The following is a 136,747-nucleotide window of genomic DNA, read 5'->3' as shown; positions in this document are numbered from 1 at the left end:
TGTCTTCCCAGTGCAGGTCGCCTGTATCTGGGATGTCTGGTGTGGGGTCTGCTCCTCATATTTCTCCATGCTTCTGGTGTCCCTCCAGTCTGTGGTTAGTCCCTTCAGGAGTTTGGCTCCTGACCATGTCTTTGCCCCTCCTACCCTTCTTACTTCCTCTCTATGATTAACCATGGAAAGTCTGTTCTGTCAGGCTTCGGGTCATTTTCTGAGTTGGTTGCACTGATATTAATGTTTCTAGGTGTGTCTGTGGGTTGAGATGAACTTAGGATCCTCCTACTCCTCCATCTTCCTCGTCACTCCTCATGGCATCTCTTTTTTCTTTGTAGAATTTACTACAACATGTAATGATATGCTTATTTGAATATCAGCCTGTTTTTCCCACTAGAACATAAACCCACAGAGGTCAGGGACCATGTGCCTTTTGTTCACCAGAGACTTCAAACATATTTGTCCAATTAATGATATAGCGACTTCCATTATCTTCAGTCTCTAAGGACCAACCATGCATGTAGTGATGAGGGGCCCAAATTAGAAATCAGAGAACCGGGCCCCCAGTTCAGGCTTAGTTACCCCTGTGTTGAGTGATCGGTCCACAGACTCTCTCTTGGCCTCCATTTTTCACTTGCAAAGCAAGGATAATGTTTCCAGTTCCACATATTCTCAGAGGCTGTTAGGTTAAGAGGGTGGGATAATTTTCCATTTACCTTGTTGTTAAAGTTAAAGCCTGATAGAAAGGTGATGAATTATAGGTCCCTCGGTTGGGGGGCAGGAATGGCTCATGTTTCACGTTTTTTTAAACTTAATTTTTATGAATAGACCATACAGACACATTGTTCAAAAAATATAAAAGTAGAGGCACCTGGGTGGCACAGTTGGTTAAGCGTCTGACTTTTGATTTCTGCTTGGGTCCTGATCTCCGGGTCGTGAGCTCAAGCCCCAGGTTGGGCTCCACACTCAGCATGGAGTATGCTTGAGATTCTCTCCCCGTCTGCCCAGCCTGCTCGTGCTCTTTCTCCCTCTAAAATAAATAAATAAATCTTTTTAAAAATATCAAAAAATACTGGTTTCTTTTGTAGCATTCCAGAGTTTCTTTATCCATATACAAGCAAATATTTCCCCCACAGGATTATGTCTTATACCTGCAAGTTTTCCAACTGCCTTGCTCTGTGTCCAATACTGAGTAAGTCTTCAATAGATACCTGTTGATGAAATTGATTAACAGATATTGTAACAAAAAATTGGGCAAAAAAGAGTATGACTGCAGTGTGTTTTTTTTTTTAAAGATTTTATTTATTTGAAAGAGAGAATGAGAGAGAGAGAGAGTACATGAGAGGGGGGAGGGTCAGAGGGAGAAGCAGACTCCCCGCCGAGCAGGGAGCCCGATGCGGGACTCGATCCCGGGACTCCAGGATCATGACCTGAGCCGAAGGCAGTCGCTTAACCGACTGAGCCACCCATGCAGCGTGTTTTAAGGAAAGCGATGCACAAGCTGAATATGGACTGTTGCAAAGAAGAGTCTGCCTACATCTTTCCTGCTCTATTCCAAGACCAACCCCTACATCTGGGCCTTTGTTTTGTTTTGCTTTTTGTCTTTGTTTTTTAACGGATGTAAGCAGTTTATCGGGAAATCTCGATTCATCGATTGTTACAATGATAAAATTAGTTACTTCATGAAAAGCTCTTGGAACAGTGTCTGGCACAAAGACAGAACCCAAGTGAGCACTAGAAATTAGTATCGCATGCACTCTTACCTCCTAGCCACGATTCACCTCAAATCACCTGTTAATCCTGTCCACCCAAAATTCGTATGGGAAAGTCCTAACCCCTAGTACCTCAGAATGTGGCTGTATGTGGACATAGGATCTTTAAAAAGGTAATTAAGGTAAAATGAGGTCATATGTGTTGGTCCTAATCCAATATAACTGGTGTCCTTATAGGAAAAGATTAGGACACAGACTCACACAGAGGAAGACCATGTGACAACACAGTGGGAAGTGGCCTCTGCCAGCCCAGGAGAGAGGCCTCAGAAGAAACCAAACCTGTGGACACCTTGATCTTGGATTTCCAGCCTCCAGAAGTGTGAAATAATGAACTTCTATTGTTTAAGCCTCCTACTCTGTGGGACTTTGTTGTGGTAGCCCTGCCAAACTAACACACCTTGCTCAGTCCCTCATTTCCCAGACATATTAAACTAGAGAAGTTTCTTTGTTTTGTCACCTGTGAAGCAGTTTCTATCCAGAAGGGAGGCAGGAGGGGTATACACCCCAAGGTGGGCCGCCACATGGCATCCACCCCAGGAGCCCTCCAGCTGTGCCTGGGGGTGCAAATCAATTTCCTGGCCAACTCTGAAGGTATGTGGGCAAAGTGGAGCAGCCACGGGCCTGCTGTGGGGAGAGGCTGACCCTCAAGGAGGGGACAGAGAGCAGGCACCTCCAGGGGCCCTGCCCAGGGTCCCACCTTCACCCCGACACCTCCAGTGTCAGCTCCACCTCTGCCTCCCTGAGCTTTGATTCCTTGGCGAACCCACCCCACTTTTGTGCTAAGATCATGGGAGGTGGTTTGTGACATCGGCAGCTCAGGGGGTCCTGACTAATACAGTTTCTACAGAGTAAGATCCTAACTCACTCTGCAGCTCCTGGTGAATGGCTGCTGGCCAGGCTCCTCCCTCTCACTGCTGCCCCTCCCTAGTGCAGGAATGCTGCAGGGACTAGGGAAGGGGCGGAGGGGGGTGAGTGGGGGCGGGGTCCTCTTTCACCTCTGAGCCTCCAGACAGGCCTGGAACCAGAATAGCCACCCTCAGCTGTGCAGTGCTTGCGAGCTAGCACCCACCAGGCCTCCCCTGCTGCTGACTCCTCTCAGGTTCCCCACCTCGCCCCCAGAGGCTGAACCTCCCTCCTCTGAGCTTCCCCGATCACATGGGTGTGCATGCATGTCTCAGCCCTGGGCTCCTCAAGGCCAAGGCCTGGGTAGTAACCAGCTCTGCATTCTCAGAACCTGCCGCTGGTGCCTGGGGGGGGTGGGCAGGTAATCAGCTGGGTGAGTCTGCATGGCTCCCAGCTAGTCCTTGGTGGTTTGGCCCTCAGCTCCTGGGAGTCCGGTAGTGCTCTAAGATGCAACCTATGGGCCAGGATGGAGTCTCTTACGACTTGCTGTTGCAGAGTCAAGTGGGCTCCAGACCACGGCCAAGCCTGTAAAGCACCTCATAGTTAAAATGCCACTGCAAAGTGCTCACTTGAACAGCTCTTACTGGAGCACAACAGAACGGGCTGCCCCGCGCCCTGGGGCTCACTGCCCTTGCTGGGCTGACCAGAGTCCAGCACATGGCTACATATTAAAGCACAGCAGGCCAGGTGGGGGCCAGTTACAGTTTATAAAGTCACCTGCCCCAGTGGCCCCAGGAATTGGCTGTGGTCTCATCCTGGGCTGGCAGGGGTGGGGGAAGGTTTGTGGGGGGAGTCATCACTGTGCTTTGGGGCAGCATTGTGCAATGGCTCAGAGCTAGACATGAGGCTTCCTAGCCCAGCACTGCCCTCAGTGAGCTGTATGCCTTCAGGGAAGTCTCCTAACCTCTCTGAGCCTTTCATCACCATTGGCCAGAGAGAACAGTATATTAAATGAATGGGGATATACTTAGAAATGCATGAAATACTATGCTTGAAGATGTTTTCTTCTAACACCTTAGAGATTGTTGCTGGTTTGTTTGCTTGTTTGCTTTTCCTTGAGCATATTTAATTCCAGTCCTTGGCCCTGCTCCCCCCACCTTCTCACGCTCCGACCTCCTCTCAGGTGATCCCAAACCTGCTTCCCGCCTCTCCCCACAGCCCACACAACCCGCCCTATCTGGCCCCCTTCTCCTCTGTCCACCACACCTTCCTTTTTTTGCACTTCTAGTCTTGCTTGTCCCTTGAGCCCTCCCTAGCGCTACACTTCCTTCTCTTCGCATCTTAATCTCGTGATTCTCAGCCCTGGCGCTGAGGAATCACATGGTCTCCTAAGTGACTGCTCATTTCAGGGCACATGCAGCTGAATCACTTTCATTACAGGGGCAATGAGATCAGAGGGGATGGACGGACCAACATACACCCCTTACCACCAATGGGCCCCCATAACCACCACGGAACTGTCAGTGGCAGCACTGTTCCCTGCTCCCAGCTGGTGGAATCTTCCAGATACAGGGCTAAGGGCTCACATGCATACTTTTTCACCTTTTCACAATAGTCCTGTGGATGGATCACCTAGTTTGGACATGAAGAGCCATGGTTATCAGCAAGGCTGTGTTTAAAGCAGTGAGGCCCAGTACCTGTCTGCCCCACAGAGGGCCCAGAGAGACCCATTTCTGACCCATTTCAAGCAGCTTAGCACTGGGCTTGCCAATGACCTACTTGCTCCTCTGGGGCACCTGGCTCAGCCATCTACTCAGCTTACTGATGGAAGGGGGTTCAGGCTGCATGCCCTTTGGTGGAGGGCTCTTGCATTATCACGGGAGATTGTCCTGAAGCTTGGTTGTTGAGTTTGTCCATGCAGAAGGCATGTTCCCCTGACTGGGATGTGCTGAGGCAGCACATGGTGGACCGGCCAGGGCTGCTGTGGCCATGGTGTGGCTTTGTGCTCTTACTATGGGCAGAGGGGAGCGGCTCAGCCACCCACTAGCTCCTTCATTTAGCTGGCGCTATGAACTGAATTAGGTCTCTCCCAAAATTCATGTGTCAAAAGCCTAACCCCCCATGTGATGGTATTTGGAGCTGGGGCCTTTGGGAGATTATTGGGTCAGGAGAGGTGACAAGGGTGGGGCCATCATGGTGGGATTAGTGCCCTTATAAGAAGAAGCACCAGAGAGCTTACTTTCACTCCAGCATGTGATGATGCAGCAAGCAGGTGACCAGGAAGAGTCCTCGCCAGGACCCCACAGTGCTGGCATGCTGATCCTGGACTCCTAGCCTCTAGAAGTGCGAGAAAATGACTTTGTGTTGTGTAAGCCACACGGCCGGTGGTACTACGTTATGGCAGCCCTAGCAAACTCCTACAGCTAGTTTCCTTATTCTCAGGGCAGTACAAGGGATCAGCATGATAGCTGTTGGAATTATTATCCCTGGTGCGGTTTCACATTTTGAGAGCACGATTGGCAACCATTTTGTCGAGGATCTGCTGCTAGATGCACTGCGCCGAGTTTCAATTCTCTATCTCCTCTAGAAGGGTGGGTCTGTTCCCAGGGCATCTGTCTGCTGAAATCGTACCAGCCCTGACCACGCGGACCGCCAGCAGCCCCGCCCTGCCCTCCGCAGGGTCCCTAGGTTTGCCTACTTTCCTTCTCGCCCTGGTCTCCAGACCGGATGATGGTGGAGACCGCTCCCTGGCACCGTGGGCAGGGAGCTCATTCTTCCCTCTCCAAGTACAAAGCCTCACTTATGTGCGGCCTCACAGGAAAAATGCAAATGAGGCTCTGGGTGTGGCCAAGCCTTGGGGCCCCAAGTGCTGGCCTGCGTTTTTTCTTTGCTGTGGCCTTTGTTTTCCCTTGCAGCAGATGGGACCTGAAATATAGAGAACTTAAACTTTTCATACATCTGGACAGGGCCATCACCACCAACTGGGTAATGAGTGCTATTGATTCAAAGACTACTTAACACTCAGCACTGCCCAGGAGAACTGGACATGCCCCCAAAACTATGGACCATAAGTGAAAGAAAAGCTCATTGAAGTTTTCCCAAATGGACAAGAATCCTAAAAATCTACATGACTACCGTTAACTAGTTGTGAAGCTGAAGCTTGTCTGAACTTCAGTAATAAAACCAGTATTTGATTAATCGTGGTAAGTGTAAAGAATGATCTTTCTATCGTTTCTACAGAAGATTACAGTCATTCTTCCGTGAAGAGGCACGGACAGCCAGAACATATAGGGAACAAGGTATTTTAGAAATGCCTCAGATGATTAATTAGTAAAATTACTGCATTCATCTTCTGGATTTTGTGATATTTGTGGTACTGGTCAGCTTCTTAAACTTTAACTAATTTTGTATTTGTAGTTTTGTTTTTCTTTCCTTAAAGAGGGTCTTCAACACCGAGGAAGCTTCAGGACCCATGAAACCTGGCTCCAGCTCAGCCTCTGGAACTGCTTTCTCAGAATGACTTGGGACACACACCCCTCACCTTCCTTCCTTCTGCCGTGTGCCGTGACTGTCAGCAAGTCTTTCTTTCTTTCTTTCCCTCTTTCTTTCTTTCTTTCTTTCTTTCTCTTTCTTTCTTTCTTTCTTTCTTTCTTTCTTTCTTTCTTTCTTTCTTTCTTTCTTTCTTTCTTTCTTTCTTTCTTTCTTTCTTTTCTTTCTTCTTTCTTTCTTTCTTTCTTTCTTTCTTTCTTTCTTTCTTTCTTTCTTTCTTTCTTTCTTTCTTTCTTTCTTCTTTCTTTCTTTCTTTCTTTCTTCTTTCTTTCTTTCCTTCTTTCTTTCTTCTTTCTTTCTTTCTTTTAATTTTATTGTATTATGTTATGTTAATCACCATACGAATCATCATTCGTTTTTGATGTAGTGTTCCATGATTCATTGTTTGCATATAACACCCAGTGCTCCATGCAGAACATGCCCTCTTTAATACCCATCACCAGGCTAACCCGTCCCCCCACCCCCTCCCCTCTAGAACCCTCAGTTTGTCTCTCAGCGTCCATCGTCTCTCATGGTTCATCTCCATCTCCGATTCCCCCCCTTCAGTTTTCCCTTCCTTCTCCTAATGTCCTCCATGCTGTTCCACAAATAGGTGAAACCATATAATTGATTTTTTTCTGCTTGACTTATTTCACTTAGCATAATCTCCTCCAGTCCCATCCATGTTGATGTAAAAGTTGGGTATTCATCCTTTCTGATGTCAGCAAGCCTTTCTGCAGAGCTCACGGGACAGATTCCAGCCGCTCTCTGTGGCTAACCGTGTGTGGCCAGGAGACCCGTGGTATAATCTTAACAGCTAATTTTCCCTGTTGTGCATGAACCTTCCACCTCTGAAAATAAGATATGGTTCTTCTCAGGCCCTGAGACATAATGAAATGCCATAGATGGAATCGGCTTCCTCTTCTGCATGTCCTACTCGAAGCACTGCATTTTCTAGAGACAATAACAGGGGTATGAAGAAGAATGTGGAGCAATGGCCGGCAGCTTAAGTGCCTTTCCAAGAAATCCTGGAAAGCACCGGATCTAGTTTTCCCCCCGAAACTTGAGCAAACCACTGAAAATTACTTCCCTGGAGCAGAGTATGATGTTGACATGCTTTTGGGTACTCAATGGTAGTCAACTTTTCATTCTGTTTTCAGGCAAGTAGGCAATATTCCATGCTCTTGACATCTGTGGGCCCCAGTGTGTACTAAGTTCCTTTTTTTTACCCCAGATCCACTTAATGCCAAAGTTTTAATGAGATTATTGAATCATGGAAAGAGCATTTCTGAGCAACCCTGGGAGGGCTGCACCATCTGTCTACTTGCTAGACACAGGTTAAGCATTGTCCTAGATTTGGACTGTGGCTACCTGACTGAATTAAAATCTGATATGCTTATTGGGAGGGATGAAACTTTTTTTTTAAAGATTTTATTTATTTATTTGTCAGAGAGAGAGAGCACAAGCAGGGGGAGTGGCAGGCTGAGGGAGAAGCAGGCTCCCCGCTGAGCAAGGAGCCAGATGTGGGACTTAATCCCATGACCCCGAGATCATGACCTGAGCCTAAACCAGGAGTCAGATGCCCAACCAACTGAGCCATCCAGGTGTCCCTGTAGTCTTTTAATTTAGGAATTACAAGCGTGAGAGCAAAAAAAAAAAAAAAAAAAGTGTGCAAGTCATTCATATTTCACAAAAAGTAAGATTTATTTGTTGAAATAGGAACTTACCCAAGAATAATCTCAGCTTGCAAAACCCTCCTCACTCATGCTGTCTCACCTACTCCCCCTTAAATCTCTCAGCATTCCTGAAATCTTTGAAACCCTTAATGTTCAAAGTTTAAGAGAGCAATTTAGACCAAAAACCCCACAAGAAATGGCTACGAACAGGAACGGCAGCCAGTGAATCGGTGGCTCATCCGATAATGAATCAAACACCTACTACGTGCGGATCATGAAAATGAAGCGATCGTTAGGCTTTTCTGTCAGTTTTGGTTTGGCAAAGCGGGACAAAACTGTCCTCGCTTAGAGCAAAACAGAATCTTTCAGGAGTGGAATCTGGCAAAGCCACATGACACAAAGTTTTCAGGGGGTGGATTTTAAAAATGTAAGCCAGCAATAATTCTGGGGCTAGTGGAACTGCTGAGAGGTTTCATCTAACAATTGACATCTATGAATCCGGATAAGCAGATCTCCTGTTGCCTCGGGGGGCCACGCCTCCTTCAGCTGATTGCTTCTCCCCGTGAGTGTGGGCCTTCTAGGGGCCTTTATTAATATCCTAGACGGAACAGGCTGCGGTGGTTGTGTGGTTTCTAACTATCCTACATTTCAGTGGCTGGAATCAGCACAGAATAGGACAGGCTGCTCTTTTCCAGGAGAGTACCAGCAAGGATCTGTTTATCTAAATGAGCTTCTTACCGCCTTGGAAATCCTAGTCCTCTGGAGTGGAACACAGATGCATTTTAGGGGGCATGGAGCACGGGGAGGGTATGGCAAAGGCCTGCAGCGTGGGCACGCTGTGGCCCACAGGCCCAGGGCAGTTGCGTAGCTGGGGGATCCTGGATAGCTGCACCCTCAGTCGGGACAGGATGTTCGGAGCTGGGAGAGATGCCTCATGGTAGCCGGACCTCAGCAACCAGCCAAGGGGCAAAGCAGCTTTCCTTCTTTGGACTGCCTTCTTCTCACCCTTTAAATATTTGAAAGAATTTCTGAGGACAGCTGACAGATAATTTACAAAATTTCACGCATATATATGAAATAATCATTTCATGCAAATGTTATATCTGTTTCCCCAAAAGTCGATTCTAAACTTTCAACGGCGTGCAGACGATGATCTGGGAAGGTCTATAACAATGCAGGAAGATCTCTGTCACCATGTTGGCCCTGCGGCATCTGAACTCCCTTCCCACATCAGGGAACTTCCTATGTTAGGAAGCAGGAGCTCCCACCAAAGACCCTGAAGATGCTAGATGCCTATGCTTCCAGCCACCACTGCTGTGAGGATGTGGGAACGTGGTCCAAGCTCTGTCAATCAGATGGCCTTGCCCCAGACTTTGAATTGGAAGTTCTTGACTCAGAGAAGCATGAACTGCATCATCTTATTCTAGAGAGAGATTCCCTCATCCAACGCCCTTTACAACCCCTTTCCCTCACCTGCCCCTACTGTAGAGCCTGGTCATGCCAAATGTGTGCTTTCTCGGCTTCCTTTGCGTCACTAGATGAGTGTATGGCACACTTGTGGCCAGGGGAACACAGGTGGAGGTTTGTCTTGAGATCTCTGGGAAAAAACTCTTGGCTTCCCGCTATGGGAGTCACCTTCTCCGTCTTCTCCCGATTTCTTCCTTGACCGTGAATGTCTTATCTAGGGCTGCAGCAGCCATGTGGCCACCATGAAGGCGCAACCCTGAGGAGTTGTTAGAGCCAGTATGCTGAGGGTGGTAGAGCAGATCAAAAGAGCCAGAGTCCTCGGCAGATTTGGGGGACAATTGAATCCAGGTTTGGCAACGACTGACTTCAAGATACGGGAGAAAAAGAAGCATTTCTTTTTAACCTATTTATTAACCAGGTTTTCTGTTCTCTGCAACTGTTTTCATTTGCAGCTGATACAGGCAGTCTCCAGTGTCCAGCCTTGGTGTAGGCCTGTGATGCAAAGTACCACGTCAGAGTTGGTGGTGGTAGCACTCGATTGTTCCGCAGCATTGTTTGGGGCATCATTCCTCTCTCTTAGCCTCCACATTCCTTCAGAAGTCCTGAAGATTTTGTAAGCTGCATAATGTGCCTTTTGATACATTCTTTTTCTGCTTAAACTAACCAGCATTTAATAAAAAATAAAGAAGATGAGGTCTTAGCGAGGGTCCTAATCCAGTATGACTGGCATCCTCATAAAAGGAGGAAAATTGTACAGAGATGCCCAATTATTTCTATTGCTTGCAATCAAGAACCCTGAAAAATACAGAAATTGACACCAGGAGGGTTGGCAGCAACGCACCCTCAGGAAATGGGGGGAGAATTTGAGCTTGATTATCTAGCCTGCTTGGATTTAATGACAATTAAAATTCAAGTAGTATTAAGACAGTTCATGCACAAATGATTACTTGTGGTCGCTTGTAGCAATCACCCACTACAATGAAGTTCCCACTGAAGTTAGGGCATTGAGACACCAAGCGGTTGCTTCAAGAGCACAGCATGAAGGGCACAAAGTCAAGAACTGTGGGGTGGAGTAGTTGATCCCAATGACTGGAAAGATTAAGGAGTGAATGACCAAGTCTTAAATGATCGTTCAAGGCAGTCTGAAAACGAGGGGCTTTCAATGACTACTGAAAGAATATCTTTTGCAACAGCTTCTCAAACCAAAAGGCAGATTCTGTGGGTTCCTGATTCCCAACATTTGTTAAATTCACAGCCTCCTCCTCTCGTTTCTTCTTGGTGGTTAGGGGACTGATTGGAAAGAGTGAGAAATAGGACACGTGGGACTGAGGATTCACAGCGTACAAAGCTTCCCTTGTTTTAGGAAGTAGCCCCTTCTCCCTGGTGTTCTTCATTTGCTTGAAGACCTATAATGTTCTTGCGTGAGGAAGTCGCTTTGCGGCGGTGGTGGGGGGGCAAGTCCCTTTGTACCTCCCCTCTTCTCATTGTCTTGGTCTCATTGGTCTTCGGACCAAAACCAACATGTTTCTCATGCTATAAAGCCAAACCTGGATGAGGGAGACTTACACACCAAAGTAAGTGCAAGATTTTGCTCTTTATATTGGCAGAAGTCTTGGGGATACGTGAGGGAATCAATTCTGAGGGTACTAAACCATGGAGGGAAGAACAGGATGTTTCCTTCCCAAGAGATTCTAGCTCAATGCCCTTCCTGGAGTAAGGGGGGATGGTTCTGTTTGCTTGCTTGCTTGGTTGAGTGAAACCTGGTGGCCCACACCAAGAGAAGTTGAAACACATGAATTCCTTTGGCCTAATGGAGAAGCAGGAAATAGGAATGCTGGTGTGGATATATTGTGTATGACCCACTCACCACTCCCCTAACTCTGTTCCCTGAGAGGGACCAGAAAGATGCTCTTTTCATCAGGGCATTGAGAAATCCATTGGTGAGGGAAAAGCCACCATCTCTCAAAAGCACGGTCATGGCTATTTCGTGTACACCAGGGATGCTGTTGAGAGCTACTAGAGTTAAACAGACTCCCTCATATTTGCCAGGATTCCAGGTGCCAGAGGTCAGTGGTGGCACAACCACCGGGAGAGGCAAGCTCATCTCAGTGGAAGGCATGCTGACTGTCACCATTCTCAGGGCCAGTCGGGGAATCAGCATTGTCTGCCCATCAGATATCTTTGGCAGAAACTAGTTAATCATGAGCCCTAGCACCAAAATAGATGGGCAGTTCTCTATGGCCCTACATAATCCATGTGATAGAAGCAAACCAAAATGCTCCAGATCTGACAAGTCATGAACAGACAACTTGTATCCCTATGCAATTCTTAGGCCTGAACTTGAATGCTACAGAAGTAGTAACTTTCTACAACATCCACATTTAACTGTCCAGTTGATGTAGAAGATGGGCAGGTCTTGGAGAGTGACAATGGGTATCATAAGTTTAATAAGGTGGTGACTTTGTACAGCAAATCCACACAGCCCATGGAGGAAATGCTCTTTTCTCATTTCCCAATAAGCAAAGAACTCCAAAAACAGCGTTGTCTTATCTGGCAAGGATGGCTTCCCACCTCGCTTCAGAGTCCTAGCAACTCTGATTCCATGCCACAATCTGGTCTATAGAAATTGTGATAATCTCACCATTCTTTAGGATATCACAGTGACTAATACATTGATGATATCATGCTTGAGGACCTAAAGAGCACGCATCATAGTTATTCTAGATATGTTAGTAAGAAACATGCAAATCATAGTGTGGGATATAAGTTTCCGGAACCTACAGGGGCTTGTGACCTTAGGAGACAATTTTAGAGAGTCTAGTGATCTAGGTAGGTTAAGATAAGTTCTCCAAAGCAAAGGAAGAGCTGTTGCACCTCACACAACCCCCTATGGGAAAGAGAGAGAGACAATGCTTCAAAGTCCCCTGGGGAAGCACATTTGTCACATTAGGTGTGCTTCTCTGACCCACTTCCTGGGTGACACAAGGTGCTAATTTTGAGGAATGGCCCAGAGATAAAGAAGACTCTCCATCTTGTTCCAGCCACAGTGCAATCAACGCTACATCTTCGACTTAGTGGATCCCCCCCGCCAATGGTGCTCCAAGTGTCAGTGGCGATTGGAAGCATGTGTGGGACTTATGACAAACCCTATTAGGAGAATCACAGTGTCAACTATCAGTGTTTTGGAAAAATCCCATACCTTCTTTCTCAAGTAATTATTTTCCTTTTTGAGAAAAATATTTAGCTTGCTACTGGGCCATGGAAGAACCTGAATGACTTATCAAGAAAGTCAATTTACCAGGCAGTCTGATCTGCCCATCTTGAGCCTGATGTTATTTTGATCCATCAAGCCACCAAGTCAGGTCATCAGAAGACCCAGTGACACTGGAGACTCTCAATATTTAAGAGGACAGGTTAACTTGTCCCATGGGTGTAAGTCAACTTCTCTCCCCAGCTAGCCCACTGCTTATTCAGTGGGTCATGGATACAGTGACCAAGTGGGCAGAGACTGAAATTATCGAGGTTTTTAACAATTTAGACTTCCCCTTCCAAGGCTGATCTGGTTTCTTTCCTGCATCATTAACAAATGTGAGTGTTCCAAAAGGTATTGAATTCAGAGGAGGTCCTACACAGCTACCTGGAAGCAGGTTATATAGACTTCTTTACTCATGGAGGGGATCAGTGATTTGTCCTCACTGGAATAGACAATGCTTCTGAACTTGGGTTTACTTTCTTTGCCCACCGTGCCTATGCTATCATGCTCAGACTTTCTGAGCGCCTCGTTCATCATCATGGTATTCCATACAATATCGCTTCTGACTAAGGACCTCATGTTATACCAAAAGAAGAAAAGAGGTGGGCTAATATCCATCCCTTGGTAGCAGCTGGCTTATAGAATAATGGAATGATCAATTGTAGACTTAGTGCCTGCTGGAAGACACGCTTGTATAGACAACATGACTGTCCTATATTCATAAGACATCTTCTGACCTCAGGGCCAATATATGGTGTTTCTCCTGCAGCCAGGAGCCGTAGATACAGGATCCAAGAGGATGACATCTCTAATACGCCAAATGACCCATTTGCAAAGTGTTCGTTTCTGTTCCCTTCTCCTTTGGGCTTCGCTAGTTTGAAGGTCACAGCAGCCAAGGAGGAATTCTTCTGGAAGGGGACTCAAGCATCGTTCTCTTGAGATTGAACTGGAGATACCGGCTCTTTCAGACTCTTCATACCAGTGGTTGAGGTTGCAAAAAGGGGGAGTTAGTGTTGACTTTGATGATAGTGACACTCAAGGTTAAGGTTAAGGTTGCTGTTATATTGCCAAAAGGAAACCAATAGAATCTAGCTGTGATGGGCTTTCTTGTACTGGTATGTCCAATGGGAAACAATGGATTTTGTTAAAAAAATTAACATACACAGATTCCCTCAGACATGAGAGTTATCTCCTGATTAGCTGAGATGCTTAATAAAAGAAAAGGGAGATTTTATAATATGCATTTAAGAGAGGAGTCCTAAATTGGTATAGTTTTATAACACTAAGAGTCTTGTGACCACTTGCAAAAATAAGGACTCTTTTACTTATATTTTCTTTCTTGTTGTGTCTTATGTATATTTATGTCTATTTTAACTAATTGCTTTTCACTTTTAATTTTCTTCTGTTTATATAGGATAAATTAGTAATAGATAACTTAATCTAGGAGATCAGAATATTGAGATGGGATCGTGACAGAATTAAAGGAGGAATGATTATCACCCACAGGTCCTAGATTTCAAGCTGGACACAGAAGATGATTCTTCTTGTGGGGAGCAGTGAAGGTATTTTGCAAGTGTACAAGGTATGTTGCATTCTATTAAGTGGAAGCATTTTATATGGTTTTTATTTTCAAAAATGTAAGAATAGTAAAAAGCACATTTGATGCTGGTAAAGACTGCTAGTTCCTCCCCAAATCCATTCTCCTCTTTGTCCATAGTAACAGAACCTTGACTTTTAGCCATATGGACTAACTACCAAAACAAAAAAACAAAAAAACCAGCACAATCAAAACTACATTTCCTAATCTCTCTTGCTGTTGTCTCATTAAGGTAACTAAATTCTAACAATGAGGTGAAAGTGGATGCATTCTGTGGTATTTCTGGGAAGGCTCCATAAACAGGAAAGGACAAGTGCCCGCCAGTTCTCTCCTGTCCTTCCTAATGCCTGGGAAGTGGATGCAATGGTTGGAGAGCCAACAGCCATCTTGGATCGTAAAGTGGTCTTGTGAATAGAGGTCTTACAGATGAGGAGAAATATCAGAGCCTGAGCCTCCAATGACAAATTACATTCTTTCAGTATAATAAAACATAAACAGGTATTTTTTGAATGCCCAGGCAAGCACGTGAACAAGGCAAGTTTCTAGCCTAAGGAAGCTCACAAACAAGTCTGGTGGCTGGCCAATTATGCAAGGCTGCTCTGTGAGCACACAGGTGCTCTAACCTAATCCTGAGTAGATGGTGGGTGGTGTAGTCTGGGAAAACTTTCTGGAGGAATAGGATTTGGCAAGTTGTTGGAGGAAGGGGTGGAAAGAGTTTTCTAGGTGTAGGGGAGTTAAGAGGTGTTTGACCCTAACACTTATTAAAAGAGACAAGTCAAGGAGGTAAGCTAGGGTAGGAATGTGGACTTTATCCTCAACGATGAGGGGCAAGCGAAAGGAATAAAGCGTGGGAATGACATGGAAAGGGAAAGAAAGGAAAGAAAGAAAAAGATCACTCCAGCTGCTCTGTGCAGAAGGGATTTGAGGGGAACAAGATCAGAGGTGGGGGGTATTTTCTCTTGGCGAGGAGAAGAAAAAGAGGAACGAGAAAAGAAGCTTGACACCAAAGGCACACTTGGTCTTGATGAAGCACCTGAAATATATTGGGAAAGTGTAAACACTAATTTGGAGGAAAAACAGGGCTGGATCCAGGCTCCACGGGGCCTATTTTAGAAAAAACACACAATTAGGCACGAAGCTGACTATAAAGATGAGAAAAGGAGTCCCAAGAAATTCTCGGAGGCTTGGAGATTCGGGCCTCTTTCCTCTCTTTATCTGAACTGCTTGTCCAGAGGTCAGCCTGGCATCTCCTCTCTGCCCAGAGCCCTCCACAACTCCCAGCACCCCACGGTAACGCTAGAGAAACGCCCTGGGGCGTAACCCAAGTCAAGTTTTCCGTCAGGGAGGAGTGACCCTCTTGGGAGCAGCAAAAGAGCGGACTTGGGGTCTGGCGGACCGACCACCCCGCTGGCTGGGCTGGATTGGAATGGGAACCCGTATGCTCAGAGCAGTCACACCTACTCTTGAGCCCTGTGGCCTCTGTGGCTCCGAGCCCCCTTCCCCAGCTCCTCGCCGTACTAGCGCGCTGCTGGGAGGTGAGGGGGCGCAGCGCGCACTGTGTGGATCTCCGGGAGAAAAAATGCCCTCGTGGGCCCTGGTCAACACCGAGGCGAGGCCGTAGGCACAGGAACCATTCCTTTCCTCACTCTGGGTATACACAACTTCAGAAACACAAGCTCTGTCTTGGGCATTTCGGGATTTAGAAATAAACATCACCCCAGCCTGAGATTTCTAGGGAAAAACGCCGGCCACTTCATAGTTTTAATTTTAATGGAAAAAAAAAAAAAGACTTAAAAGTTGTTGCTTTGAAATAAAAGAATTAACTTCTGCAAAACAAGTAAGTCATCGTCAGCAGTTAGCGGGGATCAGCCGCAAGCACCGAACGAGGGCGGGCGGTTCCGGGGGCTTCAGGTGCTGTGCGGAGCGGGGGCGCGCGGTGTCTGGCAGGGGGCGGGACGGTGCTGGGGCGCCCCGCGCGGTGTCTGGGGGGGGGGGAGGCGGTGTAGGGGGCGGGGTGTTGTCTGGAGCGGGCAGTGCGGGGGTCGCGCGGCGCGGTGTCTCGCTTGGGGCCGGTGGAGGTGGTGTCTGGTGGGGACGGTGCGGGGGAGGGGGCTCCCGGCGTGGTGTCTGGCTGGGCGCTGCGCAGGGGGGCGGTGCAGTGTCTGGAGGGGGGCAGTGGGTGGAGCGCGCGGCTGGGTGTCTAACTCCGGGCAGCGCGGGGTCTGGCGAGGGCGGCGGGGCGGGGCGGGGGGCGGTGGATGACGGGGGGCGGGGCGGCGCCGGGGACGCGCAGTGCGGGGGCGGGGCGGGGTGGGCGTGCGGCGCGGGGCGGCGGGGTGGGTGCCCGCGGGCGCCCCGGGCAGTGCAGGGGCGCGCGGGGGCGGCGGGCGCGGCGCTGCCAATCGCAGACAAAGGCCGCCCCAGTGAATCATGTGGTGCCGGGGGAGGAAGTGCGGCTTGTTTTCTTTCCTCCAGTCGCCGGGCTCCGGGCGGAGGGCGATGCTGGGAGACCCCCACGGGGGCGGCGGCGGCGGCGGCGGCGGCCGCGAGCCCAGATGAGGCGCCCCCGGCCCCGCTGCAGCGCCCCCGGCCCGATGGAGGCTCCGCCGTGGGACCCCCTCCGCAACGACTCGCTGCCGCCCACGCTGACGCCGGCCGTGCCCCCCTACGTGAAGCTCGGCCTCACCATCGTCTACACCGTGTTCTACTCGCTGCTCTTCGTGTTCATCTACGTGCAGCTCTGGCTGGTGCTGCGCTACCGCCACAAGCGGCTTAGCTACCAGAGCGTCTTCCTCTTCCTCTGCCTCTTCTGGGCCTCCCTGCGGACGGTCCTCTTCTCCTTCTACTTCAAAGATTTCGTGGCGGCCAACGCGCTCAGCCCCTTCGTCTTCTGGCTGCTCTACTGCTTCCCCGTGTGCTTGCAGTTCTTCACCCTCACGCTCATGAACTTGTATTTCACGCAGGTGAGTCGCGGGCAGCAGCGCGGGGAGCGGCAGGCCCCTGGGAGGGCGCTCACCTGGCAGAGCGGCCCCCGCCCTGCGCGCGGCGCCAGCTGAGAGGCCGCGGCTGCCTGGGGGGCGGTCACGGAGCCGCGGGGCCGAGAGTGTGGGCAGAGCGCACTGGCTCTGGGGTCGCCCGAGCCCTGTCCTCCCTGCAGGCCTTTCTCTCAGGTAACGCCCTCCCCTTCCCAGAGGGGGCGAGAAAGAAAGAAAGTGAGGGCCGGAGTCACCAGTCGGTGTCTGCCCGTGTAGCGCCGCATTAGCCGGCGCGGCGGGGCTTCCCGCACACGGCAGAACGGGTCCTGCTGGGAGGTGTGCCCACCAGGGAGGCTCGAACTCTAGACGTTCCTCCTGCGTCCCCTCATCCCACAGCCCCTGATCTGAGCCTGGAAGGGTCCTCTGCACGATGGCCTCCAGATTGGGGTCAGTCACCGATATTTTTGAGTGATGGCAGGGCGGGACTGTCCGGTTTGGGATGAGATGTTTCTAATCTCCTGCGTCGGAGCCCTGCTGAATGAACTAGGGCTCCCGAATTCATTTCTCAGGGTTGCTAAACGGCAGTCTGGGGTAACACCCAGCTCCCGAGCTGCTGCAGCGGGAGGTCAAGCTTGCTGTCCGAGCTGGTCGAAGAGGCCCCAAGAAAAAGCCATAAAGTTTACTGGGGCTCTTTTATGGGCACAGAGAAACCAGTTTATGAGGCATATTGTTAATAAGCTAATGGGAGAACGTGTGAATAAAGAAAGGGTAGTAATTGTAAAGTGCTTTGCAAATACCGTGTGAAGTATTGCAAAAAGGTTTAATTACACAACGCTGTCATGGTCATCTCTGATTCGCATTAGCTTTCCAAGCACTAAAATGTCCGTTTTCACTAGGACTCTACCCGTGTCACCTGGTGAGGGCAGCTTAAGAGCTCTCTCACGGACAGAGGCTTTGTGCAGGCAGGCATTCTGCTCCTTTTCACAGCGTCCCTGTTTCTCGAAAGAAAATGGTAAGGAAACGGTCTTCGCTTCAAAAAAGAGAGGCAAGTAAAGGATTGCACTGGTGTGGTGGGAGCCCCGGAGAAATCTACAGGCAGTATGTCTGGCTACAAAATAGCGTATGTACTGGTTAGTAGCTATTATTATCTTACAAAAACAGCTCTGCCCTTGTAGCCTTCTGATAAGTCTGGTGTATCCATATATTTTCCAGTCCACCAGTGAGTGATCGGTATTATCTGTCCAAAAACTACCTTTGAGCCCCAAAGCTACTCAGGCAGTCATCAGCTCCACTGCAGACACTACAGCTTTTTAATCGGATCCAAAGAGGTAGTTCCAGCAAGATACAAAGGTCAGGTAGGTTGATGTTATTTCAAGAACTGTGACTGTGATCGTATTTTGTATGGAGGTCTTTATTTGTGTCCCTTTTTAAGGAAAAGGGCAAGGAAGAAGAAAAAAGGAAAATGCAGGCCAGTGCCATGGCTCTGTGTAATCACACGCAAATTCTGCACTAGCTGGATTAGGGGCAGGGCTGCACATTTTCTGCACCATCTGCTGGTTGGCAAGTAAATGCTGAGTGAGGGAAAGAGTGACCCGGCAGACAGAGCCAGTCTAGCCAAGAGGCCTCAAGCCCTGGCCCTGGCTTCTTTGGATCTTCCAAGTCTTGTTTCTCTTCATATCTCCAGGGTGGCTGGCAGAAGGGGGTACCTCAGTGCTGGTCTCCAAGACTCTGTAGAGCAAAGCCACGCCCTGGCTTCCTGACAAATACTGATATTTCTGGGGAGGTATATGGGGGGGGGTCACCCTTTGACTCTTAGCTCTGACATCTCTCCCTTCCTCCCCCTCCCATGTGCCTTCTCTTAGACAAGGTTCTCAACCACTGGAATGGCCTGGGAGCTTTAAGAAGTACGGCTTCCCCAGGGCCCATCTCAGAACAAGTCCATCAGATTTGGGAGGGAGTGGGCAAGCAGCGAATAATCAAGAAGCATACACTGGGTGCTGGGCTCGGTTCTAATTGGTTTGTCCTATTCTCCGCCAGAGCCCTCTGACGAAAGTGCTGGGATGGTCTCCCTGTTTTGTGGAGGGTCAGAGAGGTTCAATGGCTTGCTCAAGTTTACCTGGTCCGGGCATGGAGGCACTGGGAGGCCGCCCACATCTCTGGCATCTGAGTGATGGCCTGTGCCTTGTGGTACAGTGTTCAGATGGGACAACATACTCTACCATACATGCAGCCCCTGTTCTCTGGGAGCTGAACCCCTGGCTGGGGAGAGATGAACTGTATACCCCACACAGTTAAGTGATAACTTGGGGGGACTTGGAGAGTGTATATTGAAGCTCTGGGAGGCTTGAGTGGGCCCCGAGCCCTCAGAGAAGAGGTGGGCTTGTGGCATTTCGGGGGGCCGGGTGGGGAGAAGGAGAGGGCAGTGGCCGAGGAGCAGCATGACAGAAGTTTGGGGAGGGATGGAAGGTGCTCCTGGAGCTGGAGGAAGGCTTCACCATCATTGTCCTGTGCTCTGTGCCTGGCCCCGCACCTGGCCCCGCGCCTGGGGCTTCCTCATGTGTCTCCGCGGAGCCTCGCTGATAACCTGGGTGAAGGGTATTATCATCTGCCCTCCGAGGGGCCTCTGCACCTCCTCCCGCCCCAGCCGCTGGAGGGCCACGGTCCCGTCTCTCCGGGGCTTGGAGTGGAAGTGTGTGTCCTGTGCTCTTAGCCTTTTCCCCTCCATCTTTGGAATCTGGCTCTTCTGGGGCTGGCCTGAGGAGGGGCAGGGTTGTCTCAAGTGACGCCTTACCCGTTCACTTTCAGCCTTGCTCCACCTCTGGCTCTGTGGGTGACCCTGCCATGGGGCTGCGTTTACATGGCCGACTCTTATTTTATCCTGGCTCCTCTGCCTGTCTGCCTTCCGTCCGATCCCTTCTTCAGGTCTGGCCACATAGGCCATGGGCTGGTGCCCCCCCCCCCCCCCGGTCTCCTCCCAGGTCCCCACCTGCCCCCTTTCCTTCTCTGCTGCCCACAGAAACCCCAAGTGGAGGAAGATACCGCCCCGGGAGGTCCTGGTGCCCTCAGACCCCCACGGCCCAGGGTGGCCTCTGCTAGGACTCTCCGCAACCCACTTTGTTCTCATGTCTACACCCCTTGGGTCTGAGCCTTCCCAGCTCAGCAAGCACCTGTCTGTGGAGTGGGGTGGTGAGGCCCCCTGCTTCCTAATCCACCTGAGCAGTGCCCCTGGGGTTTTCTCCTCAGTGACCCGGGGTGAGGGTCGCATCTCCCACCATGAATGCTGCCCTCCTGCCGAGGACGGGCTGCTGACTCCTCTCCTCCGTTCCCCGCCTTCTCGGATAGGCTGGAAGGTGGGGAGGAGGCCAGTGGTAGGACTGGTTCTGCTGACTCTTAGCAGGCCCCGTGTGAGGCGTGAACGGCCGGCCCCACACGTCCAGGGCTGTCTTTAGAACATGGAGTGTTGAGTACCTGTGGTTTCTCGCTCTGGTCCCCAGCACCAGTGTGGGGTACAGCTAAACTCCCACTCAGCTCTTTTTGTCTTTTTTTTTTTTAAAAAGATTTTATTTATTTATTTGTCAGAGGGACAGAGCACAAGCAGGGGGAGTGGTAGGTAGAGGAAGAGGGAGAAGCAGACTCCCCGCTGAGCAAGGAGCCCGATGCAGGGCTCCATCCCAGGACCCTGGGATCATGACCTGAGCCGCAGGCAGACACTTAACCGACTGAGCCACCCAGGCGCCCCTCCCACTCAGCTCTTTGCTGCACCAGGAAGTGGTAGGGCTGAGGCTTGAACCGAGGTCTGTCCTCCAGAGCCTGCTCTTCACATAGAGGTTTCCAGCTCATGCTGTGTCTCTGCACATGGGGTATTGGGGTGCCCTCCACCCCAGGCTGTGGGGTCGAGGCTCAGTAGCAGAGGTTGCCAGCTTCTGTTCCAGGGCAGCCCCGTCTGTAGTGCTCCTGGTGTGGCCATGGGCTCAGCGATACCTGGGCAGCTGTGTGTTCCAGCCATCTGCCCTTGGAATTACGGGTCTGGACCTCAGACCCTTGGGGCCCCTGAGTTTGATGGAGTAGAGAGCTCAACGTCTCACTGGTTCAGCGTTGTCTTGAGCCCCATGACAAATTCCTGCCATGACAGAAGGGTATTTTGAGGAAGGAAAAGGAGAAGTGAATTCTCAGGGCGGTGGCGGGGGGGGGGGGGGCGGGGAGGAGATGTGGTGTGATTAATGGATGCTGACGCAGAAGCCAGGACTCCAGCACGTCTTAGAGGGTGGCTGGGAAGCTGCAGGGCAGTTACGGGCGGGGGGTGGGGGGAAGCTGAGGCTCATGGGGGTTGTTGGAGCTTATTATGGGAGTCTGGGGGTCATGGTATGCCAGCAAAGGCCTATAAGTGGGGGGGACGGCACTAGGAATGGAAGGAGCAGGGACTGTGTAGGCAGGACCAAGTTTGAATCCTGGCTTCACCCATAGTGCGGCTCCCGTGGCTGGTTACTGACATTCCTCACCAGGAAATCAATGACCACGGTGCTCATCCCCTGGTGGGAGTGGGTTAAAGGAGATACCATCTGTCTTGTAACCTTTGCACCTCAGTTAAAGTGCTCTTTCTGCATCTAACAGGAGGGACTCTGGCTCTTGCCCAGATACCAAACCACAGTCTTGAAGGTCAGACCCCAGTACCAGCTCTGCCTTGTATCACCCCCACCGTGTCATCGAAATGACTTCTACCGCCATGTTGCAACATTTATGTTTGTAAAATGACAGTGACGGTTGGCCCGCCCTTAGAGGGAGTGTGGAAGTGAGTAGCTCCTCATAGCTGCAGCTCCTGAAGCCAAGAGTTAAGGAGAGGGGGAGGTTCAGCGGCCCAGCCCTTCATTTTGCAGATGAGCCAACCAAGGCCAGGAGAATTCTAGTGACTTGTCTAAGGTCACTCAGTCTGGTATGAAGAGCCAGGTCGAGGCCCAGCACCTGTGAGCTCGTGCTTGTTGCACATGCCACCCCCAACTCAAAGTGCATCCCTGTCCTCATACTTGCTGATAGGGAACCAGGAGGCAGCCAAAATCTAATCCAGGGACCCTTTCTCCACCCCTACCAGGAAAAGGGAGGTATTGATCTTAGGAATAAGTGAGTCTTGCTGTGCTTCTTGGCAGTCCATTTAATCAAGATCAAAAAATGTTTACCAAATACTGTTGTGTGCTGGGTCCAATCCAGGAGGTGTGAGGAGGGACGCTTCTAGGCCTGTTGGTGATTATGAAGAAGTAAGAAGCTTAGGAACCCAGAAGGCAAGCCTTAGTCCCCAAGTACCTTATTTCAAAGCTGGGACCAAACAGTCCCACCAGGGCAGGAAATATACTCGGCCTCACCTCTGTGCACAACACCCATGACCTCTTGGTCTCTGGCTCCTTGTGGTCACTCAGTGGGCTCACGGCCTCCAGAGCAGTGTGCATGCCTGTGTGTGTGCCTCTGCCAGGGTGGGCACACATGGAACCCAGGAGAATTTTCCTTACTTGCATTCAGTCGACCATCCACCACCAGCCCCTCCCAGGAAGTAGCTTCCCAGCCTCACTTCTAAAAATTTCCCTAAGAAGAGGCCTCTGATTCTACAGCCCAGTTGCCCAAGATCTCTCCTCAAAGCACAAGCTTTTAATTCTCTCCGCTCCCGTTATTGCTTCAGTGCCGACCTAAGGTGAACCACATTTCATGAATGTCCTCAGTACTCTTGGGAACAATGAACCCGAAATCCAACCCCACTGACCACGAAGCCTTGATTTTCCCAACAGCAGAAGCTGGGATGAGCCTACCGGCTGTGTCCTTGTGCACCGAGCCCAGACCTGCGGCTCCTGTCCCCACCGGGAGCCTTGGTCTGGGTCCCATACACCCTGTCACCTACAGGGTTTTGTGGCATCTTTTAGCGCCCCTGTCTTTCCCCGGGTCAGGCAAGCAGGGACTAGTGGGGGCGGGGGGTTGCCCGCGGCTGTGTCTGACAGCACGTGCCCTCCCCAACTGGGGGGCTGTTGTGTGTCCCTCATCTTAGACCCCAAAGGCCTCCGGTGCCTGGGAGGGGATCATCTTGGAGGTGACATCATCAGGGCGGTGAGGCACGGCCTGACCAGAGAAGGGCGTTGACGGAATGGAAGGCTACTCATCCTTGTGACATCACTCAGAGACTCTCAGGTTTTTGAGAACAGCAACAAGTGATCTGGAGAGTGGCTTTGGTCAGTCGGTTCCTGCTCTTCTTGCAGCTCTAGCCAGAGGAGCCTCTTCCTGGTTTGTGGGTCTGTCTCAGGCCTGACATTCTGGCAGGTCAGGTTTTCTCGGGATAGAAATAGCCTCAGCAAACGGTCCAGACGATACCTGCCACACTGCACTCAGGGAGGTCTGCAGAGGCTTGTCAGTATTTTACTTTTTAATTATCCTAAAGTTTCGAGTCTGTTTGCCAGTGAGGACAGATGAAGCCTGAGTGGATTTTCTCTACCAGTGGGTTGATTTCCTCAAATTTGCTCATGGGGGGGGGGGGGTGCGGCGCAAGGAAGGAAGGAGCGCAGGATGCCTGTGTCAGTGTCTTAGGCCTTGTGAGCCCCATACGGTCTCTGCTGTGTATTCTTTTTTTTTTTTTTCATATGTCTCTTTTAAAAAGTTAAAAAGTGCTCTTAGCTCACAGGCTGTACAAAAACAGGCTGTGGGCTGGATTTGGTCCTCGGGACCAGGTTAGAACAAACCCAGCATTTATCACCAAGCTCCCACTCCATCTTCATCTTGTTCTTGTTGCCGGGACAAGTTGGAATTGGGCTTGGGTTTTCATCTCCTGCTTAGAGAATGCTGTTAGCTTTGAACAAATCTTACTGATCACCTACGCAGGTGCCTGAGGCCAGAGGCAGTAAGTTGGGATTTCTTCCTCGAAGGGCCACTGACTATGGGGAAGGACACACAGAAACGGGAGTGCCCTAAGCCACATGCCACCCACAGCACACAGAAGGGAACCTGTCTCCTGCCGGCCAGGGGCTGCAGAGACAGACGAGGGCCCTCCACCGGCTTGATGTCTTGTGACATCATCAGCCCTCTACCCCTTTCACAGCAGACACACTTGCTAAGCGTGATCTGCATGGCAGAAATCCCCACACAGGGTTATCAGCTCCCCAGGCTGCACCCTACCTCCTCCTGCCCTCCCGGGGGTTTGCAGACCTAAGAGCTGCATTGCCCATCAGGCCTTGTGCGTGACCAGTGGCAGACGGAGCAGGGAGAGAAGCATGAAGAATGTGAGCATCAGTGACCTGTTCTGGATATTTCATACCAAAGGAATCACACTGTCAGTGGCTTCCTGTGCCTGGCATCTCTCGCCTCGCCTGTGGTTTTCGAGGCTCATCCATGTCATGGCACGTGGCACGACATCATTTCTTCTTGAGGCTGGATGATATCCCATTGTAAGTGTCTGCCCCAGTTGGCCACCCTTTCCCCTGTTGACGGACGTTGAGGTGGTGCTATCATGTGTTTCTGAGAGCCTGTGATTCTCTAGATGCTGTGTAGACAGGATGAAGGGCAAACATGGCTCCTGCCTTGATGGAAGTTGACACTGAGTGGGCAAACGCACTATGTGACGGACATCTCTTGTGTCGTTGGCCGACATTACTTGGTGGCAGTCCTTAGAGCGGTGACACAAAGTGGGATGTTTGCAGTGGTCACTCCTTCATCTCTACAATTCTCCCTCCAGGGTGCACGTTGCATGTTTTTAAAAGAACCAGCGGCATTTGTTACAATTTAAGTGTAAAGGCAAATCTGTTTGCTCTGGTTTGTTCCCGGCGGCAGTTTCCTGGGGTTCAGAGCATCGGGATGGAAAGGTGGTGCTTGGGGGGAAGTCTGGGTAGCTCCGGTTCCTCCCCTTGGGGCTGTTCCGAGCAGATACAGTCCCTCTTCCCCAGGACAGCCCTTTGCAGATGTGGTGGCAGATGTATCCTCCAGGTCCTGTCCACAAGGGGTGGGACATTCTCAGTTCCTTTCATTGTTTCTGATGGGATGTGGGTTTGTCCCTCACTCTCCTGGTCCCCATCAGCCCCACCCAGTGGCCCACGGTGAGCCAGGGGCAGCTCCAGGAGCAGAAGGAGTCCTCACTCCCGGTGTCCTGCCACACTGCTTCCTCTCTGGCAAGTACTGAGGGCCGTTCTGTCCGGGGTGGATACAAGGAGCCCCGTCGGGGCCGTCTTGGGCTGCTCAGATAACCGAAAACCACGGTGGCTTCCCAGCCAGTTACTTCTCTCCGTTCTAGAGCTGGGAGTCTGAGATCAGGGTGCCACCATGGTTGGGCTCTGGTGAGAGCAACTTCTCCTTGGGTCCTCACGTGGTGGAGAGCAGGGAGAGCTCTCCAGGGCCCGCTTCATGAGGACACTGTTGCCCCTCCTGAGGGCTTCACCCTCCTGACCTAAGTGCCTCCCAGAGGCCTCACCTGCTGATGCCATCACATCAAGGAGCAGGATTTCAGCCTGTGATTTGAGGGGGACACCAGCAGGCCGTCCGTAGCCGCTACCACACTGCCCCCAGCTAGGGCAGTAGTCCCCACGGAATGTCAGAATGCTCCTCACTCCTGAGGCAGGAAGTTATTTTGGGGAGGGAAAGACACCCGAGGCACTTTCACTGCTAACTTATATTGTAGTTCTGCATACTTTGGTGCAAGGATCATGGCCGTGGTAAGATGTAGCCCGCGGCGGCCACATAGGGCCTTCCTTCTGGGAGACTTTGGGCCTGGCCGGCCGCTGACCACCTGCCCCCCCCCCCCCAAGCTAAGCTTCCTGTGCTGGAAAGGTCTCCTCCTTGCTACTAAGGTGCTCTTTTATGTGCGTGTCATGCACACTTGGAACAATTGCAGGCAGGGCCTTGACCTGCAGATCGTGCCCTGCAGTGGCGGTTGCTGTAGGAGCGGCTCAGAAACATAGTGATGATCATGGCACCTTGTGTGGTCAAGGTCCTTTCCATTCACAAGGCTGAAGAGAGAAAATGCTGCCAGGGAGGCGTGGAGGCAGGAGCAGAACTTGGCTGGACTGGTGGGAACTGGAAACAGGAGAGGACAGTCTCCATCTGTCCCAGCGCAGACAGCAGGTGCTTCTCCCCATGGCCTCTGCCCAGGGGAGTCGGCAGGCCCCAGGGCGGGACTGGGCTTCTGTGACCCAGGCCCAGGTCATTCCCCCCCGCCCACAGGTGGGGCCCACGCCCCCTGAGAAGCAAGGCAGCTGCCGGACGGGTGGGGCTTCCCAGGGCAGAGGCCACAGGCTCTGGGAAGGCTCTTCATGTCCTAGAGTTTTGGGTTTTTTTATTTATTTGGGGGAGAGAGAGAGCGCTAGAGTGAGAGAGAGCATGAGCTGGGACAGAGGTTAGAGGGCGAAGCAGGGGGCCTGATGCGGGACTCGATCTCAGGACCCTGGGATCATGACCCGAGCTGAAGGCAGATGCTGAACCGACTGAGCCACCCAGGTGCCCTTCATGTCCTAGAGTTTTAAAGGTAGAAGGCACCTGAATGGGTATTGGGACTAACCCCTTTGTCTCACGGATAGACACCAAGGCCTAGAAAGGCGAAGAGAGGTCATCAGGGCTGAGCCAAGCAGGTTCATGGCTGTCTGGCCAGCCATACCCCTGAATCCAGATGCTCAGGTGCCCGACGACAGGGAAAAGCAAGAAAATTGAAGGCCAGGCTCCACGTGTTGCTGGTTGACTGTGAGGGGTGCTCTCCGGGTGCCACTGCCCCTCCTGGGCTGCCTGCCGGCCTAGAGCCTTCTGGGGTGGCCTGGCTGGTGTGGGCACTGTCAGATGGAGCCCAGTTCTGTTGATGAGGACAGGGAGGCCCTCCCGAGCCACTGGGGGCGTGGAGGCAGGAGCAGAACTTGGCTGGACTGGTGGGAACTGGAAACAGGAGAGGACGGGAGGAAGCAAGCGGAGATGCCTCTTTCCTGTGAGACCTCTCCCTCTGTTCCTTGAGTGGGCACTGAGAGTCAGGGGCAGTTTAGGCAAGAGACCCAGCTCCTGCTCCTTGTCCCACTATGTGGAGGCACTGACACGTGTGTACGTGCGTGCACGCGGGTGCCTGGAAGTGCGTCTTAGGTGCTGGGTCAGCGGACGGGACGGTGCAGCAGAGCTCTTGGGAGGGCTGGAGCTGGCTAACAGCAATTGCAGGGAAGTTCAGAGCCGAGGCAAGATCATTGTGCATCTCAAGATCACATGCAAAAGCAGCTCACTTAGTTGCTGGGGACTCTGCCTGTGTTCCTCGGGACGGCACGAGGCTAGGAAGTGAGCAGGACTCGCTCCTCGAGCCGTGAGCTTGCCAAGTTCAAAGGCAGGAGTTGAAACGGTGAAGACCTGACCCTGGAGCCCAGTCACCTCCCTGGAGACCCCTCACATGTGGCCAGCCCAGGACCCGGATAGAGCCCACCTTGGCTTCAGGCTACTGCACCCCGTAATTCTGTGGCACAAACAGCGTATACGCTTTTTTCCTTCATGGGGTTCCATGGCTTTAAATGCATGGTCCGTCTCTGCGCACATGAAGACACCATGCTTGCCTCGCTTTCGCAGAGAGCTGTCCTGATGGCTGATCCCCTGGAGGTGGCTTATGCTTGTCCTCGGGGATTTGTGCAGAAGGGGAGAAATGCACCATTTGGGTCTCAGGGACTCTGGTTGTCGTGTCACGCTGCTCTGGTGAATGAGGGTGCTCACCATAGGGAAACTCCGACAGAGGCAGCTGACCACCGGCTGTCACCTGGGGAGACCGGGGCCTCGGGTTTGCATAATTTCCCCAATATATCAGGAAGTGGGCAGCACGGAGGGACCATAAGAGCGAACGGCGAATGTGTCCTGGTTCCTAACCTTTCTGAGTGTGAAAGTTCCTTTTATGGTCAAGAAGGCCTCTGCGGTCACGGTTTAGTAGTTGTGCACTTAGAATCCTGGTTGGAGAATGCAGACAAGAACTAATGACGGTAGCAAACACATAAACACAGAGTGTCTACGAGGTGACCGGCATTTGTCTAAGTGCTAGACCTGTGTTAATTCACCTAATCCTCACAGAAACCTATGAGATGGGTACTGTGATTAATTTCATTTGACCGGTGAGGTACTTGAGGCACAGAGAGGTTAGGTAACTTTTCCAAAGTCACACAGCTGACAATTGGTGGAGCCAGGATTCAGGTCCAGGTGAGCCAGTATGAGTCCACACTCTTGATCATCTTTACATGTCTCTGTGCCAGAGAAAGACACACAGATGTGGCCTGTAGACAGTGGGACACCGGGCCTTAGCGAGAATGTGTGTTGCGAACATGTCATGATGGGCAAACAAACAAGTTGCACAAGGGTGTGGAAAGTGTTAATATTGTTCAGACGTAGTGAAAACCCACACAAGATGGTACTCTGTATTTTTTACATATGGTATATTGATATACTATGCGTTATTTGTAAATGCACATGTACACAATAAAAGTATAAGCCTTCCTGGGTATGGTAAGGCTAGATTCAGAAAGGGCTTACCTCCGCAGAGGAGGGATTAGAACCAGCGAGAGAGATGCTGGGGGCTTCAGGGATACCTTTTTCATTTGTTAAAAATGAAAACCGAGCTGGAGCAAAGATGGCTGTGTTCCAGGTTGAACTGTGCGGTGGGTACATGAGTGTGGGCTAGGTAGTTTTTTTTTTTTTTTTTAAGATTTTTAAAAAATTTTCAGAGAGAGAGAAAGAGAGAGCACAAGCAGGGGGAGGGACAAGCAGAGGGAGAAGCAGGCTCCACACTGAGCAGGGAGCCCGATGTGGGACTCGATCTGAGGACCCCGGGATCATGACCTGAGCCGAAGGCAGACACTTAACCCACTGAGCCACCCAGGCATCCCTGGGTTAGGTAGCTTCTTTGGGTGTACACGATGTACGTACTTTATGATGAATCTTAACCCTACCATAAATTTGTAGCATTTTCAAGTGAATCTGCATACATACATTTGAAGACAGTGTGTGTGTGAGCGAGAGAGACATACTGGTTTCTTTCGACTTCGGCCTGCTTGGCACACACAGCCAGCTCCTGGGAGGGTCTCCCTGGGGGCCCCAGCCCACGGCCGGACCTTGGCCCAGCAGGGCAGGTGTGTGCAGCCTGGAGCCTGTTAGGGCTGGGACGGTTGGGGAGTGCCCGCTCAGCCTGTTCATTTCCAGGGAGCGGGGGCCCAGAAGGGCAGACCCAGGGACCTGGGTCATGTGGGGTGGGGGGAGTTTATAGGGCAGAATGGCTACATACAGCACCTCTGAATCAAGTGCAAGTCTGGAAGCATAGTGCTCCATTCAGTCGCCACAGACACTGCCTCTGGGGACAGAGAGGTTACTTTTGTTTAGTTTCTCTGAATGCACAAGGGACACTGTCATACCCACAAAGAATAGCATGGACGTTTCTGGCAGAAGCAGCCAGCATGACATTAGGAGAAATGATTGTGAGGCAGCAAATGCCAACTTGAGTCAGTAGGAGGACGAACAGGCAGGCAGGCAGGAGTGCAAATGGTGGAACAGAGTTGGTGAGAGCGTCAGGGACTGTAATTTATGGTGGGGAGGGAGGCCGAGGTCAGCAGCCGCTCTAGAGACTCTGCTTCTGTCCCAGCAAGGACGTCACCTACTGGGCCCTCCTGCGTCATCTGAAAGGTGGTGCAAGGGGCCTGGGGTTACCAACGGGACCCTGAGCAGGCCTGCAGGTGCGGCAGGAGGTTGCCCACAATCCAGCCCAGTCTCAGGGGTCAGCCTGGGGCAGCTTCCAGCTTCACCTCATGCCTACTCAGAACTTGGTCTTAAATCAGAACCTGCGGAGCCAGGATCGCTCACAGTGACGTCTGCACCCCTGGATGGCCTCTTGGGAAATCACCGAGCTTTCTTCCCATGGTACCAGTTTTAGGCAGGACTTTATGCCACAGTGGAGGTGATGCTGAGGCCACGGGCGTGTGTGACGGGAAATGCTGTATTTCTGAGACACAGCATCAGCTTCCCATGGAAGTGGCTGCATGCTCACGCCCTGCCCTCCAGCCCTCACAGCCACAGCGGCTCCTGAAAACCCTGGGGTTCTCACCAGCTGTGTAGACACCAAAGGGATGGCAGGGAAAGGAGACCCCATTGTCTGCCCTTCTGTTTCCCTAAGAAGCAGCTGGGACTCTCCCTTCACATCAGGGTTCCAGCCAGGCTTCCTGGTCCCCCAGGGCCACCTCCCCCTGCCATCTCTGTGACTCCCTCTTGGGCTCTCCTTCCTGCCTCAGTTTCCCCACCGTCCGCCTCCCTCTGGGGGCACCCTCCACCGCCCCCTGCTGTCTGGCCTCTCCCTCCCTCCGTTGGTGCAGGGCCGAGACCCCTTCTCATGACGTCTGGGTCTCCTGATCTTAAAACCAAGGCCCCAGCCCCCGAGTGGCCCCCCTCTTTCATTTCCCAAAAGCACCCTCCCACCTGCAGTCCCCCCCACACACCGGGCCTGTCCCCACCCAGGCCCCTCTCTCCCTGGCCCGCTGCTCACTTCCCTCTTGCTCCTGCACATTTGTGGGGACGTAACCCACCTTCCAGGCGGCACCCCGTTTCAGGGATGCTGTATTCCCAGCCGCGTGCAGCCATCCCCGCCGCCAGTCTTAGAACATTTTTATCACCCCCCCCAAAGAAACCCTGTAGCCCGAGCGGTCATTCCCTGTGTCTCCCCAAACCCCCCCGACCTGAGTCACCACTCCCCTACCTTCTGTCCTTGATGTGCCTTTAAACACATGTGTCCATTTTCACCTTTCCGCTCAAACCCACCAGTGGCGCTTTGCTTCTCGTCCTCACCCCTGCGCCCTCTTAAAGCACAGCTCTGCTTGCTGACTGTGTTACCCCCACCGCACCCCCCCTGCGCTGCCGCCCAGGGCCCGTCAGGCCTTCCCTGCCTTGCTCTGCTGCCCCTTGGCCTGGCCCTGCTGCTGTGACGCGGCCCTCCCCAGGGCGCTGAGGTGCCCCCGCCAGGCAGCCGCCTCTCCTCACGCCTCCCCGCCTCATGCCTCCTCGGGCCATATTCACATCCCCCCACACCCCCCGGCTCACGCCCCTTCCCCCCACACCCCCTCACACTCCCCATCCCCCCTCATGCCCCCTCACACCTCCTCATGCCCCCTCACACCTCCTCATGCCCCCTCACACCTCCCCTCTCCTGTCTCCTCATGCCCCCTCACACCTCCCCTCTCCTGTCTCCTCATGCCCCCTCACACCTCCTCTTCATACTTCTCTACGCCTCCCTACACCGTCTCGTGCCTCCTCACACCTCCCCATACCCCCTCACACTTCCTCACCCCTTTCTACATCCTGTCACAGCTCCCCACACCCTCTCACATCTCACTCCTCCTGGCACCTCCTCACACCATCTCATGCCTCCTTGCACCTCCCCACCCCTCTGCACACCCCCTCACACCTGTCCACATCTCTCCACACCTCACACCTCCTCAGATCACCTCACACCTCTCTACACCTCTCCCCTCCTCACACTGCTGGCGTGTCTGTGTCTGGTTGTGAGTTTCTTGAGGTCAGAGACCAGCTCTTCCTCATTTTTACAGTTCTTGAGTCCGGATTCAGTGCACCATGCGGTGGACCTGATGTGAACTCCATCAATCTGAGTGTGGGAATGATATGAATTTTTGTCTGGCCTCAAGTTTTCCTTAGCTTTTCACACGGTCTCTGTCTTCCTTCTCTCTGATTTTATGGGTCTTAAGCAGGCAAAGCCTGTGCTGTCAGGAGCACAATAAAATGGGAAAGGGTAATTAATCTTTGTCTGCCTCCCCCTCAGGAGCTGTCTCCTCCCGGCTGGGTTCCTGCTGAGGTCAGCGGGAGCCAGCACAGACTGTAGGAGATGGGCAGCGAGATAAGGGATCCCCGGCAGGCCAGAGAGCAGGGCTTACCCAGAACATTTAGCTCCAGTTCTGGGCACGAATCAACCTTTAATGACGTCTCTTGAAGCACAGATTGGGGTGGAGGTGGGTAGGAGAGTTTAAGATTTATTTTGCTGGAAACTTGATCTGGACATTTATACGTTTTAATTAATGGAGGCAAAAATTGTATTGTAAAAAATGTACATATATATGTATTTATACGTGTGTGGGCATGTGTACATGCACCTGTGTGTGTGTATACACAATAACAGAATATTGCAGTTTAAAGTGCCAGAAATTTAAATGCAACTTTAAGGAACTTAACCTTAAGAATTAACTTGAAGGACGAAGGAAGATTTTCTTAGCACAGCTTGAATAGATCTAATTGCATTTAAGACATAGATGTGTCACATGATCAGCAGGGCATCGAGTTTTTACAAATCATGGTCAAGGCTTGTATTTTGATGTGGTTATCACCTTGGCTTTTAGTTTCGAGAGGATCAAATGATTTACTGACCATCAGATTGTGCCTTTCCCTGGTGATGACTTTTTCCCTCCAGGCCGGGGTGAGTTTGAGCTCGGCGGGGTAGGGCCCAGGGCCCCCCTCAGGGTTGGACGCCTCACCCATGGGCCCCTCGAGCTCTGTGTGCTGTGTGGCTGGTGGCCCTGTATTGGGGGGGGGGAATATCATTTTTAAAGTTCTCCTTCTTGTTTGTTGTGTTATAATTACCGTGAGTCTTACTAAGGCTGCGGTGGACAGTGTCCGTCCATGCTTGGTGTGTAGGGCAGTGTTTCCCACACTCTGTTCCCCAGAATACTCCGAAGACCATAAGCGGCCAAGTAAGTTTGGAAAACCGCATTCCCGTACGTTTTGCTTGAAGATTTACAGCAGGTATTAGTCTTTTCAAGACTGGGAAATTCCTGCAGGGAAAAACCGTTTAGCCTAACAGTTTCTAAATTTATTTGATCATATGACGCTTATTTCCAGTAACATTTATTAGTTCTCAGTTCTGTAGGAACATCTTGAGAAGCCCTGCCTCAGAATAAATTTGTAGAAGTGGAAGTGTTGGAACAAAGCATGTGATTGCTTAGATGGCTTCAGTACTAGACCCAATATTTGACAGTCATGGCTGGGAGCCCCATCCTTCGCCATGTTGCGGGAAGGGTGCTCTGGGTCCAGGCTCGCCTTGGACGCCATCCTCCCGCACCTGCCTCTGTTCAGTCCACTCCCCGCCCAACGTGTGCAGATGGAGCTGCCGAGGCCAGGGGCTGCAGGAAGTCAACAAGTGTCTGTTGTTGGGTTTATAAAGAAGGTGACTAGGTGGGTCGTGTTTCCTTCCTTGCTCAGCTCTTGGCTGGGTCTTTCATTCTGCTCATCCCGGCCCTGAAAACCCAGCACGGGCGGGTGCGGGGAGCAAACAGGGAACCTGATTCGCCATGACTTGACCCTGATCCACCCATACCCCTCCCTGCCACCAGGAGCTGCAAGTGCCAGAGCGGGGCAGGATGGGGCTGGGGAGCAGAGGAGGCCAAGGTGCCCCCCACGAGGCAGAGCCCACGGCTTGCTCACCTGCTCGCTGCCTGAGCTTGGACCAGCTGAGGCTGGAGCCTTTCTGGTCTGCATCCCATCTTGTGTCCTCTGGGTCTCTCCTCTCCGGCTCTAAGCCTGTTGAAGGCAGGACGGCTCATGTTTTTCTCTCAGTCCTGCCAGCACTTTGCACAGAGCTGAGTCCACAGGATGGGACCACCTCATTGTGCCCCGTCTGGGGGATGCTGTCCCATGGAGTGCCCTTGGGCCGTGCCTGGTGTGAATGAGTAACCTAAGTCACTCTGGCTGAAGTTACCTGCTACCAACCAAGCCCCCTAAGTGTGGCACAACATTAAAAGTATTTGGGTATTGACAAGGTCAAGCACCTTTTAAAAATACTGTAGTTTCTTCTCTACACTTTGATATCTGTGAATTCTTTTTTTTTTTTAAAGAGTTTATTTATTTGAGAAAGAGAGAGAGCACAAGCAGGGGGAGTGGGAGAGGGAGAAGCAGGCTTCCCACCGAGCAGGGAGCCCGATGCGGGGCTCAATCCCAGGACCCTGGGATCATGACCTGAGCCGAAGGCAGATGCTTTACCGACTGAGCCACCCAGGCATCCTGATATCTGTGAATTCTTAATTAAGAATTACTAAAATTTTAAAACAAGAATTATTAAAAGCAAGGTCCCCAAGGACTATTTAAGAAGGATTTTTCTGAAACTGTTGTTCTATGTTGTGTGAATCAGTTATATTTTGTAGCAAAACTTTGGAGTCACGTATTAATCTGTTCCTTATTCCTGAGAGTGGTTGTTTTGTAACATTTCTCCTTATGGGCTGCAGAGAAACACCAAAGGTGATGGAACTTGCCTAAAATCTCAGGGGAGATTGTCAGGTAAAGCTGGACTCAGGACCCCTTTAGAGTAAAGGCAGTGTCCTTTGCCACCTATTTGTCTTATTTCAATTTATTTGTGATGTCAACTCCTCCTTCCTTCCAAAAACGATTTAGGACAGATAAAGAATCCATGTCAGAAACAAAATCATTTCTAAGTTCAGAATGCTTACCCGTGAAGCTTGGTAGATTTGCTTCCTGTGAGGTCTGTGGGAATCCATGCACTTCCCCTTCCCCAGCTACGGAGTCTGTTTCTGGGAGTCCCCCAGTGGCAGTGCATTACTGGACGTCGGAGGGAGGGCAGGAGTGTGTGTGTCTGGGGGCTGTCCGGGGACCTCGAGTGTCCCCCGATCTCTGTTCTTTGCACTGTGCCCTGACTCTCTGTGTCCTCTGATCGTTGTGATCACCTCTTTCAGCGTGTTTTGAATGATTGCAAAGCTATTCAAGAGGAGCAATATTTCTCAAGAGGTGGTCCTTGGACTAGCTGAATCAGAATCACCTGGGCCGGGGAATTTATTAACTTGCAGATTCCTGGGCCCCTCCCCAGACCCACGGGGTCGGCCTCTCTGAAGGAGATTGCACCTTTAGCAAGTTCCGTGGGTGATTCTTTTGCTTTTTTCTCTTTTAATTGAAATATAATTGACAAATAGTGTTGTTAAGAATTTTAGGTGTACAACATAGCGATTGGACAAGTCTGTACATTACTCAGTGCTCACCGTGATGAGTGTAGTCACCATACCACGTTATTATAATACTGAGTGTTTTCCCAAAGCTGTACTTCTCATCTCTGTGACTTATTTATTCTATAACTGGGAGCCTGTACCTCTCAATCCCATTCACCTGTTCTGCCCAGCCCCGCACCCACCCCTCCTCTGGCCACCACCATTTCCCTGCATTTCAGAGTCTGTTTGTTGGTTTTGTCCTGTTTTCTCAGATTGCACATCTATATGAAATCATATAGTAAGTAGTTGTCTTTCTCTGACTTATCTCACTTAGCATAATACCCCATATGTCCATCCATGTTGTCGCAAATGGCAAGATCTCATTCTTTTTTAAGACCAAGTAATATTCCATTATATATACATACCGTCGTCTTTATCCATTTATCTGTCAGGGGACACTTAGGGTGCTTCCATATCTTGGCTGTTGGAAATAAGGCTGCAGTGAACATAGGGGTGCAGATATCTTTTCAAATTAGTGTTTTTGTTTTCTTTGGGTAAATACCCAGTGATGGAATTACCAGATCGTATGGTATTTCTTTTTTTATGTGTTTTGAAGGCTCTCCATACTGTTTTCCACAGTGGGCCTCATGCACATGTAAGTCTGAAAATTACCTACTGAGGGTCCTCAGATGAATGCCTTTTAGAAGGCTCCCAGAGGGAAATGGCTTCTCCTGTTGCATATGTATTCTGGGAACTGACCCATACGGTCCCCATGGAGGCTCCCTTGTGACATCTGCATCAGCACACTTAGCCACGTACTTGGGATCCACTGAAGAATTTCCTGGGGTTACTTCAGATATCCTTCTTGTACGGATTTCTCACTGCATCTTCCTCAGGCAGGGGGGCAACAATATTTAACCCCTGGGTGGCCTCAGAGGTCCCAGAGCTGCCTGTTCTCTCCTCCCCTCCCCCAGGAACCATGCTCACCCTGTTCTCCCTTGTCTTTTACTCCGTCCAGCTCAGGCAATGTATCTGCCCTTTAGATATTCTCAGGGGCTGAGCATCACCTGGGAGAAGCACCAAATGCAAAGAGAGCTGAGAAACAGGAGAGCGTGTGAGGGGTTGGTGAGGAGAGGCGGGACCGAGAGGGCCAGCAGGCCAGGCTGAGGCTGGGGGTGGGTTTAGGAACTCCATGCCGCGGGGCTTGTTGGGCAGCAGGGGATGCAGCTCCCGATGCTGGGCATCGCCCTTCTCCCAGTGGTGCCCCCGCCCCACGGACACCAGGGATCCAGGAGAACAAGGGCATAAGCACATGTACCTTACCCCATCCCGGTTCCCCAGCCAGCCCCCAACACCCCTGTGGGCACCTGCGCTTGCCTCAGGAGCCCCCGTGTGCATGCACCGTGGGCCTAGTGGCCACGTCACAGTTGGGGCTGGAGCATGAGCTGCTGCCTACCTTTTCTCCCATCTTTGCCTTCTCAGAGGCTCTGCCAGGCCGGCCGCTGCACCCTGCGTGGACACGTTAGCAATGGTGCAGGACACAAAAGATGTGGAGAAATTCCAACATGTGACATTTCTCCTGTAGATAATAGTCGTCTGATGCTTCTGTAGCCCGGAGACATTGAAAGTGGGCTGCAGAATTTGAGGCCTGGGTAGGTGGACACCTAACATTCAAACAACATGAATTTGGTGCCAGTGAAAATTCTAAGAAAGGGTGAGGGCAGACTGTTGATCTTTAAGGGAAGTACGGGTTCAAATACGAATCTTATAAGAGAAATACTTGGCAGTGGTAGACCAGTAATGCCTTTATTTTTTCCTTTTTTTTAACCATTGTCATCATTTTAAAATATCTTTACTTTTGAAATTGTGTGGCTAGCTTGGAAAATCTTTAGCTTAACATCCTCACAAAGCAGACATCTCAGTTTCAGAACATGGGCCCTGGCCCCTGGGTATAAAGGGAAAGAAGGTTTCCGAGTGGTGATGTTGGTTTGTTGGTGACAGTATACTGTATCCCCAACCCCCATGTTGTTCTGTCATTGCAGGTGATTTTCAAAGCCAAGTCAAAATATTCTCCGGAATTACTCAAATACCGGTAAGTACCCGGGGGGGTGGGGGTAGGGGCCAGGATTTCCATCCTCATTTGGCAAATATATTTTTGACTATTTGGGACTCGGGTTAGGCACCCTGAGGCAGAAATGTAGTCTGTGTCCTTGAGGAGCAAACACTCTGTAAAGATGTCCTAAACAACACAACCACTCACGGAATGAGCAATCTCTGCCCTGGGCTGCTGTGTACTGTTGAGAGTCCCAGGAATTTTGTGGAAGAAGTCAGTCTGTGCTGGGCTGAAAGGAGAGGCTCATAATCTGGAAGGGAATGCCTTAAATCACATGCCAAGTTTATAAGAAGAGGTGGATAGGCATGTTTTTCCTGTGGAGAAGGTTCATAGATTTCCCCAAATTTTCAGATGTCTGTGACCCCAGCACCCTCGAGAGGAAAGAAACCAGTCAGACATTCAGAAGACATGGGGCAGGTACACGTTGTTCTGCTGTCCCTGCCCAGGAGAGCTCCAATGGCATGGGCAGGCATTTCTGGAAAGGCGATTTTGGCCACTTACCTTCGTGAATCAAAATGAAAATTTGATTCTCTTGTGACTTTAAAAATATGTAAAAATGTATGCGTATTGTATTTTTATTTAAATATATAATTTTAAATTTATAAACATTTATTATTTAAAATTCTGAAAGTGTGGCGCCTGGGTGGCTGTCGGTTAAGCGACTGCCTTCGGCTCAGTTCGTGATCTCGGGGTCCTGGAATCGAACCCCGCATTGGGCTCCGTGCTCAGTGGGGAGCCTGCTTCTCCCTCTCCCTCTGCTTGCTGCTCCCCCTGCTTGTGCGTTCTCCCCCCTTCAAATAAATCTTTAAAAAAAATAAAATTCTGAAAGCGTATTTTTCTCCAGATGTAACTGACATATAATGATATATTAGTTTCGGGTATCTCACAGAATGATTTGATATTGGTGTATATTGCAAAACGATCACCTCAGTAAGTCTAGTTAACATCCATTATACCATACATGGTTACAAAATTCCTTTTTCCCGTGATGAGAACTTTTAAGATCATGAAAATGTGTATTTTGATCTCCATTTGATATCCAAGGAAACTGAAATTCAGAAAGTAATATGACAGTACTCAGGCCAAGAGACAAGTCATGAGACTGATGGTGCCATGTTTGTTTTTCTCATCTGATCTTGAAGTCTTTGTTCACTACTTTTTGGGTAGTTTGGTGCATGTTTCTACCAGACTACTCAACTGGGACTTCAGGATCCACCAAGAAAAATGTTGGCCCTAAGGAGAACCCTTTAAAGGAGCAGCTCCAAGTACGTGCGATCCTCTCCCTTCTCTGGTAACAAAATAGCTGGCCTTTCCTCTGCACCCATATTCTCTGCCTCCAGCCTCTTGACTAGAAATGTAGATCAACCAGGGGGACTAGGGAGACAAGAATGGGTGAATATTGGGGAGGAGAAAGAATATTCTGATTGGATCATGGAGCTGGTCTTGTCTTGGAAGTGGTTGGTTGAGGCTGAGGTAATGAGGTATCTTCTAGAAGTGAAATACGAACGCACTGGTCAGAAAGGAAGGCAGTTTCAAAAGTTTTCAGCCTCTGAGCCCTTGGGGGATGGGGTCTATTAGATGAGAAGTTGTGTGCGTGGGGCAGTGCTTGATCCTTGAACCAAAGTGCAGACACCAAGATAGGCTGTTTTTAGCGGGAGGGGATCTGCAGAGACGAAGGGAGAAGACCAGGAGAAATTCAGGTGGGTGAGATGTTTGGGCTGGAGAAGATAGAAGTTCCTCGAAGCCACGAGGGTGAGGTACCAATGGGAGGAGCCTATTAACTCCGATGTAATAATGAAGAAATCCTCAGAGTTCTTCGTGTTTACGCCCATCTTCCGTCTTCTCTGTTCGATTCCCTACTTCTTTTAAGCCAGATGCTATGACAGACATTTCAGGCCATGATTTATCCCTTGAGATGCTTTGGTATGTTGGCTTTTAAATAGACTGGCTTCCCTAATTGAACCACAACTCATTTGAAAAGAAACACAAACCATCAGTCAAGCTCCTCCTATAGCTGCTCCATGTTTTTGAAGATAATCATCTTCAAAATTATATTCAGCCCAACCAAGAACCACTTCATTTTCCACTGAAGTGCCCCCCATTTCCCCTGACACACCCGGGAGCTCTCACCTTTGCTGGAGTTGGTGCCCATTTGATTCAGTTTTTCTCTTTCTCAGCCTATGTTTTTCCATCTTTGGCTTAGGAAGTGTGAATACTGGGCAGGGGGAGCTCAAGAACACTGATTTTAAGCATTTTTAACTGTTTTCCCTCCATCTTTGATGTTTTTTTAGTGAGTAAAAAGCATAATGAACCGGGCTTTGCTTTTCCGTTCTGGAAGGAATCTAAGATCTCAGAAGAGAAATTTAAACAACGCTTTACAAGCCATTAATACTATCCCCTCACCGTGGGAGGTAGCAGTGTTCTTCTGTGTCAAATTAGCGGGCAGCCCGCAAGCCTGGCACTTCTGTCCCCAGCCCCGAGTGGTCAGCTGCCTTAAGAGACTCATCTCTGCGCTTGCCGATCCTTCTGGGCTCACGAGCAAAGTCATCTTCCCAGATGCAGGGTCCCACCGATTTCCTTTTCCTTTGGTCTTTTTTTCTCATTACAAACTGTTTATCCTGACTCTATGGTTTGAGCTGAGAAGTAATTCTGGGGCAGGGTGTAAAACACTGTTGCCATGGAAACGCACCCTTGCGAGATGATCTGTTCTGCACCCACCCCCTCCCCCCCTTCCCCCCCCCCCGCCCCGCCCGCTCGCTCTCCACACCTCCAAATCTCTCAGAGCTTCAGGCCCAGGGGGAAAAGTTAAGTTTTGCAAGCTGTCTTTTTTTTTTTTTCATTATAAAAGTGATACAAGCTTATTAGAAAAAAATTATAAAATAGAAAAAGATTGGAAGTTTGTGAATATAGACATGTGGAAAGAAAGAAACCAAATCTAGTGAACTCGCCCCTCCTGCCCCGCAGAAACCTCCTCCAGCTCTGAGGAGACACAGTGATGTTTTCCATTGTAGGTTTTCGTATACATTTCCCAGAACAGAGTTGTTCTGCCACATTTGATTTTGCTTTCTGACTTTGACCTTAATGTTGGATTACAAGTACTTTGCCCATGTTGTTTCAAGTCTCACAACACAGCTGATTTCTTTAAGACAATACCAGGCAGTTCAGCTTAGGTCGTGATCCCGGGGTCCTGGGATTGAGCCCCATGTCATCGTCAGGCTCCCTGCTCAGCGGGGAACCTGCTTCTTTTCCTTCTCTCTCTGCCTTTCCCCCTGCTTTTGTGTGTGTGCACACACTCCCTCTTTCAAATAAATAAAATCTTAAAAATACTGGACAGAATTCTGTTTTAACAGGTGGTCCTAGAGGCTTGCAGAGCAGGATGGGATCGAAATGGAGGGGCAGGAAGGTTTTAGGCAGAAAGATCAGCTTGTGTAAAGACAGGGGGGTGCAGACACAGGGATGGGATTCAGGCCAGCACATAGACTGGCTTAATTAGCGTGTAGGGTGCCCATTGATTGACCTGGCTCCGTAGACTGATTGGATGTGTAAGGGATTGGAGGGTGCCAGGGTGGGGTTGAGGGTGGAGGTCAGTCTGGACACCATCACATTGGTTTTAGGCAGAAGCATGAGGCCCTGTGGTTGGTGACGATGGGAAAGGGGGCTCACAGCTAGGGGAGTAGGAATAGAGAATCTGTTGAACTTGACAACTGATTAAACTGGGGGTGCGATCAAAGAAGATCTTTATAGTTTAGGAGTCTACAAAAAATTGTGGTGCCTCTCAGAGATACAGGAAAACCAAGAGGAGTGCTGGAGGGGGAACATCGGGAGTTAGGCTTGGACATGGTCTGAGGTGGCAGGGCCTCCGTGGCAGGCTGTTTGGAGCGTGAGTCTGGGTGTAGGACAGGGCGACGGCTCTAGGTGAGCTTCGTGAACTGAGGCGTCCGAGGCTGTAACTGAACCCACAAGAGTAAAGGTATTTCCCAGGGGGTAGAGGAGAGAGCCAAGGGCGTTGTCACTTTGGGGGAGGAAGAGGAACCAGGGGCAAGCTCAGACAGAGGAACGGGGTGCAGGCGCAGGGCTGTGGCGCGATGGACAAGGGAGCTCCAGGAAGGCGGGCAAAGATGGCTGCCAAGAGTTGACCCCTTTCTGTTTTGGAGTAGGTCATGGGAGAACGTGGGGTCAGCAGGGGAGTACCTGTGGAGGAAGGAATGACGGGATGAGGTGAAGACTTTGTAGAAGTTGCTGTTGACAAAAGGGGAAGCGGGGGTGAGACCTCAAGGCTCCGTGGGGTGAGGATAGAGGAGTAACAGGAAGGCATAGGACCCACTGGATTCTCATGGCTGCTCTTTGAGGCACGATGAGAGTCCTCATCTTTTATGGATAAGGACACGCAGCCCAGAGTAGCCGAGAGACTGGCCTGATGTCTCGGCTCTGTGTGTCTCTGGGTCACACTGGGCAGATGAGGGCAGGTCGGGAGGAGATGGAAGGAGGGTGGGGTGGAGGCTTGGAGCCACATCACACTAGCTGTCGTGGGTGCCACATGGTTGGTGTCGAAGTTATGCCTGGCTTCCTCACCCTTTACTTACACATTCTCTTTCTCCCTGTGTACCTCCCTCCATGGGTCCTGTCCGTGATGACGTCTGGAGCTGGGATTATCATCCAGGATTCTTTTTTTTTTTTTTTAAGATTTTTATTTATTTGAGAGAAGGAGAGAGAAAGCACAAGTGCGGGGTGGGGGGCAGAGGAAGAGGGAGAAGCAGGCTTCCCACGGAGCAGAGAGCCCGATGCGGGGCTCGATCCCAGGACCCTGGGATCGTGACCTGAGCCGAAGGCTGACGCTTAACCGACTGAGCCACCCAGGCGCCCTTTATGCAGGTTTCTGTATCCCGGTCTGTTACAGCTTTGGAAGACACTCTCTAGCTTCGAAACCACTTATAGTTGAGAATTTTCATCTTTTGGATTTAAAATGTAGTCAGCTTAGACCCAGGCTATTTTTGAGCCAAGCAAATCTGTTCCTTATTCTCATGTTTATTGAAGGAAGTAAACAATATGGACAGTCCTGAAGAGAAGCTTGAGGCTGCTGACTTTGGTTTCAGTCGGTCTGAGAAGTCTTTCTATAGACCTTGCACCAGTCACTAAAGAAGTGTGTGGCTCCGGGAATCTACAGGTTAAAAATGGCCAGGGACCCGGCCAGCTTGCCTCCGTTCCGCCTTGGGCAAGGGACTGTGGCAGATCTGCACCACCTCCCGGAGACAGGACAAGCGAGGCGCTGAGGGCACCTTCCTGAGGGTACCATTTGTAGCTGATTTGTCATCTGAATCTAAGAACGGCTACCTCCAAAATCTGCAGTCTTGGGTGTTAACTGTGGCATGTTCTGCTTCTAGCAGTTAGCCAAAATAATACCGCATTTTCCTTCTGGATTGATCCAGAACGTACAGCCAGCCTGCAGGGCACGGTGTCTTACATTTCCCTCTGGTCCTTTCCAGGTTACCCCTCTACCTGGCCTCGCTCTTCATCAGCCTCGTGTTCCTGTTGGTGAATGTAACCTGTGCGGTGCTGGTGAAGACAGGAAACTGGGAGAGGGAGGTCATTGTCTCTGTGCGTGTGGCCATTAACGACACCCTCTTTGTGCTGTGTGCCGTTTCTCTCTCCATCTGTCTCTACAAAATCTCCAAGATGTCCTTGGCCAACATTTACTTGGAGTCAAAGGTAGGTGGGAATGTAGTCAAGAGCCCTTGGTTAAACTGACTCTAAAAATAGTTTTCTGGTTGCCAACAGAACTCAGCAAATACCTTTCACACCTGACCCCCCCACAAACGATTGGCCGTACTCTGGTTGCCCAAACACAGAGCTATGTAGTTCGTTGAACTTTGCACGCAAGAAGACTTCCTTCGAGGTGGCTGCAAGTGCATTGGAGTGTGCAGAGTTACCGGCAGGGAGGTAATCTCCGGTTTATAGATACAGTGTTTAGTCAACATTTTAAAGGACTCGCAGGATTGCTTGGGCTGATGATACCAGCAGAAACACACACCTAGCATGCTCTGTGTTCCAGGCACTTTGAGATGAGCATTCGGCATGCGTAAGCTCCTGGAGTCCTCCCAGATCTCCGGGAGTAGGCATCCTCCTCACTCTATAGACTGGGAGACCGGGGCACAGCTTGCCCTGGGTTGCCCTCCGCAGCAACTTCGGACTGGGCAGTCTGGCCGCAGGCTCTGTCAGATTCGGATGGAGGTTCACCTCGGCACTGACGAGCCGTTGACAGGACAGTGGACACTGCCCCCCCTGGAGTTCAGGACAGCAATCATCTCGTGCTGATGGGTCAGAGATGGAGCCAGTCGGGATGGGAGGCAAGGTTGGTTTGCTGCTATGCCGCACACCCTAGAATCTCTGTTCTCTCTGCCCTTCCCCGGAGTTATAGGGAAGGGCAGGCACGCTCGTGGGCCCCAGCTCGGCCTCATCTCAAGTCTCCCTTGGTTGGGAAGCCCAGGGAAGTGTGGAGGCCAGGGAGGGGGCCTTGGTTTTCTCACTTGTGCAATGATAGGGTGATTTCTGTAACTCCTCTGCTTGTAACCTTCCGAAACCGTGTCCTTTGGTGGACCCCCCTGACTGGCTGACCCCCCCCCCCCCCCGTCGTCTGCCTTATTTGCCACTCGGCCCACCTGGCTGTAATCGGTCTTCCGTCTGAAGACCGTGAGGAGCTCTGTCTCCCACGAGATCGTGTCTGGATCGATACTGGAATTCCAATGCTTCCAGCCTAGAAGATTCTGGAATTTGAGGAAGCGCTCCCTTCCCCGGGGCCACAGTCTGCGGGATCCCGCTCTCCCAGGTGCCATCCTGCTGGGCTCCGTTGTCCCCAGGCCAGAGGCTGGGCAGTGGGTTCCTAAGTCGGGGAGTCATCTTGGAGGTTGAATAGCATAAGCCACCTGACTTTCTCATTCTTACAGACCTGGGCTTTAGGCAAATGGCCCATATTTTGAGGCATCTCCAAATCAACTCCCAGATTTTGAAGCGTCTATATGAAGATCATTTGACATTTGAGGAGGGGCTGTGGGATACGGTGAGGCTTGGGCGTGGGTTTATGAGCTCTGAACCCAGGCCGGGTTCTGGGACGAGGCTGATGTCTTGGACCCGGAATGGGTGTGCCCCTCATGGCTCCCTGTTTTCCAGGGCTCCTCTGTGTGTCAAGTGACAGCCGTCGGAGTGACCGTCATCCTGCTTTACACCTCCAGAGCCTGCTACAACCTGTTCATCCTGTCGTTCTCCCAGAGCAAGAATGTCCATTCCTTTGATTACGACTGGTACAACGTATCAGACCAGGTCAGTGGGCGCCCTGAGCGGCGACTCTTTGCTTCGTAGCACCCCATGTGACCGAGAGGTATTAGCTCCTCGCTTCTGCTCAACTGTTGGGTGACCTTGACCATCACTTACCTGTTGGTATCTGCATCCTCACCTGTCAAATGGGATCTTAGTACCTGCCTTGTTCCAGTTCACGTGTTCTGAGAGAGCGAGCGTCTAGGTGTACACGTGCGCGTGCACACGTACTTCTAGTTTCTGGGGCTCTTGACAAGCAGTACTTAGAAAGTTTTTAAGTGTTTCCATATAAATGTAAGATGGCTTTATTAAAGAGTGAAATTTGCCAAGGTAAAACAGATTGTATGCAGGTTTCAGAAAATACATAAAGCTGTGGCTCTTATTTATTTATTTTAAGATTTTATTTGTTTGTCAGAGAGAGAGAGAGAGAGAGCACAAGGGGAGGGGAGAAGCAGAGGGAGAAGCAGACCCCCCCGCTGGGCAGGGGGCCGGACCTGGCACTCAATCCCAGGACCCCGTGACCGTGACCTGAGCTGAAGGCAGACGCTTCACCAGCTCAGTCACCCAGATGCCCCTAAAACTGTGGCTTTTTTAAAATGGAGCATGGAGACAGCGTGTGAGGAAATTGAGACAAAAATGACCAGGGGATGAAGGTGTTGGTAAAAAGCTCATTTTACCAACAGTCTCCCTATGATATTCTCTCCCATTTAATATATTCTAGAAACTCATGAATTATCAATTACAAAGCAGGGAACAAAGGTGGTGACATATCATCTGGCATTCTTGTTCCCAAAAGCTGAAAATAAAAAAGAATGAGAATGAGGTGACATCCTTTCAGTTGAGAACAGTGATTCTCTGTCCCGCTGGACCGAGTGCTGGGGGACAAACACACGGGCTGCCCCCCTGCCCACAGAGGAGCTTATGTCCTCTGAGGGAAACAGACACACAAGTAAGCCATTACAATAAACAGAACTGCTGTTTTATAATAGGCGTCTACTGGATTGAATTGCAAAAAGCTCCTTAACTTTTCCTGGAAAAATGCTGAATGCTCAACTACATACAAATGCACTTCTCAGATCGCAGCAGTGATCATCCCCTGGACCGGATTCACACTCTAGAAGAAGGCATTAAATGACCCCGATAAACATGTGAGGACAAGGTGAAATTCAGAAGAGGCACGGGGAAGGTGTTAGAGTTAGGAAGGATTAAAACCACCACCACCACCACCACCACCCAAACCGATCCCACCCGTACAGGATGGGAGAAATTCGGGCAAGGCACCGCCGAAGGTGGTGTGCCCTGTTTTGAGAAAATCAAATATATAAAAATCAAAACTTGAAACAATAAATTAGAGACTTATTCATAAGACCCAAACGATTTCATTGCAGTAAAATATCCATCACAGCTACTGTCGTAACCACTTTCAAGCATACGGTCCCCTTGCTGGGCAGCCGTCACCGCCGGCCGTCTCCAGAGCGTGCTCATCTTCCCAAACCGAAAGTCCTCCGTACCCATCAAACAAGAGAGGTTAGGTCTTAACAAAATAATTATTTCAGTGTTTCTTTCAGCTGAGGGCTTATAATGATAACACATTTAAAATAACACAATTTTTATTTTTTTATTTTATTTATTTTATTTTATTTTTTTAACGATTTTATTTATTTATTTGAGAGAGAGAATGAGAGACAGAGAGCACGAGAGGGAAGAGGGTCAGAGGGAGAAGCAGACTCCCCGCTGAGCAGGGAGCCTGATGCAGGGACTCGATCCCGGGACTCCAGGATCATGACCTGAGCCGAAGGCAGTCGCTTAACCAACTGAGCCACCCAGGCGCCCAAAATAACACAATTTTTAAAATTTTGTTGTTTTTGGGGGGGGGATATTTATTTATGACTATCTAGACCTGTGTGTTGCAACCAAAATAACCTAGGAGCAAACCTAACAGGCAGCCACGAGCAGCACGTTGTCCGTGTAGAAGCGAAGAAGGGCAGCGTGCTGCCGGGCTGAGTTAGAGATGGGGTGCGAGGTGCGGAGTTGGGGAGGCAGCGTCTGGAGCAGCCTGATCAGCTCTGGCTACTGCCCTGCAAACACGATGCTCTAGAGAAGGCAAAAGGACTCCGTTGAGGTGATCGGCCCTTCATGGCTTCGTTTTTGGTGCACTTTGTTCGAAATGCTGCCCTTTGTGGGGGAGCTGCCCAGACGCGACCGTGCACCTGCGCCCTGAGCCCCCGGCCCTGCAGGAGGGGGACAGACGACACACAAGGCCCATTTGGCCATCCCACTGGTCCAGACAAACACCCTGGGCTCTGAACAGCTTTTTTTCCGGACGCTCTCGCCTGCAACAGGCTTTAAAGGATAAAGAATAGGATGTGGGGGATGGGAAGAGAAGTTTAAAAATTGATGTGTTTATCCCAGGGATGAGACAGAGGGTGACGGTTGTATGCTGTTCTCAAAAATTTGGGAGGGAGTGACCTAACATCTCCTTATTTGATTGTTGAAGGAAAGAAAATCAACTTAAATTTGGGAGACTTAATTTGGGTATAAGGAGAGTTTTGGAGGGTGAAGTAATAAACATCAGAGATTGGCAGTTCCTGTCTTTGACTGTTTGAAGATGAGAATTATCTGCCCTGTGTGGTTGGAAAACCTCCGCTCCTGAGGTCCTGACCATGAGTATTACCTGATTTCAACGTGCATGTTGTAGGGGAGAGGAATCACACCGTGTTAGAATTAGTCTCTGTTCACATTAGGAAGAACCACAGCAAAACTTCTTCCCTCCGCTCTCAGCCTGCTGACTCCAGGGCCTCCCCTTGCTTCTCAACAGGCGGATCTGAAGAATCAGCTGGGAGATGCTGGATACGTGGTATTTGGAGTGGTCCTTTTTGTGTGGGAACTCTTACCCACCACCTTAGTCGTTTACTTCTTCCGAGTTAGAAACCCTACAAAGGACCTTGTAAGTAAACCATCTTCTTTTTTTTTTTTTAATTTAAGATTTTATTTATTTATTTGACAGAGAGAGATAGAGCAGGAACACAAGCAGGGGGAGTGGGAGAGGGAGAAGCAGGCTTCCCGCGGAGCAGGGAGCCCGATGCGGGGCTCGATCCCGGGACCATGACCTGAGCCGAAGGCAGACGCTTAACGACTGAGCCACCCAGGCGCCCAGTAAGCCATCTTCTAGTTGCAGAAAACATCTCCTGCTTCTAATCACAAAGCATGCAATCTGGTTTTGTCCTTAGATTTTTTAGGAGTGTGCCTCTTCCATCCTGTTGTGATGTAAAAAGTTCCCTTGTCTGTCTGAGATGGTCTTTTGCCTTAACTCTTTTTGAGAGAAATTCATTTTTTTCAGCTTAGCTTTTCCAGAAGAAATGAAAGTTGCATCTCAAGGCCTGGAGATAGTGATTGTTTTTCCTAACGCAACAACAGTCTCCCTGGTATCTGAGCCTTGACTTGGGGCGAACTAAATATATAAGCTTTTATTTTAGCAAAGGAAAATAGAAAATGGTACTCGAGTTCTTCATCCCTGTGTTATGCTAGATGGTGAGTTGGGAACTCGGTGATATGGAAATAAAAACAGCATGAGGGATGCTAACCCCACTCCCCTGGTTCGGTCCCGTGTCTGCTCAGCCAGCTTTGCATAAGTGTGTCTATGAGGACAGGGCAGAAAATGCACAACTTGCGAGAATGAGGAAACTCCTGGGAGCTTCTGCTCCATAAATTATTCCAGCCACGTTAACAAGTGGTAGCATTTTGAGTCACTGATCTATGAAACCCACGGAAAAGTGTAGTGAATGGTTTTTGGCCAGTGAGAGCCAAGTGTGGGTGGGCAGGAAGGAAAGCAGATACAGTTACCAATCCGTTGTGTTCTACTCTGTTTCTTTTTCTTTTTTTTTTTTTTTAAAGATTTATTTGAGAGAGAGAATGCTAGCGGCAGGGAGGCGCAGAGGGAGGGAGAGAATTTCAAGCACACCCCCCACTGAGTGTGGAGCCCTGTGACCCTGAGATCATGACCTGAGCCCGTATCAAGAGTCGGCCACGTAACCGACTGAGCCATTCAGGCGCCCCTACCCTGTTTTTTTCTTACTCATCTCTGGATGGTCACCGATGAGCCAGAAACAGGGAAAAAAAGCGAGCCTGGCCTGGGGCGGGCGGGGCAGCACAGCCTGACTGGGGCCCTTGCAGAGAAGGCAACGGGTAGCGTTTTCTAGACCTTGGCATCTGTTTCCTCCCCTTCCATTATTTTTAGCTGCAGGACCATGGCCCTGCACTTCATCTGACTTTACTTGCTTTGGGAACAGCTGGAGGCATCTGTAAAGTCAGATCCTAAACACTTCAGGCTCCCTGCCACAGAAATGGGACAGGTAGACAGTGGATTCTAGGCCGAGAGACCAGTTGCCTTGTTTTCCTTCCTTCCCTGAAGTTTTTTGGGCACCTTGCTTGCCTAGGGGATTGTGAGGGGTCGCTAAGGCAGACTCCCAGAGCTCGTGGAGGCCTCCCCCAGGCTCTGCGTGTACCTTTTCATCAGCTCAAGTTTCAGAGCCTTCAGAACTGGGCTCCCGAAACTCAAGGCAGCCTGAAGGAGAGTAGATTTCCGAATTTAACGAGAGGGAGGCTAATGTGATAGTGTTCAAAGTATGGTTTTACTAAATGAATACAGAATAATGTGTACTCTCAGATCTCATTATCCAGGGACACCTGTCCTCAACACACTGTGTATAGATGGAGTTACTTAGTTATTGTGCTTGAATAGATCTGCTATTTGGAGTATTACCTAGAGCAGTGATTCTTAAACATTTTGGTCTCAGGATACCTTACACTGACTGATATTTTGTACTGAGCTGTAATTGACATATTAGTTTCAGGTGTATAACGTAGTGATTGGGTATCTGTAGATAGTACAAAATGACCCTCATAAGTCTGGTTGCCATCCATCACTACACAGCTACGGTTTTTTTTCTTGTGGTAACTTTCAAGGTCTACTCTAACTACCTTGAAATATGCAGCACACTATTATTAACTGTAGTCAACATGCTGTACATGACATCCCCAGGACACAGTCATTTTATAACTGGGAACTTGTGTCTTTTGACCCCTTGCACTCTTTCGCCCACTCCCCATCCTGCACATCCACCCATTTGTTCTTTATACCTGTGCTGGGGTTTTCTCTGTTTGCTCTTCGATTCCACATAAGCGAGATCATACAGTATTTACTTTGCTCTGTCTGACTTATTTCACTTTGCATAATGTCCTCAAGGTTTATCTATGGGGTGGCAAATGGCAGGATTGGGGTGGGGGTTTTGTTGGTAGTTGAGTAATATTCCATTATAGATATATTTTCTCCTTTCATCCATCTATGAGCTTTTAGGTTGTTTCCATGTCTTGGCTCTTGTAAATAATGCTGCAGTGAACATGAGGGTGCAGGTATCTTGTCAAACTAATGCTTTCATTTTCTTCAGAGAAATATGCAGAAGTGGAATTGCTCGGTCGTAGGGTAGTTCTATTTTTACTTTTTTGAGGAATTCCCATACTGTTTTCCACGTGGCTGCACCCACTTACGTTCCCACCAGCAGTGAGGGCACGAGGGTTCCCTTTTCTGCACGTCCTTGCCAATACTTGTTTCCTGTCTTGATTTTAGCCATTCTGACAGGTGTGAGGTGATAGCTCATTGTAGTTTTATTTTATATTTCCCTGATGATGAGTGATGTTGAGCATCTTTTCATGTACCTGTTGGCCGTCTGTAGGTCTTTGGGAAAATGTCTGTTCAGGTCCTTTGCCTATTTATTTATTTATTTATTTATTTTTTATTATGTTATGTTAATCACCATACATTACATCATTAGTTTTTGATGTAGTGTTCCATGATTCATTGTTTGTGCATAACACCCAGTGCTCCACGCAGAACGTGCCCTCTTTAATACCCATCACCAGGCTAACCCATCCCCCCACCCCTCTCCCCTCTAGAACCCTCAGTTTGCTTTTCAGAGTCCATCGTCTCTCATGGTTCGTCTCCCCCTCCAATTTACTCCCCTTCCTTCTTCCCCTCCTGCTATCTTCTTTTTTTTTTTTTAACATATGTTGCATTATTTGTTTCAGAGGTACAGATCTGTGATTCAACAGTCTTGCACAATTCACAGCGCTCACCATAGCACATACCCTCCCCAATGTCTGTCACCCAGCCACCCCATCCCTCCCACCCCCCACCACTCCAGCAACCTTTTGCTGTCAAGTTGTAGGAGTTCTTCATATGTTTTGGGTATTGACCCTTTATCAGATATATGATTTGCAAACATCTCTTCAGTTGGTTGCCTTTTCATTTTGTTTATGGTTTCCTTTGCTGTGTGGAAGCTTTTTCGTTTGATGTGGCTTCACTTGGCTTACCACCTGTGTTTTCTTTTAGGAGTTTTATGGTTTCAGTTCTTACATTCAAGTATTTAATCCTTGTTGAGTTAATTTTTGTGTGTGCTATAAGATAGTGGCCCGATTTCATTCTTTTCCATGTGGCTGTCCAGTTTTCCCAACACTGTTTATTGAAAAGACTGTCATTTTCCGCATTATGTAATCATGGCTACTTTGTTGTAAAGTACTTGACCATGTAAGTGTGGGTTTCTTTCTGGGTGCTCTCTTCTCCATTGATCTCTGTGTCTGTTTTTATGCCAGTATCATACTGTTTGGATTACTGTAGCTCTGTAATACCATTTGAAAGCAGGGAGCATGATGCCTCCAGCTTTGTTCTTCTTTTTCAAGATTCTTTGACTCTTCGGGGTTACACTGATAAATTATTGAGGACCTGCAAAAGCTCTTATTTGGAGATGTGTGTGTATGTGTGTCTAAAATTTTAAAAAATATAATTCACTATAAATAAGCCCATTACATGTTACCATAATTTTTTTTTCTGAGAAAAGAACATTTTCCAAAACAAAATAGGAGAGTAGAATTGTTTCAAAATTTTCAGATTTTTTGTATCTGGTTTAATAGAAGACAGCTGGGTTCTATCTGCTTCTGCATTTAATCTGTTGTGATACATTGTTTTGGTTGAGTATGTAAAGAAAACCCAGCCTCACAGAAATAGATATTTGCAGTAAAGTGCAGTAATTTAATACCTTTTAACATAATTGTGGATATTTTTCTTTGATATGCATCAAAAGTGAACAAGTTGTGGTTTCTTAAAAGTCTAAATCTAAAACCATACCAATAAACTCCTCAGATTGTCAAACATTAACATCCATCAGTTTATCTTGCACTTTAAATGTATCTTTTACCCACACACACCTTTTATATTGGTCACTTGGAAAATATTGGTTTACCGAGTTATGCAGATCTTCCGAATGCTAAAATTCACTTATTAAATATCACCACTGATCATTTCAGGAAAATCTTTTAAGTACTGGGATGCCATCAAGCTCATGGTGGGAGAATACCAGTTTTCCAAAGCTTTCATTTTTGCTTAAAAAAAACTCAAATTTAATCAATGATAAATACTGTCCACCTGTCTGACAGTTCAATTACTTTCAAGGCAAGGTATGCCAAACACCCATGTCCGAAAAAGCATGGTTTGTCTGAGTTGTGAAGTTGCATGAGAAAAGGTAGCTACAACTCAAACGGCTGTACGGGGTCTCTCCCTGAAAACAAGCTTTCTCACAACAGACGTGCTGTATGCTTACTTCCCATTTTGTCACCTAACATATTAAAAAGACAGGCCCAAGGACCGAGATTTAATAAAACTAATAACTTGGATTGCTTTGTCACAGGCGTTCTTTTTTCTTTTTTTTAACACTTATTTATTTTTGAGAAAGAGCGAACGAGAGTAAGCAGGTGGTGGGCAGGGGCAGAGGGAGAAGGAGAGTCCAAGCAGACTCCCCGCTGAGCGTGGAGCCCGATGTGGGGCTCGATCTCATGACCCTGAGATCACGACCTGAGCTGAAACCAAGTCAGGTGCTTAAGTGATGACACCACCCAGGCGCCCCTGTCCGAAGGCAGACGCTTAACCGACTGAGCCACCCAGGCGCCCCCAAAGACATTCTTAAGTGAAACGGTTTCTAACTGACTTGTGTAGTGGTGGTGACCACAGTTGTGGCCAGGCGGCTGGTGCCACTGTTTGATCACGTGCCCGAGCAACAGGCTTTCGCACCATTCGTGCTGCTGTTGAGACCATGGAAAAGGCAAGTCACATCTTAATACGCTAATCACTAATCGTGAAAATAGTTACAACCTTGCAGATGCCTGAAAAGATCTAGGGACCACACTGAGGATAAGTGCTCATCTACAACAACGGAGTGGTGAATTAAAATGATTCTTCATGCCCTCAACAATCTTTCCTCCTAATTTACAAGGAAGTGACTTCAGCGGGAGGGATGCATAATCCTAAATAGAAAAACATTTTCCCGTTTCTACTCATGAAGGAACTCTCATTAGCAGGGAATGTGGGTGTCAGATTTGGCTTGGGGAAGCACCAGTGTTCGTAAACTAGCCTTAGGCCGTCTGCACCTGCACAATTTGGTAAAATCAGCCAAGCATTGTAGAGTGCTTCCATGCGCTAGGCACTTTAAATATATTCTGTTTTTTTTTTTTTTTTTTTTTAAGATTTTACTCATTTATTTGACAGAGAGGGAGACACAGCGAGAGAAGGAACACAAGCAGGGGGAGTGGGAGAGGGAGAAGCAGACTCCCTGCGGAGCAGGGAGCCCAATGCGGGGCTCGATCCCAGGACCCCGGGATCATGACCTGAGCTGAAGGCAGATGCCTAACGACTGAGCCACCCAGGCGCCCCAAATATATTCTGTTCTTTAATCCTCACACTCAGCCTCTGAGATAGAAACTGTTATCACGCTTAGATGAGCAGACAGGCTCCAGATCACGTGGCCTGGCAGAGACAGGGCTGGGATCAAACCCAGGCAGTCTGGCTCCCGAGTCCATAATGTTAATTACTGTGCTATGCTGTGGCTATCTTTGGCATAAGGTTTGGAGAAACTAAATTGCTACTTTGTATGACTCAGTAATAATCTTATTGCTATCTGTAATTCCTATAATTGCTTGGAGGAAAAAAAACAGTCTAATATTCCTTAGCGTGGGTGTGTGTGTGGGGGGGGAATTTATAACCCAACTCCTAGTCATTGACTTTTTAAAAAAAAGCACATTGCAGGTGGGGAATTTCTTTAAACTGTTCTCTACCATTTGGATCCATAATTCGGTCGGTGTAAACAAGCCTCTCCACCCGGCAGCACTAGGCCGATATGACTGTATTCAAAGTGTGGCTCTCTGCCGTCCACATCGGAGTCCTGAGGGCACTTGGTGTCAGGACTGACTCCGAGATCAGAATCTCCGGGGTTGCTTCTGGGAATTCACGTTTTAAATACGAAGCACCCCAGGTCATTTGAATGCACTGTGAAGTTTGAGAATCTCCATATTTTTTATTGTTGCTTGAACGGCTTGATTGGGATAGAATGCCCATACCATGCAATTCACCCGTGTCATGTGTACAGTTCAGTGGTTTGGGGTGTATTCAGATATGTACAAGCATCACCCCAGTTTTGAGAACATTTTTTTATCACCTCAAAAAGAAACCCATACCCATTAGCTATCACTTCCCCTCCCCCGGCCCCTAAGCTACTATTCATCTGTGTCTGTAGGTTTCCCTACACTGTAATTCCACAGGAATGGGACTTTACAGTGTCTGGTTTTCTGTGACTGGCTTCTTTCACTTAACATAAAGTTTTCAGGGTTCATCCATGTTGTAATATGTATAACTACTTTATTCCTTTTTATGGCTGAATCATATTTCATTGTACGGATGTGTCCCATCTTGTTTCCATTTCTTAGCTCTTAGGAACGGTGCTGCTATAAACATCAGCGTATAGGTTTCTGTGTGAACATGTCTTCAGAGGCGCCTGGGTGGCTCAGTTGGTTAAGCATCGGACTCTTGGTTTAGGCTCAGGTCATGATCTCAGGGTCCTGGGATCGAGCCCCGTGTCGGGCTCCCTGCTCAGCGGGGCGTCTGCTGGAGATCGTCTCCCTCTCCTTCTGCCCCTCCACCCTCCACAAGCATGCGCGCGCTCGCTCTCTCTCTCAAATAAATAAATCTTTAAAAAAAAGTCTTCATTTCTCTTAGGTACATATCTAGGAGAGCAGCTGCTAAGTCATAAGGTAACTCTATGTTGAACCTCTTTTTTAGAATTCTAATGTAGTTAGCATATAGTGTTGTATTAGTTTCGAGTGTACAATATAGTGATTCAGCACTTCCATATATTTCTCAGTGCCCGTCAAGGTAAGTGTGCTCCCAGTTCTCTTCACCCACCTCCCCCACCCACCTGCCCTCTGGTGACCCTCTCTCCTCTATAATTGAGTCTGTTTTTTGGGTTTTTGTTTTTGTTTTTGCTTTGCTCATTTGTTTCTTAAATTCTGCATGAGTGAAATCACATGGTATTTGTCTTTCTCGGACTTATTTCACTTAGGATTATACTCTCTAGCTCCATCCATGTCATTGCAAATGGCAAGATTTCATTCTGTTTTATGGCTGAGTAATATTCCATTGTATACGTACACTACATCTTCTTTATCGAGTTCACCCATCAGTGGACACTCAGGCTTGAGTGTCCATAGTTTGTCTATTGTAGATAATGCTGCTATAAACATAGGGGTGCGTGTATCCCTTCAGATTAGTGTTTTTGTATTATTTTGGTAAATACCCAGTAGTGCAATTACTGGATTTGTAGAGTAGTTCTGTTTTTATTTTTTTGAGGAAACTCCATACTGTTTCCCACAGTGGCTGCACCAGTTTGCATTCCCATCAACAGTGGGTGAGGGTTCCTTTTTCTCCACATCCTTATCAACACTGGTTTCTTGTGTTGTTGATTTTAAACATTTGGACAGGTGTGAGGTGATAGCTCATTGTGATTTTGATTTGCATTTCCCTGATGATGAGTGATGTTGAGCATCTTTTCATGTGTCGGCCATCTGGATATCTTCTTTAGAGAAATGTCTGTTCCTGTTTTCTGCCCATTTTTTAATTGGATTATTTGTTTTTTGGGGTGTTGAGTTGTAAAAATTCTTTATATATTTTGGATAGTAACCCTTTTTCGGATGTGTCATTTTTGAATATCTTCTTCCAATCAGTAAGTTGTCTTTTAGTTTTGTTGACTCTTTCGCTGTTCAGAAGCTTTTTATTTTGATGAAGTCCCAATGGTTTATTTTTGCTTTTCTTTCCCCTGCCAAAGGAGACATAGCTAGAAAAACATTGCTATGGCCAGTGTCAGAGAAATTACTGCCTGTGCTCTCTTCAAGGATTTTTATGGTTTCAGGTCTCACATTTAGGTCTTTAATCCATTTTGAGTTTATTTTGTGTATGGTGTAAGAAAGTGGTCCAGTTTTCCTATTATTTGTTTTTGTTTGTTTTAAAGATTTTATTTATTTGACAGAGAGAGAACAGGAACACAAGCAGGGGGAGTAGGAGAGGGAGAAGCAGACTTCCCACTGATCAGGGAGCCCGATGTGGGGCTTGATCCCAGGACCCCGGGATCATGACCTGAGCTGAAGGCAGACGCTTAATGGCTGAGCCACCCAGGCACCCCCTAATATCATTTGTTGAAGAGACTTTTATTGCATATTCTTGCCTTCTTTGTTGGAATTAATTGACCATATAATTGTGGATTTATTTCTGGATTTTCTGTTCTGTTCCATTGGTCTATTATTTTTTTGAGAGAGAGAAGGGAGCAAGCACGCATGAGCAGGGGAGGAGCAGTGAGGGAGGGAGAGGAAGGGGGAAGACTCTAAAGCAGACTTCGCACTGAGCGCAGAGCTTGATGCGGGGCTCGATCTCACAGCCCTGAGGTCATGACCTGAGCTGAAACCAAGAGTCGGATGCTTAACCAACAGAGCCCCCCAGGCGCCCTAATCTATGTATTTTGTGCTAGTACCCTAGTTTTGATTACTACAGCTTTGTAATAGAACTTGAAGTCTGGAATTGTGATACCTACAGTTTTGTTTTTTCAAGATTGCATTGACTATTTGGGTTTTGTGGTTCCATACAAATTTTAGGATTGTTTGTATTCTTGGCTGCAGGCTTTTCCCTTTTAGCACTTTGACTATATCATGCCATTCCCTTCTGGTTTGCAAAGTTCGTGCTGAAAAAGCAGCTGATAGCCTTTTGGGGTTTCTCTTGCATGTAACGGTCTTTTTCCTCTTGCTGCTTTTAACATTTTTTATCACTATTTTTTGCCACTTTAATTACTATGTGTCATGGTGTGGACCTCCTTGGGTTGATTTTTTTGAGGGATCTCTATGCCTCCCAGATCTGGATATCTGTTTCTTTCCTCAGAGTAGGGAGGCTTCAGCTATTATTTCTTCAAATAAATTTTCTGCTCCCTTTTCTCTTTCTTCTTCTGGGATCCCTAAAGTGCAATGGTTATTATGCTTGATGGAGTCACTGAGCTTCAAAGTCTATTCTCATTTAGCATAATTTTTTTCCTCACCTGCTCAGATTGCTTTCCATCACTCTGCTTCCTCTAGCCTGCTACGTATTACATCTAGTGTATTTTAAATTTCATTTATTATTTCTGACTGGTTCTTTTTTATCTCTGTGTTAAGGGTCTCACTGATGTCCTCTACTCTCTTCTCAAGTCCAGTGAGTATCTTTCTGATCATTACTTTAAATCCTCTATCAGTCATATTATCTCTGTTTCCCTTAGGTCTTTTGTTGTGGTTTTGTCCTGTTCTTTCATTTGGGACATATTCCTCGGTCTGCTCATTTTGTCTAGTCCTCTGTGTCTGTTTCTGTTAGGATAGTCAGCTGCCTATCCAGCTCTTGAAAGTAGTAGGTGGGGTGCACGCTTCTGACAAGATGGCACGGTCCTTTTACAGAGGGGTGGTGCCCCCACTGCCCAGTCCCGGGCCAGCCCGGACTGCTCCGTAAAGCGTGTGAGCGGGATGGGTGGTGCCCGCACGTTCTGCATGCCCGTCCTCTTGCACAGGTGACCCACAGCCTCAAGGAGACAGGCTGGCCAGGGCCACTCTGCAATGTGCAGGCAGGGCGTGCAGTCTTAACAGGGAGCGAGCATCCTCCACAGGGGGTGACCCGTTGCTGCTGCCAGGACCGAGGCCCTGCAAAACACACAGTAGGGTCACACCACGTTGGCAAGGTTGCAAAGGCCTTCCGGGGAGGGGGAACCCCGGCACCAGGACTGAGGCAGGCCCGGCCGCAGGGGGCAGGCCGCGGTGGAAGCAAGTTATGTAATGAATGCTGGGCCCCATTCTGGTTCTGCTGGGCGGGCGAGCTCCTTTGTTCCTGGAGGAGTCTCTCAGGGAAATCTGTCCCTCTGGTCCAAGCTCTGAGATCAGTAAATAACTCTCTCCCATCTGCCACAGGCATCTTTCAAACTGCCCTTCCAGGCCGCACCTTTGCAGTCGGTCTGTTGGGCTGTCTCTCTAAGAGGTTTCCTCTCCCCCTCCAGCCTCTCTGGGAACTGAGCCTGCTGATTTTTGAAGTTCCAGGCTTTAAGTTCCAGCTGGTTGTAAGAACTCGGGAAATTTGGCCCGGCCGGTTTTCGGAGGCCCCCTGGTGTGAGGATCTGTTTATCTCCCCCCTCGGCGTGCAGACAGCCACGGCCCCTTAGCTCCCAGCCACGTCTCTGCTCTTCCTGCCCTCACTTGTGGGTCCGGTTCTCTACCTGTACTTGTGGAGGTGGTCCTGCCAGTCTTCGGGCCCTTTTCTGGGATGTGTTATCCAGTTGTATCAGTGCAATGAGGTGCGCTCAGGGTCCTCCTACTCTGCCATCTTCTCGGAAGTGGAGGTTACACTTTTAAAAACAAAACAAACCTGCCCAACTGTTGCCCCCAGTGGGTGCGCCATTTTACGCTCACGCTAGGAGGGCAGGAGGGGTCTGGGTCCGCCACAGATTCCCCAGCACTTGTTATGGACGTTTTGATTCTAGATGTCCTGGATGGGTGTGCCTGTTGCCCTGATCATGAGTGATGCCAAGCATCTTCCCATGTGCTTATTGGACGTTTGTATCTTTTCCTGGGAGAAATGTCTCTCCAGATCTTTTGCCCATTTTTAAATTGAGTTGTCTTTTTATTGTTTTAAGAGTTCTTTATGTTATTTATGTATTTTAGATCTAAGTCCCTTGTCAGATAAAGTGATTTTGCAAATATTTTTTCCCTTTTTGTGGCTGTCTTTTCACTCTCTTGATGGTATCTTTTCAAGTTTTAAATTTCGATGAATTTTATGTTCTTTTGTTGTTCATGCTTTTGGTATCATATTTAAGAACCCTTTGCCAAATCCTGCGCCATGATCTGTTCCTGTATTTTTCTTCTCAGAATTTTATAGTTTTTACTCTTATATTTAGGTCTTTGATCCATTTTGAGGTTAGGATCCAACTTCATTCTTTTACGTAGACATTCCTGAACTGCTACAAATAATAAATTTTAAGGCATCCCACCTTATCTAGGTTTTGTTTCCTGTTATTTGGCTAGATTAGTCCTAGAAAAGGAGGAATTTACATATAAATACTCATGAGATGGCAAGCAACCCTGTTTCCTACTCTTGTTTAAAATAGAGCACTGATGATAGGTACAGGGATGGCAAACAAATTCTGGATCTTATGCCAGTTTTGGTTTGCCATATAATACAGTTCTAATCTTCTGCTTACTTGAAACGAGTCATTTGAAATTTTTTGAATGGTGAACTCTGCTTGAGGACAGAAACAGGAGGAAATGATTATAGAAGCAGGATATGGAAACTGGATACAAACCCTCTCAAAATTATTTGATCACTATCATGACTATTTTGGCTTGTAAATATCCACATTACTATACAGCTTTATATCTAATTTGGTTACTTTGGGCATTGTCTAGTGTTTTAGTAAGGGATTAAAACAAGGTAAATTCACTGCTGCAGAGAGAACTCTGAAAGAAGCTTTTGTCCATACTGAGAAAAGTTAAATATAAAAGCAACTAAAATGAACACTGTAGTCGAACAGGTACGTCCTCCTTTCAGATGAGTATGGCATCTTCAGTCTCCAGCAAGAGAGACCTTGTTTATCTTTGTCTAGAGGAATACTGAACAATTAACTGTCTTTGTAGACCGGCCCTGGAATGGTCCCCAGCCACGGGTTCAGTCCCAGATCTTACTTCTTTGACAACCCTCGAAGATATGACAGTGAGGATGACCTTGCCTGGAGCGTTGCCCCTCAGGGACTTCAGGGAAGGTAAGACCCTCGTTCGTGGTAAAAGGCACGGTTAGGAGGCTGAGGACTGCACCAGTGAAATCGATTCAGTCCAAGAGAAAACGCTTCCATAAAAACCCTGGAGTCGGAGGGAGTGCAAGGCGCATAGGAAATGGAGAAGCCCCTGACGATGAGAGACAAGGTGCCGCCAGAGTAGAGCCCCACGCCCAGGATTCTGCTTCCTTACCGGTGTGGCAGACAGGAGGGGTGGGAGCTCCCGGGGTTCCCTTCCCTCTCCTGTGATGCTTCAGCCACCCGCCATGGCCCAGGGATCATCACGTCCCCTCTTCCTGCCAGGGAATCTGGGCCCTCGGGGCCAGCAGGGGTGAGAGAAGCAACAAGGCCACCCTAGTGCTTACTGAGCCCCCCTCCGCTCTGTGCTTGTGCTCCCAGGACCTGGTGCGGAGCTGTGTTTCTTGGAAGTGAAAGCTTATTGTTGGCAATCCATTGTGCATTTAAAGGCAATCATTAACATTTTAATATAAACTACCCCCCAATCCCGGGTGGAATGATAAGAGAGAAGACAGCCTAGCTTTTTCTACTCCTTATTACCAACAGTAAATGTCCTTGGAAAACTTTAAAAGAGCTCGGGAAAAGAGCCCTTGTTGGGGGCCAGGAAAAGGGAGGAGAAGCTGGGAGGATATATTGCTCTCTCAGTGCCCGAGGGAGCAGGGCACCAGACAGAATAAAAGATGGTGCTCGGGGGGGAAGAGAAAAAGCAGCACTCCACAGACCACGCCAGCAGATGTGAGGAACACAGAAGTCTGGAAGCGAGCCAGTAAACACGGACTTCCCGAGCTCCAGAGTTGTTCGGGGCCTCACCCCTACCGCTGCTCTCTTACCCAGTGCCCCCACTGCACGTCCTTCCAGAGCCCGCGGGAGCAGCCCTAGCCCCTCACCTGCCAAAGGCAGCATGGAGCTGAGCGCCCTCACCCCCTAGGTGGAAGAAGCCCCCTCTTCCACTACATGCAGGAGGAGAATAATAAAATGTATATTAGTGAACGCTTACTGTGTATCAAGCTCCTGTTCTAAGCACTTTATAGGTGTTAATTCACAGAAGCCCAAGCAGGTAGTCACTGATACTACTGACGATACGGATGATAAAGTGGATGCACAGAAGTTACCCGTCCAGAGGTACCAGATACAATTTGTTGGCAAAATATTTTGTTACACGTAGTGACTGGCTTATGGTTCTAGTAATACTATGCTTCTGGGCTCTGTGGAGTTCAGGTTTGTTGTGTGTGTTGTAGAGCGAGCAAGCGCGAGTGGGGGTAGGAAAGGGACAGGGAGGGAGGATCTTAAGCAGGCTCCGCACGCAGAGCCCAGCGCGAGGCTTTATCTCAGGACCCTGAGCTCAGGACTTGAGCCGAAATCAAGAGTCGGATGCTTAACCGACAGAGCCACCCAGGCGTCCCGAGTTCAGTAATCTTTGTGGGTGAACTTGTAGCCACTGCACGTGGGCTCCAAGAAGCCACTTTAAGGGGCGCCTGGGTGGCTCAGTCGGTTAAGCGACTGCCTTCAGCTCAGGTCATGATCCCGGGGTCCTGGGATCGAGCCCCGCATCGGGCTCCCTGCTCGGCGGGGAGCCTGCTTCTCCCTGTCCCTCTGCTTGTGCTCGCTTGTGCGCTCTCTCTCTCAAATAAATAAATAAAACCTTGAAAAGAAAAAAAAAAAGAAGCCACTTTAAAAAAACTGGGATTGTCTACAGTTTATACAAAATCCCAGTTTTATCCATCTAAAATAGACATGTCATCAGTAGAAAGTTTGGTGACTTGAGACATTATACTATCTGTTTTTTTCTTTTTAAGTTTTACTCCAGACTACTATGATTGGGGACAACAGACTAACAGCTTCCTGGCACCAGTGGGAACTTTCCAACCAGACTCCGCTTTGGATCCTGACAAACCAAGCCACGGGTAGCATCAGTCAACAACTCTATGGAAGATTCCTCAAGTGAAGAGCTTCAAAGAGACTAACTGAATGACAGCTGAATTTTTAAGGCACTTTTCCTTAAGAAATAGGACTTGATTGATTTTTATTTGTTACAGGTTTCTAATGGCTCCATAGGACTAAGCAATAATTTAGATTGAGAAAACCTTATTTTAGTACTAAAAAGTGAGCCTGGCTGCCCATTTCAGTGGGTATAATTTAAACGTTAAAAAGAATTCTGTACTTTTATAAAGATGTATTTTATATAACTTAATAATGCTAAAATATATACTAGGATTTTTTGAGAATGTTATTGCAATGTTTGTAGTTTGCACGGACTTTTATGCATAATTCACTTTAAAAGTATACAGTACATGGTCTAACGGTTGTTTAAGGCTTGGACTTAAGTATTCTTCAGATCCTTACCTCTTCAGGTCGTGCAGATGCTGAGCTTCACACCTGGAAGACTCCAAATACAGTTGACATCTAGAAAGCCCGTTACAACTCCAGTGTTAAAAGTTATAATGTAGCAGAGAATCAGCAGACTACATACAAGGTAATTGGTTCCTTCCTTCGAGTTCTTTACGGTCCAGACAGTTGTTATCTCAAAGAATCTCATAAATGTCACCGAAAATGTGCTACTCTTTTCAGCAGGGCACTAACGTATACGCTTCAGTGATAAGCGGATATGTTGAAAACACGGGTAGAGCTGACCTACCCTGCTGACCCTCCTCTGCTATATTCAGAAACTTCGCATAGTTTTTCAGCCCAGTGAAATCTAGCATCTGTCACCTCAGTACTTCCCAAGACAGCACCTTTCCCAAATCACGGACCATTCGTTACATTCAAGGAACAGAGGAGAGGTTCTCGAAAGGGGATGAATAATAAATGCCCTTGACCCAGAAGACTGTGTGGGGTCCTCACACTTTTCCTGTCATTTCCCATCATATTTAAAATAATGCCTGGTGTTTCTAAATGGCTCTGAAGGCAGGCTATTGGAAGCGGCAGCTTTAAGTATCCGGGAGCACGATTCCTGTCCCTTAGCCATGTAAAGAGGCATGTTCCAGAAAACTGCTTCTCAGTTGTCTTCCGCTTCAGTGAAATCAGCTGGTTCTCCAGCCACGGGTGCGATTCTGAAACCTCCCAGATCTATACAGGTGACACTGCCTACGATAGGAAACTCCGTCAGGGAGGTTAAATGCTCTGATTTTCTGTAAAACAGAGGGAAGGTACTGGAGGAAGGACTGTCACCATAGAGACAGTATCTGCTCCGCCTAGAGAATCTCACCTCTCCGGACGGGAGGAGGAGCAGCAGCAGATGAAGAGAAAGTTACGTTAGTAAGTTCTCTCTTCATGACGAAACCCATTTCCAAAATGTCTCTTATTTCCCATTTTGGTCTTCAGAAAGGATTTCTCTCTGGGCATTGATTTCACAGAGATCGAGTCTACTTCTCTTGATGGTAATTAAAATTGCCATCTCAAGTTTTAAATGGCTTATGATTGGGTATTTCATTTGTATGGAATGCCTTTATCCTACATAATTCCACATAACATAACAAAACAGTGTTCTTGCCTTTCAGCATATGGAAGAATTGGGGTCACTATCAGGGAAAATTCTAGACTGAAGCAAAATTTGCACTGATTATTTGGGTTGCCTTAAAATGTTGTAAGTTGTTGTTATTCTACATAGCTTTAAGAACACCCTACTTGTCATGCTGTCTTTGTTACTAATTCTCCTGGGAGAATTTAAAGGCAGACCCAGCATACACTTAAATCATGCTTTCAGAAAGTACTTCAATTAGGTCATTCTCAAGGGTAGGTATATTTTTAAAAATACAGTAATAAAAAATCACTAAAATCACCAATTATTATATTCGTGCTGTATCAACACATTATTATCCTGTTATTACTGGCAGGAAAATTGAAATAACCAGCATTAAGTGATAAAAGCCATAATCCATTTTTATGGTAAAGCTGCTACTATTTGAACTTTTTTTTTATTGGAAAGGATAAAAATGTTCTAAGAGCCTATTTTTCTCTTCTTCCCCTTTTAATAAGTATTGCTAAAGCACAAGTATTGTACACACATCTAGAATATAACAAATAGGATTGTATTAAACTATCTTTCTCTCAAAGTAAATGACCATGTATACCCTGGGAAACATTATGGGTAGGGTAGGTATGAAAAGGGAAATTAAAACTTAATTCCCTAATTGTGTTGTGCTATTAAGGAGGTACACTAACAAAACTGCTCCTCCTGTGAAATATTAAAGGCTCAAAGGCGGCAAGGAATGGGGATTACCAGTTGTAAAATACCTAAATGTCTTTTTAAGGCAACATGACGAAATTAAAACCCTGGTCGTTTGAAAGTTAAAAATGTATGGGGAAGAGGCAGTGTCACTGAAAATTTTGTACTAAGTCTGATTCAACACTAAAAGGCTGCATGTGAGTGTTTCTGGGCGCCTACTGGAAATAGGCATAAGAGGTGTCTCCTTCTGCAGGTAGTTGTCTAAACATGCCAACTGATTTGTGTAGGTATCTGGCACTGGCTCGTTCTTCTTTCTGCAATTAACCCACTTAACTGAGCCCCTGATTACAACATCCCGAGTATGTTACACACACAGCTGTGGACTGTTAGGAGTTTTTTTTAAGTCTTATACTCTACACATCAGTCATAGTTACGCCAGTTCTTTCTTGGATGTATGGGGCGTGGTGGTAAAACTGTGCTGGTCACCATGTTCAGCGGCGTAGATCAGGCACACTGGCTCCTGCATCCCCAAATAGCCTCTTTTCCCAAAATCCAATAGAACTGCTCTTTGTTAATTCCTTGAACACTTAATTCCTATTAAGAGGAAAGGAATAAGCCTTAGTAAATCCCAGAGCATGAAAAGTGCTTAGAGAAAAAGGTTCTCATTTATATTTACATAGTAGATCTTACTAGAATTTTTATTTTTTTTAGAATAATGCTTTCTTAATAAAAGTAAACTTACATTAGAATTAAATGGGTCTAAATATTTGAGGCTTTTTTAAGATTACCAACTGAAGAAACTTTGTTAAAAAAAATATTCACATTAGAGTACTGTATGATAAAATCTAGGCAAGTGTAAGTCTGATCAAAGACATATCTAACATGCCTTTCCATTTTTTGTCCCACGGGAGAATTTTATTTTAAAAAAGTCCTAACTGTGCATAATGCTTAATATTCAAGACTTCTCATGGTCCAGAGGAGCTGCTGGAGAGGATCAGGCTAAAAAGTGGAATTCTCATCAAAAACTACAAAGTAATCAAAGTGAGGAAACATTTAAAAAGGAATGAAGGGAGTGGAGTTCAGTCAGTGTCTACTGAGTGCCTGTTACACGCTAGACACGGGGACGCCTAGGTGTTTGCCAGTCTGTGGGTCCAGTCTGTAAACTCAGCCACATCCTTCTCTTAACCCTACTCTAGGCCCTTGATAGGGATATGTGGAAAGCCCTTGCGGCAGTGGGTCACAATACCCGGAAATATGCTGAAGGTGTCCCCGTGCCCCCGGCCTGGATATCTGTGCGGCTTCCCCGTACCCATCGTGCCACTCCCCGGGCCTGGGCGCTGAGGTGGGTTTCTTCGGTGTGGAGCTCTGCCCAGGTCATCAAGTAGGGGATCAAAGTCCTCAGATTCAAATCCAGTGACTCAGCAGCTCCTAACGGTGTCTGCCTGGTTCCTCCAAAGCTGGATTTTTCTCATCTAGTCCCTGACCTGGGACTGAAACCCATCCTCTGCTTTCCCAGAAACTGCTTATACCTTGCCGAGATTAATTCCACTCTAGCCTCCAAACTGGTCTTCCCTTTGGCAGTGTAGTTGCCCTACTACTTAGAACGTCAGACTCTTGTCTCCAGAACGTATTTCCTGCCTCTGAACGTCAGTGCAGTCAGAACAGGAGATCACACGGCCCCCCACCTAGATTTGTGACCTCTTTCTCTTCAGTCCATATGAGCCTCACAATCCTTCCCTTTCTCTGAACCTCAATTTCCCATGAATCTTGCTAACCTACAACTGTCCCTCCGGTCCCTTTGCAGTCCCCAAGTCATGGTGCTCCTTGAAGGCATTAACTGGGATCTAAAAAGGCATGTTTAGGATAAACAAATGGGCTGCCGGGGCCATTCATTTTGTGTTGCGGAGGATCCTTGACGGTCCCCTTCCTGAATTCACTAGCCCAGAGCCTAGGATTTAGGTCTGTAGACTTAATACCTATCCCGGGGAAAACACCCACCCATTTAGAGGTCTATTCTGTGAAGGAAATCCATAGGGAAAGGGAAATAAGGTATCCAGGTGCTGCCTGAAGAATGCAGACTCTGACCCAGGGGTGTTAGCTGGAGGATTTTAACCTGTGACAACTTGATGGCACCAGCAAGCAGACAGGGAGATTCGTTCACATTGAGAGCAGCATCCCCACCAGACAGGTTTCTAGGATAGCTGCTCCTCTTCAGTTGGTACGTTCTTTCCCTCGGTGAATTCTCACTTCAAACTCGATACAGCCTAGTTAGGTTATAGAATCCTACGTTGCCTGATGGCAGGGATATCTGTGTTTTGTTCACTGCCATGCTCCCAGCATCTACAACAGTGAATGGTCAAATCCTGTTCTGGTGGTAGACGGTGGCTTTCTTTTGTAAAGGTAATCTCTTTCACTTGCACTTTCATCCACTGAGTGTGGATCTGACAAGTATAATACTCCCGTAAGGGCCCAGCCCTGTTTTCTCAGATATCCAACTTGTGGGTAGAGAATTCATAACGGAATAAAAAAGGAAATAAGGATTTTACATAAGGCTAGTCTCCAAGAATTGAGAACTCAATCTTAAAACAGAAACACTGAGAATATGAAATTCTGTCCACACAGGCACTAAATGCCTTGTGTCTCTCTGCCCTCCCGTGTTTGGGCACTGGCAATAGAATACTGAAATAACAGAACAGGCAGTAAAAAGTAGATCTTTATCAGATCATGTTTAAAATTAAAAGAAGAGGGACACATTAAAGTGGTTAAAAGTACAACCCTTAAGAGAAAAACCCTGAACTGGGCAGAGTTCCAGCATGATACATATGTTAAAGAACTTTTTTTAAAGTGCATATGGAATAAACAAGCACAGTTAAAGAAAACTTTTTAAAAAGGGCGGGAGTTGGGGAGAAGAAGGGACCAACACCCCAGATACTTAACCACAGATCCTGAGTAATTACAATAGCCGTAGTCCTGGTGTCTGAATAAACGGACCGAGGAAACAGAACGAGAACCCTGATACGGAGGAGCTAACTCCATGTGTGATGTCAGGTATAATAAACGTAGCATCTCAAACCAGGGAGGATGGGACAAACTGTTCAGTCAGTGGTACTGGAACTGGGTGATCACCTAGGAAGAAATTAGGCTGGATCCATAACTTACACCCTACACCAGGACACACTCCAAAGGGATCAAAACTTCGATCTAAAAAACCATGAAAGCTCTAAAAGGAACTGCAGGGGAATTATTGCCGTGCAAGGAAGGTGTTCAAACTATGGCTCAAAGTCCGGAAACCACTGAGAAATTGAGAAATTAAAAAAAAAAAAAATTGCATGGCAAAACCACCATAAGCCAAGTCAAAAGACAGACACCAAATTGAAAAAAAAATTTCTTACTACAAGTGAGAAACTAAAACACGCTGATATGTAATTTTGTATCTACCGGCGTGGCAAACGTCAAACGCACATCTACATAGGTAAGGTGGTGGGTAAGCAGGCGCGGTCTTGTATGTGAACCAGGTAACTGCCTCTACGGAGGGAAATATTCTATCATGGTCTGTGAAATGGAATTTTGGGGAATTTATTCCACAAGTACACATTTATGTATGTGTGAAAAGACACATGCACAAGGGTCTGGAAACAATCCAAACGCCCATTAAGAGGGGATGGTTAACTAAACAACTGTACATTCATATAATGGAATACTAAGCAGTTACTAAGAAGAAAGTTTTAATGAGTAAGCTGTCTAGGGAGGTGGGAAGACTAACCAAGAAAAATAAAGTGAATAAAAGCAAACAGTGTGTATAGGATGCCACTCTTTGGGTAAAAATGAAAGGAAAAACTAAGATTTTACATTTGTATTTGTTTGTATGTGCCCCCCCAAAAAGTATGGATGGAAACAGAAGCGACCACGAACAGAGGTTATGGGGGTGAGGGATGGGGGAGGATATGCCGTACGGACAGGTGGGCCGAGGACAGGAAGAAGCCGTTCCACTGTATAGCCTGTCCTATTTTTTGGTCTTTGAACCATGTGAATGTATTACCTATTTGAAAAATAAAGTAGATTTAAGAAGCCTTATGACTCCGTACAAGTCAGAAGGTGCTAAGAGCCCCCGAGTTTTAGTTGAACAGTCATAAGCCAACTTCGGTAGTAACACAGATACATGACATGCTGAGCAAAGGATCTGGAGTCACACTTTCTGATTTTAAACTCTAGCCCCACAACCTGGAATTTGTGACTACAGAGAGTTAGCCACTCTTGTCCTCAGTTTTCTTATCTATAAAACGGGTTGGTGATTGTACCTGCCAACCAGTGCTGCCGGGAAGATTCAGGAATCCAGGGAGAGCCCGGACTAGAGCGGCTGCCGACACTGGCCCACGTAAGAAACAAGCTCACACTCCTTACACATTTCCTCTGGTCGCCGCAAATTACGATCAGATCCTCAGCTCGTAAAGGGAAACATTTCAAAGGCGTGGGGGGCGGGGACAAGAAAGACGGACTGCAGAAACAGTCATTTGACTCACATTCGCCACAGTCTGGTGGGCACGACAAATTATCTGGGATGGTGTTCAAAATCAAAGCCGCACCTGTCGATATTAAACGAGACTGCCCGTCCACCTGTGCATGCGTCTGCGTGTGTGCTTTTGTTTTACCAAATAACTTCCATGATACCAGGTAACCCGTCTGTGTGTTGGGTGAAGAGCTATGGCTCCTGCGGGTACTGCCCTTTGCACACTGCTGGGAGGTTTACCGTGTACTGTCCCCAGGCTGCCAGTTGAAGGCAATGCTGATGAAGACCGAAACGGCTGTCCGTCCGTCCTCACACCGGCACCTCGGTAAAGCTGGAGAACACGGCACTGTTTCATGGACACACAGACTACAGGTATCGAGTAAACTCACAGTGTTACAATTTTTGACTTAAACTTCAAAACTGGGAAAACTATCACTATTCTGTCTGATCCTCTATAATCTAAGAATCAACACAGGAGAAACATGCAAATTTTATCAATTTTAATATATAGTATTTCTAACTTACATAGATGCCACTTAAGGAAAAGAAACTCATGCCATTGAAGGAAGGAGTTCTTTTCCTTTTCTTCATTTTCCTTACTTTGTCAGCTGGTACAATCATTTCTGTCAGTTATATTATCAAGTGCTGGACTTTTAAATTAGGTGACAAGATAAAGACAAAATGAGAGAGGAATTATCAGCCAAGCGTTTTCGCAAGGCAGTCGGTCCTCTAGTGTCCCTGTAGAACAAAGGGTCTGGGACTTGGAAAAACAGGTTATATCACAAAGATACAGTATCACCAGGCTCACAAAACAAAGATTCCTACACCTACACAATCATTTAAGAAATACAGACACAAAAATGTAGGCTGCCCCCCAACAACCCAATTTGTGGTAAAACCAAGTTAATCAGATAAATTTCAGCTTAAGAATACTTCATTTGTTTATTTTCTTGGTGGTGCAAAAATTCATTACAACTTTGAAAAGAACTTTTTATACTAACCATTTAGTTTCCTAGAACTCACTCTAACACACAATTTTTCCTAAGCTTGAAACAAATCACAGTAAAGAAAAAAAAAAATCACTGGAAATGACCAAGGATTTTTCTCCAGTAAACAGAATTTAAATAATAGCTTTTAACTGAGGGAACAGTGAAGTAACACTACCAAAAAGATTCTTAAACTTACAGTAATAATAGACAAAGTGCAAAACTTTCACATTTTCTTAAACTCTGAATGAATACTAAGAATAATTCTTATGAATTTACCAACAAGATTATTCACTTTTTAGACAAGTTTACCTTGGGGTCCCCCTCTCCTACCACACAATACTTACATCCCTAAAAATGAAAAGAAAAAGTGGAGAAGGCTCCAATCAAGCCGGCCTGTTTTATTTGACTTAACCAAAAAAAAAAAAAAAAGTCACCACCATCAACAACAACAAAAACCCCTGGGTCTATAAAGGTTGAAACTGGGTAAGAAAATAATCCGTGAGACCTTACTCCTTTCAACCACATCCCTCCCAAGGGATGACCAAATATTTTTAAAAGAGGGGTGAGCCAACTAAATACAGTTTAAAATACACCACTAAATCATCGATGAACACATTTCAGACTCTGGCAGGTAAGGTACAGGTTTAAGAGCACTTACTTCATAAAAGACTGAAGAGTCGAAGGAGGAACTCTAGGTTTTGTACCCGCATTACTTCTACACAGATGCCTCCTTCCAAGTTAATCACATTCTATCTCTAACAGCTTTTAAAAGAATATTTTAAATATTGGAGGATATTTAAATCCCAGCTTTAGAAAATGAGCTTAGGACATGAAGGTCATCTGTTGGTACAAGTCACACAAAGTACCATTTATATACAATGAACCTAACTGAAAAGAAAGTCAGGGAGAGGGGAAGCTTCATGAGGCTCGAATTCATCTACCTGTTTAAATAACCTACCAAAGAAATTCAGGTTGAAAGAGGATTGCATAGATTGTACTCTAAAATAAAATCCTTCAAGAACGCTTAATTTAAAAGTAAATTTTGTGTATATCATTTTAAAGTGGCATTATAAATCCATATAATCCCATTCCAATTTTATCAAAGTGAAACAAGTATTTATGCAAATTTTTTTCCTCAAAGTAAACAACAATTTTCTAAAATTGGAGTACGGACAAAGACATGCAAAATCAAAAGAAACAGATGCATAGTATAGGTTCTAAGTAAAGACTCCTCTGGAGCAGCCCACGGCACAAGGGCTATCTGGCTGGGCAGCTAGCTGAGGGACAGCAGGCATTCACCTTTACTGAAGCAGGGCCTTTAGACCAAACCAAAACACCACCACCAACAGCAACTAAAAATCTTAAATAAAAACCAGTGAAACTGAAGTTGAAGCCCTGGGGATTCTTCAGTCCCTTCCATAACTATACACTCAAAGGGCCACTCATTACACTGATGCTTCCGGGTTACAGAAGGTGACATCAGGCAAGGCGAAGGACACGTCTGAAAAATCACTGATAAATTTCTATCACTGATCCTAGCCCGAAGCAACATTTGTTCTCTAGCTCTCCTTTCCACAACAGACCGCTAACAGTGTTTATTACAGTGGTCATTTAAGTCCGACAACTGGAAATAAAGAATGACAGAATAAGAAAAAACCAATTCTAAAACAGAATAGCAGACTATTTCAACAGATGGAAACATGAAATTAAACACAATTAGTATAACTTACATGTTTTAAAAGTATATACTTCATTTATAAATATCTCTAATTGACAATCTATTAAGAATCATAAATATTCAAGTGAACATTTTAATTTTTTCTTTAAGAGTTCAGAATTCCTTCTTCAAGTCTTTGAAGGTTAGTCTCCTTCTGCTGAATGTCCAAGACTAACAGGCTTCACACAGTCCGATTATGTCTCTAATCAGACAAAAGCCTTTATTACCTACTGTGTTGTAATAAGACTTTAAAATTCTGTAACTCTCTTATACTTGTAGAAAGCCTATAGAAGAAGAACAGAACATATTAGTACAGTTCATATGTGCACATATTTCAAATTACTGATACCATTCTATGAGCCATAATTTGAAAGCAAAATCCAAAATAAAAATATAAACAACACTGACCAATGAAACTTCCATTTTTAAATGAGTATGCTGTAATTACTTATTAAAGACTGACAAAACGCACAGCTACAGCTCTTTACTCTTGGGTTAGCAGGGGTGAACGGAACCAGTTACTTATTACCAACAGATTCTAGATTAATGATGGGAACAGTGATATGAATAACTCAGTACAATAAAGAATCTCTAATCATTTACAACTGGTCTTATAAATTCGTTTTGCACATTCCTCTCCAAATGTCCACTCCTTCCTTATTCCCCAAACACACTACAGATGACCCTTGAACACCACGGGTTTGAACTGTGTGGGGCCACTTACACACGGATTTTTTTTTTCAATAAAGATAGTACTGTAAATTATTTTCTCATGATTTTCTTAATACTTTCTTTTCTCCAGCTCACTTTGTGGCATGAATATTGTATATAATATATATAACATATGAAATACATGCTAAATGACTGCTTATGTTGTTGGTAAGCTTTTCCGATCAAGAGTAGGCTATTAGCAGTTAAGTTCCCGGGGGAATCAAAAGTTATATGTGGAGCTTTGACTGCATGGGGGGTAATGTTAGCTCCACAGGGCTAGCGATTGTTTCTTTTATCTACTGCTGAATACCTGTGCCCTACATCTACCACTATTTACAGTGTTCAATAAGTAATTATTGAATGAGCAAATGAATGCATGCATGGTTTTGGGCCCAGGCCCAGAAGTAAAACTCTGGAATGGGAATCATAAAAAAATAATTCTATAAGCTCAGTTATCCTTACATACAATTCAGGGTTGATATGATAAAAATCTAATGTTTTTCTTTCTATAACATAAGATGATGTAGTTGCAGTATTAAGCTTGCTTCTTTACTCTAAATACTTAATAAATAAGAACTTTTCTTGTATCGAGAGCTTAGTACGCCAGGCAATGTCCTGAGCATATCACACACATATTCAGTCATTGTAAAAAGTAATTCTATAAGGTAGATAAAATTAACCCTGATGTTCCAATTTGAGGAAAACAGTGAAATAAATCAAGTAATTTTTCAGGGCCACCCAGCTAACAGGTGGGGTCCAACCAGTTCATCCTATCTCATGACTATATAACCTCTCAAAAAGTCCATGCTCTCTAGAGTTTCAACATGTTCTTTTTTACTCTTGCAAGTTGTGGTGTTAGTAGAAAATGAATTCTTCGTCTAAATCCTCAGAATATTAAAGGATCGAAACTGTTTTTAATTAGAAAAAAAACTATGATTAAAATAAATGTGTAAAATCATATGCTGTACCTTAAAGTACCTATTAAAAAAAAAAAAAAAAACCCTCAAGTATATATGAAGATACGGTAAAGAGACCAAGGCCTAAAACTAAAGAGAAGAGAGCCGAGTCAGCAGCAGGCGGTGTGTTCAGAATGAAAAAGCGCGCTCAAAGTCTGGCTTAGGCAGGAAAGGGAGAGGATCAGAGAACTCAAAAGGTGACACGAATTAACTATAGGTTAATATGTCGCTCTTACCCGGAGACCACACACTGACCGGCACCACTGGGACCTGGGGAGCACAGTCTCCGGGCAGACGCGAGCCAGACCTCACCGCTGACTACCCGACGGAGCTCTTCCTCCTCCCGGCGCCCGCGGGGCGCACAGCGCACCAGCACTGACCTACCGCTTCTCTCCTGGAGGGGCGCTGTGGTACACGGTCACACCCAACAGGGAGAGCAATGCCCTATCCACCTGTTTGCTGGAAAGGAAACCGTTTGATATGAAAGTTGAAACTATCAGAAAATGGCTGTTCCTGTAGGAAAGACACTTGCAGAGTATTCAAGGTAAAGAAGCCCCGTTTTCCAGGATTCAGTGGCCAGACCTACGGATAACGGTCATCGTGTGTGTCTGCCTACTAGCACCATGTGACAAACGATGCGGGGCTCGGTGCTCTGAGGTAAAACTGTATTCCACAGGCCATCAGAGAAAACCAATTCACTTCAGAAAAACGAATGCACAAGCTCGCCGAGGTGTAACACGGTAATTTTATGTGTTAATGCAGCCAGAGTCATTTACTCTTTAAACGGACTGATAATCAGGTAGAAGATAAAATGAAAAGATCCCATTAACAATTATTAAGAAAAACTATAACAAAAAAGAAAAACTAACATTCTCTAAGGAAAAGTAAATGTACAGAATCCATATAAATTAAGAAACAGGGCTCAATTAAGATTAAAAGGAGAGTGGCTAAGTAAACTGTGGTATGTCCTTGTAACAGAGTATTGGCATATATTGAAAAGAGAGAGAGACAGTCAAGAAACAGGCTCTCAACTACAGAGAACACACGGATGGTTCCCAGAGGGGAGGTGGGGGGGGATGGGGGAAACGTGGTGGGGGTGAAGGCGGGCACTTGCCGTGATGAGCACTGGGTGTCGTGCGGAACTGCTGAATCACTATATTGTACAGCTGAATCTAATATTGTATAATTGTATATTGTATAATATTGTATATTGTATAATTGTAATATTGTATAATACACTGTATATTAACTACACTGGAATTAAAAAACTTAATAAAATAATGCTTATATATTTGGAAGTTGCTAAGAAAGTAAACCTTAAAGCTTATCACAAGAAAAAGAATTCTATAACTGTGTGGTGATGATATTAACGAGTCTGGCTCAGAACCCAGTTCTCTTCACAGAATAGTAGAAGGAAATACCAGGCTCCAGATAGAGAACTGAAGCCGACAGGGTTGTCTTTATGGATGTTCTGAGACTCAGAGACATTTTGAGGAAGTTAACATCTGTTTTTTTCTCAATTTAATTTTATTTGGATTTAAAATGTATAAATTGTTGAAAATATTTTTCACTTAAATTACATTTAAATACTCTAAATTTAATTCAGTTTCTCCTGCTTTATCTTATTTACAGGCCTCATAAGTGGGTGAACTAAATTCTTCGGGAAGTACTAATTACTGATGGACATCATCAGTAATGGACATCATGTCTAGCTTAGGCTTGAAATCCCAAACTACACAGTCCTCTGTAAATACATGGGAACAACAGGTACAATCTTCTACGATGGGGAAGGAACAATTTATTTTTCACTTAACTGCCCCCTTTTTAACTTAAAAATGCACGTTAAGAAAACATAAGAAATAATCTCTGTATCACTTGGTTCCCACCCCCCCCCCTTTTTTTTTAAACAGTTCTTCCTTGACTTTGTATTTTCCAGGGCAGCACAGTTTTATTTTCTCTTATTTTCTAGGATTCTTTTCCTTCTGTTCTGTAATCCTCAGCTGGTACCACATGTATCTCTGTAGGCAAATTCAAATTCTGTTTGAAACCATCTGTGGCATAAACCAAAAGCAAACTATATAGGTCTGTGCAGGGGAAAAATGGAGTAAGAATGAATGGAGGGGAAAAGCCTCCTCTGCTTAGGAAATAAAAATCAGGGGCACCTGGGTGGCTCAGTGGGTTAAGCTTCCGACTCTTGATTTTGGCTCAGGTCCTGATGATCTCAGGGTTGTGGGATCGAGCCTCGCGTTGGGCTGGATGGCATCTGCTTGAGATTCTCTCTCCCCCTCCTCATCTGCCCCTCCCCCTGCTCCTGCATGCACCTGCTCTCTCTCAAATACAGAAAATCTTTATTTAAAAAAAAGACAAAAAACAGTGAGAAGGTGTTTTTTTTTTTTAAATATTTTATTTATTTATTTGAGAGAGAGAATGAGATAGGGAGAGTACATGAGAAGGGGGAGGGTCAGAGAGAGAAGCAGACTCCCTGCTCAGCAGGGAGCCCGATGCGGGACTCGATCCCGGGACTCCAGGATCATGACCTGAGCCGAAGGCAGTCGCTTAACCAACTGAGCCACCCAGGTGCCCAAACAGTGAGAAGGTTTAATCTCTTTCTTTCATCACCATCTCAACCAAGCTTTCTTTTCCTTACTCCTGCTATTGTACTTGACCAAGCTATAGCCGGCTGAATATTAGAATATTTTCCCCACAAAATTGAGAAGACAAACAGAAACATTGGCAATCTGACACTATTAATTTTCCTGTGACCTGCTGAGACCCTGGCTGTGAGTAGGGATATGACAGTACATAATTCTTTCTCTTTGTTGACCAAATAAAGCAAAACAAACTACTTTAGCAGAGAAGACGATCTTTGAAGTTTGCTGAAACCGGCAAAACCCAGCAGGTCTTCACTGGGAAAAGTATTCTTACCTTCCGAAAGCATTTAAAAGAGCAACTATTTCCTGTCGAGTGAGTTGGAAGCCTTTAGATGGGCTGTTCTCTGGAAGCTTTTGGATTTCTTTTTCAGAGAATAATATCTTCAGGGCAGTTCCTAGACCCTGAGTCTAGAGAAAATAGTGAAACACATAAAAATTAAATTAATGTAATAACAATTACTATAAAGGTTGAAAGGAATACGCAGTCACTGTGATGAGAGTCAAGAAACTCATATGAACTGAACTTTTCACCAAAATGTCAAACTGCAAAATACAGTTTCTACTTCCTCATACAGTATGCATGATAAATTTAACTGTTAAGGAACCTAAATAGTTTAACATTTGTTGGACATAAATTACTAAAATGCCTTTTCTTAACCTAGAAAATATCACATGAGGATTACAATGTTCAGTATGTAACCTTGAAAGCATTTCTGACAGCCCCTAGCAATTCAAAACTTAGAAATTATTAGTGATAACTACACTTAAAAATTTATCAATTATTAGAACAAGAGGAAAAGAAACATCTGATTTTCAGTGTTGTCTCCATTAAAATAATTCTGTCTCCTGATTTTCTGACTTATCTTTGTAAAAAAATAAGATAAAACATCAAATGATCCTTTTTACACTGAATATATATAAGAGAGAAATGGGCCTCCTTGGCAGAACTTTTCTTTTTTGTGACCATTTGAAATTCAAATTCTGTGATGGAAATTTGATAATTCTTTCTATATACTTTTTATATGGGTCTACAAAATACTTACACTATTTATAACCACCAAGTTCAGAAATGAATCTCAGATTGTACCAACAGAAACAGATACAATAAAACCAAAATCATTAACACAGAATAGGAAAAACATTCTTACACATGTAACACAGATTTAACATATTCATCTTTTTCATCAATAAAGCAGAAAAATCATACCTCAGATCTTCTGTTTCAATGAACAATGAGGGTATAAAAACTTGCAACTTCCCAGTAGGAATATTTAAGGTAATAGTTTTAAAACAGAAGACAAAACACAAACCTGCAATTTCCCCCATAATCTGCATTTGTCACATCCAACACAGTCCATTATACGGGAGATATTCTTGAAATGTAAGCGGAATTCCTCCTAACATGCAGAAAATATTTTTATTCTCATTAGAGTCTTAAAAATTAAACTGCACTTGTATGAATTATACAAGAAATAAAAGTTCTGAAGCTTATTAATGAATGACTTGTGTTTTTCAACAGTGAAGAAGAAAAATAATTGGATTTGTATGGCATAACATGGCACCTAAAACAACTAGCCATGGAAATTCATAAAATTCATTCCACATATTAATTCAACAAACTTTTTATTGAGGTGCTCCTCTATGCAAAGCACCAACATAGGCACTATGGGAAAAACAAAAGTAATGATGCATGGTTTTTACTTTTAAGGAACTTAACTGCTGCCTCCACTTGATATCCGCATACAGCCAGTGGTAAATCTATCTATATTATGTTTGGTTTATTTTTCATGTATTGCTTGCGTGAGTCCAAATCAGAAAAAAACAAAAGTGGTCTTAGACCACTGATCAGTTTTCATCTTTTTCCTTAGCACCACACACTGTAATGGGCGTTCCATGAGCACCGATGACGACAGGGCTGTACGAAGGGTGTGCTCTCACAGTCCCCTGCATTTCCCAGCCAGCCTCTCCATGGATGGCTGCTAACTGCATCCTTGGACTGTGCTGCAACTGCTTCCTACCCAGGGAGGATTCTTCTGCCTGTGAGCAACTGGGCATGGTTTCTAGGACTCGAAGGCCAGTCTCCTCTGAGGCTAACAGTAGTTAATAGACTTTCCTCATCCTTTTCATGTGGTAAACATAGAGAATAAATTTCATTTTATTGTACTGAGGTAAGCATTTTATTGCATGAAGCTAGAGGCAAGCAGCCTGAAAACTCTGGCCACCAGCAAGCCTTGCCCGGCTGCTTTCCAAAGGTTCCAAAGAAACAGTACCCTGGCTAAAAAGACAAAATAAGGAACACGAAAGTCCTTTGCTCCATTCTCATGTAATTCATGTTCTTGGGAGGAGATGGAAAAACGGACTTAAGTTCTCCTTTATACACCTTTGGAAAAGAGCAAACACAATTTCCATTCATTCAGAGAGGACAGCTAGTTCTCTTCCCACGCCTATCTTCTTTCTTCCTCCACAAAAAGAACCACAGAGTTGTCCAAAAGTATAATACTTGTATAAATACTTTAAAAATAGGAAGCATTATAAAAATAAATTAACGTCATGGTAAATGCCACAATAGCAATATACTCCTAAAATAATCATAAAACAAAACAACCTTCCAAAACTAAAATACAGTCATGACTAAGTTACTTCACTTCAGAAGCACCGAGAGACTCTTACCAATGGAGAATCACTCAGTGCTCACTTATCAGTGAGCATCTAAAACATCTCAGGGCCAAATGTGTTTCAGAATTCCAAATTTCAGAAATATAGTACATAATTTATTATGAAACACCCCACCAGAGTGTGTGGCAACACCTAGTAGTCACATACATTAATGGTTCTGTAGCAAAACATAAGAATATTCAAACAAAGCAGAATTTTTAAAAAGCACTATAAATACTCTTATATCAGTACAGGTCAGGTTTTGCTAACAAATTAATTTGCACCAAACATAAGAAAAATGTTTCAGTTTTTGGAGCTTTCTGGATTTCAGAATTGCACATAAAAGGCGTGGAGCTGCACTAGAAGACTGCTTGCCAGTCAATTTCAAATATTTTTATGAACATTTTAAGGGTACAACGTATTCCTTAATATGCCGTAAGCAAATGAAAACAAAGAGCTCCCAACATGAAGTTTGAAAATGCTCCTAAAATACATTCTCCTCTGATATCACAGGGTAACAGGTAATTTTTGCCTTTTATGTTAGTCCATAAAGACAAAAGCATAATAGTTCCAGAAATCTGAACATCCCATAAAATATTCCATAAAATAAACTTCAGAAAAATACAGTGTTTATTGCCTTCAAAGCGCCAAAGTCATGATTTTTAAAATCAAAACAATACACACTGTGATTTTAAAGTAAGAAAACTTTCTCTCAAAATAACACCTTTTAAAAGACCTTCACAGAGGTACCATATTCATCGGTCAGTTAACAACAGAGGCTTCCCTAGGAGTTGGCCAAACTAGAAAGGAGAAAGGAACTGAAAAGTCTGGAGAAGGGGCTTTCTGTGCCGTTTATAGTAAAATCCAGTCAGACCAACTTCAACAAGATGGAGGACTGGGCAAGAAGAGTTTAGATGGACGGGATTAAAACAAAGCCAGTCAACTGCTCCCCACCCTAGCCCCCAATCAAGAACTTTTTACCTTTAATGACTTGGCCCCCTTTTTGTCACCTGCAAACATGGACTTCTCGTCAAAGTGCATGGGAAAGGACCTGATGAAATGACAACATGACAAGTTACAGACAAAAAGGTCACATACTATGTAGTAGAGCTCTGGCAGAATTTTTTATCCCCACAAACATTTACAATTTGTAATTTACTTGTATGTAAAGTTCAATAACACAGGAAGGTGGCAAATAGTTCACACGTAAACTACTCAAAGAGTAAAGTCACATAAAAATGGCTTTTTAAGTTACCAGACTGTAATGTTTTAAAGAAGTTACATGATAAAAATCATCTAAAAATTGAACTTAAAAGCAATTTATGTGAAAAATGTGCAACACCATTAAAAAGATGTTTTAAATTTTAATGCATAATTTGAACACTTCTTAATCCAACTTTGGTTCATGCTCATTTTAATAACCAGTAAACTCAAATTTTATAGACCAGCATTTTTTTAAGAGGTATATTCTAGAACGTAAAGCTAACGTTCCCTTAGGTGTCCACTCTCACGTGAACACACAGCATCATCTGAATTTAAAAAGCAACTGGAAGAATACAAAATTGGTTAAAAAAAAAGGAAAAAATACTAAAATCGCATTAAACTTTGGGGCATCTGGGTGGCGCAGTCAGTTAAGGGTCCAACTCTTGGTTTCGGTGCAGGTCATGATCATGGTCGTGGGATCGAGCCCCACGCTGGGCTCTGCAATCTGCCCAGAGTATGCTTAAGACTCACTCTTTCCGTCTCTCCCGTCCCTTCCCCCCACGTGCTGTCTCTCTCTAAAATAAATAAATCTTTAAAATAAAATAGCATTAAACTTTGATACTACATAAAATTCAAAGTTCTGTTTGAAAACAGGGCCTATTCTCAAGTGTGACTGGGGCTGTTCTACTGTTCTACTGACCGTGTTCCTTCTCAGGTCTAATTCTCCCTCTTCCTAACCTTAACTTTTAGGAGTCAGTTTCTGTTGTATTTCAAGTACTATCTCATTCATATTCAGAATGCAGAATTTCAGATCACTGATACTCAATTCTTACTTTGTATCTTGAAAGATATTCAGTAGAAGGGTTTTTGTGTTAGCATCTTCTTCTCCATTTCCAGTGTAAAGATCGACAATTGAGCGCTCAAAATATGGGGCCACCTTTGATAAAGCTCGAAGCTCAATTAAGTATAAAAAGTACAGATTCTTAAGCCTTCTTGGACCTTCTCCCTTAGTTTCCACAGGGTCAAAGCGGCGTTTAAATTCTTTCATATTAGGTCCCCAGCTAGGTTTACCCCAGGTTTCTAAAGAGAAAGAGAAATACATAATAGAGCTTTAAGAAATAGGATTTTTTTCTCTAGAGAATATATATCCCCCCCCAACAATTTTTACACTAATAGAAGATTTCTACATAAAAATGTGATTACCTTCCAAAAGATAATTTGCACATAGATGTAAATTGATACTAGCATGAAGTCCTGATATAAGCTTATAGAAGACTCTCTTTTCCAGACACAAACCTATTCAGAAAAATATTGAAAAAGAAACCACATCCATTTAGATAACGGAAATACTGACTCAAGAAGATTCAGTACACAGGCTTATTTTTAAAAGTTTCAAGGACATTAAAAATAAGGAATAATATTAAATGATTAGATCAAACTTCTCTAAAAGATAAGATTCTGACTTCAGAATGGAGTTATTAATATGATAACTTAATGCAGAATGAGGCAGAAAATGTTGGACTCTGGAGATCTAAGCACTAAGGATGTACTTGGCAAGTTCCCACACTACCCAGAAGGCAACAGCACGGATTTTTTCATGGGTTAGGCTAAACTAAAGCAAATATAATTCAAAGTCACTGCTTTGGCTTAACAATAGCTGTTTCTCCTTTTCCCTTCCCTAGACATGTCCTTTCTTTGAACCTACTTGATTGTGGAGGAAGAAGAGACTGCATTCCATTTCTCTTCTTCCTCAGATTCTTTAGTGTGTCTTACTAATCCTCTGCCCTAGAATTCTCCAGTTCTACGTAACTGTATGGTCCACTTGTAAGGAGCCCAAACCTGGAAAACAGTCAACCAGAAATTTCAATCAATAAACAATGTATGTTGACTATTTACTATGTGAGCAGAATCATATCAGACGGAGTACAGGAATATGATGGAAAATTATTTTATGTAGTCTTAAGGGTTTTGCTCAAATGGAGGTCAAGATAATTCCACTATCCTATCCTACCCCTGCCTCAATTTTAAAAGATTTTCTCTTATTATAAGAGTAATATGCATTGTAAATGTACTTAATGCCACTAAGTTTAAGATGGTTAAGACGGTAAATTTTATGTTATATATATTTTACCATAATAAAAAAGAAAATCTAGAGAAGGTTATAATTTTTTAAATGAAGAAAAATGCAAAAACCTAAATTTTAAGAATCCACTAAATGCAAAGCAATTCACTTTTTCCTTCCCTTACCATCCAACAGCATTTTTTGTTTTTTTTCTTTTTTTTTTTTCATTACTCCTGGGGAAAATGGGCTCCTATAGTGGAAAGGAATAGTAAATAACCTCATTTATAAGCTGAGGGATTTTTAAAATGTGGCTTACTTTGCATTTTCCCCCAGATCTTTTAGATCTTCAATTTACTCTGTTCTACCCTATATAGCTTCTCATAGGAAAAAAACAATTCTTTTGAGATCTCATTCTCTAATTCAGAATTCTTGCCAGAATATTCCCATTGTACAAATGGTCACCAAAAAGCAGAAATTAAGTTCTTTTTTGCGCAACTTCTAGCTTCTTCTAAAAGTATATGAGGGCACCTGGATGGCTCAGTCGTTAAGCATCTGCCTTCAGCTCAGGTCATGATCCCAGGGTCCTGGGATCGAGTCCCACATCGGGCTCCTTGCTGAGCAGGGAGTCCGGTTCTCCTTCTCCCTCTGCCCCTGCTTGTGTCCCCTCTCTTGCTGTGTCTCTCTCTGTCGAATAAATAAATAAAATCTTTAAAAAATTAAAAAATTAAAAAAATAAAAGTATATGAGCAATTTTGAATGTTCATGATAGCAAGGTATACAAACATCATGAACTAGTGTGATAAAATATTACTTCTCTTCTAGTAAAACTTTTAATCATATCAGTTATCAAATAAAATGATCAGATCTAAAGTTCATTTTCTTTTCCTTCTAATCTACCTCTCTAAAGACCAGAGAAGGGAAAGCAGACAAAGCAAAGCTTGTGAAAATTCATATGCCTAAAAATAAGAACATAAACATGGAGGCCATTCTCATTTGCAAAGCCCTCAAAGCTCCGTATTTGAAATGGGGATGGGTGATAAGTGAGGAGCGAGTAGAAATGCACTTCCATAAACTGAAAATTAGGTAGCTTAAAGCAAAATGGTAAAAATAAAAGATGTGCCAACTGAGTGTACTAACAAGACACAACACAGTCGGCAGGAAAGTGCTGGACAGCTTTTCCCTGCATGACGCAGTCTCCGACCACTGAGGTCCCCGTGAAAATGTTAAGTAACACAGTAAGTAACAAAGGCTACATAAAATAATTTTCCATCATATTCCTGCACTCCATCTGATATGATTCTGCTCACATAGTAAATAGTCAATGTACAATGTTTATTGGTTGAAATTCCTGAATGACTGTTAAGTAACATCTGCAAAAGCTGATTTACAAAGGCAAAATTTACCAGCTTCTATTTCTTTTTTTTCCTGATTAATATTATTTTTATTATGTTAGTCACCATACATCATTAGTTTTTGATGTAATGTTCCATGATTCATTGTTTGCATATAACATACTCAGTGCTCATTGCAACACGTGCCCTCCTTAATACCCATCACCCGGCTACCCCATCCCCCACCCACCCTTCCCTATGAAACCCTCAGATTGTTTCCTGGAGTCTGTAGTCTCTCATGGTTCATCTCCCCCTCTGATCCCCCCCCCCTTCAGTCTTCCCTCCCTTCCCCTAATGTCCTCTGTGCTATTCCTTATGTTCTACATATGAGTGAAACCATATGATAATTGTCTTTCTCTGCTTGACTTATTTCACTTAGCATAATCCCCTCCAGTTCCATCCATGTTGATGCAAGTGGTAGCTATTCATCCTTTCTGATGGCTAATATTCCATTGTATATATGGACCACAGCTTTATCCATTCATCTGTTGAAGGGCCTCTCGGCTCCTTCCACAGTTTGGCTATTGTGGACATTGCTGCTATGAACATTGGGGTGCATGTGCCCTTCTTTTCACTACATCTGTATCTTTGGGGTAAATACCCAGTAGTGCAATTGTTGGGTCATAGGGTAGCTCTGTTTTTTTTAAACGTCTTGAGGAACCTCCACACTGTTTTCCAGAGTGGCTGTACCAAATTGCATTCTACCAACAGTGTAAGAAGGTTCCCCTTTCTCCACAACCTCTCCAACATTTGTTGTTTCTTGCCTTGTCAATTTTTGCCATTCTGACTGGTGTAAGGTGATATCTCAGTGTGGCTTTGACTTGAATTTCCCTGATGGCTAATGATGTTGATCATTTTTTCATGTGTCTGTTAGCCATTTGTATGTCGTCCTTGGAGAAGTGTCTGTTCATGTCTTCTGCCCATTTTTTGACTTATTTGTTTTTTGGGTGTTCTTTATACTGCTTCTATTTCTAACAATACAGAGCAAATTCAACTATCCAATTTAGAGAGTAGGTCTCTTTCTTTTGGATTTAATTTCATTCAAATTCACATTCATCAAGTGACTTACAAGACACTGACTAATTTTTTCTCTCACAAAAGGGCTAGATTTACAATAACAGGATGTGACATTTGGACACTGTTTAGTGATTTTCAGAGGCATTTTTACAGGCATCATCTACACTCACAGTGTAGGTACGATAGTTGGCTATTGCCAGTCTCATGCCCAGAGGAGGAAATTGAATCTCAGAAAAGCTGAGTCAGTTGCCTATAAAAACAGGAGTGTTCTCTGAAACCATGTATCAATATTCAGGGGCTTACATCAGTAGGATACTACAAAAGTGGTCAATACAGAATACCCTAGAATTCAATATTGCCCATACAGTTCACTCCCAACCTCCACTAGCAATATTCAGAGTCTCTCACCACCTCTTTTAACCTAAGTACTACTTTCCACAATTTGTATCTTTACAATACAGCTACTGAAACAAAGTTAAGAATCGTCTTCCACACAGGCCATTTATCAATATCATTCCTAGTAGTAGCGGTACATCAATAACGTTCACCTTAATAATGGCCAATATATGTACACACTTCATTAAAAGCAAAGAGAAATCATGTTCACAAGATAACATCACCGATTAGCAGACATAAAATAGAATTAAGTACTTAGTTTTACTCTGTAGAGTTCCTATAAGGTTATGATCCCCTGTATCATTCAACTTGCTTATCTTTCATGAATACATTTTAACTTTTGCTTTCATAAATGAATGGCAATTTGGTAAATTTTCTAAAAGCATCATATATCCAGTTTTTAAACAAAGTTGTTAAAATCCTAGAATGTTTTAGCTTTCCATTGATAGCATTTGTATTTTCAACACTAGAAAATATAAGAATGCAAAGTATCCACCAAAACAAATGATGTAATATATGGTGATTAACATAACAATAAAAATTTTTAAAAAAAGAATGCAAAGTATCTCCTGGGATCTATATTGCTTTATCTTTTAATTAGACAAGTTTAGGCTATATTAACATGTGTAAACATTGTTTAAAATCTTCTGAAATCAAATTTACCTTCCCTCAATTTCATATATATATAAAAAGTACTTCCTTCCAAAAAGAAGGTCTCTACTTACAAAGTGGGTTTGCATGATGGTTACTAGAAAGCAGTCTGGATCAGTGGTATATACAGAATGAAAATAACACTGAGAAGCTAATTATGAAAACCTGAGGCCAGTATCTGCCCTGTAAATTTCCCTAATACTGATTATTCTTGGCTGAGCAATAGCCTCCAAATTGTCAAACCACTGTATCCTAAAATACAATAACTTAAAATATGTCATTTCCTTTCAAACACTGTCACAATTAGTTGTCTAGGTAATGAATCCTGAACTTACAAAAATATATTAAATAAATCCATACTTTTCCAAGAAACCAATAAATTTAAAATGCAGACATATAAGTTTACCTTCCAGCCACGTGTAGAATGATTCTCCTTTAAAAAAACACACAAACACACACAGATTTGGGTTAAAATATTTTAAACAGTCATTTACAAATCAGAATAAATTAAGTATATAAAATATTTCCTATGACAGACTAAGGAATATCTCTAGAAATGGCCACTGCTTCTTGTGAAGTAGAAAAATCGGCATATGGTTCTAGACAATAAAGCCCTAAAGTAATTTAAGCAACTTTTGGACAATTTTCTTATAAATGATATTTAACTAAGCAAAAATTTTAAGAAAACATTTCAGTCAAAATATTATGTAAATCTTAATCATTAGAAGGTGAAAGAGCTTAAAAATTTTAAATTTGCTTTTGATAACCATAGGACTCCTTAAAAATTCTAGAAAAAACAGTGACTTATAATACAAAAATCAAATCAGTAATTATTCCATTTTTTCCTGAGCAGTAAAGCTATGTATATTACCTCAATTATCTAAGACTACTAAATTTCGAGGGGTAACTTTAAAATCCCTTAATTTTCGAGATAATTTTTCAGAAAAGTCAATGACTATTATACAGCGGGACCTGACTTACCTATGTACCAATGCTAAAAGATCTATTTCTAGATCAGTACTGTTCTGAGTGGAACAAAAATGGCAGTCAATACAGATCAAAATAGTTAAAGATAAGTAACTCACAAAATGCATTACTTTATTTAAGAAAAGCAAAGCATAAGAAAAACCCAACACATAGATGAGCGGAGCAAGGAGTCTAGGGGATAAATTAGATGGTGAGGAATTGCTTTGTTTCCTGAGAGTCTTCACACTTTGTAAAACTACACAAACATCTTCCCACAGACTAATTCATTCAACATACTCTTCCTAAGGGCCATTCATCATGAGCTCACTTGTTTACTCGAGAAACCCCAGATGCTATCAGGGAAAGTTGAGCTCCCAAGTCCTCAATAATCTGGCCTCTCACCTTTCTAACTTAAACCACTCCCACATAAAGTCTTCCCTACTGCTCAGAGGGTCTCCCCAAACATGCCTGATCCTTCCCTTTCCAACTCCATGGTCCATGCCATTTTCTCCTGATCACACACAGGATCCGATTCTACTAGACTACATCTGTCCCAGTACTCAAGACTCATCTCAAATGGCACTTCCAGACCCCACCCCCCCCCCAGTGAGACAGGCTCTGTCCCACGTCTGAAGAGCTCTACCACCTCCTACTGCTTGTACTCTGTATGTGCAGCACCTCTTATTATGTACAGTGCTTATCATTCCTGCTGTATACTGTCAGCTCCTGCAGCGAAGGCGTCATGTTTTACACATATTTCTATCCTGCACAATGCCCATCACTGTGTCCCCGAACACAGATAAGTAAACATCCATTTGAAATAATTATTTTGACTGTTTGGGGGCAATTTATTATGACTGATATTCATCTGGTAACCTGGAATAACCAACTGTTGATAAATCACTATTCACCAGATTAAGTATTACAATAACTGAGATTATAAGTTACAAAGTCAGTAAGAAAATAAAGTCACAAGACCAATTATTGGCAAAACTATCTTAACTTCTCTCCATTTCTTCAGAACATATTTTAGTAGATTATAATAACCAGATAACTGGGAAGTCGGAATGTAATCCTGGTTTCTATACTAAACATTTAAGTAAAAGGGAATTTATAGTTTTTTTTAACCATAGGGTAAATTTACATTATAAAACTCTTATTTTTTTGTCACCATTCTTTGGTAGCTATTTCTGAAAAAATAGGATAAATATTTTCTTTTGAATTAAACAGAGGAAAAATCAAATTTTGATCATTAAAAACATTTCCTCTATACCTGAGGCATACCCAAACACAAGAATTTTAACTCACCATCTTCTCCTGAAAAAGAAAACAGTAAACAGGATTTTAGAAACTGTCCTCCACAGTTCAGATTCCAATTTTATTTACTTTAATATGAGATTAAAACACTTACTGTGTGTTAAACTATTAATTACACTATGGACCTTGGTCAGGGTGTAGTCACCCTGCAAGTGAGACTTCTTAAAAAGAATATAGGCCCAAAGTACAAGATCTTCGTATGTTTTATACAGTAAAAAATATCAGAAAGCATCTAAAAATACTCCTAAAGATCACTAGTTTCAATAATTAGCCAATGGACACAGGCACTCCTTTCATCATTATATACACAACCCTCTCTTCCAAGCTGCTGCTCCTCGGCCTATACACACCTTAAGAAAAGTATTTCCCAAACCGTGGTCAGTGAAACCCTCACTGGGGGTGCCACGGAGCTGCCCAGACAGGGGGAAGCAGCCAGAGGTTGGGCTCTCAGGAGCAGAGCAGCTCGGCCTTTATCGGCTTTGTATGTGGACTTCTCATACCGGGTTTCATTTTAGGGAAGAAAGGTTCTGTGGTTCAAAAGCTGTTGGAAAGCCAGCTGGAGAAGCCTCGCTGTGTGGCTCAGCAAGAGCATGCAGGCGGCCGAGCCGGGACTGCTGAGGAGCTGCGAGCTGACACCAGCAGTTGCCATGGGCACAGCACACAGAGAGCATCAGCCCGAGCCTGCCTGATTACTGCACGGGTTTCTCACCTGGCAACCAGGACCCCTGCTCTCCCCTCACCTGGTGCTCCGTCTCCCTTCTTTCTTAGTCCGGTTTTCTTCCCCCTCTTTCTGCCTCTGTCTTTTCCTACGTGGCACTCTCCTTCCTCTCATCTTTCCAGCAGTCTCACGTCTCTAATTTGTCACAACATGGACGTGCGGTATTTCTTAGGATGTGATGGTTTCGTTAAATGAACTATATTTTCTGCTTTAATAGGAAGCGATCATATTATTCAACCATAAAAAAGAAGGAAATTCTGCCACTGGCAACCACAAGGATGGAGTCCGAGGACCTCATGCTGAGGGAAGTCAGTCAGAGAAGGACAGATACTGTATGAGCTCTCTTGCATGTGGAATCTAAAAACAAAACAAAACCCTCCAAGCTCATAGATCCAGAGGACAGATGGGTGGTTGCCAGAGGCAGGGGGTGGGGAGTGGGCAAAACACGTAAAGGGTGTCAAAAGGTACCAGCTTATAAGTCCTGGGACTGTCATGTACAGCATGTCAACTACAATTAATAACACTGTATTTGAAAGTTGGTAAGAGAATAGATCTTAAAAGTTCTCATCACAAGAATAAAAATTCTGTAATTATGGTCACAGATGTTAATTAGACTCACTGTGATCATTCTGCAATATACACAAATATTTAAACATTGTATTAAACACCTGAAACTAATACAATGTTGTATGTCAATTCTACATCTATTTAAAAAAATATTTTAAAGAAAAAGAAGATGATAGCAGGAGGGGAAGAATGAAGGGGAGTAAGTCGGAGGGGGAGAGGAACCATGAGAGACGATGGACTCTGAAAAACAAACTGAGGGTTCTAGAGGGGAGGGGGGTGGGGGGATGGGTTAGCCTGGTGACGGGTATTAAGGAGGGCACGTTCTGCGTGGAGCACTGGGTGTTATGCACAAACAATGAATCATGGAACACTATATCAAGAACTAATGATGTAATGTATGGTGATTAACATAACAATAAAAATTTTTTTTAAATAAAAAATAAAAATATTTTAACTCCAATCCTAAAAAAAAAAAAAAAAAGTGATCATAGAAAAGATCTGAAAGAATACCTACAAACTCTGTACTATGGAAGAGAGGTGTGGAGGCAGGGTGGGTATGGGGGAAGGGTAGGGGGGAGCTTTCTCTTTTTACCTTATATAACTTTTGTGTTGTTTCCATTGTGTGTGTGTGTGTGTGTGTGGTTTTCATTTTTATAGTAAGTTAGAAGGGTAAAAATAGCAAAAGAGACAAAGAATAAGAAACCATGCACACCTTTTTCATGATCCAATTCCCTTTTCCAGCAGTATCAGAATGAATTTGGGGAAGAAAATGTGCCGCATTGTAAGACAGTGAGCATCTAAAAGCAGTCCCTTCGGTCAACCTTTCTGTGTCTCTATGGCTCTCAGAAATGCCTTCAAGATACAAATCTAGACCAGGAAATTCAAGTTCTTAAATCAACCCTGGTCTAAAGAAAACATCAGAATGGCAAGTCAATTACAGGGCTGCTCCCAGGGTTTGGCTCCTTGCTGACAACAGACTGAGGATGTGCCCAGTAAGTTTTATGTTGATTAACCTCCAAAAATGCTGTCCCATAGAAATATAATGCCAGCCACATATGTAATTCCAAATTTTTTCTAATAAAAATTTCTAGTGAAGTTTTTTCTAGCATCCGTGTTTTAAAAGTGAGAAGCACACATGCGCTCCAATGCGATAACTGTGTGAGGCCACAGCTAAAGGTGTCCTATCAAACGGTAAAGTTCTGCTTAATGACAAAATATTTTACATTGCTTCAGTTCTTAAATTTAAACAAACAGCCAGATGTAAAAGTTGGTTCTGCACCAGCCGTATTTCATGTGCTCAACAGCCCGGTGTGACAAGTGGCAACCTAGTCGGCCGGCGCAGGTTTACTGTTGTGCTGCAGGCATCCTAAGTGTCTTCAACAGCTCTGCACCCTTAGCACTCAAACGTGGTGCGTGGACCAGCCAGCATGCTGGGCATCACCTGGGAGCTCGTTAGAATCCTGGGCTTCACCCAAGACCCACAGAATCGGAACCTCTATTTCAACAAGGCTCCGAGGTAGTTTGTATGCACACTCAACTCTGAGAAGCACGTTGGGAGCCACTGGTTCTCAAACATGCCTGTGTGCTGGAATCATCTGGACAGTTAAAAAAAAAAAACAACACTTGGGTGTAAGCCCACAGATTCTGACTTAATTAGTATGGGATAGGGCCTGGGCATCCAGATTTTTAAGAGTTCCCCAGGAAACCTCTTATATCTATGGATTACTCATATATTTTGATTTATTTCCCATAAAACTCCTGTTTTATTTAGGGCCTGGTACATATCAGGCACTCAATAAAAGCCAGTAATTATGTAAAACATGCAGAAAACTTGAGGCTGAACTATGAATTCACCTTATACTTTTGATCACTCAAATTAAAGAAAATATAGTTGAAAATTTACTCAGATTAAGTTTAGTTACAGAGGCATTTTGTAAATAATCTCTAAAGGCATGAAAATGTATGAAAAACCCACCTCGGCTAGGTGCCAGAGGATTTAAAGGACGATAAACAGATCGAGGCCTGAAAAAGCAAGTGCAAAATTCAAACATAAAATGATTTGACTTCTTTTACATCATTTTTTTTTCCCAACAGAACCCTACTCCCCTTCCTCCATCCTCCCTCTAGCCGCTCCTCCTCCTTCCCCTGCCCCCTCCAGTTACTTGAAACAGTTTTCTTCGTAGATGCTGTTCCACACTCTCCATGCGGAGGACCCTTTATAGCCAGTGTAACGCTCGGGGTTCAGCAACAGGTCTACATACTGAGCAGCTGGAGATCGCTCATCTGAACAAGAAACAATTCATAAAAACCACCCACAGGTCACCAGTTGTCTGAAATGTAACACTGTAACACAAACGTAACTACCAAAAGGTCAGAGAAAGGCTACGCTTTTCAAGTAATCTCCAACTTAAACGGTAGAGAGGTTAGCACACTTGTGACTGTACTTGACCCGGGATAACTCATACTTGTGAGAGGAAAAAACAACTCCTCCCTTTCCTCTGGATACTCCGTGCTCTCTTAAGTAACAGAACACTCCTGACCTTCTTAGAAGCATTCATTATTCTTAAGTTTTAACCACCCAGGATCAAAAAGACCTTAACAGAATCATAATCTGTTCCACTATTTGATAGGATTTCTTCCCTGTGCATACACCTACCCAAACACATGCTTAGAAACATTTCTTTTTAGCGTATATTGTACTAAAAAGAGATTTTCCTGCTATTCTCTACTTTGGACTTATGAAATAAATGGCTCAATAACTTTGTGATTCAAATTTGATCACAGAGTTACACAATGCTCTAGTTTAAACCAATACACATTACGGTTTATTTTTATCGCTGTTCATACAGAAGTGCTTTTCCCCTCTTAAGCCCGTATACAGCAGGCACAACTTCAGGAACTTGTTAAGACATATAAATTAAATAACCATTTTCTTTTTTTAAGATTTTATTTATTTATTTGAGAGAGACAGAGAGAGCGAGCACAAGCAGGGAGGGGTGAAGAGGGAGGGAGAGGGAGAAAGAATGTGAAGCAGACTCCCTGCTGAGCACAGAGCCCCATGCGGGGCTTGATCCCATGACCCTGAGATCACGACCTGAGCTGGAACCAAGAATCGGACGCTTAACCAATTGAGCCCCCCAGACACCCATAAATAACCATTTTCTGTGTTGAAATCCAAATGAGTCTTTACTAGATCTCTACTATTTGGGCATTTTAATAGAGATCTCCGAGGGATACAAAAGATAAAATGGTCTTCATTATTAAGGCTTACATTCTGGATAGAAAAGGGAAATACATGCTTTCATACCTACAGAAAAATTAAAATGATCATGCTTCACAAATGGATGATCATAATACATGGAAACTAAAGCACTATTTATGTTGACACAGATGTACTCCTTTATTTGTATGCTTCTTACCTTTTTGTGTCACGAGATTAAATCATAGTATGCAGGCACCAGACTGAAAACAGTGGCCAAATATGGTCATTAAAATATGGTCTTTTTTTTTCATTACTAATATATTTTCCTTTCAGCCAACAGTATTCACTGAGCATTCAGTGATCACAAATGAGATTATCTGTAACCCTAAGAGGACAATAGCATCCTGAGCCATACCTTCCAAGAACTACCTGGTACTTTTTGTAAGGAAGTAGGAAGAACACAAATATAATTACAACATATCACTACTAAATGAATTATATCTAGCTTATAGACAACAGAAACATGAATTGAAGAATATTGGCTGTATTTTTAGCCCTAACATTATATAGATACTCTACAAGTTAAGGCACAGAAAACAGGTAATTTACAGATGAACAGAAACTGTCCAAGGACATGGATTGATTTGAGACTTAAAAACGGTAATTTTAAAAAATTTTCATTAAAAAAAGAAAGATTCAAATTATGGAGTGTGGCTTTTAAAGTTCAAAGAGAAGTTTTACAATTCACTAGTTTCTTATATATTTTTAATTTCTTTGAGTTGTTCTTAAGCTCATTTGCAAAACTGATCTGATTACATATAAGCTTTACAAATATTAAACCTACCATAAACATACACGTTCATTGAGATATATATGTACACATGTATAAAGAATGTGTGGGTGCATGTAAGTTTACACATATGTGGGGTCATCTGCGAATGTACACATCAGACTGATATCAACCTCTTCACCCAACAAAAGCAACTGAACAACCAATAGAGAAAAACAAGATTCAGATATTAAGATACATCTTAAATCATTATACCTTAAGGGAGTGACAAATCACAAGAGTTAAATCAAGTATATCAATGTTTAATTTAAAACTTTTATTCTCAATGTCCTTAATGTGTATTCCCTTAATTTAATCAAAAGCGGGTTGTTGGTTTTTTTAAGTGGTTTCTAAAAATTTTAATACTTTTTCAAATCATGAAAAGGTGGGTCTTGTTAACTTATAGACGGGGTTAGCAAACTATGACCCACAGGCCAAATCTGGTCTGCGTATTTTTTGTAAAGAAAGTTTTATGGGAACATAAGCCACGTTCGTCTGCTGCTTTCACACAATTACGGCACAGTTGAGTAGTTGCAACAGAAACCGTGCAGTCCACGAAGCCGAAGATATTTACTATGTGTCCACATACAAAAGAAAATGCTCGTCAACCCCTGACCTACACCAACAAGAACTTCATGGCGTCTAGATGAGGAAGCCGGTTCCCCCATCCTTCCCCTGGGACCACCTGTGACATGATTTTAATTAATTTGTTCAGAAACTACAGCTTCTTTCCATTTGCACAGCCATAGCATTCACTTGGATAATGCTCCTGGGACCCCTAATATGTCCTCCTCCCCAAATGCTTTCTCTTCTTCCTCCCTTTATAGAGCTCTTCCAAAACTGTTCTATTTGACCATGCTAAGAGTTACCTAACGATTCAAAGACTGTCCACTGAATCAAATACCTAATTCTGGGAATTCATCAATTTCAACTAGTGTTTTTTCTTCCTTTTCAAGTATACCTTTTTTCCCAACTGAATTTCCTTTTCACTGTCTTAACTGAGTATTAGTGTTAGGAGGCTACACGGCATGTTCTAGGATGAGAGCCAGCCCTCCACACCTCCTAACCCAAGTATCTCTTCAGACATAGCACAGGCCAACTTAGCGTGCAGGCTTTTTGTTTGTGGACACAGATAAAAAAAATACTGCTGTAGACTCAGGATTGAGCCTCTCACCCTCCATCACCAACTCTATCCCCGACTGCTAGTAATGCATTATTAAAACAGAATTTACTCTGGGCGCCTGGGTGGCTCAGCTGGTTAGGCGACTGCCTTCGGCTCAGGTCATGATCCCGGAGTGCTGGGGTCGAGTCCCGCATCGGGCTCCCCACTCAGCGGGGAATATGCTTCTCCCTCTGACCCTCCCTCCTCTCGTGCTCTCTCACTCTCTAAATAAATAAAATCCTAAAAAAAAAAAATAGAATTTACTCAGGTGAGGAGAATCTATAGTTTATAAAGCTCCCAAGTCATTTTGATACACAGCCAGATTTAGAAACTATGGTTTTAAACAATATTTAAATTAATGAACATGTTTTAAGGGAAAATATAAAAGTAAAAATCTGTCATACTATATAGGTTATTTATGAACCAACCACTTCATTCAGCAAACATTTATTGAGCAAGTACCATGTCCAGGCACTGCTCTAGGCACTAGGGATAAAGTAGTGAACCAGAAAGACAAAGCCTCAGGTGGCTGACAATCTAGTTGGAGCAGACGGACAGCAAACAGATAAACTAAATAACCCGCCCCGCACTCTCTGATAGTCCTCAGTACTCTGAGAGCAGGCAGCAGTGCCAACACAGAGTGAGAGTGCTTTCTATTTTCTACAAGCAGGTGACAGCAGGCTTCTCTGATGAGGTGACATTTGAGCAGAAACCCGAAGCAAAAGAAGCCATGCATAAAGGTAAGAGTGACTACAACAACAAAATAGGAGTAGGGAAAGCAGCTTACCTTAACCTGTTAAATTATTTAAAAATCTACTATTTGATCTATAAGGATCATCTTCCCTTAAAGACAGAACAACAACAAAATAGAGAACAGGGGTGTATAGATACATTCCAATAAACTGGGGTGAATATTCTTTAGATTGTTTTAATCCAATGGTTTTAGATAACTGAAATAACTAGACAATGACTCTAAAGCCACTCTGATGTGTTTTTACAAATTGTACATATAAATCATAGGGATATCCACGAACATCACTACCCAGAGGAATAGCGGTAATCCAACTAGTAGAATGGTTTATATGTTTAAGGACCACACAAAATATAAAAATTACTAATTTTTTAAATTATGAAATCCTAAAAATCTTAAGGAATGATTTTATATAAATTCTTACAGGACATCTCTTTCATTTTTACAATATAAGAAGCTAATGTTAAAAAATTAGTTAACACTACACTGATGAGAAGTAACTGAGTACATCATTGATCATACCAAGTGATCTCTGCAATTGAGTAGCATTTTTTGGTAAATACCTATAATAGAAATATATATTTACATTGTTTACTATGAGAAATATTCACAGAAATGATTTTTTAATCTAAAAATCTGTTAACTAAGCACTACTAAAAATATTTTAATCAAAGAATAGGTAAAATGATAAGCTGGCAAGAAGTGAGTGTTGAACACGAAGTATAATTAGAATGACAACCAAAGAGCAAATGAAAGAGTAAGCAGTGACGTCAATACTTAACCTAGGTACAACAGCTTGCTTTGATGAAACCTTTGCCAATTCTAAATATCATAAAGTAGTATTTTATTAATTTCCCATTATATCCAGATACCCAAAGAAACTTTATCTCTTAAAGATATCCCTGCTGAGGCGGGGGGACGGAGGGTGGCACCTGGGTGGCTCAGTCCGTTAAGCATCTGCCTTCGGCTCAGGTCATGATCCCAGGGTCCTGGGATCGAGTCCCTCATCAGGCTCCCTGCTCAGCCGGCGGGGTGGGGGGGGTCTGCTTCTCCCTCTCCCTCTGCTGCTCCCCCCGCTGTGCCCTGTCAACTAAACAAAATCTTAAAAAAAAAAAAATCCCTGCTGGGGGTGCCTGGGTGGCTCAGTTGGTTGTCTGACTCTTGATTTCGGCTCAGGTCATGATCTCAGGGTGGTGAGATCAAGCCCCGAGTCAGGCTCCGTGCTCAGCCCGAAGACTGCTTGGAATTCTCTTTCCCTCTCCCTGTGCCCCTCCCTGCCGCTCACACTAGGTAGGTAGGTAGGTAGATAGATAGATAATGTACATATATAGTGTAGGGATATCCTACTTTAAAAAAACAAAAAGATGTCTTGCTGAAACCACATAAATCATGGTGATAACATTCCACCTCCTGGCAACTTCTCAACTGACTGTACTATTGTGGCAGCTCCCTGTAACTTACTCCATTGTAGACTGGATGAGTAGCACAATTCTACAGATGGATCTTCTAAAGCCCTTTAGATAGCTTTGCCACCACTCGAGGTGCTTTCAAAGTTCAGAGGAACTCTTGCTGTCTCCATCTATGCATGCCTGAACCCCAAATTCTTTTCCACAACCCATGATATAAAGGTAAAAAGTGAAGAGAGGCCAAATGAATGATTTAAGCCTACTTGGCACAATTCTTGGGAATATTCTCCTTAGATCAAAACTTTTGAGTCACTTCAATTACCTTCTGAAGTAAGAGTCATGGTAGTTACTGTTAAACATTAACTCTCTCTTTGTACTGTTCCAGGGGACTCTTGGAAAGAGGGTTGTAGGGAAGTCAAATTAGAGTCCTGCCCAATATTGCAAGGTGTCTTTATATTAGTTTGTTGGGACCTCCAGAAAATTCCAGTGTGAACGTGTTTGTATGTTCACAGACCTAAACTAAGTGGCTTGAAATAGAGGTCCCTAGGAGATGGTATGTCATGATGGAAAAAATATAGGTATGGGATCCAGTCAGATCTGGGATTGAATCCTGTCTCAGCCTCTTGTTACTGTGTGATTCTGGGCAAGTTAGTCTTTCTGAGACTCAGTTTCCTCGGATATGAAATAATACATACTTATTAAGGTAACTGTAAAGATTAGAAATAACGTACTTAAGGCCCTCAGCACAGAGCTTAGAACATAAGCTCTCAATAAATGCCATTATGAATAGTAAGATCCACACAGCAACATTCAGTGTATTCAAGTTAAAACTGATTCATATTTTCATGGATTTCAATTTCTCATAAAAGGATTAAGATTAATTGAGGCGCCTGGGTGGCTCAGTTGGTTAAGCAGCTGCCTTGGGCTCAGGTCATGATCCCAGGGTCCTGGGATCAAGCCCCACGTCGGGCTCCCTGCTCAGTGGGGAGCCTGCTTCTCTCCCTCTGCCTGACTCTCTGCCTACTTGTGTGCTCTCTCTGTCAAATAAATAAATAAAATCTTTTTAAAAAAGAGGATTAAGGTTAAAATAACTTCATTACAATAGTTTATTTTATTACCATCAAGTTCACAAAAGTGATCCTGTGAATCATCATATCTTGCCCAGTCAATGAAAGCTTCTTTGCTTTGATTACTAGGGGAAAGAGGGAATAAAAAAGAAAAATGATTAAATCTGGAGTTGAAAATGTTTACACCGCATCTTATATAATTAAAAACAGATAATCTGAGGTCACGTCTTTAATTTAGATAGTTTATAAATTCAATTAGTGGTTACATGAAGGAATAACAAGTTATATGAAAAATATAGATATTAATTTCCATGAAGGATTTTTATTTAACTATACTAAAACCATTATTAGCCCTAGAGTTCAATAATTAACTGGAAAATTCATTTACAAATACATGAGATGTAGTTAAACACAAAAGTCAACCTAGCCTTTTCAATTGACTTAGAAAGAGAAGTAATCATTTTTTCTAAAATAAGAATTAAATTTACATTCATAATTCCTTTAATTTAAACTGCTTCTGTATTTATAGAACAAAAATACCAAAAACTGCATTTCTAGGATCTCCCTTCCTATGTGTTATTCACTGGTAACACCAATGTCACTTTAATCATGGCATATCATTCATTTTCTATACTACCTCACATTTAATAAAATCTATAATCAAGATTGCTACTTGGAGAACTAATAGAGGAACTATAGTAATTCAAATAAACTTTGACCTATATTCACGTTAACCTATATTCAGGTATACATGTATATATGTAATGGCAACATCTGTAAGAGAACTGTTCTTCTTCATTTACCACACAATAGGAAAAATAATGTAAAAAAATTATTTGTGTACCAAGTACAAATGACGTAGTTCCTAAATATGTTACTATCATAGCCAAGAATATATAAGGCTGGCTGCACTCCAGCAACTTTATCAATAAATGTTTCCAATTTAATTCATGGTGGGATTTTTTTTCTCCTATGGGAATACTTAATTAACTTAATACAAGTTAATGGAAATACTTGTATCGTAGTTGACTCAGCTGGAATACAGGATGCGATAAAACACGAATGCCTAAGTTCTAGTTACAGCTAAGATGATTGATAGCCATAGTTACGTTTAATTAGCTAAGTCTTCTGTTTGAAAATAGTCAAGGACAAAGCAATTGTGACATAAATTCCTACTTTCTTGTTAACAATATGACTAACTTAGAGGAACTTTTATCTTTTGAGCATCCTTATGTGATGATGCTTTCCTGATTGTTTCAACCTAAACCCTGCCTGAAAGCCATGGCAGCAGAAAAGATAGGGAAGGCTAATCTAATGCTAACAGAGCTGGCCCAGTCTGGCTTACAAATGAGTTAGAAGGAACGTAGTCCAGCTTTTCTAAAAGTCAGTTTGAAGATGGATGCCAAACTACTTACCTAACAATTTCCTGGGCCTCACCCAGCGCTTCCTGTCAAGATGGCGCTGAGTTAAAGTAGTAGCCTTAGAAGTGGGAAATGCAGGGGCAGGAAGGAACAGGGTAGAGTGATTTCCAAAGGGCATGACAAAACTTTTCAGGGTGGTAAAAAGGATAACCATCTTGATTAAGCTGATTTTCATGAGTGGACACTTGTCAAAACACCAAATGGCATATTTAAACAGGTACAGTATACTGCAGTTCAATTAAATTTCAGTAAAGCTGTTTAAAAATTATAGTACCAATTGTTGGAGAAGTTGTGGAATGAGGTCTACGGCCATACCACCCTGAACGCACCCGATCTCGTCTGATCTCGGAAGCTAAGCAGGGTCGGGCCTGGTTAGTACTTGGATGGGAGAAGTTGTGGAATGAGGAACTCTTGTACACTACTAGTGGCAATGTATTTTAGGAGTCATTTTGGGAAAACCACTTGGCAGTATTACTTAATTCCACTTCTAGGTATACTCTACACAGAAATGCATACCAAATGCACCACCAAATGTCCACCACAGTATTTTCTGAAATGGCTGCAAAGTGGAAAACTCCAACTATCAGTGATAGGATGGAAACATTTTGGTGCAGTCTTAACTATGGAAACCAATGAAAAAAGAATTAAATGCTACTACGAAGTTCAAGAACATGAAGGATTCTCATGACATGATGTTTAATAAAATAAGCCAGACACAAAAAAAATATGTTCCATATTATTTCATTTATATAAATAGGCAAACTTAATCTCTGCTACTGTAATTCAAAATCGTGGTTAACTGTGAACGGTGGTAATGACCAGGAAAGTACACACAGCCATCTTTGGGGCAGAAAGTACACTGTTCTGAATGGTTGCTGCAGAGTTGGGTTCACTCTGTAAAATTAAACTGACCTTTATGCTTAAGATTTGTATACTTTATTATACCTGTGTTATACTTGAATTTAAAAGTTGAAAAAATAACTTCTGTTCAAAATATTTATAAGCAAAATTAAAAGATAAGCCCTAACAACCCATATAGCCAACAAAGAATTATTATCAGATTATATGAAGAATGCCTACAAATGAATAATAATTTAAAAGTATAGACTGTCCCACCTCCACACCCCACCCTACCCCCCATGGAGAAACAGCAGCAAAGAATATAAACAGGCACTTTACCTTAAAATCCTACAATGACTTAAGGCCCAATCCCTGGATGACTTCTCTAGTTATATTCTTTCCTGGGTAATCCCATTCAGGTTTATGGTTTTTACACACCATATATTCACACATGACTCCCACATTTTCTCTCTCCCCTGAAATTGAGACTTGTGGATCCAACTACCTGCTCAACATCTCCAATTGGATGTCTTACAGACAGCTCAAATGTAGCAAGTCCAAGGCTGAACTATAATTTTCTATCAAACTTGTTCCTCCTGCAAGTATCCCCAGTTCAGTAAATGGCAACTCCCATTTTTCTAGTTCCAAATCTTGTAGTCATTTATAGTTCCTATCTTTTTTTCATACCCCACATCAAATCCTCCGGCAAATCCTGTCAGCTCTATCTTCAAAATCTATCCAGAATCTGACCCCTTCTCATCATTTCTACTGCTATCACCCTAAACTAAATCACCATCCTGTCTTTCGTGGATTACTACCATAACCACATAACAAGGCTTCCACAACATAACACCTGGCTCCCTCAAAGCATTCTCTCAAAATCCTCCAATGACTTTTCAGTCCACTCAGTTTAAAAGCAGTATTCCTAATTGTTTTCAAAATCTCCACCCCACCCTACCCCTGCCCCCATCCCTAGCATCTTCTGACTCGGTCTTCTACTACTTTGTCCTGGACCACTGTACACCAGCCACACTGGTCTTCTTGTGATTCCTCAAATACAGACACACTCCTGCCACAGGTCCTTTTTACTAACAATTATGAATGCCTAGATACTCCTTCCCCAGGCAGCCATATTATGACTTATGACTTACACCTTCATGGGCATTTTGTGCAAATGTCCCATTATCGCTGTGGCTTTCTCTCACCATCCAATTTACAACAGTGCAACTTCCCCGCCCCAACCCCCACCACTCCGAGCCCTCTGTCATTCTTCTCTGCTTTACTTCTCCCGGGCACTCATTATCACTTTACTTACTTCTTATATGTTTTACTTATTAACTGCATATCTCCAAAGAGGATTATGCTACATGAGAAAAAGAATTTGTCATGTACCCCACTATATGCTTAATACTCTAGAACAGTGCTTGACATATTGTAGGCATTCATTCATTCATAAGAAACACAAATATTCAATAAACAGAGAAAATAATGCTCAAACTCATTAGTAATCAACAAAATATAAATTAAACAAAAACGAGATGCCATTCCACGTGCAAACATTATCAATTTTCGGCAAGGATGCAGAGAACCAAACAAGTTCTCAGCACTGGAGGCAGTACACAGCCACACAGTGCTTTGGAAAGTCATCAGGCAGTATCGAGACTAGGTACACGTGGGCAATCCTAAGATTCAGCAATTTTACTAGTGCATGCCAAATTTCCTCGTGTACACCAAAAAAATTATCAAGGGTGCTCAAGGTAGCATAATTTGTAGAAGTAAAAAATCTGAATAATTCAAATGTCTATCAGTAGGGGAACAGATAAGTAAAATAGGAGATAGTCATATGATAAAAACCATTCATCAGTTGAAAGAATGAGACAAATCTCCATGTTTTAACATGGACAGATCTAGAAAGCAAAATGTACAGTGTAAAAATAAATTTGAAGAATGTTAAATACAGTATTATTTTATATAAGGGAAAAATAAAATCATATATAAAATAACCATCATTACATATAATAAAAACAAAAGCATAGACGGATATACAGCAAATTCATGATAGTAGTTACCGCTCAGAAAGAAGGAAAGAAAATAGGATTGGGAATTAGGGTGTAGCGGATTTCAAATTTATCTTTGATATTTCTCTTTTCTTAAAAACATGGTAGAAAAAGTATCTATTCACTTGGAGTGAATTTATTATATTATCTTATTATATTATCTTCTCCAGTTTTCTGTTAAAATTTTTCTTCAATAAATAAGACTGATAACTTTATCAAATCTTTAACAATTATAGTACCCAAATGCCAACCTAAGCAAATAGGGAAATTAAAAAGAATATCAGTAATAATCCATTCCCTACACCCAATTATAGATATGTTCAGTCATTTCATAGTGCATGATCTGAGATCACTCACAAATTATGTTGGCCTTCAAAAGGAGGTTTTTACTTAGAGGAAATAAGGAAAAGTCATTAGAAAAAAAAAAAACAAGAAACTTAATAGTTATGGTAATCATAACTTTCCCTGTTCAAATGTAATACACAGATTGAATTACTGTTTACAAAAGGCTTAGAGGTTCAAGTTCCTTTTAGTATAATAACCAGGAAGAATGGATCCATAAGCCCTGCTACTTGGGCAATCTTCTATATTTTTACATTTTGATAAAGTCACTATTGATGATACATTCTAGAAATTTAAGAACAAATCCACTAAGAGGAGGAAGCAAAGCAATCATGAAATTTAGGATGAAGAATAACTTCTTCCTTTTAAGAATGACTTGAAACTTTACTGTTTTATCAAATATCACAAGAAAAACGGAAGATTTCTGATATAAATATACTAAATAAGAGAATATTTTTTATACTACTAAAATAAAACTTGCCTTAGTGTGCTGTTAATTGCTCCCAGTTTATTAGCTTGCTCACAATCTTCTAATTCTTTGGTATTGTTTGCTACTTTCGAGTACTGAAAGGAAGTACATAGTAAGTTTAGTAATAACTATTACCTTTCTCTTTATTTCAAGTTCCACTGGCAATCTGTCAACAATGATACAGATACATCCCATTATCAATACCTCTCACATATGTAGTCACAAATTCCCACCAACTAAAAAAGACATTAAAAACAATTAGCATTGGTATGTTGGTGATGATGTAAATTGAGAAAACCCTCTTGGGAAAGCAATTTGACAATGTTTATCTAAGCTGTAAAAATGCATAAACCCTTGAACCAACAGTCTTACAACTGAAACCATATCCTGAGCAACACTTAAAAACAAAACCACAGGGCGCCTGGGTGGCTCAGTCGGTTAAGCGTCTGCCTTCGGCTCAGGTCATTATCCCAGGGTCCTGGGATCAAGCCCCACATCGGGCTCCTGGCTCGGCGGGGAGCCTGCTTCTCCCTCTGCCTCTGCCTCCCCCTGCTCATGCTCTCTATTTCTGTGTCTCAAATGAATAAATAAAATCTTAAACAAAAAAACAAAACCACAAACGAAGTACAACCACTTTAGAAAGGTATTTGGTACTATCTCATCATGTTGAGATATGAGATAGGCATAACCAATGGCCCAGCAACCTTACTTCTAAATATCGATTTAGGAAAACTCTTACATGCGTACACAATAAGACAAAGGATGAAAATGCTGGTACATCACTATTTGTAATAGCAAAAAACTCAAAACAATTGAAATGTCCATCAACAGAGGAAAAGCTAACCAATGATATACAATTGAATACTACACAACTATTAAAATTAACAAAGCTACATATATCAACAGAGACAAAATTTCGAAAGCATAATGCAGAGTAAAAAATAACTGAAAAAATATATATTTTTAAAGATTTTATTTATTTATTTCAGAGAAAGAGAGAATGAGAAATAGAGAGCACGAGAGGGAAGAGGGTCAGAGGGAGAAGCAGACTCCCCGCAGAGCAGGGAGCCCGATGTGGGACTCGATCCCGGGACTCCAGGATCATGACCTGAGCCGAAGGCACTCGCTTAACCAACTGAGCCACCCAGGCACCCTGAGAAAATATTTTTAAAATAAAAAATATAATCTTAATGTTTTAAAACTACGTATTAAAAGATCTATACATTACTTGTGGGTACACGTGCAATGGAAGTTGAAAAGTAAGAAGTATTGCAAAAGGACACACATCCATTTCAAAAAAGTGGCTATCTCTGGGGAGGGAGGAAACAGAATGGGTTTGGGAAGGAGTCCAGAAGGGATGTCAAATGTCTCTAACACTTTATTTTATATCTGAAACAAAAATAAAGGAGAGTAAACACAAACAAAAAGACCATACAGGGCAGAAAACACAAAAAGAAAATGGAGAGAGAAAGCAGAGGGAGAGGGTATGATGATCTTTATTCTGTGTACATGACAGTGAAAAACTAGAAGTAAACGGTTATCTAAAAACACGCACAGCTAAGTAAATTATGACATGCTTATAAGAAGAAAAGGGTAATCTTTTAACACAGCAATATTTTAATGCCATTTAAAAGTACTATGCTCCAAATACCTTGATCTAACTGTTTGGTCTATAAAATATAATCCTGAATAGGACAGGTTGATTAGTTGGAACACAAGACTAAAAATACATGCACGATATAGCACCTGTTGCACAGGCCATCTGATACTGTGGTTATACTATACTTCTATAGTTCTTCTAAAGAAAACAGAATTGAAATATCTCAAAAGAAGCTATATAATTTAACTATAAAAACATACAAGCTCTCTGCTTGCTGCAAGAATTAGAAAGTTGGGACTGTGGGGCAAAATGTGCCCACTCCCAACTAGCCCCAGTACAGTTCCCTTCTGCAACCACTGTCAAGCAGTAAATGGTAAGTTTCACAATGTAAAGCAAAAATATTCAAGGAAGAAAAGTGACTCACCTTATTAGAACTCCCAGCTTTAATTCCGACTGGAATTTTGCTCTTAAAAGAATAGCAACAAGAAAAATTTAGGAAGTTATCTTTTTTTTTTTTTTGAGATTTGTTCACAAATTAGTAATGCCATTGCTCAAATACAAAGCCTATTTTAGTCTATGATGAAAAACTGAACACTCAAATTCTGTTTTCATACTACCTCTTTTAAGATAAATGGTAAAGAATTACACCAATTTATGGACTTGTAAATCATAGTTTAGCAAACTGAATGACATATACAAAATAAGAGTGTCAAAATCAGCTATAATTTGAGCTCATGCAGTATGGAATAGTTTACATAATTTTTAAGTTAAAAAAAAACCTGACAAAAATCACTTTTCCACAAACTTTCTTACCACAGAAACAGAAGCTCTAAAAATTTTCAAAGTTCTTTGAAAAATTTTATGCTCAATCTTAATTTCAGCTCTAAATTGACATTTAAAGTGAAGGCAGTTTGGGACTAATACCAAAAGAATTAGTTCTTTGGTCCATAGGATTCACCTAGGGTTTACCAATCTAAGTAATCAGGGTTTACTAATAGAAAATCCACATGTATTGCTTCCAATGTGGCCTCCTACCCAGAGGCCCTAAGACCAGTGGAAATGAAAAGGATTTCAAAAATGTTCTATTCCTACCTTAAACTGACCAGCAAACTAGGACTGTGATAGTAATGAATGATATGATGAAGAAAGTTTGACCAAGTTTGTTTTTTGTTGTTCTGAATTTACAATGTAATTCCTACTTCCTTTTAAGAATGTTGATGTATGGGTGTGAAGAGGCTAGAGATAGAAGATGCTCTGCTATTCATTGTAAGTGTCCTTCCACCTACATGTTGTAGAATTTCAAATTGGTCACTGATCATATTTCTTTGGTGAGAATGTGTTAAAATTACAACAATCTTTTAAAAAGATGATGCAGTTCTATATTGTGCTATGCCTGGTCCTAAGTGGAGCCAGTTAAACAAGTTTCATATGTATTTTTCCAGTGTTAAATCTCACACATTGTACCCTTTGGAAATTTCCTTCCATCCTGAAGAACGAATTGAAGAGGCCATATATATATTGCCTCCTTATCCTTGAGATTTCACTATCTTTATGTTAAAAGTTGTGTATAATTGTTAAAATCTATGAAAGAATAAAAAGTGGATTTAAATTAAAAAAAAAAAAAGAAAATCCACATGTAGATCCAGCTTTCTTTTCTACAAAGCCAATAATTAGTTTTGGGGCTTTAATAAACAAATCTAGAAATCATAACCGGTTTATCAGACACAATTTTAAACAAAAAATCAAATCTGAAAGCAGAAAATCACAGGTTGGTCCTCTGATCAATCTAGGGGACCGATTTACAACATCTGAATCTACGGCATAGCAAATTACCTATTAAAATCTTTTCATGTTTCATGATAAATTTTAACATAGGTAAATTTAACCAAATATTCAGAATAAATATCTTCCTGTCAGAATAATGGAATAAATAATAAGAGATATTTCCCTAATCAATAAAAAGATTAATAGATTAAAATGTTACTTGCTGTCAGTATTTTATTATTTCGGTGTTTGCTAGTACATCTAACAGAAGGCAGAAAAGACTATAAAACTCAAGTCAAATCTAGCAGCCACGCACCCTGAATTTAAAACGTGGAATAAATACTAACCAAAAGTGACTTCTGGCTGCAGTGTGTCCTCTGACTAGTACAGTATAATGTGCTAAAACCAAAATCTTTAGCAGCTTTTTTAAAGGTTTGATGCTACTAAATGCAGTAACTTGACTTCCGCAAATCTTAACAACAAGCCTTCCAGAAATACTGGGGTAGGCATCACAGATGATTGTCATGAACAACAGATAACAATCACAAAACAGAATTATTAGAAGTAATGATAAATGTAAAACTAATAACTAAAATCCAGCATGAAACAAACCAAACCGAGCTGGGACTGAGGCCGGGAAGATGGCAGGGTAGGAGGACCCCAGCTCACCTCACCCCGTGGGCACAACTAGGTAACAGAAACATCAGCACAAATAATCCAGAAAACAGCCCAGAGTCTGGCAGAACAAACTCCACAACTAAAGGCAAAGAAGAGGCCACATCGAATTGGGCAGGAAGGGTAGAGATGCAGTGGGGAATCAAACAGGCCTTGGCTGTCCACAGTCAAGAGCTGGAGGCACGGAGAGGGTGAGAAACAGACTATCACACGTGCACGGGGAAGACCAATCCCCATAACTCTTGACTTTGAACGCCAGAGGGTCCAAATTTCATGAGTTCCTACAACCAGCGGGACTTGAAGCCTGGAATCTGAAAAATCAGCAGCTCCACTCTGGGAAGAGTCTGAAAGGCATTAGGAAGTAGAGTTCCTGCTCTTAAAAAAGAGAGCATGCAAACAGCCCAGGTAGCTACAGCACAGAAGCAGCAATTTGAAAAACGCCTAGGGCATATGGGAGGGAGATTTACTTAACTAATCTCAGAGCATGTCCAGAGAGTCAGGGATCACAGGGAGAGACCCTTCCAGGAACAAAGGAGGCAGGCACCATTTCCCTCACCCTCTACCCCTAACCCAGCATAACACATAGGCATCTGCAGGAACCAGCACTATGCAACACCCCCTACCTAAACTGCTTACACTGAGCCCTACCCCCACCTTGGGCAGATCCCCTTTTCAACACATTTGCCTCAGTTCTGGCTGCGGATCCCCTCCCACAGAAGACCACCAATGTAAACATCGCCAATGCAGCTTCTCCTGACCCACACGTTGCAGGGCCTTGGTCCAGGAGCTGTGGGTCCTGCAGAAACTCAAGGCACACCCTGTTAAAACTGGTCCCCCACCCACACAGCCTCCCAACCACCAGTGCAGGCAACAGGTATCATTTCACAAACAGACCAGCACACCTTGTTAAAATGTGCCACACCCCAGCAGGGCACCAAACAACAGCCCACAACAGGCTAAGAGAGCCTCTGCAGACAACTAGACTAAAGGAAAAAAGTAGCCAGGATACAATAGCAGAGCATATGCAACACACATAGGAGACACTCCCTGAACTGCCAGGTCCTGGAGAACAGGGGACAACTGCACTGCGGGGCACTACAGCACCTCTTCTTCATAAGGCCATGAACTTCAAGAGGACGCATAGCTGACTTTGCCAAACACACAGAAACAGATATAGAGAATAAGACAAAATGAGATGAGGAATATGTCCCAAATGAAAGAACAGGACAAAACCACAGCAAGAAAGCTGGTGCAGCCACTCTGGAAAACAGTACAGGGGTTCCTCACAAAGTTGAAAATAGAGCTACCCTACAACTCAGCAGTTCCACTGCTGGGTATTTACCCCCAAGATACAAATGTAGTGATCTGAAGGGGCACATGCACCCCGCCGTTTTTGCAGCAATGTCCACAATAGTCAAACTATGGAAAGAGCCTAGATGTCCATCAACAGATGAATGGATAAAGATGATGTGGTATATAATATACAATGGATTACATAGCCATCAAAAAAAAAAAGAAATCTTGCCATTTGCAACTACATGGATGGAACTAGAGGGTATTATGCTAAGCGAAATAAGTCAATCAGAGAAAGACAAGTATCATATGATCTCACTGATATGAGGAATTTGAGAAAGGATCATAGGGGAAGGGAAGGAAAAATGAAACAAGATGAAACCAGAGAGGGAGATAAACCATAAGAGACTCTTAATCTCAGGAAAGTAACTGAGGGTTGCTGGAGTGGAGGTGGGGTGGGAAGGATGGGGTGGCTGGGTGAGGGACACCGGGGAGGGTATGTGCTATGGTGAGCGCTGTGAACTGCATAAGACTAATGAATCACAGACCTGTACCCCTGAAACAAATAATACATTATATGTTAATTTTAAAAAAAATCACAGCAAGAGACCAAAGTGAAATGGATGTAAGTAGTATGACTGATAGAAAATTTAAAGTAATGATCATAAACATACTCACTGGACTTGAGAAAAGAGTGGAGGACATCAGTGAGACCCTTAACACAGAAATAAAAAAGAACACATCAGAGATGAAGAACACAATAATGAAAATAAAAATACACTAAATGGAATAAATAGTAGGCTAGAGGAAACAGGCAAATGAATTAACAACCTGGAAGACAGAGTAATGGAAAGTAATCAAGCTGAGCATGTGAGAGAAAAAAAATTATACAAAATGAGAACAGACTTAGGGAACTCAGTGACTCCATTAAGTGTAATGACATTCAAATTACAGGGATCCCAGAAGAAGAAGAAAAAGAAAAGAGAAATTTTAGTTGAAGAAACAATAGCTAAAAACTTCCTGAATCTGGGGAAGGAAACAGATACTGAGATCCAGGAGGCACAGAGATCCCCAGACAAAAATCAACCCAAGGTGATCCACACGAAGACACATAGTAATTAAAATGGCAAAAAGTAGTGATTAAGAAAAAATTTTAAAAGCAGCAAGAGAAAAGAAAACCGCTACATACAAGGGGAAACCACAAAAATCTATCAGCTGATTTTTTTTTAGCAGAAACTTTGTAGGCCAGAAGAGAGTGGCATGATATATTGAAAGCACTGAGAAGAAAAATCTGCAGCCAAGAATACTCTATCCAGCAAGGCTGTCATTCAGAATAGAAGGAAAGATAAAGAGTTTCTCAGACAAAACCTATAGGAATTTATGACTACTACACCAGCCATACAACAAATGTTAAAGGGGACACTTTGGAACGAAAAAACTGGAATTAAGAGTATGAAAAGTAGGAAACATAAAAGCAGTATAAAAATAAGTATATCTGTAAATATCAGTCAAGAGATTCACAAAGGATACAAAATATGACACCATATACCTAAAATGTTGGGCAGAAAGGAATAAAGAATGGGTTCAAACTTAAGCAACCATCAACTTAACATAGACTGCTATATGCGGAAGATGCTATATACAAACCTAATGGTAACCACAAATCAAAACCAGCATCAGATATGAAAAGAATAAAGAAAAAGGAATCCAAGTATATCACTAAAGAAAGGCAAAACACCACGAAAAAGAGCAAGGGAAGGATTAGAGAAAAACTACAAAACAATCACAAAGCAAGTAACAACTTGGTAATAAATTTATACTTATCAATAACAACTTTGAATATAAATGGACTAGATGCTCTAATCCAAAGACATAGGGTGGATGTCTCTGGATTACATAGAGTGGATAAAAAAACAAGATCCATCTATAATGCTGCCTACAATAGACTCATTACAGACCTAAAAACAACTGCAGATTGAAAGTAAGAGGATGAAGAAAGATTTGTCATGCAAATGGAGGTCAAAAGAAAGCCAGAGTAGCAATACTTCTATCAAACAAAATAGACTTTAAAACAAAGACTGTAACAAGAGACAAAGAAGAACACTATACAATAATGAAGAGGAGAATCCAACAAGAAGATATAACAATTATAAATATTTATGCACACAACTCAGGAGCACCCAAATACACAAACAGTTAAACATAAAAAAACTAATTGATAGGAATACAATAACAAGAGGGGACTATAACACCCCTCTTACATCAATGGACAGATTGTCCCAACAGAAAATCAACAGGGAAACAACGGCTTTAGGGGTGCCTGGGTGGCTCAGTCGTTAAGCGTCTGCCTTCAGCTCAGGTCATGATCCCAGGGCCCTAGGATCAAGCCCCGCATCGGGCTCCCTGCTCCATGGGAAGCCTGCTTCTCCCTCTCCCACTCTCCCTGCTTGTGTTCCCTCTCTCGCTGTGTCTCTCTCTGTCAAATGAATAAATAAAATCTTAAAAAACAACAACAACAATGGCTTTGAATGACACACCAGACCAGATGGATTTAAAAGATAGTTTCAGAACATTCCATCCTAAAACAGCAGATACATATTCTTTGCAAGGGCACACAGAACATTCTCCAGAACAGATCACTTATTAGCCCAGAAAAGAAGCCTCAACAAAGTCAAGAAGATCGAAGTCATACCATGCATCTTTTCTGACCACAACACTATGAAACTAGAAGTCAACCGCAAGAAAAAAACTGGAAAGAGCACAAATTCATAGAGGTTAAATAACATGCTACTAAACACTGAATGAGTCACCCAAGACATCAAAGAAGAAATAAAAAATTACATGGAAACAAATGAAAATGAAACAATGGTCCAAAATCTTGAGGATGCAGCAAAAGTAGTTCTAAGAGGGAAGTTTAGAGCAATACAGGCCTACCTCAAGAAGCAGGAAAAATCTCAAACAACCTAAATTTACACATAAAGGAGATGCAAAAAGAATAGCAAAACCCAAAACGAGCAGAAGGAAATAATAAAGATCAGAGCACAAATAAATGATACAGAAAAATTTTAAAAACAAAATAGAAGAGATCTATGAAATCAGGAGCTGGTTCCTACAAAAGATCAACAAAATTGATAAACCTCTAGCCAGGCTCATTTAAAAAAAGGGAGAGAGAGAAAAAGAGAGAGGACCCAAACAAAATTGCAAATGAAAGAGAGTAACAACAGACACCACAAAAATACAAGCAACTGTAGGAGAATATTATGAAAAATTATATACCAAAAAACTGGACAACCTAGAAGAAATGGACAAATTTCTAGATCCATATAATCTACCAAAACAGCAACAGGAAGAAAGAAAATTTGAACAGACTGATAACCAGCAATGAAATTGAATCAGTAATCAAAAAATTCCAACAAAACTCCCGGACCAGACAGCTTCATAGGCAAATTCTACCAAACATTCCAAGAAGAGTTAATACCTATTCTTCTCAAACTATTTAAAAAAAAAAAAAAATAGAAGAGGAAGGAAAATTTCCAAGTTCATTCTCTGAGGCCAGCATTATCCTGATACCGAAACCAGATAAAGACACCACTAAAAAACAGAACTACAAAAAAAAAAATAATAAAAAGATTTTTTTAAATTAAAAATACACAAACAACTACAGGCCAATACCTTTGATGAACACAGATGCAAAAATCCTCTACAAAATACTAGCAAACCAAGTCCAACAATCCATTAAAAAAAAATCATTCACCATGATCAAGTGGGCTTTATTCCCGGTTGCGAGGGTGGTTCAATATTTGCAAATCAATCAGTGTGATACATCATATCAGTAAGAGAAAGGAAAAGAACCTTAGGATCATTTCAACAGAGGCAGAAAAAGCATTCGATAAAATACAGCATCCGTGCATGATTAATAACCCTCAACAAAGTAGGTTTATAGGAAACATACCTCAACTATAATAAAGGCCTTAGACAGAAAACCCATAGCTAATATTATACTCAATGGGGAAAAACTGAGAGCTTTTCCCCTAGCGTCAGGAACAGGACAAGGATGTCACTCTCACCATTTTTATTCAGCATAGTACTAGATGTCCTAGTGACAGCAATCAGACAACAAAAAGGCAACCAGATTGGTAAGGAAGAAGTCAAACACTCACTATTTGCAGATGACATACTATATATAGAAAACTCAAAAGACTCCACCAAAAAACTACCAGACCTGAAAAATGAGTTAAGTTCAGGACATAAATCAATGTACAAAAATCTGTTACATTTCTATACACTAATAAGGAAGCAGGGGAAAGAGAAATTAAGAAAACGATCCCACTTACAGCTGCACCAAAAATAATAAAACAGCTACAAATAAACTTAGCAAAGAGGTGAAAGACCTGATTGTGAAAACTATAAAACACTCATGAAAGAAGCTGATACAAAGAAATGTAAAGACATTCCATGCTCATGGATTACAAGAACAAATACTGTTAAATGTCTACACTACCCAAAGCAAGCTACACATTTAATGCAATCCGTATCAAAATATTAACAGCATTTTTCATAGAACTAGAAAAAACACATCCTAAAATTTGTATGGAACCACAAAAGACCCCGAATAGCCAAAGCAATCTTGAAAAAGAAAATCAAAACTGGAGGGAACATGATTCCAGATTTCAAATTATATTACAAATCTGTAGTAATCAAAACGGTATGGTGCTGGCACAAAAAAAGACACATAGATCAACAGAACAAAATACAGAGCACAGAAATAAAGCCATGATGCTATTGTCAATTAATCTCGGACAAAGAAGGCAAGAATATTTAATGGGAAAAAGTCTCTTCAGCAAAGGGTAACTGCATGCCTACATGCAAAAGAATGAAACTGGACTCCTTGCACTGTACACAAAAACTCAAAATGGATTAGGGACCTAAATGTGAGACCTAACACCATAAAATTCCTAGAAGACAGCACAGGCAGTTATTTCTCGGACACTGACCACAGCAATATCTTTCTAGGTAAGTCTCCTGAGGCAAGTAAAACAACAGCAAAAATAAACTAGTGAGATTACACTAAAATAAAAAGCTTCTGCACAGCAAAGGAAACAACCAATAAAACTAAAAGACAACCTACTAATTGGGAGAAGATATTTGCAAATGATATAACCAATTAAGGGTTATTATCCAAATTATATAAAGAACTGATACAACTCAACACCAAAAAATCCCAAATAATCCAATTAAAAAATGGGCAGAAGACATGAACAGACATTTCTCCAAAGAAGACATCCAGATGGCCAACAGACACATGAGAAAATACTCAACATCACTTGACATCAGGGCAATCCAAATCCAAATCTCAATGAGAGACCACCTCACACCAGTCAGAATGGCTAAACTTAACAAGTCAGGAAAAGACAGATGTTGGCGGGGATGCGGAGAAAGGGGAACCCTCCTACACTGTTGGTGGGAATGCAAGCTGGTGCAGCCACTGTGGAAGACAGCATGCAGATTCCTTGAAAAATCAAAAATAGAACTACCCTATGATGCAGCAATTGCACTACTAGGTATTTACCCAAAGAATACAAAATCACTAATTTGAAGGGATATATGCACCCCTATGTTTATAGCATCATTATTTACAATAGACAAACCACGAAGCAGCCCAAGCATCCATCAATAGATGAATGGATAAAGAAGATGTGGTATATACTTATACAATGGAATATTATTCAGCCATAAAAAAAAGAATGAAGTCCTGCCATTTGCAAAAACATGGATGGATCTAGAGAGTATAATGCTTAGGGAAATAAGCCAGTCAGAGAAAGATAATTACCATATGATTTCACTCATATGTGGAATTTAAGAAGCAAAACAAACAAAAGAACAAAAAAGAGAGAGAGAGACAAACCAAACAACTCTTAACTATACAGAACAAACAGATGGTTACCAGAAGGGAGGTGGGAGGGGGCAATGGCTGAAACAGGTGAAGTGGATTAAGAGTACACTTATCTATCTTGATGAGCACTGAGTAATACGTGGAACTACTGAATCACTATTTTGTACACATGAAATGAATATAACACTATATTTTAACACTTTTTTTTAGCTATATAGCACATTAAGTCATTTAGCAATGTATGACTAAGGTCTATAAATTAGACATCAGTATTATAATTAATGTTAATTTCCTGATTTTTTTAATTACATTGTGGTTAGATAAGAGAATAATCTTGTTTTTAAGGAAACACACTCAAGTAATTAGGGGTAAAGTATCACCATGTTAGTAACTTATACCCAAATAATTCAGAAAATATTAACATGTATATATACAGAGAATAATAAAGCAAACGTGATAAACATTTAGGGAATCTGAACAAAAATAAGTGAGGACTGTTGGTATTATTCTCCCAATTTTTCTGTAGGTCTGAAATTATTTCAAACTAAAAAGTTAAAAAAAAAACATTTTATTCTCAAAGGAAAATGAAGAGAGTTTTTTTAATTGTCCCTTTAGAAAGGACATTGGTTAAGATGGTTTTTTCCCATTTTTAAGGATAACTAGATTAACTGATTAGGTAAGAAAAGCAAAAAGTGAAATGAAAACAGAACTTATAATGAATTACTGTTTAAGAAGTATCAACTATGCTAGATGTCAAAAAACAAAGTCTAAAATGTAAGTATAGCTTTTTTTTTTTTTAAGGTAACAAGACCAAGTGAAATTCCTCCTCTTTACCCACTTCTAATTCCCACTCTAAATGTAAAATTTAAGGCCCAGTAGCATCACTTTTCTTATGAAACAAGATGTATATTCAATAAAGCCTGAAATCAGAGTTAGCCAATTGTAGATCCAGTCCTAGAACAGGCCCCCAATTTTCCATTTGTCTTAGAATCATACTATACTTCCACAACCAATCTATACTACTGGATACAAGAGTGTCTTCAAACCCATTTTGGTGATGAGTATAAAATAAATCTTCAGTAATCTGGTTAAAAAGAGAGCTGACACCATATGAATTTGAGGACAAGTCTAAATCCATCAAAAGTGGCCTAAAATACAAATTCACACTTATCTAAGAGCCCAAGAGGAAGCAATGTTTTCCCTATTATTTTTTTTTAATTTATTTTACCTCTGGACAGGGCTCCACATGGCAGTCTTTTATTGAACAATGGCCATCTTCTGCCCAGAAAGGACATGGTCTCTTCAGATTGACCTTGAGAGAAAGATTGGTTAACATTAGTACATGTGTGGCACGGTTCTGCAATGCTCTCCAGGTGTCCCTGTGCTGGGCACCAGTGACATGGTGGTAGGAAGAAGAAAAAGCTTCCTATCCTGTGGCATCTACAGAGTTCAGAATTTTAAACAACTGCAGTTTTTCTGACATCCAGATGTAATATTAATTAAAAAAAAATAAGTTATTAGTCCTCTGACACTTTAAAGTCCAAGTACACTGCTCCTCTGCAGACCCTGGAGAGCGTTCTACTTTAATGTCCGTCAGCATCTTACTGTTACCTTACTCACTAGGGTTCTCTCTAGCACTCACCCACTTCAGTGTGTACTGAGCACCCACGGTCTGTCTGGCATTGTGTAGGGTCTAGGACAAAAAGAGATGTAAAAAAGCACTCCCCCACCCGGAACTTACAGCCTACAGGAGGGAATAGAAATCACACGTTTGTATGTTTGTTCAACTACAAATCGTGGTAAGTGCTACAAAGGAACATCCAGAGTTTGTGATGGAAAATAATGGGGGGGGCTGATGGATGGTGGCCTCTGAGGAGGTAATATTTTAGGATGGATGAATGTTAGGAAAAACATGTGTTTGGATAAAGTGATACAGCTTGAACAGTTGTGAGAACTGAAAAAAACAAACAAACAAACAAACAAAAAACCACGCAGTTTAGCCGACTTTTAGTGGGGGGATGAGGGTAGACATAGGACAGGGGCAGACCATTTTCACCATCAAGACAATTTTTTTTAAAGATTTTATTTATTCATTTGAGACACAGAGATAGAGAAAAAGCATGAGCAGGGAGAGAGGCAGAGGGAGAAGCAGGCTCCTCGCTGAGCCAGGAGCCCGATGTGGGGCTCGATCCCACGACGCTGGGATCATGACCTGAGCCGAAGGCAGACGCTTAACCATCTGAGCCACCCAGGTGCCCCCCCCCCCCAATCAGGACATTTTAACCATAGTTAAAAACTCTGGATTTTCTTACATTGAACTTAATGGAAGCCCAAACTCCTTTCCTATCTCCTACAAGCAATTCGTTATCGATGTCTTCCCACCGCCTCCACTGCCACCGCTTCCCTTCCCGCCTAGACCCCTCCAGGTTCCTTGCTTCTACTACCATCTGTTGTCCACACAGCAGGCACCATGCTCTCCCTTCTGTCTCGAGGCCTTTACAGCAGCCTTCTCTTTGCCCATACTGTCACACCACATCTTATGACCTGCTCCCTTCACCTCATCCAGGACCTTCCCTGACCCGACTCTCCAAAGTAGTGCCCAATATGCACCCCACACCCTGTTTTATATTCTTTTTATAGCACTTGCCACTGCCTGAATATTACTGACTTGTTTATTGTCTGTATCCCCCACTGTCAGGATTGAGATGTTGCTTTATTCATTATTTTATCCCCAATGCCTCGGACACATAATAGGCAGCTCAATAGGGACACCTGAGTGGCTCAGTCGGTTAAGTGTCTGACTCTTGATTTTGGCTCAGGTCATGATCTCAGGACCGTGAGACTGAGCCCCATGTTGGGCTCTGCACTGGGCATGGAACCTGCTTGGGATTCTCTCTCTCCCTCTCTCTCTGCCCCTCCCTCTCTGACACATGCACGCGAACATTTGCTCTAAAAAAAAAAAAAAATAGACATCTCAACAAATAGAATAATTAACACCTATATTACAGAGGAAAAGGCAACAATACATAGAGACTGGCAACAGGAAGAGAGAGTGGTCAACTCTGACCATGGAGTTGTCAGGGAATGCCTCCTTTTGGTAACATGTAAATTGGGTAGGACTAGAAGTTTCCTAGAGAAGGAGATTTCCAGGCAAAGGGATGTTTGTTTGGCAACTGCAGGTTCCTCGAGCTCCTGGCTTGTATGTCCAATGCCTCGCTGATATCTCCACAGGACATTTTTTTTTTTAAAGATTTTATTTATTTATTTGACAGAGAAAGAGACATGGCAAGAAAGGGAATACAAGCAAGGGGTGTGCGAGTGGGAGAAGCAGGCTTCCCGCTGAGCAGGGCACCCGATGCAGGGCTTGATCCCAGGACCCTGGGATCATGACCTGAGCCAAAGGCAGATGCTTAACGACTGAGCCACCCAGGTGCCCCTCCACAGGACATTCTTATTGCCATCTCAGTAAACAGCAACTCCATTATTCTAGATCTTCAGGCCCAAATCCTGGCATCAACCTCGACTCCTTGCTTTCTTACCCCACATACAATACCTCTGAAAATTGGGTCAGTTCAAAATCCAAGTCCCTATAATGGCCAAGAATGCCTTCCATGGTCTGGCTCCTCTGCTCTCTGCCCCTTCTTCACTGGCCTCCATGTTGTTCCTCAAATACATGAGACACACTGTGGTCTCAGGGCCTTTGCTCCTGCCGTTCCCTCTGCCTGAAGTATTGCTTGCTCCAGATACCAACATGACTTGCTTTCTTACTCCCTTTAGATCTTCCCCAAATGCCACCTTCTCAGTGTGCTGTTTTAAGTTGCTACATTCTAGGCTAATTTGTAATGCAGTGGTAGAAAACTAATACACAGTGCAAGGAGTAGACTGTAGTGGACACTGCAACGTGCTGCTCACATCACCCTTCAGGAATAAGGGTTTATTACCCCAGCTTCCGGAAACATTAGCTTCTGAAATTCTGGAAATGAGGCAGCCAACCTCAGCTGAAGACAGCCACTTTGCCCAAGGTCACACCACCCCTTCCAATGGTGGCCTTCATCAGATGACTGATGTAGGGCTGCAAAGGCACAGACCTCTCCTGCAAGTGGGGACACCTCTGGAGGGCCATCCCATCTGAAGGACTCCCAGAGGGTCACCTGATGTTTCCACAGAGGCTGACTCATAGCTTTACCTCTCCCTCTGCTCTTTTCACTCCCCGAGCTGTCGGTGCCATGAGCGGTCCCTAATTAACCCCTTGCCCACTAACCATGGTCTCAGAATCTGCTTCCCAGAGAACTTAAGCTGTAACAACTTGTCCAGCTCCAGTAGAAAACTATTGGCACTTTTATGAAGATCACATTAAATTTATACGTTAACGTGGAGAGAATTAACATCTTTATGCTACAAAGACATCAGTCCATTTCTTGAAGCCTACTTTGTGTCTCTCAGTAGTGTTTTGAAGCTTTCCTCCTCTAGGTTGTGCAGATTTATTGATTCATTTACTCCTATATATTTCATCTTCTTTCACTGCTTAATGTAAATGGGGATTTAGTTTCGTCATATCTTCTCGTTGTTTATATTTATGAAGATATGGGTTTTTGTATATTAAGTTTATAGCCTGCTATCTTAATGCATTTTTTAATCATTTTGTTCATTATTTGAGTTTTCTAGTATACTTTTGTCATCTATAAATGGAGATAGTTTTACTTATTCTTCAAAAATGTTTGTGCCTCTGGTTGCTTTTTTCTCGTTTGGTATACTAATACCTCCAGCAGTAAAGAAGAGAGTGGGTACCCTTGTCTTGGTCCCTCACCTAAGTGAGAATCCTCTACTATTTCCCAAAAAGCAAGATGGTGGCAATGCTAATGTTAGGATTAAAATTATCACATTAAGGATGGATCCATCATTCCTATTAAATTTTTTAAAAATTAGGAACGCGTGTTGAACTGTGTTGAAGACCTAAAAGCCTTGTCCTTGCATTCTTAGAATAAGATTAACTTGGTCAGGATACATTTTTTTTTGTAATATGCTCAAAATGCCACATCATCTTTGATTTCACTTCTGCTCTCACAGCTTACGTTCACTCCATCAGACAAGTTTGTTGGTGTTACCTCTTATATACGATGCTCATTTGCTCACTTTTTACTTCTTCCAACTCTACTGCCCTATTCCAGAACCCTATTCCCTTCCATCTGGTCTCACGCAAAAACCTCCTACATGGTTTCTCTATTTCCTGTCACACACCCTGACAGTCTATTTTGTACAAATCCCTCCAAAAGCTTATCAACTTACACTAAAATTCAACATCCTTATGTGCTGAACAAGGCCCATAATATACTTTTTTTAAAAAATCTGGCTCCTACCTACCTTTCCAACTCTCTGTAGCTCACTCACTTTGCTCCAGCTATACCAGTCTTCTTATTCCTCAAACACTCTAAACCTTTACGCCTGCATTCAAGACCTTTATACCTGAGGTTCTACTCCCCTTCCCTGGAATGTTCTCTCTCCATGTCTTGTCATGGCTTTCACATTATGTAGGTCTTTACTCAAATGGCAGAGCATGAATACCTTCCTTTCCTGATCATCTTCTTTAAAAATAAAAGCTTTAAAATAAAAATAAAGCTACCTACCTTCCCCACCCCATTAACTTACTCTTTCTATCTCCTACTTTATTTTTCTCCATAGCACTTACTTTATTAACCATATGAAATTATATTTCATTGTTTATTGTTTGCCTTCCTAATCAGAATAAAAGTTTCATGAAGTCAGTCTGTGTGTTATTCACTATTGTATCCACAGCAGTTAGAATAGTGCCTACTGCAGGACACCTGGGTGGCTTAGTTGGTTAAGCATCTGCCTTCAGCTCAGGTCATGATCGCAGGGTCCTGGGATCGAGTCTTGCTCAGCGGGGAGTCTGCTTCTCCCTCTGCCTGCCACTCCCCCTGCTTGTGCTCTCTTTCTCTCTCTCTCTCTGACAAATAAACAAAATCTTAAAAAAAAAAAAAAAAAAAAAGGAAAACTCTGGAAAAAAAAAAAGAATAGCACCTACTGCAAAGTAATCATTCAAAAAATAGTTGGTGAATAAAGGAACGGAATGAATAGTTTAAGAAACTGTAAATACCAACTACAGCAGCCAACTGAGCGGGTGACGGGTAGACTGTTGCTTCTACCTCTGTATCCTTGCTTGCTCAATCATAAGTATGGATGCACATGTTTAAAATTAAGCTATTCTCTTTGCTTTCCTTTTCTGCCACTAGTGTATGGACAGCATACTGGTGGCAGTTAAATGTCCTTTTTGTTTAATTTACAGGTTGGCAGAACTAGAAAAGGAATAGATATCACCTGAATATCCTGGACTTGGAGACAAACCCATTAACTAAATCACTGCATTACCCTCCCTTGGGCAAGTGTGAGGATACCCCCATTACACATAGAGTAATTTCATTAAATTGGTCAGAACACTTTCTTAGAACACTGTTATTTTGCCTATCCAACTTCCATTTTTCCTTCTTCTGTAATATCCCCTAATATTCCTTTGAGAAAACAATCACTCTCCCCACATAGTTACACAAATAGGATTGTTAACCAAAGTGTCTTTCCCTCTTTTGGTCAATTAGACCAATTAGACACCTGTATAAGTGTTTTTCCAGAAATTAGGGAGAAATTTCTCCCAGAAATTTGACACCTGTATAAAGTGTTGCAAAAATATGGGAAATGGCTAACTGTGCCAAAATTTTGGTGGTGACATAAAAAGAATGGCCATTAGTTCCTGCTCTAATTTTTTTTTTTTTAATCCTCAAATATTTAAAGACTAAGATAGCTATATAGAATCAGGACAAAAAAGAAAACCATGCTCAGTTTTTAAAATAAACTAAAAATGAAAATCAAAGAAATTATAAACCCATTTGAATATTGAGAGCAAGAGCACAGCAAAGCATAACAGCTGCTTGAAAATACTGTTTTTAAATTTAAAATGCTGCTCTTTTGAACATTGCCTTATTGGTGCTACCTTTAAACGATCATTGGTTTTTTATTTTGTAAAGGTCTAGAGTAGATGGTTCGATTTAAGAACCCATTCCGCGGTATTACTCCGAAGGGTGTTCTGCTTGTACCCTCAGCCTGGTTTGGCAGCCCTTCCAGTGAGCTCCCCAGGAGATGTCTGCTGCTGCGGTGCTTACACCGTGAACAGCGCTAACACAGGACTTGGCCATCAGCACAGCACGGAGCCTGGGGAGGGGTCTAGGGGGCGAAGCCTAAGTTACAACGAAGGCTGACAGGTTAAGTCTGCAGCATTTTCAGCTTCTGTGGAAGGAGTCTCTGTCTCAAAACCAAAACTGAAAGATGAGGAATGCCCCAAACATAAGAAGAGGGTTCAGGTTCTTAGTGTTCAAAAAGACGATCAGGTCTCACTACAGTACTTAATACATTCCACTGACAAAAAGCGCAGAGGGTGCTGAGAAGTCAAAATGGATTTTCAAAAGGATCATAAAAGTCACATCTGTAAACAGCCATGTAAAAATCTTTGCTACTAACGGAATCAAAAACTGTAACTATACCTTGTAATAACGGAAGTAGTCTCGCTCTTGCAATTTTTTTATTTTGGGGAAGATTTTGAAGGTGTTAAAGTTATCAATGCTATCAATATCACACAGGCAATCATCCAGGACTCCGGTGACCTAGGGGGTAAAATATATATATAAAATTTAAAATATGTAAATTATAGATATTCCAAGCTTAACAAATCTGTACTATTATATAAAAAGATAATTTATTCATTCAAGGTAACTAGTCTTTGTTAAGATACATAACGTTAAAGGGGCGCCTGGGTGGCTCAGTCAGTTAAGCCTCTGCCTTCAGCTCGGGTCGTGATCCCAAGGTCCTGGGATGGAGCCCTGTGTCAGGCTCCCTGCTCAGCAGGGGGTCTGCTTCTCCCTCTCTCTCTCTACCACTCTCCCATTCGTTCTCTAATAAATAAAATCCTTTATAAAAAAAGATACATAACATTAAAGCAATCATTTATTTTTACTATGGCCGATTAAGTAAAAAACAATATAAGGATTAGATATACCTATTCTGAAGAACTAAGCATTATTGTTGAGTGGCTAGAGAAATATATTGAATGTTCCTTCTGTTCCCCAAACATACATAAAATCCAAGAAGTAGGTGGAATGCTAAAGCAATTTCTTCCAAGACTAACCTAAAAGTCATAGACTGTAATAATATTGCCGTAGTAACACTACCTTTTCTACTGCCACTTATGGAACACTTATGTGATAAGCATTGTGATAAGAACATTACATGTTACCTCATTTAGTCTTGAAATATTCTATGAAATAGGTATTATTCTCATTTTACACATTAGAGAATTAAGGCTTAGCATGGTTAAAATAATTTTTCCAAAGTAGAAATGAGACTTAGTCCCAAGTCAATCGCACTTAAAAATACATGCTTTATCCACTACTCAAAGTATACATTAACTGAACAGAAACTGATGTTTACAAAATGAGTTCAGAATCCAAAACTTCCATAAAACATTCTTCAGCTAAATTTAAAAATGGGACTCACTGACATCCAGCCACATCTTGGATGAATCTTCAGGGAATCAGGCTGAGTGAAAAAAGCCAACCCCAAAAGGGTACATACTATGTGATTTCATTTAGACAACATTTTTGAAATGGAGAACAGTTTATTGGTTGCCAGGGCTTAAGGACCGGAGTAGGGATAGGAGTCGGAGTCGGGGAGAAGGGTAAAAAGGAGGTAAGTGTGGTCATAAAAGGGCAAGAGGAAGGGCACCTGGGTGGCTCAGTCAGTTGAGATTCTGACTCTTGGTTTCGGCTCAAGTCATGATCTCAGGGTTGTGAGACTGAGCCCTGTGATGGGCTCCGTGCTCAGTGGAGAGTCTGAGATTCTCTCCCTCTTCCTTTGCCCCCCGTCACCACTCCCTCCCTAAAAAAAAATTAACTTTCTTAAGGGCAAAAGGAAGGATCCTTGTGGTGATGACATTGTTCAGTATCTTGACTATGGTGGTGGATACACAAACCTAAATGTGTGATAAAAAGTGAACAAAATACATACAGACACAAGTGAGAGTAGGGGGAAGCTGATTAAGATCAGCAGAGTACATCAATGTCAATGACCTGGTGATAATATTGCACTGTATGTTTGCAAAATGGTACTGTTGGGGAAAACTAGACACAGTGTAGGTGGTATTTTTTTTGTATTATTTCTTACAACTTAATGGAACCTACAACTATCTCATTTAAGGTTAAGATTTAAAAACAAAAATGGGACCTACGTTGTTAAGGATCATTTGTATGATCCATTGGAGGAATTTATGCAAAGATGATCAGAAAATGGAAACCAGAACTTCCCGGATGTTACTTTCTCATGCTTTTCCTCTAGGAATGCAAATGTGTTCCCAAACTCCCTACACCATAAAGAGTCAGAGGTATATTATCTTTAAAGACCAAAGGATCGTTAACAACAATTTTGGCCCTAGAATTCCGGATGCTTTACTATCCTAGTTACTAAGATCCTGGCACTAACTCTATTGAATTTCATTCCATTTCTCTAGCTTACTATTTATAAAACTTCAAATTCTAAGTAATTGCAGCGGGTAGGGGGAGTAGAAATACCAACTGACAACTTTTGAGGTTTTAAAAATATTTTATCCAGTGATTGCTCTTTCTTACGAATTTTTCTTAAATTGTTGCTTTTCAGTAAACCATCATATTTGGGGGTTTTTAAATATATTTTAATTGTGGTAGAGGCTGGGGTAAGGTATACAAAATTATCATGTTTATTTCTAATTCTTAAGGACAACTACTAAGACAAAAACCTGCATATCACCAAAATGTTTAAAAAGAGAAATAGAGGGGCGCCTGGGTGCCTCACTGGTCGAGCATCTGACTCCTGGTTTCAGCTCAGGTCCTGATCTCAGGGTCTTGGGGTGGAGCCTCAGCCTGTCCCTTCATGCTCCCTGCTCAGCAAGGAACCTGCTTCTCTCCCTCTCCCCACCCCACCTCTTTCTAAAATAATCTTTAAAAATAATAGAGATAGAATACGGCTATTATCTTTCAAGTCCCTTCTAATTATGGCCATCTCCCTCCCCCTGGAGGTAGAATTATTTTTGTTAATTTCTTTACTTTTCCTTCTAATTTCATCACAAATGCTATATCCCTAAACAATATAGAGGGCTTGTTTTTGAACCTTAATATTAATGGCATCTATCGTGTGAATTATATTGTGATGTACTTCTTTTGCTAATATTTTGACAGCTACCCACCATAATGAGTTTTATCCTCATTCATTTTTCCCTGCTATAAATGTTGCATTATATGAAAATATCACAAGGTATTTGTTCTATTGTTGACCTGTAAGGTAGGCAGAATAATGCCCCCCCAAAGATATCCATGCCCTAATTCCTGAAGCATGTGAATATGTTACTGTACACAGCAAAAGTGACTCTGCAGATGTGATTAAGCATCTTGAGATGGTTAAGATTATACTGGATTATTTAAGTGGACTCAATACTAAGATCCTTGTAAGAGGAAGACAAGTGTCAGAGTCAGACTGGAAGATGCTACATTACTGGCTTTTAAGACAGGGGAAAAGGACATATGCCAGGAACAAAGCAGCCTCTAGAAGCTTGGAAAAGGGAAGGAATGATTCTCCCCTAGAGCCTCCAGAAGAAACGCAGCCTTGTTGATACCTTGGTTTTACCCCTGTAAAACCCATTTTCAGACTCCTGGCCTACATACAGCATTATGTGATCATAAATTTGTATTGTTTTAAGCCACTAAATTTGTGGTAATTTGTTAGAGCAGCAAGAGGAAACTAATGCAATCCATACTTCGGCTGTTTCCAGATTAAGTTAAAGAATAATGCTACACAAATGTATTTTTCATTATCTCCCTATATATATGTGTGTAAGAGTTTCTCCAGCTTATATGATTACAAGTGGAATTATTATAGCTCATTTTCAAAATAGGTATGCCAATTTATAATCCTACCAACAGCAGACAGAAGTTACTGCTAAATCCTATCCTTACCAATATTTGATATTTTTAAAATTTTTGCCAATCTAGTAAGCATGAATTTTTGTACTAATGAAGTATGTTTTATGTTCTATAAGACATTTGTATTTCTTCTTGTGTGAAATACCTGCCTTTTTTTCATTTTTCTACTGGGTTGTCTTTTTCATATTAACATGCAGGAATCGATACTTGTTCCCTATTCTAGTACATTCTTCTGGAACTCCAACCAGACATATTAGACCATGTCTCTTAAGCTCTCTTTAAAATTTACTATCCCATTATTCCTCTGAGATTCATTCTGAATAATTCATTTGCTTTTATTTTCCATTCCTTTATTGATTCACTCATTCATTCATTCATTCATTCAACATATTTGAGGATCTACCTAATATAAGCCTTGCACTGTTCTAGCTGCTGGAAGTGCAGAAGTAGTAGAAAGAAAAAGAAAAAAAAAAAAAATTTCTGCCCTCCATGAGCTTACATTCTCATAGGAAAGAAAAAAAAAATAAGCCAAGTACAGAGTCTGTCAGATGGTAATAAAGTAATAGGAAAACCAGGGAATGCAGACAGGCATTGCAGGACTGAGCTGCTCCTATTTTTAAAAGGAGAGTTACAAAAGGTCTTGTGAAATTCTGGCAATACTTGAAAGAGGAAAAGGAACAAGCCACACAATTTGGGAGAGTGGGGGGCGGGGAAGCACTCCAGGCATTGGGAACACAAAAATATAAATGCCCCGAGGCAGTCAGCTGGCCCAAAGTTTCTGAGGAACAACGAGGACTATGTAGTAGGTGAAAAGGAAAAATAGGAGACCATTATAAGACTTTGGCTTTAATGGAACTTGGGGTTTTCTCACATCAACCAATTCTCCAACTCTCCAACACCAACTGGGTGCCCAATTCAGTTCTGATACCATCTAGAGTTAGAGCAGACCTCACAAATTAAGGGCTCAGTCACAAAGACTGTCCCCACCTTAGATATCAGTCCCAAGTTCCAAGCCACCAGTACTTCTGACTGACCAGCTATAAATTGGGGGTTCCCACGACTATCTTCTCAAGTTCAGTAATTTGCAATGGCTTACAGAACCAGGGAAACGCTTGTTTTCTGGTTTATTGTAAAGGATACAACTCAGGAAGTGCCAAATAGGATAGATAGGGGCATAGGGCAAGGTATTGGGGGGTGCAAGTACAGACCTTCCCTGCCTCCGAGCCCCCCTCCCAGCAAGGGTCTGTATTCACCCACCTGGAAACTCATCAATCTTGTTTTAAGAGCTTTTACAGAGCTCAATCTCTAGCACCCCTCTCCCCATCCCAGGGGTCATGGGTGGGGTTGAAAGAGGAGAAACAAGCAAAGGATAACCAGAAAGACTAGCCTGAAAGACAAGACAAAAATCAGAAAAGTACATCCTGGAAGCCCAAAGAAAAAAAGTATTTCAAGGAGAGTAAGTGATTAACTGTGGGAACAAATGCTGTCTATAGATAAAGCTAAGGTTTAAAAACTAACTACTGGCTTTAACGACAAGGAAGACATTAGTGACCTTGACAAGAGCAGTTTCTGAGGAGTGGTAGGGGCAAAAGTTTGACTGGAGTAGGCTGAAGAGAGGACCAGAATGGAAGGAATAAGGATAATTCATTTGAGGAGTTTCTCTATAGAAGAGGACAGAAAAATGGAGCGGAGCCAGGAAGAGACGGGCGGGTCGAGAGAGAACTGTAAACTAGAATTACCACTACGTTTTAGGATGACAGCACCAGTCCATCAGACAAGGACAAATTAATGATCCAGGAGAGAAAGGGAAGATTTGCTTGAGCCATGTCCTTGAAAGAAGGAATGGGACCTAATATACAAAAGAGAGGGATTAGCCTTTGATAAGAGTTCATAGTTCATCTACGATAATCCTTTGGAAGTCATGATGTGTGGGTACAGAGACTAATAGGTAAACACATATGGATTACATTGATTACTCCAATTTTGTTAGTGAAGTACGAAGCTAAGAAAAGGGAAAGTGTTGGAGGATTAAGTAGAAAAAGACACAAAATGGTTGCCTGGTTCATAATCATTTCTTCTGCTGGATGAATCAGCTATCTAATCCATCCATTGAGTTTTTAATTTCAGCTCTAGAAATCCCATCACATTATGTTTTAATTTTTTTTTTATCATTCTTTAAAATCTCTTGTTCCCTTTCCATAGTTTCAGGGCAAGGTCTCTGTCTCTGCCAACCATCCCTTTGTATTTAAATTCACTATGTTTAATGTGTTTAAATTAGCTCTGACATTTTCAGAATCTAAGGTCATGACAGGTCTTTTTCCATAGTCTATATTTCTAGTACCTCATTCACGGTGCCTAGTGTTTAGTGATTTTTGACTATTAGCTGCTTATTCTCCTTGGCACTATATCTTCAAGAGTTCTTTAGGGCCTGGGTTGAAAATAAATTCCTCCAGAGGGGATGGATATTTGCTCTTACTATAAGTAAACTAGGGGCATACCCACCTAGGTCTGCTACAAATTAAATTTTCCACTTGAAGCTTTTCCTAGCATAGGTGCCATGAACTTGGTCTGCAAACCTTTATAAGAGCTGGTTCATGGTTATAGATTCTCAAGGGAGTCTTTTCCCCCTTCCCTAGCAAGTTTCTTACTTTTCCCTTATTCCTGGTAGGACTCATTTCTCATACTGAGGATGTAGCTCTTAGGAGTTCAAGCTTTATGGTGGGGTCTCCTTTTAGTTTCCTCTCTTTGGGCACACACTGAGCCTTTATTTCTTGTCCATACCACACTAAGGAGCTATTACAGCAGAAAGTCAAGATCTTCAGGGTTGGGGGAAAATCCTCCGGGTAATGGACTGGAACAACACTATTTGAGTCTCAAGATCAGCTTTCTATTGGGAACAGGGGGACTCTATGTATTCTCTGATTTCATGCCACCTCAGATGCATTTAGAAAGACTTAAAAATACATCTGACTAAAATTACTTCTTTACAGGAAGATTAACTTGTCATACCACTTATATGCACTATGTCTTTCCTTTGTAGTGCTTCCCAGACTACAAAGCACATTTGCATTTAATTTATAAGAAAATGGGGTATGAGGGGTGCCTGGGTCGCTCAGTTGGTTAAACATCTGACTTTGGCCCAGGTCATGATCTCTGGTTCCTGGGATCAAGCCCCAAATTGTTCTCCCTCTGCTCCTCGCCTCCCCACACCCCCACCGGTTCATGCTGTCTCACATAAATAAAATCTAAAAAAAAAAATAAAAAAGAAAAAGGGGTTTGAGATATACAAATGCCTATCATTTTATGTGCTCAAAAATAACTTTATGCTTTCATTCCAAGGAGACATATTCAATATATCCCTCTTCCTAAATGATTTCTTATAAATGGAGGTATTTTTTTTTTTTAAATCCAATTTTTCCCTTTATGCTTTACTGGGCTTTTATTTCCCCTCCCAATTTAGCACACATAAGAGAAGTGAAAGAACTATCTTATTTCCACTTTATTTTCCTGGGTCTCCCTCTGCTTTATTTCGATACCCTAAAGAAGCAAGCATGCTGAGATGTATTGTGCAGAAGAAAAGGGGGCCTACTAGGGCTCCAGTTTAATCTTGTGCACTTAAGAAGTGATATTAGTCATGTAAGCTTTTTGAACTTCAGTTACCTTAATAGGCGCACTTCTGGGAGACAGATCCAATAAAATGAGGTAACAGATATTTAAACATGTTGGAATTAAAATACTATCTATAATATGCTCCAACACTATATTAGAAAATACCACTGGAAACAAAAACCAAATGTATCCACTTTTGAGGACTGTTTGGCACAAAGCTACTTTGAATATGCACAAATCTTTAATTTTGGAACTATATGTATTCATTTGGACATGATAAAATGACATATATTCATTGGGATAAAATAAAAGTACACATGCAATTATAAAACAGTAACACATGTAATTAGATGAAAAAACCTGAAGTGAAGTTTCCAGATTGATGACAAAGTATACAATTAATATAGGCTATAAAAAGAAAAAAATGAGAAAAATCCCCTTTTAGAAAAATACCTAAATGTATATTCCACCCAAAACCCTATCACCCAACCAGTAGCTAGAAAATAATTTTGCTAAAGACAATTTGGAAAATTTACTTTTTAGAAGATTTCCAGATTTCCACTATTTCAGTGTTGTCTAAGCAGGGTTCAAAAGGTAGTTCAGAGGATAACTGCATTACAGTTACTTACAAACAAGGTTTGTTTAAAATTGCTGATCCCTGGGTCGCATCCAGATCCACTAAATCAAAAGATGTGGCAGTGGGGCCAGAGAATCTGCATTTTTAACATGCTCACCAACACCGAATCCAAGTCTGCCCCTTTTATTTATTTTTTTTTACCAAATCATTCATTTAAAAAAATATTCACACAAATAGGATATTCAGGCTTTCTGGGATTTAGTGCACAACACCGTAACGCCATGAAAAAAAGTACGTGAATAAAGTCAGAAAAACATGTTTACACGGTTACACTCATAGCTTCAGTTTTTCTCAGCAATGAGCATTAATTGCTTCAAATGACATCTCCCCTCATTATCGAGCCACCTGAGACACCTCTCTCTCGCGCTCTCTCTCTCTCTCTCTCTCAGCAGTTTTGCCACTTTGTAGCAGGTGCAGACAAGGCATAGCAGCACCTGGCAGGCTATTCAAATTCTTCTGTAGAAAGAAGCAAACAGGGCTTGCAAGGCAAAGGCTCTGGTTTCCAAAACCCTCGATTTCCAGCGTAGTGAGAACACTTAGGTAAAAAAGGTTTCACAAAGGCAGCCCACAAATTCTAATTGACTCTCCAGCCATCACCTCATTACTGATAGGCCTTGTAAGGCCAGACACAGCCCCCCTACCCCAGTTTCTTACTTGGGCTCACCTGGAGATGCCACCTAGCCGACATGGCACAAGTTGGGTAAAAAACACAGCAGTCCCAAGCAAGGAAAGGTGCTAGAGCAAGGGTAGAAGCCGAGGGGCTCTCTAGTCCAAAAGTTCAAGGAAGTTAAGTCTTGTCCCCCTCCCTACCCACTCCACTTTTGCGGGGCGCGGGGATCCACCTCCCCTCCCCGTTGAAGGGGAGGGCTTCACCCTTTCTACCGCGCGTTCTCTTCCCAAAACAGCTGATGACGTTTTCATTCCCATCTCATCTCCCACCACACTCCCAGCCGCTTAAAAAATCAGAAAGAAAAGCGAAAGCACCTCAGGGGACCGTCACCATCTTCCTCTTTCTACTGCCATCGCCCCACGAGCGTCGCCATCCCCGCACACACCGCAAGCGGTTCGCAGACGTTTCCTGGACGTGACGGTTCGGGTTCCAGCCCCCAGCCCTTTCCGCTCGCCAGAAGCCCCTCGGGGTCCGGCCCCGGCCCTCCCCGCTCCCCGGCCGCGGCCCGTTCGCCGCTACCGCTGGCGTTCGGCCGGGCGTCCCCGCCCCGCCATCACTCGGGCTCACCTGGGCCTCGACGACGCTCGGGAGGAAGCTCAGGGTGACCAGCAGCTGCACTGCGACCGCCGCCCCCTGCCCGGCGCCGGCCCGCCGGGCCCCCCGGCTCATGCTGACCTCTCCCCCCACCGTGGCCGGCCGGGCCCCTCGGGGCCGGGGAACGGCGGGCGGCCCGGGCGACGACCCAAGGGGACGGTTCCCGGCAGCTGAGAGACTCCAGGGTCAGAGGTCTGCGCGCCCGTCCGGAGGCGGGGCCCACACTCCCCAGCTCCCCGCAGCTGCGAGTGAGGCTGGAGAGCCGAGCGCCCCCCACTTCATCCCCTAGGCGGCCCCGCCCCTGGCTTCCCCTTCGCCCCGGCCACGCCCCCTCCGAGCGCGGCGCCTTGTGGGAGTTGTGGTCCCCGCGCGACCGCGAGTCGGCCTCCTGCCGGAAGGCGGGGCCGGCGGCCGGGAGAACCCGGGGACTACAGCTGCGGAGGCCGCTCCGCCTCCCCCGGGGCCTCGGGCTCCACGGCGGCCAATGAGGCAGGACCACGCGGGCCTCCAAAACAAGAGGCGGTGCGTGTAGGGCTCCCTCCCCCTCGGCGGGCCGCCGAGCCGCGCCCCCTCCCCGAGCAGTTGCTCCTGGAACTCGGGCGGGGCGTTATCCCTGTGTGGTGGTTCCCTGCCGCCGCACAGGCGGGAGGCTCCAGGATGCGCCCGGAACCTAGGCAAATTAGGAACGGGCGCTGCGGGATCTTCGGCTTCCGAGCCAGAGCGCTTTCTTTGTCTCATTCAGTGTTTTGTAGCCTCACATCTACTGCAAGTGCCTCATTAAGCCACCTGCGACCTGGACAGGTGGCTCGGGCTCCTCCTTCATTTCATACCCGCAGACGTGGATGTCATCCTCTTCTTCGTCCCACTCCCACTCCTCTGTTGAGGCAAACATGATGCACGTCGAAGAACGGGAACAAACCCAAAAGTTTATCATAATGTATAGGAATGGGGATAAACACACAGAAGCTCCTGGAGTGATTCAGACTGGCTTCAGCTCCCACCTCTAAAACATCCTAGATTATTACGTGGCTTCAGACTTACTGGTTACTTACCCTCTGTGAGTCTCAATTTGTTCATCTGTAAGTGAATAATGGCCACCTCAAACACCGTTTTAGGATTACATAAGGTTATATACATAAAAGGCTTAGTATGGTGCCTAGCACAAAGGAAGTGTTCAATGATAGCTGTTATTTATAGTAATAGCCTTGATTTCTAGAAAACTAGCAATACATCAGCTTACATATATGTAGTGTGTATTAGATTCCCATTGCTTCTATAACAAATTACCATAAATTTAGAGGCTTAAAACAAAACAAATTTATTATCTTAGGGGTCTGAGGTTCTGAGGATCAGAAGTCCAAATTAGATCAGCAGGGCTGCATCTTCTAAGGACTTTAGGGGACAATATGTTTCCTTGCCTTTCCCAGCTTCTAGAAGCCACCTGCATTCCTTAGCTCATAACTGTGCACCACACTGTCACATCTTCACTCCCTCGGCTTCCATTGTCACATGCCTTCTCTTGCTGACCCTAACTTTACTGCCTCCCTCTTATAAAGACCCCTGTGATTACATAGGGCCCACCCAGATAATCCAGGATTATCTCCCCACCTCAAAATTCTGTCTTTAATCATTTTTCTGGAGACAGAACTTGTTTATTGGGTAGGTGGGTGGGTGCCAGTCCCCAAAATTCTTAATCACATCTGTAAAGTCCTTTTTGCCACATACGGTAACACACTCACAGGTCTGGGGGATTAGGATGTACACATTTTGGGGGGACATTAATCAGCCAACACTAGTGTGTTATACCTTTCTGAGCATTTTCATAATTTGAGGGGACCATGCAAAATGAAAATGCAGGGTCCTGGTTCAAAAGATGGTAAGAATTTCAAGACAGTGACAGCAGAGCATTCGACCAGGTGCAGGGCCCTTCTGAGCACAGAGCCCCGTGTGACCGCACCGGCCCCACGCCCAGAAGCCAGCCACCTCAGTCCCCTTCCTCCTCAGCAGCTTCAAAACAGAGCGAATTTTCGCTTGACTCTTTCAGCTACTTTTCTACGTTTCCTCTTCTTTTCTTTGCCAAACCTCTATTTTCTAATCTCCCATTCCCTTCTGTCCCTCATTATACATGTGCTCTGTCCCCATCCTTCTGCTAAAGCTTTTCTCTTATAAAATCCAGCCGAGTGGTTTTTCTTTTCAAGATTCCTCATCTCTGCACTGCGTTTGATTTTTATTGGTAACACATACTTTGTGGGATTACATTATTTAAAAATCCTGGGATTTTTTTTGGTCATGGTTTTTTAAAAAAGGACTAGATTATAAATTTTCTTCTTATAAAATCTCAGGTCCTTTAGTGGACCTTTCGTCTCGGGTCTTTTAGTGCTTGTGAAATCAAGGGCAGCAACCACGGTCTGTAGTTAGAGCCCTTCTAGATTTGTCCCTGCAGAACAATTTGCGTGGTCAGTCGATGGAAGGAGGAAAGGGGTCACTCCAGCGCAGGGGTCCAATAGCTATTGTCTTCCTGGTTACCTAACCCAGGAAGTAACAGCAACAACAATACCCCCATTCGTTTCCAGCTCAGATGCCTGACACAAAACTTCTGGGGACGAATGGGTTTTTTCCTTGGCGAGTGAAATTAGAAATTGTCGGTGTTTTGCCTGAGATGCATTCCTAATGACGTCTGCTGAGATCTGTCTTACTGTTAATTGTTATGGGTGTTAGGAGGGCCGTTTTTCCTTTGTGAACAGACTGCTTCTTTTGTTCTCTCCCCCCCGCCACCCCCCCCTCCCCGGCCTCTTTGTGTACCTTTGCTTTTCCTAAAATCAACTGCACTGAAACCAGCGTTGCGCCAAGTACCAGTGATGTCACCCCTGCTTCCTGCACAGTTCCACAATGATGCTCAGTTTGAAACTTTCCCCCTCTAACGCTGTGGCTGGAAGTTGTAACAGAGGGAAGAAAGTGCCAACGCTAATCCTCATTGGTTGAAAGCCACAAAAACCAGCTCCCGCTAAACTTTTTAAGAAAGAATAGCAAATGACAAAAATGTAGAAGCGCTTACAGTACCAAGAAAGATTTCGCTGCTCACTCCTCCAGAAAGGCAAGTTCATCAGGACAGCGTTCAGAGACACTAAGCAGAGTCTTTTCCAGGGCACCATCAATGCCAATTGCTTTTAGTCCTTTGTCCTTCCTACCAAAATTCAAATTCCTTCTAGAATTTAGCTTGGAGGAAGGGAGCAAGCCCCTTGGCTGACACCCCTACAAGTCTACAGGGAATGAGCAAGAGGTTACACAAATCAACAGTGAGTGCTACTACCTTCAATTCTTAACAGAAAGGGAAGCGGGGGAGCGGGGGGGAGCACCTGGGTGGCTTGGCTCTTGATTTCAACTCAGATAGTGATCTCAGGGTCATGAGATGGTAATTCCACTAGGGCCAGCCATGACTCTATTTCCCGTGATGATTAATGGAGCCAACCAGCATCAGCCTATGTGCGTGGAGGACGACCCGTGTGCTTCAGGTTTTAAATGAATAGTGTCAAACTGTGCTTAAGGCTAATCTTACTCATACTTGAAATGTACACACACTGACAACACGCACGAAACCAAATTTATATTTGTTGCAGAATCTCTCCATTTAGCTCTCAAATGCAAAGGATTCCCCATCTCTCTCTACCCCTTGGTTTCCCCTCCCGTCTTTTGTCCGCCATACCTCTCTCTTCTCTGAGAGGGTGGCCTAATTATCTCATCCCGGGAATCTAGAGTGAGTCTTCCAGAGTCCTATTGCTGTTCCTCCCCATGACATTCATTTAGCACCAACAATCTGCTATTCTGTATTAGGAGTTACTTTTGCTGTGTATATGCGTATTCTAGACATCTAGCTAGTAAAGTTTCAGAAGACTCTGTCTTCTCATACTACATTCTTTTTTAGTGGCTGTCTCGGTTCCCATGAACAGTAGTTGATAAATATTTGTTGATTGGTTAATATTTCTTACAACCTCAATTTCTCTTAGAAGACATCTGTCTCAGAACCAATCCTGGATGGGGTACCCCTGAACGTTTCCTGGGGACAGCTGGGAAATAGCATCATTGGACTGGAACATTCCTGGAGAAGGCAGTAAGATGAAACTGACAGCCTTTCATTAAGGCAAGGGATTCCAGTTCCTTAAACAGAGGTGTTTTGGGGGCACTATCAAAAAGACTGAGGACGGTAACAGACTTGTCAGAGGATTGGTTGAAACCAATTACTGGAAATTCATTACTTTAAGCATTAAAGGTTTATTTTCTCAAACACTATTTGAAATGTCTAAACCCAAGGTTCTTGAAGGAATGGCATGAGAATGGTCTTGAGCAGGTTACTATAATGCTGAAGAGACTTTGCACTGACTCTTTAGGTTTCCAAGATAACATCAAATGTATTGTGTTTCTTTGGTGATTTTTTGGCTTGGTGAACTTGTGACTTCTAGCGAAGGAAATCGTTGATGCATGGTTCCAAATAAAAGTCAAGGTAATGGGGTGGAAATTTAATAACATCAGTAATTTTCACTCCTGATAGCAAGCTGAATTGTGATTAATGAACCAGCTGAGTAGAGGCAATCTGTTGTGTTTAAACAAGCGTATTTGCAGATAGTACCTGCGTGTTAACAACCTGCCATGGCAATTTTTTTAGAAGCGGATTTCCACCTGTAACTTAGTTATAGAGGGAATTTCGGCTTGGTGATAGGATTTCTTACATTTTGCTGAGAACATCTCTTCCCCTGTTCCTTTGTCAAGGGATAGGGATTAAAAGTAATTAAAATGAAAGAACTTGGCTGGCCTCTGGCTTGCTATTAGTTACCTACCTAAAGCATTCACTCTTTTTCTTTAATATTTGCTCAGCTGTGACATGCTCAAGTATTTTCACTTAACAGCATTAAAGCTGATAAACTGGAGCAAGTTAGAATTATTTCCATTTCTAAACGAGTTTACGCAGAGATGTATGCAGTTTGCATAAAACCTTCTTTTACATAACAAGGATATAGCATTATGCTAGAAGTTAACATATAATGTGATCAGAGGGGAAATCTATTAAATGTGATAACTGGGAAAACTAGAATCATTATTTTGCCAATTTCACTCTCCCACCTAATGTCTATAATGCAAAAGACTTCACAAAATCCCAAGGTTCTGTGTCACTTGCCTGCACATTGGGACTGTCTGACTTTGGTCCAGCTCCCACTCCAGTCCACTCTGCATAGGATCCAGGGCACAACACATGAGGGCGAACACTGCGAATGTTCTTAGGATGTGAGGATGAACATTACAGGAAGTAGAGAGGGACATGCTCATGGCGACGGTGAGGGCAGGTAGGGAAAGGCAGAGAAGGTGGTAGGAGGTCATCAGTGGCTGCTGGAGGTGTTTCTGTGTTGGCCCTGACTGAGTTCTTCCCTCCTGTCAACGTGTTCCCATGCAGTCATTGGAACCTCAGGAAGTTTCATTTTTTTCAAAAGTCAGGTGCTTTTTCCTGAGTTCAGACTCATGTGGATATTGAGTTGCTCCATCCTTGCTTTGTGTTGCTGGTTCTTTTCCAAGGCTCACATTCACACTTCCTCCCCCACCGCCGCCCTGCTGGCTCCTCGTCCCCATTCGCTCCTGCCCTAAAGTCTGGTTTTGATTGTGTCTGATCCCTACCTCCTGTGCCTCAGCCCCTCTCACTCGCCAACATCTTGATTCAGATTTGGTTTCCATGTGGCCTTAATGGAGTCACATACTTGCTGGCTTCCATTTTGTAGTATTTTCCTTCTTCTGTTTAGGGACTTCTGATAATCTCTCATAGATACACAGACTTCAAGGATCGTCTCCTCCTACTTGAGCAGGATGTCCATCTTGCATTTGGAATCTTACATAAAATCCTGTGCTCTTCTCTGAAAAAAAAAAAAATACTTTCTAAGGCATGGTAAGTGCCTCTTACCTGATAACGTCTTAGGGTTGGAATCCAGTGGGATTCTCATTGTTTGACCCTGTCCACAATCACCCGCAGGAGCAGGATGAGCCACCCTACTAAACTAAACTACATCCTTAGGACTCTTCCAGTCCCCCAAGAATGAAATGGGTCATTTATGCCTCCCCTTTCTCCCATGATCCCAGGGATTCACTATTTTGCTATATAACGAAATCAACTGGGACACCTGGGTGGCTCAGTCAGTTAAGCGTCTGACTCTTGATTTCAGCTCAGGTCATGATCTCAGGGTCCTGGGATGGAGCCCCGCTTTGGGCTCTGAATTCAGCATGGAGTCTGCTTGGGATTCCCTCTCCCTCTCCCTCTGCCCCCACCCTAAATAAATAAATAAATCTTTAAAAAACATAAAAACAAAAAAATAAAATCAACTACAATTTCTTAGAAAATACTACCATTTTTTTTTTTACCAGGCTTCAATTGTCACTGGGTTATAAAACAATTAGAAAACACAGAGAAGATATTCAGTTATTTTAAAGATAACTTTACAATTACTTGAGACAATCTCTCCCCCAGTTTTCAGGTTCTGTTTTTAAACTGTCTTAAAATCTCATGCTTCTAGTCTGTGGTGCTTTTTTCAGACATCCCTGGGTTTACCATACCACTAAATTAGAGTGATTCTTCACTGTACAAAATAATTTATCAAAGAAGTCCTCATATCAAAAGGCTTCATCGTGCTATTTTAATTGCCATGTATAAAAATTTACTAATTTATCAAGAATGCTCTAAGATTTTTAATGACAAGAGAACACTTTGGAAATTAGAAGTCCCGCTTCTTCAAAAACCTATGTTTATATCTGAAAGCTTTGTGAAATTATTTTTTAATAGAGTAGTTTTAGGCTTACAGCACAATGGAGGGGAATATACAGTTCCATATACCCCTCCCACCAACCTACACGCCCTCCCAAATTATCAACATCCCCCATCAGAAGGGTACATTTGTTACACTCGGTGAACCAACACTGACATATCATTAACACCCAATGCCCATAGTTTATATTAGGGTTTTTGTGTGTGTGTGTTACACATTCTGTGAGTTTTGACAAACGTGTAATGACATGCATCCACCCTTGTCGTATCAGATGGCGTAGTTTCACTGCCTTAAAAATCCCATGCTCCACCTATTCGTTCCTCTCTCCTCAGGGAAATCATTTTTTT

At 43.7% G+C, this 136,747-nt stretch overlaps 2 protein-coding genes across 6 annotated transcripts; one reads left to right on the top strand and one right to left on the bottom strand.

Moving 5' to 3' along the window:
* Positions 1–16,542: 16,542 nt before the first annotated feature.
* Positions 16,543–63,449, top strand: GPR137B (G protein-coupled receptor 137B). The gene is given in 9 exon segments (XM_027596157.2): positions 16,543–16,614; positions 16,616–16,696; positions 16,698–17,090; positions 37,075–37,124; positions 42,629–42,851; positions 44,310–44,459; positions 47,272–47,400; positions 59,517–59,641; positions 61,468–63,449. Coding segments are annotated over 9 exon segments (1,320 nt in total). The 5' UTR covers positions 16,543–16,557; the 3' UTR covers positions 61,580–63,449.
* Positions 63,450–68,828: 5,379 nt separating this feature from the next.
* On the bottom strand, positions 68,829–129,907 carry ERO1B (endoplasmic reticulum oxidoreductase 1 beta). Of its 5 annotated transcripts, XM_027596156.2 has the most exons (17): positions 129,577–129,907; positions 120,632–120,751; positions 114,310–114,393; positions 107,867–107,903; positions 103,881–103,922; positions 101,869–101,951; positions 96,779–96,852; positions 90,473–90,593; positions 90,286–90,332; positions 87,017–87,025; positions 85,149–85,175; positions 80,429–80,521; positions 80,059–80,305; positions 79,004–79,073; positions 76,678–76,764; positions 75,642–75,775; positions 68,829–71,333 (listed from the first exon to the last, which is right to left on the bottom strand). In XM_027596156.2, the coding sequence occupies exons 3-17, from the start codon at positions 114,327–114,329 to the stop codon at positions 71,273–71,275; spliced, it is 1,152 nt and encodes a 383-aa protein (XP_027451957.1). In that variant the 5' UTR covers positions 114,330–114,393; positions 120,632–120,751; positions 129,577–129,907; the 3' UTR covers positions 68,829–71,272. The 5 variants fall into 5 exon arrangements, with proteins under 5 accessions (XP_027451957.1, XP_027451952.1, XP_027451953.1 ...); XM_027596151.2 differs by lacking the exon at positions 107,867–107,903; XM_027596154.2 differs by lacking the exons at positions 68,829–71,333; positions 107,867–107,903 and adding an exon at positions 74,204–74,734.
* Between the last annotated feature and the right edge of the window lie 6,840 nt (positions 129,908–136,747).

This window comes from Zalophus californianus, chromosome 15 (genome assembly GCF_009762305.2).
Source record: "Zalophus californianus isolate mZalCal1 chromosome 15, mZalCal1.pri.v2, whole genome shotgun sequence".
Taxonomy (NCBI): Eukaryota; Metazoa; Chordata; class Mammalia; order Carnivora; family Otariidae; genus Zalophus; species Zalophus californianus.
The sequence above is the reverse complement of the archived record's forward strand: the minus strand, read 5'-3'. Positions and strand labels throughout refer to the sequence as shown.

Bases quoted from the DNA above. Each gene is read 5' to 3' on its own strand.
- ERO1B (XM_027596151.2), bottom strand. From the start codon at position 129,678: ATGAGCCGGGGGGCCCGGCGGGCCGGCGCCGGGCAGGGGGCGGCGGTC. The intron at 114,394-120,631 runs GTATAGTTACAG...CTTTCTCTCAAG, and splicing joins ACTACTTCCGTTATTACAAG to GTCAATCTGAAGAGACCATG. The intron at 76,765-79,003 runs GTAAAAAGTTCT...TCTGCATGTTAG, and splicing joins AGGGGGCCAAGTCATTAAAG to GAGGAATTCCGCTTACATTT.